This window comes from Corvus hawaiiensis, chromosome 6 (genome assembly GCF_020740725.1).
Source record: "Corvus hawaiiensis isolate bCorHaw1 chromosome 6, bCorHaw1.pri.cur, whole genome shotgun sequence".
Lineage (NCBI taxonomy): Eukaryota > Metazoa > Chordata > Aves > Passeriformes > Corvidae > Corvus > Corvus hawaiiensis.
The window spans coordinates 57,420,999-57,565,177 of record NC_063218.1 but is presented as its reverse complement, the minus strand read 5'-3'; the positions used below and the strand labels follow the sequence as shown (position 1 = coordinate 57,565,177).

At 39.8% G+C, this 144,179-nt stretch overlaps 1 protein-coding gene and 1 long non-coding RNA gene across 2 annotated transcripts; one reads left to right on the top strand and one right to left on the bottom strand.

Annotated features, from left to right (window-relative positions):
* The first annotated feature begins 42,132 nt into the window (after positions 1–42,132).
* Positions 42,133–53,169, top strand: RCN1 (reticulocalbin 1). Its single transcript, XM_048308207.1, has 6 exons — positions 42,133–42,362; positions 45,737–45,930; positions 47,491–47,669; positions 48,193–48,253; positions 50,840–51,039; positions 51,912–53,169. The coding sequence occupies exons 1-6, from the start codon at positions 42,148–42,150 to the stop codon at positions 52,017–52,019; spliced, it is 957 nt and encodes a 318-aa protein (XP_048164164.1). The 5' UTR covers positions 42,133–42,147; the 3' UTR covers positions 52,020–53,169.
* Positions 53,170–68,899: 15,730 nt separating this feature from the next.
* On the bottom strand, positions 68,900–113,680 carry LOC125327900. The gene is made up of 6 exons (XR_007204434.1): positions 113,597–113,680; positions 111,733–111,862; positions 109,654–109,763; positions 106,756–106,844; positions 72,379–72,423; positions 68,900–71,456 (listed from the first exon to the last, which is right to left on the bottom strand). It is a non-coding gene; the product is annotated as an uncharacterized LOC125327900 (long non-coding RNA).
* Between the last annotated feature and the right edge of the window lie 30,499 nt (positions 113,681–144,179).

The window sequence follows — 144,179 nt, the reverse complement described above, 5'->3', positions numbered from 1 at the left end:
CAGAATGTAACAAACTGCCTCAAGTACAAGCACATCTGATTAATCTACTGCTCTTTCTAAAAACAGCTGATAGCCTTCATCACAAAAAGTGACAAAGGGAACAAAACCAACTTGGGAAGTAAAAATCACCAAAGAAGAAGAAGAAGAAAAGGCTTTCAACTGCTTTGACAATGAGGTGACTCAAAGAACTGTGTTAGGTACAGCACTGTTTAATATGTTAGCAAACAGGAGAAGGGGCTTAAAAATTCAGTAACACTGGAATTTGATACAATTATTGAGACTTGTCCAATATTATGAGAATATTATGAACCACTTCAGAAGGGCCTAATAAACTAACTAAATAGGCAAGGAGATGGCAAATAAAGGTCACTAGGGAGAGAGACATGTGAATGCATATTAGGAAGAATTTCTCCCATGCATCTATGCTAAAAGGCCAGCACTGACACTGCCTTCGAGCACACACAAAACTGTGTTTGAGGGTAGTGCCACTGACAGTGCAGGAAGAGCTGTGGTAGGAAACAGAGCGCTTGTGTGGATCAGGACCTCCACTGAATTTGTGTCCGTGGTGGGGGGAGGTGGGAGGGAGTAAAACTGTGGGCAGCTGGCCGACAATCTGTCCATGTGCAAGAGCAGGCAAAGAAATAAAGCAAAACAAAACATGTTCCTTCTGCTTCACCATAAACAACTCGACCACAAAAAGAAAGACTAGGTACTGACCAAACTAGGAAATAGCGAGGCCATTACAATTTCATTTTGTAAAGGAGCGATTTGGCCTTTCTGCTCAGCATAGCCCAAGGAATTGCAGAAATGAAATGGGTCTCAGAAGAGGCCACAGAAATGATTAGCTCGCTGAGGAGAGAGCAGAGGGAGGCTCACCTCCAGTGACGCATCCGTCTGCTCCCTGCAGGAGCCGAGCTGGGATCAGGAGACCCTGGTAAGGAGCAGTAGCAAATCACCCTGGGGAATTACCCTGGGAACCAGGGGAGGGTCGGAGAAGGGACGTGCTGGAGTCACGTTTTTCTGCAGTGCTCCCAGCCCCTGTGGAGAGGGCTCGTCCCAGGGAGACTGCAAGCCCTCACTACCCCAGGACCCCACTGTGGGGTCTCCATCTCCTCACGTGAGAAAGACCTGCCAGCACAGGAGAGTTTGAAGCCTGTTTCGGGTAAGGGCCAAATGCCTTAAGCACTCCATTACTGTAGATGAACTCCAGGGATGCTGGAATAACATTGGCTTCATTTATGTGAAAACAGGGGCGTCGTGCAGGCTGACTACACAGCAAGTTCTAAGACTAAACAAAATGGTTCTATCTTCATAATGGAAAAAATAAAATTTTATCATAACTAAGTTTCTGAAAATGGTAGTGACAAACCACAAATTGTTCAGTATTTTCTGCTGTAACAAGCAGATACAGAACAGAATAAGAAAATCTCTGTGTTTCACATTATGGTTTTATGTATTGTGCATTGAGCTCGCCTAAGAGCTAAACAGCATTTGATTTGTTCCTAACAATAAATAGAAAAAGGATTGCCAATTAAGAATGTGGGGCAGCTATTTTTAACGAAATGTTTTTAAACTTTTGGCGAAGTACGAGAGAAAGGCAGTGCCATCTGTCGGGGAAACGCGGCCGGTTCAGGGACCGCGCGAGCTCGGCGCTGCTGCGCCTTGGGGAGAACAAAAGCCCGGCCGGGCTCAGGGACAAGCCTGGTTTGATGCGGGATAAACTTTTGCTGATGAACGGAAAGGAGAGGTGAAACAATCTAAGTGGATTCAACACCGGACTGTGTAAAGCAGCAGCCATGAGATGTATTTAACACCTTCCTGCTCCTTCTCAGCAGCACTTTCAGATGCGCGGGGACAGGACGTCGGGCACAGGGCGATGGAGCGAGCAGGGCGGGGGACGTCAGGCAGGGCAAATCCACGCCACCTTTGGCCACTGCAGCAGCCACAGAAATGTCCCTTCCTCGCCGTCCCATGAGTCAGCACTCCTGATGTCAAGACTTCGCACTCAAACTGAAACACGCGCCAGCCCTGCATGGCAGGAAGAGAATCTGAGCTCCACAAAGGGCTAAGATGGCAAGCTTAGGTGGTCTGTCAAGAATCCGGGCTGGGGTGGTTTTTACTCATCATTTCCATACTGCTTGTGATTTCACTTTAAATATGCAGCAGCCGAACGGTTGTAGCCAAACACAGGTTTCAATAGTTGCACTGAATTTGAAAGCCAATGTATTTAACATTTAAATACGCCGCACGCACCTTATGAATTATTTACTTACACCAGCCTTTCTGGAGATGCAGGGATATTCTCACACCCACACATGCATAGCAGCACTAACACATCTATGTGTATCAGATGAGTCTTCTAGCTAATGATGCTTTTCTGTAGCTATTTGGCATGTTGCTATTTTCATTTACAGGTCAGGGTGGGTAGTGGATATCAAATATGGACATTTTTGTGCCCAGTGAGGGACTGACACATCGGCTAAGATCACGTTGATGGTTATTCAACAGAACTGCAGTAGCCGCTATTTTTGCTCCATTCCCACAGCAGCAATAAAACAGTAGCACAAAACAGAAAGTGACACAACAGATACATTGAACAGCAGCTGCCCTTAAAATCCAAGCAGTCCCCATGGACTGATTTGCCATTTGCAAGCACTACCTTTTTTTTTCCCCTTCCTCTACTGAGGGGGTGTAATGAAAGAAGAGGGGAAAAAATGGGATCATAGCAGTAAGAGCAAAGAGTAAACAGTGAGACCAAAAATCCATGACCGTGCTGGGGGAGATGGGTGGAAGGGATGCATCAGTAAGGTGTTTCCTTAAAGAAAAAATTATCAGTAATAGCAGGTGGACAGTGTCCTGATGCAAAGACTGTGTCCAGTCTTTGTCTAATTAGTAAAAAAATTCCCTTTTTAGGCAATACCAAAGCAAATAGTTAGTGTACAAAAGCCAGGTAAGTAGTGGAAGTACACACTTGGGAAGTGCCCTTGGGCAGGATTAATGTATAGACAAGCTTTTGGAAAAGCATATTTTTCTATTTTAAACAGGTAAGTGTATTTTGAATGAAGGCAGGGAGACTTATTCTCATGGTGTTCCATGCTGCCCTAAGTACTGCATGTCATAAGACGTGGAATGAAAAAAGCATTTTTCTGGTGCCAAAGGGGAGAGGGACTTAAAGAACACAAAAGTACCATTTCACTTGTAAGAGGTGCACTCTGGTATTTTTTCCAGCTGAACTCTGTAAGTGTGCAAAGTCCAAGAAGCAGAATATTAATCTTTGATGAGCATACCTAGAATTGTATAGGCTGGGATTGCAACCATAATTATACTGTATTCAAATTCCAGGGCTCTTTTCTCAATAAATGCCCTTAAGGTATTCTGTAGAACAATATTCCATGGGGAGACTGAACTAATCTGCACTTTCAAACTCAAGATGATATAGAGGCCAACCAGAACCAGAACTGGAGCTAAAAATATTCAATGACCCAATCACTGCAAAGCTTGGGATAGTAGCCTTTTTTTCATAACATATGTTCACAGATATGTCATCATCATCTGTTGTCAGACTAGCAGCAAATAAAGACTTGCAAATTTTCCTACATTTTTCACATCTCTGCTTGTTACAGCAGTAACATTGCCTGCTTGCCTTTTATTCATCATGTCTGGCATGTTCTAGTAATTCTCTGTCATGCTAAGATCTTGTGCTCTCAATATTTGTTTGCCTGGCTTTTTAAAACAGATGTACAACAAGTTTTCTTCTTTTTTTCCCCTCTTATTATCTGCATTACACTTCTTCTGATTTAGGAAGGACAGGAATCCCTTTTCTGCACACACCCCCAACAGTTTAAGAATCTAGTCATCCTTTTATTTAATATCAACAAACAAACCAGCCAAATTTGATACTGGATGAAAATGTAGCTATCAGCATAGCAGAGCTCAGCTAAAAGGACTGTCCCCAGTACTTCCAGCCAGGGGACCTGGAAATACTTCCCAGCTTCTATGGCTGTTCTGCCTGTGTGTCAGGATGAGTCCCAAGTCTTAATCTCCTTTTATTCTTTGATACTTCCTGGGAGAAGGCCAAGGTGTGTACAGGTTAGGAACATGCCAGAGCATGCTGTCAAAGGTCTGGATGATCTGAATAATAAGGCACTGGAACTACAGGGTACAGGCATAGGGTGTGACATGGATTTTGCTATTCCCAGCACCGGAATGGGGCTTTTTTGCCCAAAATGTAGGAATTCACAATACAGAAAAATAATTTCAAAAGTGTGAGAGCTAGTGAGTATTAACTAGCATTAGTGACTTGAATTTTGTTGTCATAAGCAATAAGATTTTGAGTTTTGCTCAAAAATCTGTTATTCTATGTAGTCCTGGATCAGGAAGCAAGGTAAATAAATATGCGCAGAACTTCCCATCTCAGTGGAATGACTCAAGTGAGTAAGGACAGAACTGTATTAAGACATGTGTGCTGTCAAAGCTCACAACAGGTCAAACCCATCTACTAGGTAAATTTTTCATTTACCTTAGGGGATGATACACCAACCATGCAGATTTACAGGCTATGAGTTAAGTTTTCCTGATGCTGATGGGAATTTCAACCTCAGTCAAGGAAGTGTCTAGGCCTGAAGGAGCCTAAAGACACCAATAATCACTAGCAGGTGATGATTGTCTGTGTTGAATGATCCCATTTAAAATCCTGCCAGGCATCTATTTGCCTCCTCAGCTCCTTAGTTACTTTTGTGTATCTGGCCTTTGTTATTTGGAGAGTCTTTGGTTTATTCTTCTTTCTACAGTCTTTTGTCTTTGAAGGATTGATTTATTGCTATCTGATATGAGCTACATAATCCAACAAAAATGCCTTGTCTCAACAGTTTATAGTTCTGCTTAAGATTTATGTATCATCCATCCTTCCAAGGAAAGTACTTGCTTTTTCTCCTTTAGGATTTTAAATGTTCGCCTATTCAGAAATAAAATCCTCTCTTAGGAAAGGAAGTTAAGCTGAAGTCTGAATAATTTTAAACTCTGACAGGGCTCAATTTAGGATGTGCTCTTTGCAACATAAAAACACACACATTCCCTGCTACCCGTGTTCCCTAGTGCATTTTTCCTAATTCAGATTGTTCCTACCTCTCACTCCAGCTCTTCCTCAAAACTTTCTCATTTTTGCCCTGACTTCTCTTTTCTTTATTTAAAACACTGTGGCCAATACGATTTTCATGGGCTTAACCCTTTGACTCTCTCTTGAATCTCTATGATTCTTTCTCCCTCACCTTAGGATGAATATTCTACCTTCGGCTTGTGCCTAATTGTCTCCTTGGTTGTTTAATCTCTTACCTGACACCCTTCACTCGTCCTTGGTCACACACTGAAATCCCACAGTGCCTAAACTTACCCTGGTTTGGAGCCCTCAGTCTGCTGGAGAATTGTGACTTGCACCAAGAACAGAACATGGGTCTCTAGATCTGAATGTTCAGTGAACCAACGAGGCCTTGAGATGGGGAAAGGGGACATGACCTGGGCTTTTCTTCTGCAAAAGTTCTGGCCCCAGCTGTTGTGTATGGGAGCATTTTGCTCTGGAAGATGGTCACATTTTAAGAATCCAAAATAATTTTCAACATCTTCTGGTTCATGGGTACACTCACAAGTAAATACTGAAAGAAGGCCATGTATGCAGTATTCACACCCATAGAACTCACATTCAAAAGGCTGTGGAAATGAAAAGCTTCTGAAAAATCAGGTGACCTTTCTATGGACCCCTTGACTCACTTATTTAGCTACACTTCTCTTGCCTCAGCTACTTTTCCTCAAAGGCATCAGAAGTTCTTCAACCTCTACGTACCTCAGCAGAAGGCACGGATACTCGATGTCTTTTAATGATCAACCTATTAAGTTTGATACCATTGACCTCTGCAGCAGTGCTTACTAAGCACAAAATATGATAATATTAAACATTTTAAAGAGGTTTTTTTATGTTTCATTTCAAACCAAGTACTTCTGATTAAGGCAGTCAGTTCAATTCCTACCACAGTTTACATCTAAACCTTTTTGGGGTTTGTAATAATCTCCTACACCTAAAAAAAGATTGGTGACTAACATTAATTGTGCAAGCAAATATTTTTAACCCCAGAGCACAACCAAAGGAGGGCAGGTAGGCTTTGCTGTTCTCGACTAAGCTACATATGGGATTTGTGATGTGATCATTCACATTTACGATGAGTGTCAATCCAACATCTGCTCTTACCATATTGGACTGTGAATATTTCAGATCAACAACTGAAATCCAGATGTGTTTGTGTCACGAGCTCTATGCACTCTACTTGAAATGATTTGTCTTTAAAAACAGAATTATGGATGCACTCACGCTTGCAACAGTATCCTGAAACATTCCTCCTGCACAGCAGAGCTTTTGTGGGAGAATTCAGCCACCTGGGTCCAAAGTCCCTGACATTCCAGCAAGAAGCGTGTGCAGATGGGGACTCCCTTCCTTCTCAGTGCAACAGCTGGAAGTAGAAGACAAAACCATCATCACATTCTACACCATTGTTTTCCCCACTTCTAATTTGATTCTTGCACTAAACCCGCCCAAAAACTTTTACTATGCAGTCTCCCTTCTAAGGATAGCATAACACTTTATGTACAGTCACAAAATCCACAAAAGCCATACTTATTTTATCCCCATGTCTCTCTACACAGCTGAGTAATTTTAAAATGATTAGTACAAGCACTATGTGTGTGAGCTGCTACACTTTATCACTTACCCTGTCTTCTTTTTTTACTATTCAAGTTGAGACTTTCCATCCTGCCCCAAACACAGTGACTATCTCTGGTTATAACAGAGGAAAGTTGTTGTTAAGGTTTAACAGAATGTCTTAAGACCAATTATTAGCTTTTAATTTTGTTTTCTCCTTCCTCCAAGCCTGGGTTCTAGCTGGTGCTATAGATGGGGTGGACGTGCACATATGGAAGAGCCACACATCCAGATGTTCATCTGTATATGGAATCAAACATGGATGCCTGGACACTGGTCCTCAACTTTCAAGAAAAAAAATAGATATCAACAGATTTGACTAACGCCATTTGGAGCTCAATGTATTGCTGCTTTCAAAGGAATATGGAGGGAGCTCACTGCCCTGTGTGTGGTAAAACACACAGAATTGCTCTCTGTCTGCCATTAGCATGGTCCAGAATAGCTCTCAAACTCCCTGTGACATGATGGGGAAGCACAGGAGTGAGCACAGAAATGAGCACAGGAGTGAGCACAGCTACAGCATCTCCCCCAGCCACAGTCAGCTGTGCACAGCCCTGCCCAAGGCTGTGGATAAACCTGTGCCCAGAGGACACAGAGCTTAAAAACACTGCACTGAGGAGAGGAAAAAGACAGGAAAGAGCTACAGGGAAGTGCTCACCATAGTCAGGGGACTTACAGTTACCCATCTGGGTTACTAATGCAGTTTATTTTCCTAATTCTGCTCATAACACATTTATTGGAATACCTTGTTCAGATGTATGTAACTTCAGAAGCATGTCCCTTGTTTGTTAAAGGTAAATGGCACTTCCCATATTCTAAGGAGAATTTATGTTTTTAGACATGAGCCTAAGCAGAAGTGCTCTTAAGAAAACAACTATAATCAATCAGGAGTATTATGAAAAAGAAATCACTAGAAAATACTGATTCATGGAATCCTGCTCTCTTCTTTTTTTTTTTTTTTTTTTTTGGTAAGAAGAAGGTCAAAGAAATATTTTTCAGAACTCTAACTTTTTGTAAGAAAAAAGCTATAGAGAATAAAGACATTACTGTATTCACCTGAGACACAGGAGACCCAGATTCAGCTTGGAGCTTTACCTGATTTAATTTTGGCCTCAGCAAATCCCAGGTGAATGTCATGACCAACTGTATACATCTCAGCCTTTGGTATTGGCCCAGGGAATTCAGGGAGCCCAGGAATTAAAAATGTTCCTTGGAAGCTCATCAAGAAGTCAGGACAATGGCAGGAGTGGGACTCAAATCTGCACAAATAATGGGAAAGAAAAACAGGTGCAAAACGAAATTTGCGAAAATGAAATGAAAAAGATCTCATTTTACCACATGTCAGTCAGGAAATGCTCTAAAACAGTAAAAAGCTGAGTTCTGCTACTATAAAACCTGGTAAAACAGACTGTCTTCTATGAGGTCACTGCACTTACAGTGATAAATAAGCTTTAAACCATTCTCTTGAAAAAAAAAGTAAGGACCATTAAATTCTGATATCCTCAAGTCTGAGGAAAACTCTCAGTGACTTTACTGAGAATTTTGTCTTGATGAATAGAGATTTTGGAGTTCAGGAGGTGGCCCTGAAATTTTGGGGTCAGATCTCTTCAGTACTACAACTGAATACAAAACAACCAAGCTCAAAGGAATCACCCAGGACTCTGAAATTCTTCTCCTACCCCTAAGGCATCATGCAGCAATGTAAAAGTCACAAATACCGTGTGAGATTTGCCTTCTATTTGCCAGGCTCTGGGCTCCTGTTCTGCTCCAGAATATTGTGCTATCACACTGAATGCCACTGCAGGCTCAGTAAATGCCATAAGACGCCAAAGTCCGTGGTTTCTCAGACTCTGCATTTCCCACGCTGCTTAGATTTGCTTGTCACTATTTTCCTGCTTGATAACTGCAGGGATGAGAATATTAGGAGTGGCAGTCTAATCAGTGACCACTCTGGGCATTCAACCTGTCAGAGCTGAAAACTCATGAATGAGCTGCAGTGGGTCAATGAGAAGCTAACTCATCAACCAGAGCAGGAGGCTCCTCTGCAACAGGGCCCTTCCTCCTCACACACCCAAGACAGAAATGGGAGCCATACAATAAAACAAATTTTAAAAATCTCAAGCCAAAACCAAGCAAGGATCAAAACCCACACAACAAAGATCTACTTTCGGCATAGTGAAAATATGACAAAATATTTGCTAGCTCTTTAGACACAGTATCAGGCAGGTATTGCACTAAAGATTTTTTTTTTTGCAGAGTCTTAGCAAGGATTTGACCCTTCCTCACACAGTGAATCCAAATATCAGATGTGCACAAATCCTTATAAATCTCATCAATAACTATTTAAAAATCTATAATCTATCTATCTATCTATCTATCTATCTCAAACCCTGCAAGTACCAGTAAATGAATTCAAATGTTCTCATTGCTCAATTAAATCTCATCCAGAGATGGGTCTGGGCAGCCATGGCCCCAGTTCAACAAACCACTTAAGCATATGTTTAAAACAAGCTCTGGATCAATTCCCAGTGAGGATTAATGCATATTCGTAAATGCTTCACTCCTTTGGAGACCACAAATGAAATATTGCTGGAAAAGCCTTAAAAAGTAAAAGCACAATTTTAGTCACTTGTTTTCAAATTAGCTTAAGCCACACTGAATATTCTATACTCAGCAAACTCTCCACAGACAAATGTTTATTTTCATTCTATAGCACCTTGTGCAATGAAATTAAAATTTCAGAATGTAGCATGGGGCGGCCAGAGAGAGAGATGAGGACAGAAGGTGGAGGTTAATGCAGAAGGACTGTCTGAGGTTTCCAAGTATATTGTAACAGAAAGCACATAAATAGGATGGCCAAGCCAGTAAATAATGATAGATCAATCTACTGCTGTTTCTGTGGCTCTCCAAGATGTACATGTCCTGACACTCCTGTTTATGTATTAAATTGAGAATGTGAATTGATACAAAGTGAAATGCTTTCTTTCCCTCAAGCTTCTTTTGTGCCTAGATGGACGGATGTTCACACTCCACTTTTTTCCTTTGGTTAACCAGAGAAATAAATTCTTGATTAGACCCACATTATTCATGTTTTGCAGGGAATTTTTTACCTACACATACAAGTCCTGCTGGGGTAAGCCAGCAGAGACCTATTGACTTAGTGTCGTGGCAAATTACATGGCCCTATAGTCAGATGAAATATTAACTCAAGGGACTGATATTTTCACTGGATCAAAGACCCACTAATGAGAAACAGAACACTGGTTTTCAAAGAGGGTTTAAAAAGTTAGAACAAAACACAGATCATTTAATATACTGCAAAAGTTGCAGTAACTTCCTGACAGTTTGCTTGCCTACAAACCTCTTAGCCCTGATTTATTAGCATGAGCTGCTGTGCCAAGTTCGTGTCATAAAGGATAGATGCTGTGTGCCCACGCTCTGCTTGGAACTGCATAAACATGATCATCAACTGCATTTGACATCATAATCAAAACAATGAAAATAAGATAAAGGTGGCAGGCAATATCCGAGAAAATGTATTAAGAAGCTCCTTCTACATTAGGAAAAATAAAATTTGTCTCCACTGATAGAGGGGAGGACCTGCTTTTTAAAGGAATTCAGGTGCTTAAAGGAGCAGATGGGTGCACAGTGGGATTTTTAGAAGCTCTTTGATGGCAACTCCCACTGAAATCACTGTGTATTAGGCAGCTAGGTATTTCGGAAAATTCACATTACCTGCATCTTTAAGCACCTAAATACCTTTAAATATTTGGCCCAAAGACAGCTTACTGTAACGTCATCGGAAACAGAATAGTCCCTGCTCAAGGGAAAATAGTTTATTGTATGGTCAATTAATTTTCTAGCAAGAGAAATCCATATAAGCAATTTGTAAGAGAAATTAGGCCAGAACTCCTGAACTATGACTTCTAAATAGTATTTTGTAACTGAAATAAGAGATCTGGTACACCAAGAAACCTTGGACGTTTATTTTTGCAAGACCATAACAGCGATGATACCCATACAGATAAGGTGGTCACCTTAAACTGGAGCACATCCGGAATCCACGGGCCTCAATCCCACCAAAGAGGGAAAGATAAATGTGGTACCTTGGTGTTTGTGAAGGGAGTCAGGGGCTGGTAAGTGCAAGGGCTACAGGAGGGACACACTCCCTGCAGAGGAGGCAGGCGAATGGTCGGAGGTGTCATTTGTCTCTTTGGTCTGGGAGAAAGACATCAGCAGGTGCAGGTTTTGTCCCGAGGAAGCTCTGGAATTCCAAAGGTGAATGTGTAAGATTTTGCAGGACATTTATGTCCACCACTGTGAAGGGAAGGGGGCATTGCAGGTGTCACAGAGGTGAGACACTGCTTCTAAAGTGGCTCACTGCCACTTAGTTTTCTAATTCCATATGTCCAAGGACAAACTGGAGACCTAAGATAGCAAATGCCACACAAATCCTTGGAGTCCTAATTCAGGAGTAGGAGTCAGAATTAAAGAAGCCCATCTACAGCCTGGCTTGCATCCAGGTGTTGCCCTGTTAGCCTGAGGTCCAGAAAATCAAACAAGTTTCTTGGCTTACCTTTTACAGAAAGGGCAAATATCAGTTCTAGTGCCCGCACCATGCCACCTTTCAGTTGCAGTAGATGATTTCTCCTGCATCACCAATCTGTGTATCCCATCCAAGTCACTTCATTTAAAGTGGAAAAAAACAAGCAGTGACAGAACAGGGCCCTTAGAGTAAGGCTCCCAGCATAATGCAGCCACAAGAATTTAACAAGTGGGATTTACTTAACTGGTCACTAAGTGTTAGCATTGCTCTAAAGATATATGGCTGAAAGTGTTTCTCTGGCTATAAAGAAAGAGAACTGAGGGAGCAGAGAAAATTCCTGGCAAGCAAACTCTCTCCCTTTTGTTTAATAGCTCTCTTCAGACTTGTAAGCCCAGAAAAAGCTTCGTTAAAGTTAATGGACAAATCTTCCAGGAAAAAATTAAGCACTTAAATGTTACTAGTTTTGGTCTGAGCACGCAAAATTTCTCTTCCTTGCTGCGTTCACCCCAAGATAGCAATCTTCAGGCAGAATTACATAAATATTGTCAGCTCTCAGGCTGGCTTTGTGTCTCAGACCTGATGAGTGACTGGCAGAGTTCACGGGCCAGGTTCACCAGCCTTGTAATTGGGCACAGCTTCACTGAAGTCAGTGGGAGTCCTGAGCACATCACAGGAACCTTCCATAAATAGAACAGAGCTGTGTCCATTTGTACCAGAAATGACTGCAAATTGCTGCCAGCAACGTTGCAGAGAACATTTTTCACCCTGTAGACTTCAGGCAACCCATTCCTGAAGATACCATGCAAAAAATACTGCCCCCAAGTCACCCAAGGGGTGCCATTAGCTGCTGCCACGGCATCCCTTCCCTTAACATTTAAAATCCCTTTAACACTCCAGTGCCAACCAGCCTTGCTATGCCCCCAGAGTGCTGCTATGCTTACTTTTCAATAGGTGACTCAGGCACAGACTGTGACCTTCACCAGGTCCCAGTGAGTCGATGGGGAGACACAGCAAGGTGTAAATATCATCCCTTATATAATGTATTTAACTCCCAGTCTTTACCCACACCGGGCATTTTGCTGAAGAAATGCTTTAAATAACTTCTTTTTACATTAGCAGTAGAGACAGAAAACTTGAATTTTAAAAAGTTCAGTTAATACATGCTGCCATTTTAGATCAGATTTTAAATGGGTGGCCAGATAAAAAAACCAGCAGAGCTTCCACCCTAAGCCAGGCAAAACTGCAGCTGAGGATGGGACTCTGCACAAAGACAGCTGCACTCTAGTACCACACCTGAGGTGAGACATAGCAAACATAATCTGCAGCTCCCATTTGGGTGTTGCAAAGTGTAAAAACAGCATTTGAGATGTCCTGTTCTTGCCAGACATGAGAGATGCAATCAAAGATAAAGTGTCCTGCTGTGAAGTCTGAAGCTTATACAGGGAGCACAATGTAACCGAGACCACTTACACAACATGAGACTCCCGACTGCCCTTGGAACAAGGTTGGCAGAGACCCCTCTGGATGAACAAGGAGCAACAATTTCTCATTTTGTTTCTAAAATTTTACATATTCTCTTATTATTACTTACAATATCAGTATGAAACTGCTATCTGATGTTTGTTCAAACTAATACAGTTAAAAATAGAAGATTAGATGCATTTTGATCTATAAGTGACCTGTTTTGGCAATTTTCAACAGTACCTAAGAAAAGTGCATTGTGTCATGGCTTCTTTAAGCACTTTTTCCTCAAGTGCAATAGCAGAAAATTCAGTAAAATACTCCAAGAGATATTTCAAAAATCTGAGAGGATTTAAGGGGTCTATTGGTGGCACTGTCAGGCTGCTCAGCAAAACACATAATATTTTAATACTGACTGTCAACTCTCCAGCTTATAAGCAGAAACCAAAAAATATGAGTCTGAGGATCCTCCTGTGAGGAGGCAGAACAGAAGGCTGAGCACTTTTGTGGCCACAAGGAAAACTGACTCTCTTTGACAGAAGAAAAAATTAAAATTTGGGGGGTGGTTCAGCTCAACAAACCTCATGTTTTTCCCATCAAAATTAAGGGGAAGATATCCAATACTTCACTGTGCAAACTTAGCAGTTCAGGCTGACAGCACTGTGTGCACTACAGGACAGAATGCAGTACACAGGGACCTGATGTTTGTGGCTTTCCACTTTGATCCTCAGCATCTGTTGAAGTTTCTGCAAAGTTATTCTAATTTACTCCCCAAAACACACTGACCCAAACAGGCTGTAGGAAACAAGGCTCTGACTGCTCTGGAGACCTACAAGTTCATGTCCTGACCGACCTCCTGAAGAGAGTTGATTGAATACCTGCTTTTCAAAGTTGAGCTTCATGTTTTAGGAAGAATCTTGCCACAATGCATAATCTAGTTTATGTAGACTCTAAAGGTTTCACACTTTACATTCAAATTCCAACATTTGTTAATACTGACAGTAACAAAATGTCCATGGTGGTGACATTGCAATCCTGGAAATAAAATGCCATAAGGCTTCAGAGCTCCCAACAGCCTTCAAATATGGAAATGAGTATGTATGAGCCCATGACGCACAAGGAAAAGTTATTAGCTAATAACAGCTTTCATTCCCCATTCCAACCCAGGACTCTACTCCTTATGAACAGTTGTGGTCGCTGCAACTTTCATGTTAGATATTCCTGCACTTTGGGGCAGGGACAACAGGGACAGCTTTTTGTTCTGCTTGTACAGTGACTCCTACAAGGGCTTTCCTAATAGAAATAGTAAATGTTACCTCCATGTCATTAAAGAGAGTCACTGGCCAAAGGAGGGAATGAGTAAGTGCTAATACCCACCATGCTCTGTGCACTCTGCTTCTTCTTAACACCACAGTGAGCCAAAGGAATAATTAAAACTGATCGGTGTAATTGTTTCAACATTAGATGCAGAATTTCAGATCAGAAACTGAGCAGCTGCAGAGATCGCTGGAAAGTCAGTGTAAGTATCACCATCCCTGCCTGTAGGTAAAGTGCTGAGAGAGAAGATAATATTCTGATTTATGGCGTGTTAAAAGTACTCCAGCATTTTCCAGTAGGCTTCTCTGCAAAGCTACCACGTCTCAAGTGAACTTGAAAAGGTGTTCTTCAAGATCTCCATAGTAAAAGTGAAGGGGGTAGGATTTTACTGCTTTTTTCCAAAGCATGCTAGCACCACCTGACAGTTTTTTGTCATATGGATTCAAATTCACTTTTTCCCCTGAGAAGTACAAGAATTCATCAGCTTTTCCTATCTGATTTGTGCTGTCAAATGCATCAGGAAGTATGTACTTCTCCGTAATTCAAATGCTTTCCTGCCCACCTTAATTGTGTGTCTCTTTTCTGGATGTAACATAGGAAGAATGGGCTGTCTCGAAGGGAGACTTCCCCTGGATGTCCTTATAAGGCAGGTGTACATGATCACTGAAGGGTAAGTCCTACACATAATTCTTCTGTCATCAATTTACTTTACATCTCCATGCCTCATGACAGCCATTTTAAAGGCCTTGTCTACAGGGAATTTGCCATGAACTTCCTTAGACTCTGCAAGGAGTGACAGGAAATCTATACCTCCAAGCGTAAGTAATCCCAGCTGTTTCAGGAGAAAACAAAATGGTAAATTCATGCTCTTCAGAAGCAATAAAACAAATCCTGATTTAGCTAATTGTCTTAACATAGGAGTTGAGAACAACTGCACATTTCTGTGGAAGCCAGTTACAATCTCACATATTTCCATTTGCCTTTAACAACTTCCAGTGAGCTGATAAGAAGCTCTGTTGATAACAAGAAGCTGGTGTGACAGACAGTAATTGCTAGAAAAGAGTAGATGTTCATCTCCGTGCTTCAAGTTTCATAGAGCTCTAATAGACTGTAGACCCTGGAATCTGGATGTGCGTGGATATTTGGTTTTTCTGACTCTGTCCCTAGTGTTATGCAGAAAGCATTATTTGTGCTACATCTTCAGGGATTAGGACTCTGCAGCTCTGCATCCCTACCCTTTTAACTCCAAATGTCACACATTGCTAAAGAAAATCTTTAAAAATACCTAAAATTCAGTCTGCATCACTGGATTCCTTCTAGACAGCAGCTTTCTGAAATATCTTCACCCTGGTATGCTGTGTACCCACTGAAGATTGTAAACAGCAGTAGAGATAAGGACAAAAAAAATAAAAGAAGTGCCATAAAAATATTGAGCAAAAAAGAAAGGGAGAAGGATGTTAAGGGAAGTAAGACAAGCCAACTGTAATGAGGAAAGATGTTCTTACCCTGATATACTGGGGGCTTCTGATAAGAGTTCACAACTCAGTGGTGTGAAAATGTGTCAAGGTCATTGAACCCAAGGCATGCCTCTGCTAAATAACTGTTGCTTGCTTTGTTTGCCCAGCTTCCCCAGGACTGTGTAGAGTACAAAATGCATCCTGTGTGCTGGATGACCAGTGGGCCAAATTCCCATTGTTCACTGAGCAGCCAAAGAGCTGTCCCCTTGCTTTGCTCCCACATTTAAATCAAACCAACAGCCATCATGTCTAAACTTCATTATAAACATATGGGTGCCTCAGAATAAAGTTACGTACCGGTAGATGCACAAAGGAGGTGGTAAGCTTGTTTCTATCCATACAGGATAAACATGGCAGAGGGGAGGATGTGTGTGTGTGTGTGGTGGTGGGGAAACTACAAAGCTCGGCCATCAATTAAATTAAATGTCAATCCCATCAACAGAAAAAAAGGAAAGGAAAACGAAAAAGAAATAAGATGTTTTTCCATTCTTTTTCATATTCTCTCAGCATTCCAGAATTTCTTTAGTGGAGATTTACCCTCTCCTCTCTTAAAAGAAGAAACATCATAAGATATCGGATTCTATGAGAATTTTTCAGGCTTATAATTATTCAAGCAATTTCTCATTTAGTTAAACAACTGCATATTTTAGAAACCTGGCATTCAGTGCTGTACATTATTCCTTGATGCTCTCAGAATATAAAGTTATGACTGTATGGAAAAAACCCACCACCCCCCAAAAAAAATCCCTCTCAAAACCTGAAACAAAGTAACTGTGCTTGAGAGATGCTACTTTTGCCTTTCTTTTCCTTGCCCTCTTTAGACAAATTCAACCTTGATATAATCCTGCCACTGCTGGCTGAAGCCCCTTTTGCTAAAGTCAGAGAGAATCAGAACAAGGTTTGAAAAAACCTGGGAATAAAAATAAAACAATCACCCAGCAAACAGAGTAAAAAGGAATTGCAAGCAAGTATTTGTATCAGTAAACTTGAAAACCATCATCTGCTGTCTTCACTTAATGTCAATAGTTACTCATGTCCACTTTCATAAATATCATATTGTAACTGGCTTTTCATCCCTTTCCACACATGCCACCCCTCCCCCTCAACAAGCACTCAGTTGTAATATATGGGAAAATTGAGCTTGGTAAGTAAATTCCAGACTGTATTGGCCAATCTTAAGAGATTTCCACACAGTGTTAGCTAATTTTACCATTACAGAAGTTATTCTGGTCAATGAATTAGTTTGTTTACAAGTAAAAGGAAGTAGTAACTGTGAACTAAAGTGCTATTTGAATATTCCTTATTTACAAACTCTGGTTCAGCAAAGCTTACACTGGTTACATTTGATTTGAACGGATTCTGTGGCGCAACTTGAGTACAGGTTATTTGTGAGTATCTAATTAAAATAACACACCTTACTAATAAACTGTAACACTGTACTCTTCTTCTTTTCCCCAAAATCTTTGAGAAAAAATATAAAATCCATAAATATACATACATTGTTGATATGCCTGAAGGCCAAGTGAATACACTTAGTGCTACTTGAAATAAGATAGTTCAATGTTGCTGAAATCTTACTGAAGTAGCTAGCAAAAGGCCTGAGGAGCAGAACACAATAAGTGTTCAAAACCATCTCACAATGTAATAATCAATGTGTAATATGAGCTAGGGGTTAGTTAAATAAAATGTGAAAGCTGTATTAATGAACCCTTTCGCTGTCCAACACAGCATTTCATTTTCTTTCATAGGCTGCATAATGCAGGGCTTGGGAATAAATTATAGATGAAACCCCCATCATATGTTTATAAATACACTAACATTAGCATTTTACTTCCTCATAAATCTGCACCAAACATTCAGGCACAAGATAGAAAGCCCTGTAAAACAATGATATATTCTCTGCTTGCAAGACTTGCCTAGTGGCCCATTCATTTTTACCGCTGTTCTTCAAACATTACTTTCTTCGCTCATGCCCCCTCATTTAAAATCCATTTTAATTTAAAGATGTTCGATGCAGTCCTAGTGGTACATTTACTCATCCTGGTTATACATCATGGAGCAGGGAAAAGAAAATTGTTTAATCTAGAGATACGGTTCACTGTGGTCACCACTGAACAGTGGAGTAATTACCAGATCAGCTCCGCTAAAAATGCACTCAGGGTGTTCTGTGACCTATCATCTTCTAATCTGCATAGTGAAGTATAGCTTCATAACTATAAATTGCTGACTTAATTAAAACCAGGACCTTTCTGTCATTTAATTACAGGGAGAAAGGTTATTGCTTAAATGCAATTTTCCAAATGTGATTTCTTAACAGTTATTAACTGCTTCACCATCATTTATTGTTTCAGATTTTTCAATTTGAAAATAGTCCCTGTGACAGAAGTAATGACTTCATGAAAAACTCAATCTAGATGGAGCTGAGCAGACCCATTTGTTTCTTGTAAGTGGAGCAGACAGAAAACTTGAAAATGTCACAGGAGGATCCTGTGATTGCTCCACTTTACAGGAGTAATTAAAAACCAAGAGGTTGTATTAAAGGTGAGGAGAGGAGGTTTATGACAATTTCAAGGTTTTTCCCCTTACCAAAATATTGTCTGTGCCTTTTCAACTCTGTTAGGAAAGGTTTGGATTAATAATTAATAGTTTATCCCGATCCAATACACAATACTAGTACCAATGCACTAAGATAAGCCTGTTCGCTCTGCAGTTTTCTATTCATCTGCCAAGAGCCACCTTAATTTGAAGATAAACAAGTTACATATAATTTTCCTCTGCATATAAAGCTTTTCATTTCCAAGAACTGTTGTTTCCATGAAGTGTGTAAGTGCATTTTAACTAAAATTTGAGTAGCTGCTCATTGTTTAAGACAGGCCTTCTCATCCAAGAATGAAATTGATTCTGTGAGGCCACTTTTATACCAATCTGAGTCCCATGAGAAAAAAATCAGGATAAAAACCTCCCCTGCAGAGTGCTGCATGAAGTTCTACTTGAAGGACCAGCCTGACCATTACAACCCACAGGAACAGCTAAAGCCTGAAAGTCTTCTTGCAGGGTACTGCAAATACAAGGCAAGGTCCCTCTCCCAAAAAAAAGAAAAAAGGCAGAAAAAAGAGAGGGAAGAAAAAGAGGGAAAAAAAAAGAAAAAGGAAGAGAAAAAAAAGAGACCAAAAAAAAAAAAAAAAAAGAGAGAGAGAAAAAAGAGGGAAAAGCGAAAAACAAGAGGAAAAAAATTTAAAAAAAAGGGAGAAAAACAGAGATGCTTGTTGTTGCCAGGACAACAATTTCTTGCTACCAATAAGAACACATTTTTAATCTGAATTTTTCTTCCATCCCTTTTGTTTAATTAACAGTCCTTCCAAGATATATGTGAATTTTACATGAAAAAGGTTTTGCAGATCAAGGGAAGCTTATTGTTCAAGAATACCATAGGAAGATAAGCTTTCTACCAGGCAGTCACACATCACTGATGGGGGCTTTAAGGTATCAGAAGAGGTGGCAGTGGATATGACAGGCAGCACTACAGATCCATCAATTTTAAACATCTCTGTGACCCCACAAGCATATTATAGTCTTCAATTCATTAATCCTTCACCACCTGCATTAGTGAGGAGAGAGCTGCTACCCCAGGACACTGGAGCTGAGGGACAGAGACCACATCCCCGTGGTCCAGAGCCTTCAGCTCCAGACTAGGGCCAGGAGAACAGAGAACTTCTTTCCTGAACAAACAAGTCATAAGGATTCCTTCTCTGCCCAATTTTCCAAAGCATTCCTCTGCATATGAACTAACTGTGAGACTGAAACTGAGTGGGAGCTGTTATTTGGTAGGCAAATTCTGTGAAGGAGTTTGGTGCAGATATTCATGGTAGGCACAGGGCTGGCTGCATTGCATGAGCCATGTGGTGATGTTTGCTCTCCCTGCAGCAACACAGCTGAGTATTACCCATTCAGAATTTGCTCTGCTTTTACTATTAACACAACTACCAAAATATTTTCAAACCACATGTCACCTCTGTTCCAAATTGCATTACTAAGTGGAATACAAGCTTTTGACTCTTCCCCCCCCCGCTTTCTTTTATTGTGAGAACAAATCACGTTTTTTGGTTAGTCACCAAACATATGTGGTATTGGTTTTGTTCCCTCACTGGTAGACTTGCATAACTTAGCAATGGAATCAAAACCGTAAACAGACAACATATGTGCATGTACGATGTGCAGTTTGCTTTCAGCTAATGATCAAGCACTCTGGGTTACAGTTTGCCCTTGGCAAGCATCTGTACTAGCATAGCTTGAAGCCTTACATGTTTACACTCCACACTGGCAGGGGAGTGGCAGTGTGGCACAGGAAATAGCATGAGGGAACGCGAATTATCTATTTTTGGACTCTGGAGATGGCCTTCGCAAGAATAAAAACTACAGGGAGAGAAAATCAAAGAGAGAGAGAGAGAGAAAGAAATGGAAGATTTTAATAGAAAAGGAGGAAAAATAAAATACAGCCACCGTAGGAAGAGAACAGGAAAAGGGACAGTGGGATACAGCCACATTCCTTGGAACAAAAATGCAGCAGCTCTGAGCAGAAAGCACCAGGCACAGGCAGTCTTGACTAAGACTCAAAATCTGGACTTTCCTGCCAGGCCAAAACATCTTAGAGATACACACTGTGGCCCTGCCTGCTTGTTTAGAGAGCAGTGTTTTTGCCAGTTTCATGGAATTCTATGGTAGGGCTAATAAATTACATGATTTTGGTGACCTTTTCCTTATGTAGAGGAAAGTCTCCCTTCTTGCCAAGAGATCTGTCAGAGTGCAGGATTATGTCCTAAACAGAACAATACACCTTCCACCCCCACTTCAAATTAAGCTAGAAATTGTACTGCAAGGACACCAGTGCAATTAGGGGAGTTTAATAACAATTTTCCAGTCTCACTTCTACACTCAGAAAACTTCTGTGTCCTTCCCCAATGCCAACAGCTACTCTACAGGTGGAGGAAGGAAAGCCAGTGCCTGACACTGCAGATTTCCTGCTGAGTTGTGTCCTGTGCACGTTGCAGCAATCTCCTTACTATCACAACAATGCTGGGTGTGAGTTTTCAAAAAGCCCTTATATTTGCACTGAACTTCAAGGAAACTGACATTTTCTAAAAGGACCCAAAACATGCTTATAGAACATAATTATGGGTATCTTTTGTTTCCAACCCTTCTCAAATACTTTTTATCTCTGATGGCATTGTAGATGGGACTAATCTGAGAATCAGAGACCAAGCTCATAGTATCAGAGGACAAGTCCCCTCCAAAGGAGAGAGAATTTTCCAGGCTTTGATCCCTCCTACCCAAGTTTAATTCACATGCAAAAGGAAGCAAACCTAATAAATTCCATGTGGCATTTTTTATTTCCTCTTGCAGCTGCCGAGGTTCACAAGGCAACAGGACACACAGCACAGTTCAAAGGATTAGAAGAATGAGGAGAGGAGAAGACAATGACAGTTACTTTACAAATACTTTAGGACTCAATTCAAGTCACTAACAACCCACTAACATCAAACCTGTCTCTTCTTTAACACCCAAGAGATTCTCACAGGTTTCTGCAAAGTAGATACTCTTTTAGTGAACACCAAAATAGTAAGGGATGCCCATAGGTCATTTAAATTCATCATTTTACCTTGGATAAGCTGGGGGGCACCAGTGACCCTCTCTGAAGCAAACTCCTAATGATCACATATTCAGAAATATGCAGTCCTGTTTCACAGACAGAATTGGCTTGATCATGTGAAATAAGACTCCCTTTAGGTGGAGTCTGCCAAAGCATGTGCTTACAAAAATCATCACGCCATGCTGTCTTATGAGCCTTCCATGTTTTCCTAAGAATATATACTCTCAGAGAAGCAACACATGGATTTCAAACCACACCATTATAAACAGAACATAGTGGCCATGCAGGTTAATAGCCTGAAAATATAGAATGAGCCCTTTTTGTAATCTCCTACGGCTTGTTCTTTTGATTAATTGAGCCCATTCAATTTCCATTTAAGACTATTAAGAAGTCTGTAGCTTTAGCTATTTTTGTCTGCGAGACTCAGCCTGGAGATTTCAGAAGCTTAACATTCTAGCTGCATGTCACTGCAACCATTGTCTCTTGTCACAATTCTAATTCTATGTTCTGATAATAAAATTTCATTAGTGTCTGCACATCCTTTGCCTTACCTTTGAAGCACTGTCTTGTGCTGAAACGATTAGCAGTACTTTACGTCATATCACTTGACTGTTTGACAGCCATTGTGAGTGAGCTAAACAGGGAGAAATTAAAATTTCTGACAATTTCCATTACATCTAAATTGCTGAGAAATTAAGGGATATTTACTTTTACAAATATTAAAGGTTGTTTAAAATGTAAACTGACTTCATTTTATTAGTAGATTCCACAATGTGCTAATTCAAAATGACTACATGGCCTTATGTGAATAAATTACCAACTCATTTTCCAAAAGCAAAGGACATTTCCTCCAGGCTGCTTTTTGACTGTGTCAGTAGAAAAAGAAAACAAAAAAACTTATGAATATTTCAGAACAGAAGATATTCCTTGGTGCCTGTATTCCGTGCTTCATTTTAACAGAATGATGAGGTTATCCCTGTATGATATGATTTTTTAAACAACTTAACAAAAAACATGCCATGAAGCATTGAGTTTATCACATGACATTAATTTGTCTTGGGAGGGGCCCCTCCCTGATCAATGTCTTGAGCCCAGCTAATCCAGACCATCACAACCCACATGCCTGTCCATACAATGACTGAGCTTAATTTTGAAAGTAATTTAGATTTTTCTGTTCCTGAGGATTTACATATTTGGTGTCACAGTTTCTTCCATGATTTGGTGTTTCCTGAAACCTAAGTGGTCATTGTCCCTGCAGACTCCAAAGGGACACGAGCAAAAGAGATGGTGAGATGTTTAGCACACCTGCACAGGCTTGTGTGGTGTCACCAGTCAGAGTTCAGACACAAATACATTGCTGAAGTCTTTTATTCCTTTAACCACCCAGAGCTGCAGCTCAGTTGTGGTGATTTAAAAGCTGAGTTAGCACAGCTGCCTAGAGTTATTTAGGTTTCAGGTTGGGAATGAGCATGGTTAACAATGTCATGACTTTTTTTATCTCAGCTGAAGTATTATGGGGTGACCAGATGCTCCTGTACAGTTTGAATTGCAGCCAAGAAAATCTAGTCATGGTTCCTCTACTCTAAAACCTCTCCTTTGATTCCCTAGACCATCTTCCACACTACCATTCTTTCCAGACTGATGGACCTTCATTTCATCATTTATTAGGGTTTTTCACCTTGAATTATTTCCGAGACTCTTCTTGGTGTCTAATCACAGTTTTCTTCACAATTTTTTTAAAAGCTCTCTGCACAAGGTCCAAAGACAAACACTGCTCCTGAAAGTCCCAGTGCTTTGCCTTGTAGATACCTCTTTTATAGACTCCATTGTAGACAGCATTCACATGATCATTCTGGGATGAAACCCCGAATGGCTGTTCACAGTGTGCTGGCATGTTGAATACAGCTTATTCTACAAAGTCCAGCCCCCACAAAAGGGGCATAATACTTACCTACCACATAGGATGTGGTAAGGCTTAATTTATTAGTGCTGTAAAGCATTTTAGACCTTTAGAAGAAGGGTGTTACGAAAACATAAAGCACTATTGCCATAAAACATTTGTCTGGCTGAAAGCTCTCACTGGTCTGCTTGAAAAACAAAGAGGGTTGTGGGGAATAAGTGTCTTACCAGGCATTTTCCATTAAGAAAAAAAGTACTGCTTTCATTTATTTGGTGTCAGCATACATATTCTAAGACTCTTGGTGATGGAGAAGGAGGAAGAGCTGTAAGTCTATTGCATGAAGCATTACTATTTGATTAAAAGATTACTAGGACATGGAAAAGCACACAAGCTATTTCCCATCACCTAAGCACATTTACCAAGAGAAGCAGATCTGCAAATGCAGGAACTTTAAAAACTTTAAGTCCTTCTGATTAAAGCAATTCATTATGAATAATGCAAACTGTGTAAGAAATGCTGTGCAAGGATGTGAAAACGAAGAAAGATTACAATATTTTTGATGGCTTCATTGTTGGCAACTGTTTTCTTTGGTTAGGATTTTTGAGAAGCAAGAATCCCAGCAGTAAATGCAATCATGTTCACTGGCTGCCACCAAAGCTCACTGTGTCTGAAATTATTTCTTACATGCTTTGCTGAATCAGGACTCCAGTACATGAAATATACTTTGATCTTGACAGTGGTTCAAGTCTTTTCCTTAAAGTCAAAGCCTATTTTGGTTTTTTTGCTTTGATGCACCATCAAGCTCATGCACATTCTTTGTCAAAATATATCCATATAATAGGGTTATAATAAATAGTTCTTTTAACAGTTCATTTAGGATTCCAAAATGATGAGGTTTGCAAAATGCAAAGAAAAATCACACAGATTTTTTTAATGCAAACAAACTGTAACTACCCCCAAATTAATACTACAACTGGAAGAAAATTAAATCTGAGATAAGTTTACGTGACCAAAAGGCTTTGGGGCAGCACACTGCAATATGCTAAAGACAGACTCATAACTCCAAAGCTGCATTTGGGACTCAAATCACATATGAGTGGCACATTTCAAATGTTCTTCTTCTTAAAATAGATATGTACTTACCAGATGCTAACAAATGGCTACTCTGTAAATGGCTAAAGAAAGATTTCTCTTTGTTCATATTTCATTTTCTTTTTCATTCTATGTCATGTCCAGCTCCTGCTCATTTGCTACTGAGTCAAAAATAGAGTTATTCCATGAGAAATGTTGATATTTTTGATCTGCCCAGAAGACAACACAGCATGTGACAGCACATATTTCATACAAGATTTTCATTGAGGTCACTAGAAACCCCCATATAGGTGTTCATAATTTGGGCACTACATTTCAATTTCAAGAATCAGAGGTTGTAAGTCTCAAACAGACCTTTAAGACCCTGGGCTGCCCTCCAGCAAAAAACCCCCATCACAATATTCCTCCAGCAAACTGGAAAGATTGAGAGGAACATCTCAACTTTTGGGAATATACTTAGATCAAACTTCCAAACCTCTTCCAACAATATAAGAACAGAAGTAAAACTGGCAGGTGCATCTTTTGCTATGTCCTATAACATAAAAATCATGGGCCACTTAATTGAAGTGATTGGAAGTCAAGAAGATAATCTAAATATATATATACAGCCATTCTGTGAAGTCTGCTATTTGCAGCTGGATTTCCAAAAGTCTGCTAGGAAACTGGTAATAACATCTAAAACTAAAAAGCACAAAATGAGCTTTACTTTAAATTCTGATGACATTTAAGACCGGAATTGTATCCTAGAACACAGCTACAGGAACAAATTATTGCAATACTTAGGTGAACTCACTGTGCAAAGACCAGCTGCATAGCAACCTGTCTGTGCTCTGCTCCCCCTCACTGAAATTGTGCTGGTGCTGCTCTATAAATACACATAAATGTATAGATAAAGGTATACTAACTCCATACTTTTCCCTGCTGCACAGCAATGTGTAAGGGTGCCTGAAGAAGGGATTATCCTCATGATCACATCGACAGACATTGACCTCAGGGCACTTACACGGAGCTGCTCCTTGCCAGCAAAACCATGGCTTGCTCTAGGTTGAACATGGGATATTGCTACCAGGAAAATGGCAGCACTAAGCTCCCAGGGCAGCTGCAGAATTTGTGTCTGTGTGATACCGCTCAGCAAGTGTCTGCCTCAGTGATAGCAGATCTCTGACAAGTTTCTAAACCATGCAAGGGTGGGCAATTCTGCCCCCAGGGCACAGCCTTTCCCCTGAAAGTATTGTTTATATAAATAAATTTAGCCCCCCACTTGGCTGGAGTGCTGCCTGCCCCTTATCACCAGTCTTACAGTGTCATTTCTGTGTTTGTTTCACGTAGACTAACACATTTAAGAAACCTCCCCCTTTAATTGACTTTAGCCTTGAAAATTTCGATCTTAACAGAACATTTTCACTGATTGCATAGTGGCAAATGGGAGATTGTCACTTGTTTTTAAAGTGCTTGCTTTTTACAGTGAAGAGCATGAAGTGTACCAGCAATGTTAACCTTCTGGAAACACACAATATTTAAATTACACTGCTCAGAGCACAGTAATTGAGCCAAACAGACATAAGTTCACATCCACTGAGCTTTCAACACAGCAAATGCTGCCATCAATCCCTCTCAAGTGCCCAAAGGATGGTTCATATGCCCAGAATGCTGTGTATTTTTTTCCCAAATCTAGCTGTAGATTTAATAAACTAAAAACTTCCTGTTACAAATCTTACCTCAGCCATGTAATCTAGGGATAGTCAGATTATTGGCTAACTCAGACCTCTCTAACATGCCTAGCTAAAACCTTGGGTAAACAAGGTAAACTCAACACACTTTCTTTGCCACATTCTTGAGCGAGCAGACTGACAGGAGCCTGTGCATAGACATGATTGTACATTTGTTTAACTGCCATGTTTATAAAAAGTCTCCGACTTATTAACAAGCATTTGAAGAAGAGATTAATCAGTCACTTCAGAGTCCTCTATTTGGTTATGAGCTGTGCCTAGTAACAGAAACAAGACTTTCTACAAAGACTGTCATGATGCCTCATCCTTCAGAGGTCCAGATTCCTGCTTTTACTACGTTACTTGGAAACAGAAGTATAGTAAAGGATGACCCACTTGCCTACTGAATTCCTCACAAAAATATACTTTTTTCACCCCTTTTGCAATTTTCCAAACATCTGAATCTACTTTGCACTCACATAGGAATATTACAGACACCAAAACACTGAGTTGCCACACAGCTGCTGCTGCCGGATGTCTCAGCCTGGGTGCTGCTGGATTCTAAGATAAATTAATCTAAATATTCCTAGAAAGGGAAGGACTGTCCTGCCTGTAAGGTAAAGCCAGGGCACATTCTTACTTGTTACATACCATTGCAATGACTCTGGCATCAGAGGTACCTACTAAGATGCTTTATACTAAGGAAACGATTCCAATTCCAGCTATTTAGTACTAAGTGAAACATCATATATATCTATATGGGTCTATCATAGGTAATTTCTAATGTGTAGATATGACCTATGCTCATATTTCAAAAGACATCAAGAAAAGCAGCGGCTACATTGTTCCCTCTCCTCTTCATTTTGTACATCTTGCACTGAGTTTCTGGACTCACTGCACTTTGTGGCAGTTGTGACATTTTAAGTTCTTGTGGGGTAAAGTGTGACCTCTGTGGAGAACCTGCATATGGCACACGAACCACTACTGTGCCTCCCTCATCTTCAAAGCAAGGTACATTCACCCTGTCTGAGAATATCAAAAAGTGCTGTGCTCTCCCAGCTGGGTTACACAGGCACAAAGCAGATCAGGCAGAGACACAGGCAAAAACATTTACTCATCTAAGAAATCCAAACATCCTTTTAAAAATTAAGGTCTAAACTACCTTTTGAGAGGAAGCGTATTATATTAATGAATAAAATAAATACCTTTGCTATGTGTTCAGAACGCGTGGTTAAGCATTTTTTGGTTTAAAATATTTTAAAATCTTGCTTCACTGATGAATCCAACTCTCAATGTGCAGGAAATGAGCACATGCTCAACATTGTCTATTAACTGTCCTATCAGCCTATCAAAATGACATATGGAGGCTTAATAACAGATTTTTTATAAAAATTTTATAAGTCCAGGTGTAAAACAGATGCTATGTCACAAATACAAAGGGTTTCACAGTGTCAGCTGAAGCCTGCTTCACTGGCCTTTTGCAGAGCAGGTATCTTGGAGGAAGCTTCATCCATCTCAGACAATGCCTGAACTTTAATTCTACTTGCTTTGGAAACAAAGTATATCAACTATCCCCACACTCCCCCAAACTAAATAACAGCACCTTTTCACTCTACTTCTACCTGTGCATACCATATCCTACAAGAAGGCATAACAACACATACATGCATGCACTCTCAATTTCACATTTCTAATGCATGAATCTAAAAAATCCTCACAAACAAAGTGCTTGGAATCTCATTTCAGAGGCAAGTTTTGCTGTTTTGAGTCCCTCCCTACTCCCAAATGCAATGCAATATGTCACACTGTAGGCTAACAAACTCTTCTAAAATAAGATACTTGGGGAGGTAGCGATCATTGCAACTGTAGAGGAAGAAAAGTTGATGGTCTAGATCCTGATTCAGCAACATCCACATCAACTAAAACAAAACTGTTGTTGAAAACAGGCATGAGCTGAAGTATCTTGCAGAATTTGTCCTTAAATATGTATAAATTATATATATATAAAGAAAGCCTTTAGACATAAACTCTTTTTCTGCTCCAAAAGCACCCTCATCTCAAAGTAATTCTGTGGTGTAAATAAGCCTTACTCCTGATCACTCTGCTCATCTCAAACTCATAAAAGCAGCAGCATAATTTAAGGAAAAGTACCTTAATACATCGGTTATCACTCTGTCCTTTTTACAAGCATTGTCAATTAAAAAATCTCATTTATTTTCATTCGTATTCTGGGCAGACTTGTATGTACTGTTCTCATTTCTAATAAGAAAAAAACCTTCAAAATACGTAAAGTCACTCTCCTCAGTTTAGAATAAAACCGTCTCAGGAACCTTAGTTATACCTTTGCCTTTGTAACTTCTTCTTCACTGAGAGCTCTTGAAATCAAATGCTAGTAAAAGCAAAAGATTAGTGCTGTTATTATTATCAAGCACCTACAGGGTGTGCAAATTTACTTAGCGCTTTACAAGCAGAGATAAGATATCCTTAGAGTCAACATAAGAGATGACAAACACAAGGACCGCAAAGAAGTGAGCGTAAAAGGGAGCACGAGGTGCAAGAGGGCGGAGTGAGATGTGAAGCGGGTCCCGGTACGGCAGGGCCGGGGGGAGCCGCGTCCTGCCCGTCCGACAGCAGGTGGGGCTGCTGCAGTGCGGGCTCGGCGGGCTCCCAGGGAGGGAGGGAGGGAGGGAGGGAGGAGACGGAGGGAGGCTCTGGAACTCCGAACTCACCTGCGGGAACTGACGGCTCCAGCTCAGAACCGCAGGACAAACGGCCCGGCTTTCACATCACTTCTTTCATCGCTCCTGTTGGCCTCGGCAAGCTTTACCCAAATCCCGAGTGTTTTTCTGTGTGTGACTAAAACACTGACACAGAAAGATCCAGGCCAGACACCTGTCCCAAATCTGGATCACATCTCTTGTGGCAAAGCTCCACTGGCTAGTGACACACAGTCAGTCTACATCTATGGGGAGCACACTTGAAGGACTCCTGAAAAACTTCAGTGCAATCTCATTTAGAACACATTGTAGACCAAAGCAAACTATTTTTAATACGAGGGCCATCTCCATGTGCAGGTCATTCCCATTGCCCTATCAAATTTAGGAGCATGTAAAAATGATGCTCAAAGTAGAATGCCAGTAAAAGTCCTGAGGACAAATCTTATTAGCTGAAAGACTGAGATTATTTTCAAGTCTAAAGGTCCAGTTATGCTGGACTGAACAGGAAGCTGAGCTCTTTTTCAGGAATGAGAATGGGCACAGAAAGGTGGTGCCTGGTTTAGCACCCCAAACCCACCTGCAAGGATGACAGAACCAAGCTCTAGGCTTCAGGAGGCAGGCAGAGCTCAGTGAGAAGCCCTGGCTGGCAGTGCCGAGCCCAGGCGCTCCGTTCAGCTCTGCGGGCCCTCATTAGCCTGACAGCTTACATAAGCCATGCCACGGGGTGAGCCAGGAGAGCCCCAGGGATCGCTCTGTGGCAGGTAACAGCCGCACATCGTCAGGCGGGCTTTGAGGCCCACTTTTCATGCTCTATTTCTACCACTTCTGAGCCCGTGGCAGGTTGTTCTGCAGCATGACACAGCCTCTGCCAGCACTTTGTCTCTTCCACAGTCAGGCACCGTGGGATGGTTTCAACAGTTCTGGTCATCATTTTTCTGGCATCAGCTCATACTTCCAGCACTGGAGTGGAACCACTGCTTTGTCCCCAACCCTCCTCTGACATAAAGTTGCTTTAGATAGAGCCAGTCTTCTCTTTGTTTGCCTCATTTTCCATCTTTAGTCTCTTAGCATTGGTTCCATATGTGCTGAGGATGTGTCTGGATGAACATTCATATTGCTCATGCAAAACGCTATCCCTGTGTCCTGCTAGCTAAAACAAGTGCATCCCATCCACAGCAGCAGGGTACTCAGGACAAGCTGAAAAACCCACCCAAGGCACAGAATAAACCTGTGGCAATTCTTGAACTCAGTCATTGCTAAGTAACCATTCATGTGAAATTATTAACAGCTATCTCAGGGTATCTCTGCAAGCAGCAGTTGCAGTGTCAACATACTTTGAGATATACACACAAGGTCTCTGGAGACTTTATAACTTGGTTGCTGGCCAGTGCTGCTGCCTCCTCACTGCTGCTATTACCTCTGACGGTTAAATTAAGACAGGCCAACATGCTACAATCACACCTTCATTCTGTCGGGCAGACCTATGGAGATAAAGACAGACCCAAACAAAAAGAGTCCCTGATCACAGCGAGAGACAGATGCATAAAGACAGGCCAAACTGTAATTTTTCCAGAGAACCTAATAATTCCACTCTTTGAAGAGCAGCACACAGAATCAAAATATACAAGAGTGGGGCTGGCCATGTCTCAGACACCACTGAGGTAGTTACAGCTGCTTCTTAACAAGTGCACAGCACCTCATCAGACCCAGGGTCCCTGCCTGCCAGCCACAGGACAGCAAGGGGATGCAGGGAACAAGAACAGTAAGAGGGCATGATGCCAAGTTAGGAACTCCTTGACTTTTTTTCCTTTTCACTGGATGATGCCACCTTTCCTCACCTTTCTACCACCTGTGTGATGCCCCTGTGCAGGGCCATGCACAACTCCCTGATGACCACAGGGTCTGAACTTGGAGACACAGCATGGTTTTCCACTCACACAGGAAGAAATGGTCAGACAGAAGCATGAGGGACAGCCAAAAGAAGAAATAAACAGTCACTTTCAGAAGGAAATCAGACAGAAGAAAGCACTGCTCTTTACCCAGCAATTTTTGCACTCCCAGTAAAATGCCTGGCTTCAGCAGAGCACTCCTCTGGGAGAGGAGGAAGAAGTTGCTGTCTGGAGGATGGTAAGTGCTAGAGACAGAGCTTCAGATTTGCATACACCCTCCTTTGACCAGTCTCTGCCTCGCAGCCTTAGCAAATGTGCTCCCTCCAATACATGGCCTATTTTCTCACTGACTTGTGTTGCACTAGGACTGCAAGAAGCCTCTGAAACCAGGGGGCCTACTTCTCCTCCACAGCCATTTTTACACCAGGTTAGTTTCATTTTTCACAGCAGGCTTAGCCCCAGTTTGCACTTTGCTTGAGAGCAGCATCTTTCCAGATGCAGCAATGCTGAATCAGTGTCAACATTCTTTCCAGAAGCATCATTCCAAATAGACGCCTACCCCTCACAGCAGAAGGGCACACTCTTAAATGTGGTAATTAACAGGCAGCACTACAACAAATGCTGTAAACATTAATAACATGAAATCTTTAGTAGACTTCTTGCATCTGCTGGTAGAGGGTTTGTTTTTCATGGGAGACAAAGCAGTGACTGTGTGTAAATTATGCTCATGTCAAGTGTTAAAATGCAATAATGCACCACCCTAGAACACGCATAGAAATGACTGCTTTGCTAAGTATTTTGTACTAAAAGCAGTAACCTAATCATCAAAGTAAAGCTGAATGGGCTTTTACACACCCTCATCACAGGAGCTCTTACATGTTGTTATTTGGAATCAGCAATTCACATCTCCCACAGAAAGCCAAGACCAAAGGGCACAGAGAAATTTCCTCACTCACATCGGATGAATGCCTGCAATGAAGCCCAACTATACCACCTAGAATGAAGTCCATACTTAGTCCCTGCAGCAGTCAGGGCCACCAAACAACAGAAGTGGCTGTCCACTCTCAATCCAGCCTGGATATTGCTAGCTCTACCTGTGATGGACAAGGAGCCTCACCTGTGGACAAAATTCCTGTAGCATTACTGCCTCAGGACACTCCAAACTCCTTTGTGCACTACGTCAATACAGAAAGCTAAGATGAGGTCTTTGCAAACAGAATTTCTTCCTTCTCATCATTTGTGCTTTGAAGCAGTGAAGAAGAATGTCACAGTCTAAACCCAGTTTCTGGTGAAGAATCTGGTCTGGTGGAAGGTGTTCACACTAGGCTTTGGAGCTAGATGATCCCCTAGAGGTCCCTTTCAACTCAAACCATTCTATACTTCTATTGCTCCATGATTTGCCAATGCAACAGCTCTCTTCCTCCAGATGTTTTGTCCTATTTCTCTAACTCTGTCCTCTGGAGTTGCCAGCGCAGGGCAGAATTTCTGTCACTTACCTTCTGGGGAAACCCCTGCTGGGAAGGGTGAGGTATGGTTTGAAAACTGGCCCAGGCAGCATCTGACATTTCCTCACTGAGGTCACCCTCACAGGGGGAAGATGACTTTGGCTGGAGCACTGTGTGTTCTGGCTAACCCAACTGGCAGACAAATTCCCAGGGACTCCTGGCAGGGTGACCCAGAGCAGCCTGCGGCTGCACTCCCATATTCAGGAAAGTCTGGGGCAGAGACACTGAGTCCAGTGCAGAGCCCAGCCTTCAGTGCCCCCATAAAAGCCTGAGCCAGCTTACAGGGAGGTTGGTGCCAAGGCTCCTGTACGAAAAGGAATCCAGCTTGTTCAGAACAGCGTCTTCTGTGTCATTGCCAAACCCCACAGGATCTTGGGTCCAGTGTTAGTCATGCTGCTGGTAGTAGTACACATTTATGGGGCCTGTTGTCGAGGATCTGCCATTTACTGCTTTGTTCATTCAAGAAATTCAAGTTGGCTTAATCTTATCGTGTTAATAGATCTAAATATGGACATAAAGAACTTGAGCATACATAAGCACAATGAATATGAGTCTCTCATTCATTCCTACACAGTACACGGTAAATTGCCAGTGCACCCCTTTCAGCTTACTAACATCTTTAGACTTGGCCTCACAAAGATTACACTCCCCACTCAGCAATTCAACCTCCTTCTAACACTTTTAAAACAGAGGAAAGGCCAAGACCTCTAGAGAAGATGCCAAAGATTGAATGCTTGGCCCTGGAAGCAGACAAACTGCAACAGCCAGCAAAGCAAAGCAAAGAGGCCATGCCAACAGTGGTGCTCTCAAGGAAAGGAAGTACAGTTTCTGTTCTGGCATCCACAGCACCCAAACACTTACACACACAATGCAGGTCCCTGCAAGGCAACAGCGAGTATCTGCTTGGAAAGGGTCCTTGCTACTTGGAACTTTTTCAGGCTTTCTTTAAGCTGTGGCTTTTCTTAGGACTCCCTCACCCTTCTGGTCATTATGGAAAAAACAAAATCGCTGGAGCCCAGGCTCCTGCACTTACTGGGCCCCAGGAAGCTGAAACAGATAAGAGCTGGAATATACAGGGTGATACTTTGTTTTCTTTCTAACAAGAAAGAACTTTCACTCCCCTCCAAACCACAGTAAGCCCACATCAGGAAATGAGCATTTGCAAGGCTGAAATCTCAACATCGAGCATTATTTAAATTTGTAGGGCTATTTAATGTTCATCACACATTTGATCCTAACAGTGCAAGTGATTTTGTATCAGAACATTTTTTTTTTCCACTTCAACAAGGAAAACTGCCCCTCCAAATATAAGCACTGCTTGTTATTTTGAGGCAGTGAGGCAAAACATACAGCACATAGACCACATTTGGCTTGCTTAGCAGATGTCTACAGATCACTTGATGTTAATTTCAACATAAAAGCTATTATATTTCTGGCCATGCCCTATTAGTTGTTAAATAATTATTTATGCTTGGCAGATAAATTCTAGGAACCTTGAATAAAGCCCATCAACCCTACTAAACTAACCATATTTGACACAACAGTTTTCACTCACAGAAGACCCAAGATGTAATGTTTGTTGCCTGTATGATTCTGTTTCACAATCTAAAGGGTAATCCCATATTTACATTTAAATGTAGACTGCATATAGGATGTGTTCCAACACTACTTCACAGGCAAAGAATGAGCTTCTTTGGTTCACTAACATTTGCAACTATACTGTAGCCAGTTTCAGTTCATAACTCAGTTTATCTAAATCTCCACTTCACAATTCTGGCACTGGTTAATATGTTTTTCCATAGGTGTTTTGGCTTTGCCTATCTACTTTGCCTGTACCTGTCACTGGTTAAGCCCTGGTGTGCTGCAACCTTAATGGCTACAAAATGAAACAATAACTGGAAGTGTAGACTTTCCTTAATTAATAATTTTAAGCAGCTAACCCAACTTACAGGAGTGCTATTTAGACACATTCAAAACTGCAGTTGTTGTGTATCCTGCTTGAATGGTTTGTAAATTCCAAATAGCCAATCTACAACAAAACTTGGAAAAGATACTGAGTGCAAGGCCTTGTATGAAAGGCTTTCAACCAAGTCTTTGGACATTCATATGCTGTTGTCTGAAGAAATTTAGTTGATGTGTTGTCCTTTGAGAGCACATTTTAGTGTAATTGCAGTTTTTTTGTCCTTAACAGACAAGTTAGACTTATAAATTTGGAAAAAATAAGGAATTTGAACACTCCACTGAGGAGAACTCATTCAATATGTCTGTTTCTATTTCATCTGTCTGGTTAAAGGAGCACAGCTTCTCTGTTATCATAGTAATGTACATTATGCCTGCATTTAAGTTTATGTGCAGTTTATGATTTTGTGTGATAAATAAAAATTAGTGATGCAAAAAGGAGCAAAAGGAATTCACATTGCTTCCCATATACTGCACTTCCTGCCCTAAAAGCTGTGTGGCTTTGCTTTGCATCATTGACAAAATAGAGCTACTAAGATGCTTTCAGCTGATTTTGGTGGACATTGAACAGACCCCTTTTGCCCTAAGAAAGAGCTAGGAAAGAATTCCGAGTCCCTCCGTTCCCCTGGATACTGCCATTCCAGGCTGTGCTGCAGCTACAGCACTTTTGCATCTCTCAGCCCTGTGATGAGAAATCCTGCCTACACCCGACCTTTGCACCTGGAGATTTTAAGCCTGGGTTAAAAATGTCCAGCGAGAGCTGTGGGCTGCGTTTCACTGCTGCAGCCAGCAGGCAGAGGTCGTGACCAAAAGCAGGGTTTATTGTAGGGTTAGTTTTACAATTTTTATTAATGACAAGCCAATTTCTCTCCACTGATGTCTGTGATAATGCAATGTATCCTTGAACTTCATGTCATAAAGTAACAAAGGTGAGCAACTGGTGAGGCAGAAAAAGTGAGGAGAAAAGACTGTAAATAAAATCATGTATATCAAATAATACTTCACTGTTCAACAGTTGCCTTTTTGACATATGAATTTATGTTACTATTTCCTTTTCTTGTTGATAACACATACCTACTTGTTAAATAGAAACTGCCCAGCTGGCTAATACAGCAGGGCTTCACATGCTGGCAGGTTCCCTTAGTGTGGTTAGCTAGAAGCAAACCAAAAAATGTGGAGACTATGCAGCATGGAGGCAGGCAGCACCCTCACTAAAGCAGGGAACCAGAGTCACTAAATCCAACACTAGCCCTACATGTGGCATTAACCTAGACAGATCTTTTCTCAGGCACGATTTTTTCCCTGTGTTGGAATGGTATTGCAGCTCTGAGGGAAACTTTGCAATGTCAGCAGATTCTGGATGAACTTTTAAGATCTTCAATTGCTACAAGTTTCATTAACGGCTCACACCATTGCTCAGTCATTCCTAGGTTGCCTGCAGCCATTTCATTTTTAAATTTTAAACATTGTTAATCATACCTCACTCTGTGAATAATAGCAATAAATTAAAACAATAGAGAGATATACTTTCACAACCAAACCACCAGGAAACAAAAATTATGCTGGTGTTGATCCCCACTATCTCCTGGACTTACTTAGGAAGAGGTCAGTTCACTCCTGAAGAAGACATCCTAGCCATGGGAAGCAGAGCACTGGATAACTGCTGTCAGGTGTTTTCTCTGACTCTGGTACTGGTTAGTCAATGAAACTGGCCTATGAGCAGGGTTCCAGTAGGTCTAGCAGTGCAGCTATTACAAATTTTATTTTGAAGAAGCATGTATTTAACTTGCCAGGGCCTTAGTTATGCTATCCCTGTAATTCCAAGGCACCTATTGTTCTCTTTGATGTGATTTGGGTTTTAAGGAGAGGCCATTCTCAGACAATCACATGCTGAAAATAGAAATGACAAAGAAATATCCATTACATGCAAAGTAGGCAGACAGGCAAGACCTCCTGCAGATAATTAGGTTCAATAGTTTCTGTCAGATGATTAAAAAGCCTGACCTTATATAATTCTTTCTGGTACAGTTCGTTTTTCTTAGGCACCATAACAGGTGGTTTTCTCTGAAAGAAATACTCCAGTGTAAGTCAGGGGTGTCCATACTTCAAGTGCTGTTGCAAGGTTTAACAACAAACTGGATTACCTGGACATGGGAACCTTTCAAATTCCGCTGCCATCAACAGCTGTGCTTGAGAGGCTGGCAAAGCTGAACAGTGCTGTTAGTGTTACCACCAGGCAAAGTACTGAATTGTTAATTCACTGGGAAATTAGAGGGGAAAAAATTAAACTTTACACTCTGGGATTTGCAGGCAGACCTGTAAGAGTGGCAAACCCTCCTGTACAGGTATCAAGGGGTACAGAGTAGGAGAATTTTAATCTCCAGTTAATTAATACTCTCTATGTCTACCACCTCTAGTACAAATAAAACTTCTCAGTGACTTTAATAATTTTGTTTGCACTCCCCATCATGGTTCTGTTCGAGACAGACCATGTTTTTATGATGAAGACTATTCAGTGCTGGCCCATTGAAGAGCACAACCTGCTTTGGGGTCATGTACCTTACAAACTGGGATCTAGCTGTGCCTGTGGCTGCCTGCACCAGCCTTTCTGTAACTCTCAACAAATCTCCACTCCCTTTTATCAGGGTATTTCCTCATTTAAAGGCTGGGGCAGTGCAGCTTTCAGTAATCAGCAACTTCAGCACCGATTGCAGCACTAAAACCGCATTCTTGCTATTTAACTCCAAAGCAAAATGAATTCAGCAACAATTTCATTCTTCACCAAAAAAAAGCAAAACTTTATTTAACCAATTTCCTTGCGTGCTTGTTTTATATCTTTAACAAAAGACTCTAGTTACAGGTTAGAGGCGTATACCTTATTTTCATACCTCCAGGGCTCTAAGGTTACACAAGAACTAGCATATATGCAGATCGGCTCTCCTACAGATTTTTTTTTTTGTTGCTCTTGCTTATGACCAAACAAGGGATAACTGTTACCAGCTCCTTCTCTGCTATTTCCTCATTTCAGTAACAATGCATGGGCCCTGATAAGTATTCAGCTACAGCAGTGTCTGCTTTGAGCAACAAAGCTGCTCTCCCGTATCTTCCATAACTGATTTGAGGATGTTTACACCTCAGCCCAAACGTCTGCGGCTACAATTCCACCCCCACATGCTCCTACTCCATGTTTGCAAATGCAACAACTTGGGTTTAAGCACAACACGGCCCAGCAGTGTATCCAAGTCTCTAGACTTTTATGCCCTACATACACTGTGGAATTTCCACTGTGCATACAAAATTATTTATGACAGAAACACCGAAGGACCATCCTCCCCCTCCCTCTGTGAATACCAATGAGAAACATAGCAAGAGGTTTTCTTTTGCTTCCCAATCATAGTGAGGAAAGGAAATTTTAAACCAACATGTTTTGGGGGAGGGAAAGGGAAAGTCACTGCAAAATATTGAAGACCAGGGGTGCAAGTACATACTTGTATTAACATCTCCCATCCCTGGAGCTGCAGTAATTTGCATGACATTATCTACCTGGGATGTTGCTATGGTTATCACCATACATAAGTAATTACCAGGGCAAATTGCACATACAGCGCACAGATTCACTTTGCTGTCAGAAGCAAAGGATCTTTTTATACACTTGAAAGTGTACATGTTCAAAAAACCACTGATCACAAAGATTCCTGATAAGAGAAAAACTTCAGGAGTGCTCCAAAACTGTTCTTAACTACACTTATTGACCCCTTAAGGACCAACTCAGACCATGTCCAAGTGAAGAAAGACACTGCACAGGCTCAGTAGAAAACCAGCAGAAACAGTCACCAGTAGTAGTAAGCAGAAACTAATCAGTAGGAATAGTAGAAACCCCCGCCAAAGAGTTTACAGGATAAGCAGATGAGAAAGGCAAAGAGAGGGAGAAGTGGTGTATCATACAAAGGAAACGAGATTGTCAGCCTCATAGATAGCACAGGCCACGTTTATTTTGGGTTGATTATGTCGTGAAGCTTTCTTCTGGCAACTAGGCACAAAAAGATGAATAGAAGAGAAGGAGGAGGGAGTGATGTAGACTGCACCCATGCTAGGAAAAAGACAATGCTATATGGTGCTGTGATGAAGCAGCTAGTCAGGACAAGCCAAAACCAAGTCTAATCAAAGTGGTTCTCTGAAAGTTCCCCTATTTCCTCTCCTACAAAGTTTCTGCTGCTATTTGCAGGCTGGGATCTGACTGTGCTCTGAGCTCTTTCCCACAGGAGCTGAGACAAAAGTTACAGTCCATCCACACTTGTATACCCAAGCTGAAGGGAGCAATTAACACCCAGCAGAATTTGGATGAAAGTACAAACACAGGGTATCTAACGCTAGGTCATACAAAGTAAATTAGACGTTAAAAGCTCATTTTGAAATACTGATACTGTTACATTTTCAATAAAATACAGCTGCACTGTAAACAAACAGCTTGAGCTGCAATCTATTGGTGTCAATGAAAACTTTCCAACAATTTTGAAGAAGGCGCTCTGTGTCCTCAGGAAAAGACAAAGCTCTAAAAAATAGTGCTGATACTGTGACCTGAGTAAACCACATTAGGCTAACTGGAACATAAAATATAATTCTGGAAAGCACAAAATACGTTTCTATAATTTAATTTGAGGTGGCACACACAAGTCTCATGTCCATTCAGACCAACTATATTTTCTGTGTACAGAGAAATATTGCAACCAGTCCTGATTTAACAAGGTGTAGTAGAACTGAGGAGAAAAAAATGTTATATTTTCCATTTGTAGCTTCTCCTAAAAACAAGCTCTTCTGTTCACTGAGAAATCATCTGCTTCTCTCAGACATGTATTTTTACTTCCTAGTAGTACCAGGATACTATAATGCCATCAAGTATTTTGACTATTTTAGCAGATACAACTAGAAAAACATACTGATAGAGGTATGCTCTGAGATGAGCTTTGCTACTGACAGCGTGACAAGAGCAGATATTAGCCAGCAGGCAGTCAGAAAGCACAGCAGCCCTTAGGGATCATTCACAAGGCCTCAGGGAAGTCACAATTAATGATGTCCAGAAATACTGGCTAAAGATGCAAGACATGCGTACCCTCATTAGGCTGAAGATAGACTGAAGACAAAGACAGATGTGAAATAAGTCATCTCAGGCTTTCTGCCGGTGACTGGACACCCACGGTGACAGGAGTATTGTAACTTTGAGTATACTTCATACAAAATATGCATGTTGGCTTTAAATACATCAGTGAAAGGGAAAGTAAATATGAGAAGAGCAAAATGCAAGATGGAAAAAGTGAGATAAATATTGTTAGATTCAGAGGAAAAATGCTATAAACAGTAAGCAAAGCTCTTTGATTTGCACTGTTTTCTAGCCCATAAAACCCTAATATCTGCCAGCATTTCATTAAAAGCTTATAAAATACCCAGCATGCCTGCTCCTGCATAAATGTATTGTTGATGTTGCAGACCTGGTATTTTGCAATGTTTCAAAGAAACCTTATGTGTATAAAACTCAGATGCATTATTGAAAGAAGCATGGATGGTGAAAATAGCACTACAAACTCTAAAACTAATTAATCATTCAAGAGCAGTAAGTTTCTCTCAGACATGTTCAAAATAATATCTCTAAACCAGAAAATACAAATATTTTAAGAAACAGGAATCGTGGATAAAGGACTGAAGAGAAAACTACCATTTTGTGAATTGAGTAAAAGGAGTCAAAGGCATGTCTTCACAGAGGATGGAGAGTTCAAGGTCACGACAACCCAACAGCAAAATCTGTAAATGTTAATCTGAATGATACAAAGATCTGGCAATGCTAAGACTGACCAGATCAACAACTGTTTTGACTGAATGTGCAGCCTATTCCCAGCATTACAATCTAGGACTTTGGCCCTCTAAGGATAAGGAATGGTAGTATCATTCCTTTTCCACAAAAAGTCATATTGGATCAATCAAATCTTTATTGTTATTACCAGTGGTCCCAAACCAAGTCTGGAGGGATCAGAACATTCATGATTTCCCATCTTTCATAAGACCACTGCATTTCAGGGCTCGTTCTCACTGGAACCCAAACATAAAATGTTCCGATGGGCAGAACCCATAACCCTGAGGCAAACCCTCCCAGCGTCTGGAGGCTTTCCAGCGAACGACCATGTATGCACTTAGCCCATTCTGCATTGCTCTTACTGTAGCTTTCCTCACAGAAGTGCCTCCAAATTGTTCTGACAACAAAACATACAGATTCATTTCCCACATCCCTCAAATAACTTCATATCCCTCTGCAACTAAGATCAAGCATCAAGCTGATGTTTCATTACAACAATGATGGGGTGAATGGGCAGTAAAGCCTACCTGTTACCCATGCAAATAACTCATCTCTTAACTAGCAGCACACTCCAGCACTTGTGGATATGCAAGCTAAAAATTCAGCACCTCAGCACAAACCCACTTCTGGGATAATGTTAAAAACAATATTATAGATGTCGGGATCAGAGACAGGAATATTAGAAGACTGAGACACAAAAAAGAGCCATATCTGAATTGTTGCACAAATATGAGATTCCTGAATATGTTAATGAAAACTTTGTTTTGAAGGTATACACTTAATAACAAACAAACAAACAAACCCAAACACTGTAGAAGGATTACATTTCACTAGCTTTGGAAACTCAAACACAGCTGGTCTGATCAGCTGAGCCATTTTCAAGCTGCCACATGCATATCACAGCTCTCACCAAACAGCACTGAAGCAGTTGCTCAGCTGTGGATGCACAAACACCCCCAGAGGACAGACTGTCCAGGCCTACAGGGCAGCTCGTGTGACTGAGCTCAAGGGGGTGCATTAGTGTTCCTCTCTGTTGAATTAAGTAAGAAACCAGCATATTGGACTGTTTAAATGTTTGAAATGTGCTGTTGTTGCCAATGGTTCTGAGGCAAACCAGCACTAGCCCTGCATGGCTCTCATTTACTCTTTGCATGAGTCACAAAAGGCAGAAAACAGCACATGTGGAAATCTCCAACACCACATTTCTGCAGTCATTACAACCAAATCCTCTACGAGGCACAGCTCAGCTACACGAGGTTTAGGTCAAAAGTTCCGCCAGTGTAACAACAGCACAAGGGGAAGCTGTGGTCTGGTGCACCTCCGTGTTAGTGGTACACCCCAAGGCCGCATCAGACATGTGGTTTATATACCCTGTGGGCTGGGCTGACAAACCAGTTGCTGCAATCTGGAGCTAGTAACACCCTCAGGTCCAAACTAACAATGGACAGACCAGCCTTGGTGGTGGAGCACAGTTCACCACAGGACCCTTTAGCAACAGGGTCATGATACTGCCATGTACTGCACACAGTGACAATCCTCTCTGTAAGCTCTTTCTCGAGTTGTAAATGATGTGTATAACATAGGAAAAGGAATCACACTGGGGGCAAATTTCAATTACCTCTGCCTAGAGACTTTCACAACTGTGAACAAAATAAATTGCCATTTAAACAAAACAAACCAAAACCTTTTTCTTTGCTGTATGGCTTGGGATTCCCCTCTCCTACATTTTCAGGATCCCAAGTTCGATTCCCCTCACAGTGACGGTGACAGTGACCCCATCATGATAAATATCCTTTGTGAGAGTGCTGGCAGCCTTTTCTCCCCACATTTTTGGGTTATCAACACTCAAGACAGCATGGAGGGTTTGTTGTTGTTTGTGGGTTTTTTTATAGCCGTATTGTTACTTGGCACGAAAAGGAAAAAATTAGACTTTTGTCCTTTCCCGACCGATTTAGGATGACAGCACAAATCATCATCAACCCGGTGCACTGGATGAATGAACAGCAGCGACGGGACAGCCCCTAGCCGCTGTTTCGAGCTGCCCTGGTGTTGATGAGGCCGAGCTCGGGGCGCTCCGGCGATGCCGAGCGGACCGGCCCGTGCGCTGCCGCGGCGCCCCGCGCCGGCTCTGCCCGCGGCCCCGGCCCCGCCGCCTGGGCCCCTGTGCGGACGTGGCGCGGCCGGGCCGGGCGCGCTGCCAATGGCCGGCCCGGGGGCGGAGCGGCCCCGGGGCGGGGCGGTGCCGGGCCGGGCGGGCAGCGAAGCGGAGCGGGGCTGCGAGAGCCGGGCCGGCGGGGCATGGCGGGCGGCGGGGCGGTCTGGGTGCTGCCCGCGCTGCTGCTGGCGGCGGGCGCGCTGGGCAAGCCTACGGTGCGGCAGGAGCGGGCCCGGCCCGGAGCCGCGCAGCACGAGGACCGGCCCGGCTTCCAGTACGACCACGAGGCCTTCCTGGGCAAGGAGGAGGCGCGGAGCTTCGACCAGCTCAGCCCGGAGGAGAGCCGCGAGCGCCTGGGGTGAGCGCCCGGCCCGGGCGGGAGACGTGGCAGGGGGTGGGCCCGGGACGGAGGAGGCGGCCTGGGGCTGCCTCAGTGTCCGGGGGCTGCGGAACCCTTCCCAGCCGGAGGGGCTCGTGCAGCGGGACCCTGTACCCCAGCGTGGCCTGCGGGTCGAACCTCTGCGTTTCGACTTCTCTCACACCCCGCTGCTTTTGCAGAGGAGCAGCCAACAATTCATGGCTTTGGTGTTTTTCTCTCCTGCTTTTTCTGGCCCCACAGGAATAAGCCTCGCGGAGGGAGCTGCTGTACGTGGTGCTGTGCCCCGGTGTTGGACCTGCTGCAGCTCCGTGCCTCTGGAGCACTTGCCCACACCGTATCAGTGTTAATCGAGTTTAAACCATTCCTCCTTTACAGCTACGTTTAAAAGTCCACTTCAAGGATCTTCCCACAGCTTTTCCACTTGTGACTTCTTTGCTCAGTGTTTCAGTTGTTCTTACTTCCATGCTGCTCTTTATGCCAAGAACAGAGACCATGCCTTACTTTACTGCTTCTCCCTCCTTTACACCAACAGGAAGTCAGATCACTGAGAAGAACTAAATTTAATAGAAGTTAAAGAAAGATCCTTGGATGTAGTTACCACAAGGAAGATTAAAATATCTGCACGTTCTCACTAAGATTCCCCTTGCCTTCCCTTCCATAGGGAGTGGCACTTGCTAATTTTCTCTCTAGTCCCATCATAAGCAGTAGCACTGTAATCTCACCAAGTAACCTCTTTATCCTTCTGAAAGCTGTCACTACTGTTTGTGTCTCAGCAAGTAAACAGATAAAGTGGTTACCAGAAGTGACCAACTTCATCCTCACTGTTTCAAGGAGGAGCAAAAGAAACCATGTTCTCAGCATTCATGATCTATTCTCAAGTTGTATCACCAAAATGGACATGCCCTCTTAATATTGCTCCGAACTTACTAGTACTGATAATGCAGTCAGGGTTATGATTTAACAATAGAGCTGGTTTTAAACAGTTTTTACAAATGTTAATTCAGCAAGGGAAGAAGTTTAACTTCCAGTGATCTCACTGATTGCCCTTTGGAGAGGTGACACAGGCACGTTCAAGTACAGCCACAGTCAATAACCTTTTAAATGGAGGTGACTGAGATATGGCCCCTGAGGACACACTGTGGGATGAGCACTGTGCATCAGAACATCAGGGATGTTCCTGGGGGGCCTTTGGGAAAGTTTCATAACTTTCAGCATTTCCCAAGCTTGTAATTTTGGATAGCATACTGGGAGGTAAGGAGAGGATTTAAAAAACATTTTGTGGCTTGATAATCAGATATACTGAACCACTTCCACCACAGTTTTGTTATGGGCAACTTCTGTAGTGGGTTACAAATAGAGTCACTTCTCAGCAAGTGATTTGCTTTTAGGAAGAAGGCAGATTTAATTAAAAGTTACTTCAAAATTATTTCTGGGAGAAAACAGAAACATGCAGTCTGCTGCTCTAACCAGTGCATGCTGCCATATTTATAAGCCATTTTACTTTGCTTAGGAAGTGTGGCAGCACATTGGTCATCCCAATAGTAACAACAGTAAAAAGAGAGGTCCACAGTCCATACAACAGCTTTTTACCTGTGCCTTTGGGAGCCTGTTGGCAAGACTGTTTCATTGACCCCATCTTCAGCTGAGAAGTGGGGTGGAATAGTGCACATGGATGTAATGGACCTATAAAAACAGGTGAAAAGGAGGAGGCATGAAACATTTTCTGGTACACAGTCTGGCTTCTTTCATGTTATACATTGCCAAGAGCTACTAGCATAATCATTTAATACATTTAACAGTAGAAAGAAATACCAGATAAACAAATGAAATTAAATTCATTGTGGGGAAAATCTGGTGACAAATAAAAGGGACAATTGGCAACCAATTGATACAAAAGAGAAAAGGGTTTCTAGTCAGTTAATTCATACTTTACTAATTCAGAAAGGAAATTCAGCAGTCCCTTTTTTGCCCCGTAGCTCAGAAACAGCGTGTTTATGAATTCAGTCTGATGCTATCGGACTCACACAAGATTGCTGGAAGTTCAGCAGAAGCTGCTGCTGTTATTTCAGCAACCAGTTCTATAGCAAAGGCTTGGGAAGAGACATAGCTTTACTACTTGAGCAGTCCAGTTGGCCAGGTGTGGTTTCTTTGTGGAGAACCAAGATGTGGAATTGAAAAGAATGTTTAAAAGTGCAGATCTTTTCCCTGTGTCCTCTGGTTGCCTGGAGGAGCTCACCTATTGAATGTCAAGTCAGGATTTAGACAAGTCAGCTCCTGCTCTTACCCCATCATTCCAATGGCCCGTCAGTATTCCATAGGCATGGCGTGAGCCGGCCACCAGATGAGGCGCAGGCCACCTGCAGACAGGCTGCCCCTGCACCTCATGAGCTGGGTGAAGGGTGCTGATGTCCCCAAAGCCAATCTGGATGTGCCAGAGAACCAAGGTGCCCCAATTCCAAGAGCAGGGACAGAAGCCAGTTTTAAAAGCTCAGCCCCAAAATGGTGGAGTTTATCTATTGCAGAGTGATTAATTGCAGAGAACATAAATGGTAGAGAGAGCATTGTCCTTTTTTTAAACTGCAGCTGTGTGCAGAATGTTTCAAAGATGGAGGTTCCCCTGGGAATACACCAGGACCTGTTATTCCTGCTGATTCCAACAGGGCTTAAGGCTGGCAGCTTTACACTGGACAGAGGTTTATAGCCCAGCTGCCAGCGATGGCTGGAGACCTGCTGCAGACTTGGTATTGCTTAAGTGAGTAACAGGCATTCCTGGCAACACCAGCAATACTGCTTTCCATTGGGAATGAAAGAAAAGAAACAAGGCATGGAAGGGGAGACTGTACCTGGTGTACATCCCCAGCATTACACAGTCATATAGCTCACTTCACCCTGGGGTCAGTCTGCTGGAAAGCCAAAGGAGAAACTGCGGGTGTCCACCAAGTCCTGGATTTTTGCCCTGTTTGCCTCCAGGAAGTTTGAGTACAGGGCTTGTCCTGAAGTGAAATTGGTGTCTCCTGCTCTGAGCCAGCATGGCCACGCCCTATAGGCAGTGAAGAACAGGTCCCCCTAAGATAGCAGACACAACCTAAGAAAGCCAGGTGTTCTCTGTTCACTAATTTTGGTTGTGCAAGTTCCCTCTGAATTATTTGTAGCAATGTTGAAAAACGAATAGAGACATATTCCTTAAGATGATGTGTAAAATGCAAGAAAGCCTTAACCAGTAGGACAGCTTTATGAGTTTGGGACAGTCCGTCTTTGTGGAAAATCAGGGCCAGATAAAGATTACTAAAATTGGCCTGACATGCAGTTGGGTTTTCTGCCAGCTCTTAAAGATTCTCTTCCTCTTTTTACAGGAAGATTGTGGATAGAATAGATGACAACAAAGATGGCTATATCACAACAGAGGAATTAAAAACCTGGATTAAACGAGTACAGAAACGCTACATCTATGAAAACGTGGCTAAAGTTTGGAAAGACTATGATCTAAACAAGGATGATAAAATTGCCTGGGAAGAATACAAACAAGCCACATATGGTTATTATCTAGGTAAGAGAACATCTTCACATTGTATGAGCAAGGATTTTTGAGATTATAAAATATGATTTCTTGCCTTACAGTCAACAGGAGTTTGGTGTCACATTTAGGGCTCTTGAAGCTCACATTAAATTTTATAGATGCTCAGAGGTCAAAAGCACTTTTTAGTTATTTATTGCAGCCCTTTGCACATGGGTCATCAGCACACAGAAGGTTTTGTAGAGGTATCATTAAATATACTGACACAGCTGAATTAAAGTCTCCTCCAGTTAGATATGTATTATTTTTAACATTAATAAGGGTACTTTAATTAAAAAATAATACATTGTCTAATTAACTGTATTTGTGAATTTAGTCTCTAAAAATCTTATGTCTAGATGTTAAAAATTTAGTCTATGTCTAAACTATAGCAAAGTTATTGATTAAAATCATTCTTGCAGAATAACATGCTTCAGACTGATCAACTGCAAATGAAAATCCTTAACAAATCAGGCAAAAGAAACATTTATTTTAAAATATACCTGAATTCCCCCCACCCCCCTCCATGTTCCCGTTGCTTTTATAAGTTAATGTAGGAAGAGGAGGAGAAGAGATCACTTAAGCTAAAGGGCAATACTGACAGAGCAACAAATCAGTATTAATTGACCATTTATACTTACCGGAAATGAGAAGACAATATTTACCTGCCACAGAGGCAGTTTCTAGAGCAAACTTCCTGTAGCAGTAATAATTCCAAAGTCTACCTTAGAGTAAAATGGAGCTTTTTGCATTTGTGGAAAGAAATATTTGACACACAGTCCCTGCAGCATTATCCCTGGAACCCTTCTCAGACCTTTGTCTTTGCTCTCTCTAAGCCCCAAGATTTGGAGAGCAGCATTGTGGGCTAGTGTTAATGAATACTTAAAATTCCCATCTCTAATTCCTGGCATAGTCTTTTTCACCTGTGTTTGTCTCTCAACATATGAATTGTGAAATTGTTAGAAGTATTTTTCATTTTAAAAGTCAGTTTAATGATCCTATTTTAAAAATTATATCAAATACCATTCCTTTTATGCCACTGAACACCCTGAAAAAATGTCATTGTTTTAAACTGCAAATAATTGTTAGGTTCCATGTAGCAGAGGCGTAGCACTGAGATAATTTCAGTCAGTCTGCCACCTTCTGAAACCACGTTTCCTTGGTTTGCTCTTCTTGAAACTGAAAAGTTGTATGGATTGTACTGATTCCTAAAGAAGAAGAAAACTTCTGTGAATGAAGTCTACCCCGACTACTGCCTAAGTGGTGCTTGTAAAGGCAGATAAAAAAAATCTGTGAGGGATAATAATACTGCAAAATCCATTAATCTGGATTGCAACAGAAGGCTTGCTCAGAAATTTACCTCTACTACTGTCGCCTTTAAAAATCAAACCAAGTACTTGACCCCTGAATTTAAAACTTCACAGGGAAGAGAAGTTCCATTTAGAACAACAGCTATTCTGGCAATAAACCCTTCTATTTGTAGACTCAAACAGCTTTGTTTCACAGTATGTTTTAAAGGAAAACACTTCTGAGATCATCTTGATTTATTTGCAGAAAATCCAGAGGAATTCCAAGATGCAACTGATCAGCACAGTTTTAAGAAAATGCTGCCCAGAGATGAAAGACGATTCAAAACTGCAGATCTGGATGGAGACTTGGCTGCCACTCGTGAAGAATTCACTGCTTTCCTTCACCCAGAGGAGTTTGAGCACATGAAAAACATCGTTGTCTTAGTAAGCAAAGCAAAATCAATGCCATTGTTTCTACTTTTATGGATGAACTTTGAAGTCTTCTCTAACCTTTCCAGGCAGGGTTTAGAAAGAGACACACACGTAATAGCTAAATGGGGAACAGAAAGGGATGCCTTTCATGATACTGACTTGATTTAGAACTCTCAATATAAGAAAGACTTGTTAAGTGCACTTAGACAGCTCCTGAATTGAATCAAGAAACAATCTTGGGGCACAGACTTAAACCAAAATAAAAGGAGGGTGTGCTGACATGCAGCAGCTGAGTATTCCATGCAAGCTTGTATCTGCCCCTAACTTAAGCAGTTCATTCATACATGGAATTCTTTCAATGTGAAAGGATATTTGTATATTCATTGTATAAACAACAGTCACCCTGGACTTAAGTGAGACTGCATTCAGTTGTGTACAGGGGCAGGTCAAGGCCTCAGAATATTAAATGATCAAAAGTAGACAGTCAGAACTGTCAGTTTTTTCTTGATCAGTTTAATGCAAAATTGTTTTCTAGGAAACCTTAGAAGACATAGACAAAAATGAGGATGGTTTTGTGGATCAAGATGAATACATTGGTAAGTGCTGTTACTTGTTTCTTATATAACCTCCAGTCCATTTTTCCATCTTCTCTCAAATTTGCAGCAACATTAACAACTCAGAGATGAACAGTTCTGTGTTCCAGTTCAAGTATTTTACACCAGCCATCCAACCCAGAACGTTTAATTTCATTTTAGGTAGATAGCAACATGACCAGGAAAAGTTCCTCACACTTCACAGCACCAAATTCTCCTCTTGCTCTCATTTAACTCAGCTAAGAGTTAATATGAGAACAAAATAAGAGAACTTGGAATAATATTTTTCATGGCAGGGATATTCTCTGTATATTACACTATGTTAACTGCTGTGTGAAGGCTTTGTTTAGAAATGCAGGAGGATCAGAAAATGAATTCGTCTTTTGCCAAGGTTGGATGGTTCTCAAATATCCAAAACATCTGGGAAGCAAACATTGCAAAAAGAGAAAATTCACCTTGTTCCCACTAGTTTTTTCCTAGTTTAATTAGTAAGTAAAACTCCTACTTCTGTAGTGATGATGCCATTACATTTTGATGAATTTTAAATCCAGAAAGTAGCACTAAGAAGGCATTAGTGCAAAGTTGGATGAATCTTTCTGTTTCTGGTGGTGCTATAAAGATCACTTCACATAGAATCAGGAACAATATACACACACTAATTAATGGCAGGGGGGTTCTGTTCCTTGTAAATTATATTTAGCCCAGAAAGTGAATGCTATTCATCTATGACTGAAATAACAGAGCAGCATAATTTCCACAGTAATTTCAGTTCATTCAGTGACATTACCTACATATAATTATAAGGTAATTGTCAACATTTGTTACCATGTGAATGCTGGTTTTTCTTGTCTTCTATAGATAGGAACATAGAATGTTCTAGTCACGATCACCCCACATTGGCAAGGATGATAAAAATCAAATTGACAGGACATGTCAGTTGCTTCAAATAAACAATATAATTTGCACTTTAAAAAATGAAAAAAGAAAGTGAATGTGTTGTCTGAAGTTTTCTTCATGAGTTGAGAAAACTATGCTTAAAATATTCCTACTTTCCTTTTTCAGATGTAATTTTTTAAAATTTTGATGAAGTTGGGATTAAGAAACCAACAGAAAACTTAAATCTCTTCTTTGCTAGCTTATAAGGAACAACAAAAAGACATCCAAAAATTTCGGTCTCTAGATCTAGATTATCTGTTGGGGAGATTTCATGAAGGTTATGGTATGATTCCACCCTCTTTTTCCTTCTTTCCTCCCATTTTGTCTTTTACAAAATTTGGTTTAGATTTACACAAGCAGCAGAGCAAAATACCTATAAAAATGTTGAGCAGAGAGAACTAAATTCTCACTGTGCATGGGCAGGAGACAGAGTATTTCAGGGACACTGTGACAAAGGAGAACCTCAGCCCAGTGTACACACTCACCCTGCAGGGTCGGGGGTTATTTCTGGCTTTGAATTCAGCATTTGTCTCCCATAGATACCAGCCAGCCTCTGGCCCTCAGACCATCCGTGTGGGTACACTTCTTAGCACATCCTTGAAAACCAAACCCAAAAGGCACTGGAGAGGAGAGGAATAGTATCACAAAGCAGCTTTAATTCTAAGTAGAAAAGTGGAAGGCTTGAGGAATAAGCAGTCCTGATGAGCAGGAAAGGATTGGCCACAGTGACCAGAAGAATGACATGGACACACCACTCATCATTTGGAAAGTCCTGTGATGTAAAGAACAGTTACAAGTCACTTGGTTTTAATAGTCACTGCCACTCCCCTGTGTTCATGCAGAAAGCAGCTGCCACTGTGGTGTGGTCCTACCAATGCTTCCAAAATGCAGCACAGGACTGATGTACAGAGCATCTCATGTGTGTAATCTCTGTCCTGTGTCACAAGTGGTGCTCCCTCCCCAGGTACCAATCTGTGACAAGTGCACTGTGCCTGTGGTTTCTCACAGAATGCACCATGATCCGTGCCTTTGTGGAAGAGTGTCTTCTACTGCATGTGCTACAGAACTGCTTGGTTAAAAGAGAACTGATCTAGTAAGCTGAATGTCTCTTACACAGACTTCTCTAAGAGCAGTACAAAAGCATGCAAGTTCCACTTAGCAATTTTTGTTTGCCTAAATTCCCCCTGCACCTTTTTTCCTTTAATCACTCTCTGCTGGCTGGAGTCTGATCATTTGCTGGCAGGGACAAGATAAAATGGCTGAGTTCCTTTCTCCCCATGTGACTGAGCCTAGCACTAAAGCTTATGACTGCTATTTAACCAAAGATCGTTAGAGGATTTTGTTCATTCTGAAATTCAGCAGATGATGGCCTTTGAACACGTTCACCTCTCCTGTTAGCCTCACCAGCAGCACACAGGTATGATACAGGGTAATGTGAGAATGGGCAGAATCACCAGCACTGAAGAAATAGGCCTGAGAGAAGGTACACACAGCTACTCTATTTACACCCCACATTTCTTTTTCTGTACAGAGACACTGTGCATAGAATGAAAAGTTTGGTCTTTCTCTGAGGAGCACTGTGCAAATATCTTTAGTTTGTGCATAATTTGCAAAGTAAATATGACTCAAGTAAGACCCTTATTTCCTCTCCAGCTGATATGTTTGCAAATGAAGAGGGTGGACCGGAGCCTGACTGGGTGATTACAGAGCGTGAGCAGTTTTCAGATTTTCGTGATCTCAACAAGGATGGAAAGATGGACAAAGATGAGATCCAGCACTGGATCCTCCCCCAAGACTATGATCATGCACTAGCTGAAGCCAGGCACTTAGTCTACGAATCTGATGTAGACAAGGTATGTAGTGTTCCAGTATAGTTTTTAAAAAAGTTATATGAGGTGGTGTGGGTTTTTTTAAATATCAGCTTGCAAGAATTTATTCCTAATATCTTTTCCTCAGAGGCTAGAATTGCTAGTAGATTAGTGTTTCCATGCCAGTTTCAGTTGGTAGTGTTAAAGTCACAAAGTAAAAGTAGTAAAATACCGTTTACCAGCTCTCGAAGTTCCCCTGGCTTTCATTAGGTGAGATAAGAAACTGGATGTTTAACACAGCAAAAATACTCTTTTTCCTTTAAGAGTGGTCTTGACTTTTGTATGTTAATATAAACTACAAGAGGAAAATAAAGCTACAATTAGATGGGGGGTAGCAAAACCACTTTCAGTTCTATAATCAAGCATGTTTCTTTCACTTAAACACCATTTCTGATGTGTGACAGTAGATTCCAGATGGCGATCTTCAGAAGTGTAATGCAAGGAAAGTTGGAACCTGAAAGCCAAAACACTCAACACAGAAAGTGTAAATTGCTAACATGAGCAACCGTCTTCCACAAAGCATACCAGAGGATTTTCATTTTTACTGTCAGGAAGATGAACCAAACCACAGGGCAAAACTGTGTACCAGATAATCCACTGTTAACCTACTGCTTGGCAGTGAGTTCATTACAAAGAACTTTCAATTAGCAGTTTGACCCAAGTGAAGTGTGTGGGACTTCTATCTTCCATTGAGGTCCAAATTTCACTCGCTGTGACAGTTACAAATGATTGCTGAACCTGCAGTCCGCTGCTGTGAAGAACTGTCTGCTTCCCAGGGCTCTTGCAAGTCTGTGCTGGTGTGTCTTTGACTTAGCTTTGAAAATATTCTTACAGAGGTTTTGTTTTCCTCCTACCAGGATCAAAAACTAACAAAAGAGGAGGTTCTGGACAACTGGAATATGTTCGTTGGAAGTCAAGCTACTAATTATGGGGAGGACCTCACAAGAAACCATGATGAACTATGATACACTGTACCAACCAGCATGCCACATGTCTTTTCTCCACTTTACTGAAATCAGTGTCCATCCCCTCTTAGAGGACGATGGGCAAGGGACACTCACAACTGAATGACCTGCGTTAATATTATTTTTAACATGCCAGGTTATTACCTCAGAAACTGCATAGAAATAGCTTTTTTACTCTTTTCACGTGGTTAAATACAGTATATAATTACTACAGTTTTGTTTTTGAAAAAGTAAGAAGGTAACTTTTCTGTATAGGTTAGAGCCTGACACAGAAAAGGCACTTCTGAAAACATAATTGCAAAAATATTTAATAGCCAAGTATTTTCTTCAAATACCCAGTTTTACCATGGTGAAATGCACCTAGGATTAGAAACCTAATGTTTAAACAGACTTAAGTTATTTAGTTGTCTTTTCTAATAGCATGTAACAGTTTAGAGTTAACCCTTTGAGCCTCCTATCCAGAGAAGAGTTCAATACCAGCTTTGTCTCCACACAATTTCTGTGTCCCAGTTTGGGTCAGTGGTGCTGCAGGAGTGTCCAGCAGCCCCCTGGCTCCTGCTTTCCAAGTGCAAGGTGGTCCTTGTCCCTGGCCCCATGACAGTGCAGAGATAGCACTGGAGCCCAGCTCCAGCCTTGCCAGCCAGGGATGCAGAGTCCAGCGTGGCAGCTGCTCCTTCTGACAACAGGGTAAGGTCCAACTCTTTGTGGGCCCTCAGGTTTGCTGTTTCCTGGGAGGAGTTGTGCCACATGGAGCATAATTTATCTCCCGCTTTTCACACTTTACCCGAGCCATGCTCTTGTTCACACAGTGTGAATGGCAGCAGTTCTGTGATGGAGAAAGAATGAGACATATCACCCCTCTGGGCCTTCTGTCTCCTCTGCCACATAAGAGGACAGATTTTTGTGGCTGAAGTTCTGGGTTTGTGTGTATATATGTTTTAAGTACATGTTACTGATGCAACTCTAAAGACAGCTCTCCTTCTAAAAAAGGGGGGGGAAGCTTTCCACACAGGTGCTTTCTTTTTTACTGTATAATGTGAGTTGTTACATGTATATTTTTATATACCCAACTTATCTAAGTTTGGTTGTTTGTAAATGTACTGGTTTTAAAATAAGCACAATAAAACCAATACCTTTTTGATACTGTGAAGGTGCAATAATGCTAACACAGATTAGCAGAGAGAGATGATGTGAAAGCACAAACCAAGCCTCTAAAGCCAGTAGTTCCCAAGGCATTGGGTGGTCATTTCCAAAAGCATCTGGCCATACAGCACCAACTGTTCTTCCTCACCTTATTAAAAAAAAGCAAAGCCAAAAAGGAGTGCAGTATACATCGTTGCTCTGGACACTAATACTGGGTGCTCAGGGCTCCACAGCAGCGTTCTCTGGGAGGTTCCTGGAAGGTTTGGTGTACCAGCCTCACACACTGGTCCCATAACCATCCAGAGGGGAGCTTTGAGCCTCCCACGGTGTGAGACACTTCAGCAGTTCAACACATTTGTGAAAATCAGCAGGAGACAATGCAGAACTGTGACCTCCATAAACAGTGTCATTTTTATAAGGTCATAGAAGAACTGTGGTGTAATATTTTACATCTTGCAGTGGAAGATAATTAAATCTAGATTGCTGAGTCTGACAGAGATTATATGTGCTTGCTGGCACCACTACTAAGCTTTTGGGGTGCACTTATGACATTGCCAGCAATGTCTCTGAAAAATCCCTACCTCTTCCACTAACATACAGTAGGGCAAATGTCATAAAAGTGAACTGGTTCTGCTTTTACAGTACCCTCAAGTAAAATAAAAGCCTAAATGCAGTGTTATCTGAGAAGCAATAAAATTGTATCCTGGCACATGTAAATCATTATATATTTTGTTTATGGCTTGGATTTGGAAAGGTTTATTGTACTCAATAATCCTGACAATCTTTATCAAACTAACATATTTTCCTAACAGATTTTCAGTACTCTCTATGTACTCAGATTATCTTCTGTTTCAGGAAACAGTACCTTAAAAGACCTCAAAAAACCGCTTGTTTCCTGCAAGTGAAACTGCAGCTCAGACTGGATACTAAGCCAAGGATTTTCACTGGAGCCCAGGGGAAGGTTGTTTGCTCACTCTTGTTGAAATTCAGTGGGAGTTGGGTGCTGAGACACTAAGCATTGTTGCCCTCAGCTAAACATGACACTTCCAAATGCACTGTGCACTGTCCCAACAAAAAAACACATCTGTGCTTTGACAAGCAATCACATTTTCTTCCACATTACTAAATGAATTTGGAACAGAATTAGCAGCACATAAGAGAAAAATCGTGTTCTCATATTTGTTCTTGATTCCTGTTACTGCTTGGAACACATTGATATTTTCCAGGATAAAACTATACTTAACGTGAGTAAGAATGCTGAAATCAGATGAGTTGTTCATGGAAACAGTAAGGGAAAATTTAGATCCATAAAAAGCTTTTCTTTTTTTCCCAAAAGAATAGTATTCGGGTAGCATATATCCAGCTAGGAAAAAGGCAAACATGCCAATTAGAATGAAGTTTAAAATAATGAAATTATTTATCAATAATGGGTAATGGGGTCATATTAAAAATTAGGACCTTTTTTAATAAAGCAGAATGTAGAAACACTTTTTTAGAGAACATAAGTATCCCTGATGTGATTTCATTTTAAAGGCTCTGCTGTTTCTGCAGTTCTTCATGGTGTTTCTCTTACCAACATTCAGTAATGGCACAGTACATTCTATGCACTAAATTTCCCTTTCAAGCTCAATGCACTATGGAAGAGTAACTCCAAAAGAGACTAGAGCTTCTGGGTTTAAATTTAACACTATTTAAAGAAAGCAAACCTTTGCTAGGGGATATAACTGTTAACATTGTGATTTTTCAAGCCTAAGGTTTCTAATGGGGTTTGACTGTTCCAGAGATAAATTTTTTTTCCTAGGTAACATATTTCAACTCATATTATGAGCAAACGTTACAAAATTTTAGTGTAATGTGAAATACTGTAATGTCAGATAGCATTATTTATCTGCTTAATATGACAAAAACCATTAATTGCTGGGAGCCATACTTCATCCCAGCAACATGAAAATCCATTTTGTGCCTATCTTGTCAGTTATTGCCGATTTTCTTAAACAGTTGTGACACAGTGAAATTCTGTTGGGAAGTGTGTTTATATATTTCCAAGTGCAGGTTCTTTATGGTAACTCTTATTACACAGATCCTCCATTAACTCAGAGTTTTCACTATGCCTGTGCCACAGTACATCAAAGGTGCATTTTTCTTACTTAGATATCTGGAAAAGCCATTATTATTGCCCGTGCAGTTTTAATTATTGGAATTTATGAAATGATCTAAGTGGCTAATGTTCATTATCTTATAATTCCATTTAACGATTCAGTCAGGTTGAATCTGTCTCCTATTCCAATAAAAAGTGCTGTGCATAACTCCCTGAGGAAAGGAGATCACAGCCCATCCTGATCTTGTTACACTTACATAGGTACCTTACAATAGTTGCATAATGCTTTACTATTTGCAGTGCAGAAGCTGATCTGGATCCAGTGAAGTTAACATGAACTCCTAGATCCTAAGGAGTCTAAGAACTAGTCTAAGTCCTAGTCTAAGGGCCTTGGCCACCCAAAGGCAAGCAGAACAATGGGGTGGTGGGACTGGAGGTCAGAAATAACCTTACAACCATCAAATCCTGATCTCCTTACTACTACTGAGCACTAACATTTAGGAACTTAGACATTCATACTCCTGTGAGATAGTTAGGGTGTGAGTCTAGTTCATGGAAGACAGTGTGCAAAGTCTTAGTGGTCTGTTCAAGGAGCCTGAGGCATTTTATTGAGTCATAGTGGCATCACTCCTAGCAAATGAAGTGAGTTTTACAGTGACAGAAGGACCTACAAAAAAGATTTCATAGCTAAAAATTTTGCAAAACCTGGCTTGGCCTATAGTCAAGCATTTGGAAGCATCCACCACTTCTCTTTGCATCGCTCCAGTTTAGTGTGTACTGTATTCCATTCAATATGTCCAGCAAGGAGCATTATTAACCATATTCACTAATTACAAAGGGAGAATTTAGGATTATTTTCCACTGAAGTTTCAGGCGCCATTAAGGCCGATGTCCCTGACACTCAAGTGCTGTATAGATTATCCCAGTCGTGATAAATTTCAAAGCAACCTCAGAAGAACAAGTTACCAGCTTTCCCCTAGTGTGAAGCTGTTATCAAGGGGCACGTGTGTATGTGACACAACAGGCAATTTCACACCTGCATTCTGCCTCTCCACAGGATAAAGGAAAATATCTCCAACAGATGGGAGCGTTTCTTCACTATGGCAGTGACAAGAATACAATTATCCTGTGTATGCATTACTATTCCTAAGTGAGGGATATCCATCCTCAGCACAAGTGTTGGCTCTGAGGGCAACACAGACAACAGAGCTCCGTTTCATATACTGCATATTAGTTATTTTCCCTGTGGAAGAATTTATTTCATAATCACAAATGGTCCAAATATGGTCTGTTTGGCTAGATTTTGAAGTTTTTTGTATTTTTTAGTGTTTCTTAGTTGACCTCGTTTGTAAAGTTGGCCACATTTGTGGTCTGAAACTACCACACACCTGAAATTCCAGAACAGCTGTACAGAACAAGTCATGACATGATCCTGAATGAGTACTAATTAAGGGTGACACATGCATTAGAAATGACAATGTTTCATCATATCAACAAGAATTTAGATATGCATCGAGACGCTTAGGAAATATTTTCTTTATATGGGAATAGCCTGACAGCCTTTAAAAAGGACCAGTGGGTGTACTAAAAATGAAAAATTAGTATACCTTTTGAAGACCTACTTTGAAGTAATTACTGTACTTACTGAACTCCCAAAAGCATGATGTTCTCAGGACTTCTCAGGACATGCCTTCTGTTTGGATAAAAGCCAGTGAATTTAATGTTTCAGGAAGAAAATAAAAGTGGGGATGGGCTTTTATCATTAGATCAACTGTAAGATAACACAGACATACAAAACATAGTATTGACGAGATGGACAGGTTAGAGACATCCCCCCAAATTACTCCCAATGCCCCCCTCCATCTTTAAATTCAGCTGAAGTTCTGCTGACATGGCTTTCACTGCATCACACAGGGCCTTGGTTGCTGGGACACAAAAGGAGGGAATGCTAGTTGAGAACCCATCAAATGACAAGAATTCAGATGGCTAAAACTTCCTGGAATCTTTACATGGTAACATGTAGGTGAGACATTTTAAAATCATACGGAGCATCTTTTTTAAAGGGTGAATTCACAAGGAACTTCCATGGGCAGCAGGAATGAAGCAAAAAGAGTGGCTGGAGAGGTATCCTAGAATATAACAAAACCAAAACCTTTCTCCATTCCTGCTTTTAGTTTAGAAGAATTTGCATGGATTCCTTTGCCTGTCTTTTTTATTTGTCCTTAAGTTTTAAATTCAGTTAACAGTACAGATGTAACATTTCTGGGGACCCCCAAACCTCCCCATATTGCTTTGAAATGTTTTATGCCAAAGAAACGAGGTTTTAACAGCTATTACATCTGCTCCAAACTGGATACAGCAAAGTATAGTTAAACAATCAAAAAAAACCCACAAATGCAAGAGACTAAAGAAAGTATTATTCCATTATTCCCATATATACTTATAAATTTATCTAACCTGAAACAGACATATTTAGGATTATACTAAGTTGAAATATTTAGTTTCCTGCAAAATAATTTAGAAGTTAGCTCTATACCAGAAAAGTGTTTGTATACTTGTAGGCTACAGAGTACTGTTTTCATGGAGAAAATAAATGCAGTAATTTACACTTGAGTTCAGTCAAACTAGCAAATGTTTCCTGCATGGGTCTTTCTGTAGGGTAGCTGCATGACCTATTCTTGAGCTAACAGTCAAACCCCATGGCTTTGTGCCAAGGCTGCCTACTCAGCTTCTTAATAAAATTGTCTATGTTAGATCAGCTCCACACATGCTGCGTGTTCTGGGTGCAGACTTTGGAAACTTTCAATTGTCACAAAACCATTATGAAATTATTTCAGTATAAAAAGGACCTTTCTAAAGCCTTGTTATCCACTTGCAGTAGGTTTACAGAACAATTCTGTAGACATCTGAATGGATGCAATAATTTATTTTTCCTCTTTTTGCAAGGAAATCCATTTTCTGCACTTGTTACCCCAAAGCTTGTGAAAAGTCAGCTTGCATACGAGATGTTAAAATAGGTCCTCTGGGATAAGGAACTTGGGGATAAGGTAGCTTTTTCCCTGAATCAGACTGTGTTCATGGTCCTGCTTTGCTATACTTTCAGAGAATTTTCTAGGCATGTAACTGTGATGTAAATGAACATAAGTTTAATAGTGGGAACCTGTGTCCAAGATGCAGTCAACAGAGAGAAGTAGGGCCCTTCAACTGTGGCTTCAGAAGGTATAATTAAGGGTGCATAAAGCAGACAGTGCAGACATCCTTTCTTTATATTCCTGCATCCCTTCATAACATACACAAACACAGCTGAAATGAAACAGAAGAGATGAAGAGCGATGAGAAACGACATGAAATACTGGCTTTAAAATCTACTTTATTCAACTGGAAACAAAACATTTTAAAAGGTGATAATGCTCTAAAAGCTATTTAACTCACCAGCCAAATCAAACTGACCAAAATCTAATTTATTCCTTGTCTTGTTTAGCAGATGCTTAAAAGATCAATATAGTTGTCTCTGTAGATCGACATGAAATATTAAGCAGCCTGAGTGTTCTGAAGCTTTTTACAACATATTCAGCCTCATTAAACATTAAGAAGCCTTGAAATATAAATATAAAATAACTATCAGCTTCCTATCATTCAGACACAGAACAAAGGTAACTCAAATGTGGGAAGCACGAGGAAAATATATTAAATGAACTGGGAATTCACAGAGAAGTTAACTTAGGAAAGCTGTCAGTATAAATTGGCTCAATCAGATACACTTTACCATAAGGAAAGAAAATATTGCAGTATCAGAAGAATATCTGCTATGGAACAGAACAGTAGTGTGGCATATATATAATGACAAATTAATAGAAATAAACCTCTGACCACAACTATACTAATCTGAGGTCCAGTCATCGTTTATACTCCAGTTCCTTTCACCCCTCATATTTGCTGTAAGACCTCCTCCCCAGGTTCAGTGAGAACAGAGCCCTCTTTTCTCTGCTTTTTGTTACTGCCTGGTATGTTAAAAATATCTGGGCAATACAGCAGAAAGGAGTTTCAGGTTCACTAAAGGGAAATGTCAGCTTTGCAAATCACTGAAAGTAACCGGACATAAACTGTCAAAATAAGTCAGCGAGACAGCGTGGTTATCGTCAGCGCGTAACTCAAGCCTGCAATCCGAGCTGTGGCTAAAGGTTAGAGACAATATAGCAAGACAGTCCTTCTAGGATGTACAGATCAACTAATTTAGCTTAAAATGCTGTTTAATTTTAATATAGGCAGTATGCTTAATACCTTTTTCTGCCACTTAGCTGCTTGCTTTACTATTACTGCACACTGATAGTGAAGAATAAAATCCAACCTCTCTCAGTATCACCCTTACCACTGCTGAGCCTGCCAGGGTTTACAGAGAAGCTTTTCATGTTGCTTTCTTACTGCTACTTCTTGGCCAGTATTGGTGTCAGAGCAGACGTACCAGTGATAAAATTCATTGCAGCAACCTTCTCTCAATTTGGCAAAAAGTGAAATTGTGTGGGATTCATTCCACTGCAGAGAGACAAGATTTTGTAAACAGTATATGGAGTTATTAAGTTCTAATTCTCTTCTACAACATAAAGTTAGGAATGCCATGAATTAGTCAATGCAAAAACCATAAGGAGTTGAGAATGAAACCAAGAAACTAATTTGGTACACCTAGAGGCAAAAAACCAGTAAAATTTAATGTAGATATTTTTGAATTTTTGCAGCATAAGCAAGATAGCAGTGGGCTCACATAAAGAGTAAGTGTATCAGACACATTAAGAAGTGATATTCAAATAGCATTTGACATTGGGCTATTTTTGCTGCATTCTCAGAATACAACTGGAAAGATACTTTTTCATTCCACTGCATTACACCATATTTTTATACTTTCTCTACCTGTATGCCACACTGTTAACAAGCATTGATTTGAACAGCATCAAATCAAATGTTTTACACTCACCTGCATGCTGAAATTTCAGATGTGCTTTGTAGACAGGGTTACACTATTTCCAAATATGTATTTTAAAATTAAATTTAAAATTATGTGTAATGAGAAAAGATTACACACATTGTGAGCAAATTGTTAAGTCAAAGGGTCAAATCATAGCCAGCTGTGACAGGCTTGTGGAGGGCAAGCAAAGCCTCAGATTTCCTGTACCCTCTTCAGTTCTGCACCATCCCTCCCTGCTTCAGCAAAACTCAGAACAATCCCAGATACAAGCCAGCCCTGCACCACCAGAACCATGCTCATCCCTTCTCTATGTTATGGCGCTTTTTTTTTGCTGCCTGGAGATTCTAGGAGCTGAGCTGCCTCCTCAGTTCCTCAGTTCCACTCAGCAGTGACACAAGGAGTCGCTCACATTTCTTACAGCCACGAAGGAGCACAGTGAAGCTGTAACAAGGCACAGGAATGAGGCTGCATGGTGCAGGCAGGAATGCACAAAAGTCTCACAGCAACTTAAGGAGCAGTGTGGTGCCTTGCTTGCTTCTTTAATCTGAGTCTTTGCCTAAATTGCAGGTACTGCAGGTTGCTTGGAAAGAAGGGTAATTTGACAGTTATGTCAAGCATTTCTTTGATACCGTGGTACAACACTGAGGCATCGAACAAGGAGGTTTTCTTGCTGAGATTGTCACAGCTCTTTTATCCAAAAATCCTCTTTTCTCAAGGGTGTGCTCATTCATGTGTCATCCTTGTATCTCACTGAGCTGCTGGCGTGTAGGAAACAAGCCAAAGACCACAGTTAGAAGGTCACCTAAGTGTTATGAAATTGGCATTGAAGCTTAGGGTAGAATAAGCAGGCACAAAGATAGGGATAGGTAGACAACAATAGTCTTGTGAAAGGAGAAGAATTTTCCCTGTCCAGCTGCTCTCCAATCAAATCTGGAAATCAAGCCTCTGCACAGATGAAATCTGCTTTACTTTTGTGCTTTGCTCCCCTTGAAAATCTGAGCAACATTAAAACCAAAATGAATGCCAAGTTTACTGTAAATACTTGCTCAGACAAGGTATAACTGCTTGCTTTGATCGAGTTGCACTTGCACTTCTCTTAAACATCCATCCAAACCCAGTTTCTGGAATGCAATCTTTGAAGTCTTGCAGGTTCTTTTCATACAAGACCTCTCCTGTCCATGCACACAGCTAAGCCTTTTAGCCAGGCAGTCCCTCATTACTCATAACTTTATTAGTATAGTGGTTTTTTCCTGAATGCACAGCTCCAAGAAACACTGCAAAGCAGAGCAAATACTTCACTCCCTCCAGTTCATCCAACTCCATGGGACTCATCTTCACCTTCAAAACTCCTCACAGTCCCCCATATTGCTGATCTCTCAGCCACTGCTGAAAGTTTTATTTCTATTGTTCACCTACCTATTGTTCACCGTTATTTTTTTAAAGACCAAAGAGAAGCCAAAAAAAATGTGTGTATGGTCCCATGCTGCTCCTCATATTTCAGAGGGTTTTCTGAAGTTGTAGTTAGCTCCAAATGCTCTCATCAGTCACATCTTCTAAGAATATAACTGCCAACCAGCACATTATTATGCCTCCTCTATCAGCAAGACAAAACAGAGAGGAAGAAAGGAAGATCTAATAGAGCAATTGACATTTCAGAGAGTGGGGAGGAAGAAACTTCCTACGACTCCCACCAGTCCCATCCAGGGTGTTGAACTCAGGCTGTACATTCTTTCTTTTGCCTCCACCCCCATGCTTTCCTTTTCCTTGTGTTGTAATTTCTTCAGCAATCTCTTTTGCTTCAGCACTGCTGCAGTGGTTAGGACAGTGAAATTATGCCTCATGACTTGGATTCCTAAGAATTACAGTAATACAAGTAATAAAACAACCACAGTTTTATCTTTATTTGACTAAAATTCATACCTCAAGAGCACCAAACCATGAAGAAACAGCATACAAGGGAGAGAGAAAATAATCACTGGGATCAGAATGGCACACCACAAATGCATCAACCCTCAGCTTGTATTAATTGTATGGTCCTAAAAATGATATTTTATCTCTCTTTCAATGTTCCTATTTAATGTGCTCATTTACATCCACAGGCACTGTTTAAAATAAATTCAAAATAAGTTTGTCTGTAAACAATCCTCCTAGAAAAAAACGAACACTGAATGAAACATCTCTGCACATGTTTTTTTGCTGTTGTAGAGGATATGTAATGGATGTATGTGCAGCAGCACATGAAAGACAGATGAGAAAGCAAATTATTCAGCTGCTTGGTTTAAAACAGAACAAAAATGTTAACATATATGCAAATTTCTTTCACTGAAAATTATAAAGCTATCTTGGTACAGCTCTGGCTTTCCATTATCTCTAGAAAAAATGAAAACCTGTTTTAAGATTAAGACAAACACAGGCACACACATATCTCTGGGCAGTTAGAAAGCCATCAAAACATGCCAGTAGGAATGTGTGCTGGTTTTGACTGGGCTAGACTGATTTTTTTCTATAATAGCTGGTATAGGGCTGTGCTTTGGATTTGTGCTGGAAATAGTGTTGGTAAGTCAGGGATGTTTTCAGTATTGCTGAGCAGAGATTACACAGGCCCAAGGCCTTTTCTGCCTCTCACCCCACCCCACTAGAGAGGGACCAGGGGTGCACAAGGAGCTGGGAGAAGACACAGCTGGGACAGCTGACCCCAGCCAACCCAAGGGGTATTCCAGACCATATGTCCTCATGCTCAGTATATAGAGCTGGGGGAAAAAGGAGGAAGAGGGGGATGTTTGGAGTGGGGGAGTTTGTCTCCCCAAGTCACTGTTATGTGTGATGGAGCCCTGCTTCCCTGGGATGACTGGGCACCTTCCTGCCCATGGGAATAAATTTCTTGCTTTGCTTTGCTTATGTGGATTGCTTTGGCTTTCCCTATTGAACTGTCTTTATCTCAGTCCATGATTTTTCTCACTTTTCCTCTTCCAGCTCTCTACCCCACCCCAATGTGGTGGGGGTGAGTGGCTTTTTGGGCTCAACTGCCGACAGAACATGTGAGCTCTTTTAGAACACCCTAATAGAAATCTATGACTTACTCATAAGCCTTTGAAACTCTACTTTCTATAGGTCACTGAAAAAATGAATTTCTGCAGCAGACCTTTAAATAGAATTAAATTTTTCCCTTAGGAGTTAAATGACTATAAGACATAGATATAATTGGGTACAAGTACACACTTGCACCCAATTATAGATGAACTACCAGCAGCAAAGTCACTTGATCACTTATTTTTTTAAAATGTCTGATATTCTTCCGTAAGTTTGTTTTCAGAAGATATTGTGCTAGATTTGCAAACAGGCTGGAAAAAAAACTAATTAGAACTAACTATTGTTGGGAAATGTTAATGTGGAATGGAAGGCATTTAAAGAACAGTAACAGAGTTTAAAATATAAGTTCATTCCAGTAAATCAGTGTCAAAATGACAAGAGAAGCCAACATAGCTCAAGACAGATATATGGAACAATATGTAAGACAAACAAAAATGCTTTTGAACCCATCCATAGAATATCGGAAGTGAAAGATTTGATCAAGTATTAAAAGAAAAAGGCTAAACCAAATGAAATAAAAACAAAAGTGAATCAGACAGTCAAAATCTCTCAGTATGAGGTTTTTTCCCTCACTTGTGTTTTTTAATATTTCTTTTTTTTTTAAATTGCATCAAACCCAAAGATTTAAGAATTCACTTTCCAGAATGAGAGTGAAAAGCATCAAAGTAAAATGCAATGACTACTTGGAATATTTAAAGAATTAATTTACAACTGTTCCAAGATATAACTGCATCTGATGCCTCCTACCTGAGTACTCCTATAAGCAGCTTTTAAAGCTGTTTCCAACCTTTACTACTTTCTTGTATCAATGCAAGTTATGCACTGACAGCCCTCACCAAGCAGGTAGTTTGGCTCACGTTCAGGCAAACTGAATAAGCAGCCCAGGTTATCACTGCCAGTGCATTAGCAACCTCAGCTCTTCAGCAGCAGCACTTGAGAGGCAATTTCTTCCCTTGGTTTCTGCAGGAAGTGCACCACATCTTCATTCAGTGTGAGTGAAGGGAATGGCCCTTCTTCTCCCTGGCTGTTGGTATCGGTGCTGGGAGCAGTGTGTGCTCCCTGGTTAAGGACCTTCAGAAGCTTTGGTGGAACATGGGGCTGTCACTCCTTGTACACACTGTCCTTGCCCAGCTCAGCCCCAGAGTGCCCCCAGCACATCACCTCTGGTTGACATGAGGCAGATGGCACAGACTGTGCCTGCCCTTCATGATGGTACTTTGCAGCAGGGTACTGGGGCAAAGTGGCTTTCTCAGTCCTGTCTGGCTCCTTATCCTGTCATAATGATCAAAACTGGAAAGGTGAAGTGTTTCATGGTAGCTGATCTTAGGTAAAAAGCTTATGATAGCATTGGGGTTTGCTTGCTTTTTCTAAATCAAAATAAACTGCTAAGAGAAACAATTTAAAATTACCATCATACTGGGTGTTGTATAGATCTTCCTTAATCTTTCCTACAAGGCTTCTCAGATGTTTGACTTTACATGTAAACCAGAGCTATACCTGAAAGCTTCACTGGTACTTTAGTCTGAGTTTTCTAACTTTGATTAGACAGCTAAGGATGCAAGTACCATATGGGCATATCCTGATATAAACAGTGAAAAGAACTCACAGCTTAATCCACTGCTATGGCACCAATGCCGACCTTTTCCTGGTACAACATAACTTCCCCATCGGTTCAGTGGCAGCCCATGCAAGGGAGCAAGGTAGTGACTTACACCCCTTTCTTCACTCGCAAAGGGATGCACAGCTACTCTCAACTGAGCCTGAAGGAAGCCCACAGACTAGACACCAGATATCCAAGAGAAATAAAACTGGGAACAGAAACTGAGAGAAGTCTTCACTGACACTTTACAAGTTCATGTAGTTCAAGAGAGATCCCTGAAGACAGGAGACCATCATAATGCCATTAGTTAAGGGAAATGCTAGGGAAACTGAAAACGTATGTAGGGAAAGCTTAAAAATCATTTTAGAAAGCCAAGCGAGGGAAACACTTTAAACAAGCACACAAGTGGTTCAATTAAGGGTTTCAGAGATGCCTGTAGGAGAAAATCTCAGAGGATATTACTGCTAGGATAGACAAAGGGACGCAATGGGAACCTGATGTGGAGATGTTCAGAACCATTTCCCCAAGTTTCATATTGGAAGCTAAATGCATTAAAAAATTTAGAACAGCAAATGTATTCCAGAAATGTGGACAAAGTGCATTCAATAAGCTATTCAATCATATATCAGCACAAACAGAGGGGCTGAAGCTATAATTTTACAAACAGAAACAGCATTGAAAAGCAAAGCAACGGAAGCGTTGATTAATAAGGTAGGCAGATATGAGAACAGATAATTTACTTCTCAATAAATAATTTGGACATTTGTTAAAGAAAAGATGCAAGTCCTCTTAGGAAGAACTCTGCTGGGATCTATCAAAGAATCCAAACTGAAGACAAAAAGGCAGAGAAAAAAGTCATAATGAAATCTGTTTTAAATTATTAATGAAGAATGACCAAGTACTTTCCAAAACAAAGAATACAACTCAGTGTAAATAATATAATGCAATTAGTATATTTTTACATAACAATAATTTCTTTTAAAAACAATGGCAAGGTTGTTTTCTTTTCTGGGAGCTGGGGGTTGGATGCGTGCTGGTGGTGAAGGTGGTGTTGGAATTTAACACTAAATCAGGGTACAGAATTAAAAAGATGAGCAAACTTTATCATTTATCCCTTTCTTTTCCAAAACAAGGTTACATTTCCCCTAGAAGCACAAACTGTACACAGGTATTTTCCATCCACTGATTAGTGTGCATTTTACAGCCCCAGTGTGAGCCCTACACTTAAGTGCCGACTTATTCAGCAGAGAAATGTAAGAGCTTTCTTCTCCTGCTCCACATACTCCCACATCCATTCTCCATGGTCACAGCTGCGTGGCCTTCATTTAAAAGTAGGTCTGCATTTGCTGTTGCCTTGTTCACAGGGAATGGGAGGTTTTCACTGGAACTACAAGCCTTTAGCTCTAGCCACAGCTTCATGCTTTTAGCTTGGAGGAATCCAGTTAGATTTCCCATGTGTTGAACAAATATCAGAGGTCACACAAAGAGAGAATATGTGACCCTATAAGAGCATAAAGACTGGGGAGGAGGGAAGAAGAATCAACAACAGATACTACCTACCACCATAAACAGTAAATCAAAACAACTTATTTAATGGGATTTAAAAATACTGATGCAAAATCTAACTTTACCCTGTGTCAAGCAAGCTGAAATACTTAAAGGTGTAGGGCTCAGTTTTCTCAAAACAGTAAATATATAACAGACTTTTCCCAAAGATTGGCTTCTAAATAATTTGAGATCAGCATAGTTTGACTGATTTGCAACTGTAGCAGAACAATGTAGCACAAAACAATCCCCACACCTTTTCTCCTCTGCCTCTTTATTTTGGAGTCACATTCCTAAATGGAGCCCATCAGCTTGCCTCGTGTTGGCAGAGGTAGGAAGCATGAGGAACAGCAGAGGATGGTGCTCTGCATATTCCCCTGGCTGGGATGGTTATCCAGCACTCTCCTTGGTCCTTGGCAGTGACTGCAGCCTGCAAAATAATGGCCTCAACAGCTTCGTAGGCCACTTGCTGTTATAATCTGTATAATAAGTATTAGTTTAGCTTTTCATATGGAAAGTTAATCCCCTAATAACATTTCAAATTACTGAAGAGTGTTTGGAAAAAATCATACCTACTATTCAGAAACCTGTGCTGCAATCAGCTACACGAGATGGACAGCATTCTGTAATTAGTGCACACCTTTCAGACTTGGCTAATTACTTCTTATGAATTAAAAATGTTCACCCCCTCCCCCACCACTATACTTGAAAGGAAAAAAAAAAGTAAGAAAAGATAAGCTCTATACTTCTAAGTTAGCTGAAAATTCAGTAAGATAATGTCACTGATGTGGTTATTACCAGGTGAACATCAGGTTATTCAACCTAGGTGAATTTAATGACTCTGGACAGGTCGTGCAATGAATTTTCCTATAAATCACTTATAATTGCAAACATAAAAATTAAAAACCAGTCTGAAGAGAGAGATAACACAGTATAAATGATGGAAAGCAGTAATCTACAGATAGTGGTGCTGCTGTTTTAATTGAGGCCATTCTGATGTGAAGCTTCAGAACCTCACAGGGACAGCACTAGGATGAGGAGCCCAGGCTCTCTAACTTGCAAGAGCTTTTAAATGACTACACATATTAACAAACATGTTTTTAATATACTGACATAAAAACTTCAGAGTTTCTCCTCTCTAATACAATGTTCTTCTACATGTTTTAGAAAGACCAAGCTCAACTTGGCTGTCCACACTTTCTCCCCAGTATCCATTATCAGCTGGCTATTACTGCTGTGCTGAGCCATGCATTAGGATTAGGTTTGCTTGTGCTAGATTCCCAAATCAGTATTTTGAATGACGCAGAGCATTTCAGGTTCCAAATTCCCTGGGTAGAGTCCACCTCTTTTTACCTCTCTCAGTGCTGGTCAGACCAACAACACTGTGCCCTAATCATAAACAACCTGGATCAGTGGGAGACTTGTTCCCCAGCTTGACAGCAGCGCCGAAGTCTCCAGTTCAGTGATGGAGAGAGGGAGCCCACCACCTCTGCCTGCCCTTGCCATGCTTTGGAGCACAAAGGCCTATTTCATTTATAGGTGTTAAAACAAAAGAGCTGGCACAACACCTCCAGCCCTGCCCTGCAGCTCCACAGTGCTCCTGGAAGCCATCACTGCACAACCCACACAGGGCCAGGATGACAGACAGCAAAAGGACAAGGGGCTCCAGACCAGTCACAAGGGCACTGTTACTATTGAGAATAGCAACTGGAAAATACAACTGTTCTCTTCTCACTGGAAATGGGAGCGTGATGGGGTCTCCTCCCCTTACCTGCCAAGGGCCTGAAGCAAAGGGCTGAACTTGCAGCAAGAAGGGTCCACAAGTCCTCTGACCTGGTGTAAATATGTTTCGTCACCTTCTAGCAGGGAACCCAGTCTTATTCATGGATGTCGTCTAATGAAGCAATCATGCCCTTTTAAAAATAAGTCTGCTTTAATTTATCACCTCTTTGCAGTTTTGAAAGGTTTTGATCCCTTTTATTTTAGACCAAAGCCTTTAGGAATGTTAGCTGCATCAAAAAGGAAACATTGAAAACCACATTTCAGATTTTCAGAATTAGAGATGACTTGAATTTCATCTAGGAGCCAAACTCATCTGCTTTGTCTTGTATAAAGTTTGGTGCCAAGATTAAACCCAGGCTTTTTCTGGCCATAATTTAGATAAGACTGAACATTTCAAACAATATCCATTTTTATCAGATTTTGGCTCCAGATGAAAGAAACCTTGCAGGTACAATCATACAGCCAAATGACTAACTGCCACCCTTTGTGCCTGTTAATTATTTCTGGCCACAGTATTCTGTGCATAATGGAGCATGGACACAATATGATGGCTTTTCTTTTTCCTTTTTTTTCCCCTCCCCCATATATATATATATATATATATATATATATATATTTTTTTTTTTTTTTTTTTTTTTTTTTTTAAATTTGGCTTCTAAATCAACATTTTGAGAAGTCAACACTTGCTTTGTTGAAAGTAAAGGAATAATCAGCCTGGAACATCCTGGGTTGTTTTGTATAGGTATCCAGTATTTGCTGCTCCCAATGACTTCTAGTTAGAAATGGGAGAACAACCATAATTATGAAATCAAGCCCAAAGTGCTTCAAAATTAATCACTTCAAAAATCCAGAAACCATTAAACAAATATAGACATGATGTTGGGGATGGGGAGGGTGAGGGAAGGAGTTTCATCCCTGGGAAAAAAACTCCTTGTCCCAAGCCATTATATTTTATTTTATTTTTAACTTCTTCCTACTTGCCATGGGACAGAGGTATTGAAATCTTTCTATGGTATCACATTAATATAAAATAATTCTGCTTTTTTTCTCATGTGATAGTGAAGTGTAGTCACGTTAGCACATTTCATTGTAAGTTAGTAAAAACGAACGTTAATATGACCTGATACTAATCCACCATGACAGAAAATTCCTAATACGATAAAACTTTCATATCATATTAGTAGAAAAAAGTCAGTTCCTGCCTGTTCCAGGTCACTTTCAATGTTGCCTTTGAGCACAAAGTAATGACAAGCATTTGTCTATCTACAAAAAAGGTCCCTAACACTGTTCAATGGCAAAATAAAATTATATTCAAATGTCCCTTCTTTTTTGCTCCGTGTGATTTAGTCCATTGCAGGAGAGCCCTCAAACACATCCTCTGAATTTGCCTTCATTTCTAGGCTTTAATTTTGAGATGTTCAGAGTGCTTCTCGTATTGAAGAACAATCTCTCTCTGAATGGTTGTTTCTGTATATTGAAATTATACCAGCTGCAAAGATAAACTGTCAGTCCAGCTTGGCTCCTCTATGCATTTTCGTGACCAGTCTTTGGCAGGAAACAGTCACCCATGGGCAGCGTGGTCAGTGAGTCCCTCAAAGCCAGGTAGATAAATACATTTTTTTTCCTGCAAGAACTCAGTAGAGGTCTGGATGAAGCAGAGACAAGCCACAGCTGGCTCCAGAGCAGCTCTCCATGGGGCAGCTCCTGGAGGCTTTGTAGGCTAACCACCATACCAGTTAAACCAGCTGGTTTGAAAGCTGCCATCAGTTCTTCAACGCGCCTGTAGTTTGTAGTTAGAAAAATTTAAACTCTGTTCCCACATGCTTGTCATCTCTGGGATACCTTTGCTTGTTTGGACCAGGATTTAATTGTTGCGGTGGCAAAATCCACTTTACACCCCCCATGTTGCTTTGTAAGCGGTCTCTCCCTAAACCACTGTGCTAGAAAGTTCTCCCTTTACCGAGATTCCCCGGGTCACTGTCTCTCTCCCCCCTCCCATCCCTTCTCCCATTGGCTCCTGTTGTGTCACTCGCCCTTGCCTCTGCCCCCTAGCCCTCAGACCATTGGCTTCTGATGCTCTGCCCGCCTCTGGGACCCTTCAGATTAAAACCACACGCGCTTTTTTGGGGGGGTTCTTTGTCCTTGCTTCCTTGCAGTGTGTTGGTTTCATTAAACACCTTGGAGCTGCACACAGAAGCCCCTCTCGCCCCTCTGTCTCCGGTTCGTGCACAGACTGTGCGTGTGAGCGGCTGTTCACAACCACCTGCGAAGGTGAGACTGTGTGCACGCGTGGGTGCTGGCAGAGCGCTGCCTGAGTGTGCCCACCAGGGACCCTGTGCAATAAACATCGATCCACCGAAGCCCTCTCTTCATATTTAATGAACAGTCATCCCTTCTGTAATACCAAAGTTGTAAATCTAATCTAAAATGTCTAAATAAGATGATAGGTACCACCTTAATAAGATACCACACGCAAGTAAGAAAGTGCTTCCCAGGCCTTGGGCATTTTCCAGAACCTGATACAAGACTTGGAAGAAACACCACCAACTTACTACAAAACTTTGCAAAATCTCTGTTGAGCTGAGTCCATCATTAAATCCATTGCCTTTGTCCCTGGTGACTCAAGTGAGTAGCACTTGGGTCATTCTGTCACGTGATGTAAATTCAGGAGGAGCTCAATTTAAATCCAGATCTCTATGGCAATTTCCAGCAAACTAAGGTCTGGTTTTCTTGCTGTAGTCATTTTTCCATTGCACTCTCATTGCCCTGGACTGTAAGAATTACTGTATGACCAGGTAATCCCAAGAGCTGCAAATACTGAGCTTCCTTGCATAGGTTTCACAATTCACAAGTTAATGTTACAGAGAATTAAATTTTTCAACACAAAGGTTTAATTTTATCAACTGAAATACATCCAAGCAACAAGAGCAAAACAATCTACTCATTTTACTTTTCCTCCAGAAAACGAGAGGAACAGAGTTCAATTATGCTGCAGTGGAACTGGACTGAAGACAGATCACACAGTGGATCAGCTTAGCCTGCAGAACATCTCCCAAGTCAAACAGTGTAATACGTACTTCAATTTGTTCTTCAGCTCTGTTCTTCAATTCTGTGTTGAAGATGCAAAAAAAGCCCCAAAACTTTTGAGTAACTTCACTGCTCAACCTTAGAAAGAAAAAGAGAAGAAAGCTCTGGTTCTGGTGGGGAACGGCCAGGTTACTATAAGCAAAAAAAAAGAGTAATTTTCAGTTATATTCTTGCCTGTGAAACATTACAAGTGCAAAATGTAATTACCTTAATGCTATTTTTGATATCATAACAGCAAATTACACTGAGTCCCTACTGTGACACTTACATCAGGGTAAGAATTATCCTGTTGTGAGTGTCGATCCCAGGGGAAAATGAGGCAGCACAAATGGCTGTGATTCTTGAGCAATTAGCTGCTTCAAGGCTGCAGATACTCTTATTTAAAAGATACTCATGGAATGTTTAACCTGTAAACATCTTGAACATTTACCTCCTATTTGTTTTTTCAGTAATTAAGCCTCCAGGGGATCACCCTATGGAACAAGCATTTCTTCCTTATTTTGCCACCCATTTTTCTTTTTAATCATGAGAAAATCCCTTTCTGCTATTAAGATACACACCGTGAAATTTGGAATTGTTTGTAATAAGTATGTCTTTCCATTAGTACTAATACCCTAATGCCACGGGAGAACCATGTAATGTGCTGAAGGATTATATAACTTCACGTTGAGCAAAACAGAATTACAAGTTTCAATCACCTTTGGGAGTCAGTTTTTCAGTTTTCAAAGTTCTTTAAGATTTATTGAAGGAATTGATCATTGCAACTAATTTCAGATCTTAAGCCTTTACTCTGGAGCCAGAGGCACTGGCCTGAAAGAGCCAAAGTACAGAGCACTGCCTTAGGCAAAGGCTACCTTAATACATTCTGCAGTGGGCATCGAAAGTACACACAGCTCTTCAGGGAAACTTGTATACACAGCAAGGGGAAAGGGATATAAACTTATGAATGGTACCATTTCAGTATCAAACTATACAATAATCTCTATATCCTTACTTCAAATTTTGAAGTTTAGAAATTTACATTCTGCAATAAAAATTCTGGATGAATGTGTACCTTGAAGTGTTCTGGTTAATCAGCACAGGCAAAAGCCAGCCAGCCCTTTAACAGAAAGTAAAAACATATGAAAATACACTTCATAATCAAAACCATTTTCACTTCTAAGCACAAAAGGAAAAATGAACATTCACAAAAGAATCCAAAAATCTCTCTTTAAGGCATAGGCAATAACTTTTTGTAACATTAATTTATAGACAAAACACAACTTCATAGAAACATCAACTTATAATTAGGTGCTTTTAAAAAAGTAAGTCTTTCTCCTTGTAAAAAAAAAAAGTCTGGTTCATGACTTAAAAAACACCAGTTCAACATCTCCAAACTTCTGATTTAGGATAATTCTGCTAACAGCCATCCTTTTAAATTAAAAAAAAAATCACAACTGCTATGACACTTTTGTTATTTTAATGTACCACTGAAGCAAGCTGAAAGCATGTGCTTTAGGAAATGTGGAAATGATTGACTTGTTAAATGCTTTACATGCCACATGCAAGACTCACAATATCACCCATGTACATGCCAGCTTATTCTACCATCTTTTACCATGATTTCCTTCCTTCACTTACAGTTGCCACACTACTAGACTTTTTTCCTGTTTAGTAACTACTGATTTTTTCTTATATAATTAACTCCTTAGCCAATGCTATGCTCTGTTTGAAAATATCAACAAAAGGATTTTCTTTACAGTAGCTAGAGCCTTGAAATACATTGGCAAATGCAATATGATCTGCTCCACCTGTTGGGAATTTTAAATCCAGGCTTTGGGCTGTTGTTTATAACTACTTTTGTGTCACTGCAGCTGCCACAGAGCTCCATGCTGCTTGTGTAAAGCATGCCATGGAAGGACAAGGCTGCCTTGTAACATATAGGTGAATTTTGTACATACACATGAAACCCATTTGTTTTTTTCTCTTGGCAGGACAAAGGTGTTGTTAAATGAAAAATATTTTAAAACAGCAGAAATACAAAACAATGCACAATTCTGACATCTGTTGAAACATTTCTGCGTTCATTCCTGCACTTGCTAATGGCATCAAACTCTCATGGGTCCTGTATAATACAATAAGGAGGTATGAAGCAGAAAAGATTTTTCTCAATACCAAGACCACCATGTAAACAGGAAGTTTTCACTGCACTTTATTTTTCCACTCAGTATATTAAAGACTTCATATTATTTCTTTCATATTAATTCTGACATCACTGGCAATAAAAATACAGCTTCAAATTCACATTTGGTGATTGGTAGAGTTAACTTAGCCTACACTGGCAGAGGAAAAAGGACGATTAAGTGAAAACTTCCTCATTATAACGCAATCCTTTGAAACAGTGCATACCTGCAAATATCAATAATACTGCCAATTACATTTAATGTACCAAGATTTGTGCAAGGCCATGTTTAATATGCACTTGAGGAGAAAAGGTAATAACAAATGCTTGAGAATTATCCAAACATTAACAGTATAATAAAAAACATGGAAAGCTATGACAAATAGGCATGAGATATGTAGATCTTGCAGTTTAAATTGCCTGAAAACATCTGCAGTGATGACACGTGTTAACTTCCTTAAATTAGAAAGAAAACAGATCCATCACACGTGCATTTTCTGTATTACCCGGATTGCCAATGCCTCTTTCCTTGTGTGGAACAAGGAGCAGTCAAGTGAGCCTGTTTTGGTCACTAAGGCAATGTTCCTCACATTTAATCTGTGTTAATGAAATTTGTGACAGGGAGATTCACAATTCTGAAAATAAATTCACCAAAACCCCATTAATTTAAAATTCCATTATTCCGGAAACCTATAAAGCAGAAAGGATTAGGATGCGGTAACAAACAGCTGGATTTTAACTGTCAAGATTTTAGAGGGCAATGTCTTCATTTCCTCCATATTAGTGCTAAGTGCTACATGGATTTTTTTCTGGTCTTTCTCTTGCTGCTTGGTATTTCCTTTCTACATATCATCTCATTGTCTTCTATTACACTCTTCCGATATAGAATGTCTATTTTTAGATGAGACCAAAATTAAAATGGGAGAGTGCATTTCGTGTGAATCATCAGTCTAACAATCACCAATGTAAATGTAACAAAGCAGTAGAAGGAAACAATGCCCACATCAGAACTGGTCTCATCATTAATATTTGCTGTGAAAGAGGATATAGTTTAAAAAGTAAGGAGATACAGGAGACCCACACACATCCTTCTGCAACTCAGCTCTCATGCTGATTTTCTTATCCCTAAAAATGACGAAGACATTACTATTTACAAGAAGTATTTTGGTGCAATGACTCCCCCAGATCAGCCAAACTTTCTCTTTGAAGAAAACACTGATAGAGCTTTTTTTTCCTTTTGGGAACTACATCATAAATCCAAGTGTAACCACAGTAATTAGTGGTAATGAACCTTGTGTGCTAGGGAAACATTCAAATAAAAATGGGAAAAATCCTGTAAGAAACAGACTTTTGAATATCTCATTATACCCCTTTTTATGATACAGTCTACTTGAAAACAAGATTAGTAATTAATGCTTAAGTAAAACAAGATCAGTAAGTAATGAAAGTATCATTATAATTTCATCACTAAGATATAGATAAAAGAATACAAAATGCTTTGCAGCAGTCTGCAGTAGGTCTAAAGTAAAACTGAAAATTACCCTGGGTAAATAATGCTTCCTTTGTCCATAGCACATATTCCTAACAAACATAGAGAAGAAAAAACTTTCATGCAAAATACTGAGATGACCTTAAAAACAGCTTTATAATAGATAAAAAGAGAAAAAAGTCATATAAAGCAGTTGCAGTTGAGGGTAATTTAGAAAAGAGGAATATATTTCTATACAAAGCTGAGTATAAATATTTATCAGATGCATAGATGGTCTAAAGATATTAAGAAAAATAATGAAAAATTACTATTTCATTGTCATATACTTCTTGCAAATACATGCTGGGATAATGCTTCAACTATAATAAAACTGCTCATTATCTGGAGATGCAGTAACAGGAGAACAAACATCATTTATACCACTGAGAACAATTCTGTGGAGGCAGTGAAAGACTACAGGAACAGAGATTCCTTTTTGATATTTGTTGTTTATGTAGGTTAATTGAATTGGAATGATTAAAATCATTTAATTACAAACTGTACAAGGAAGTTTTTTGCAAAAGAATAATGTATATATTTGTTCAAATTCACCATACCCAGGCTGGTAGTGGTACAAAATCATTTTGAGGGCAGAGGGAAAGGAAATCAGCAGAGGATAGTTGTGCTGCTCTGCAGCTGACCACAAGATATTTGATTTAGTGTTTGTCACATGAGCAGAATATTGGATGTACTGCTGAGGATGCACTGGATGCACTGCTCTCCAGTTCTCACTGGAAATCCTAAAGGGATTCCTCTATTTTCACTACTCCATAGGTACCCAGTGTGTGCAGTAGAGCCCACCTCTTAAGTCACACTCCAGGTTGTTAATGGCAGTCTAATGCTAAAACAATACCAGTCTAATTCCTCCAGAAGACAATGAGCATCATTTCTTAAGTAATGTGGATTTTTTTCCCCTGAAAATAAGACTTAAAACCAAGATGTCCATGATAGTAAAAAACCTACTTAGTAACAGTTTCTTCCCTTTAAAGACTAATAGAGGTTCTCTCTTATCCATAGTCATCTTACACAAGCATGGGAAAGTATTATTTTCTCTAAGTAATGAGGATAAGAGAAGCAATGTGAAGCAATTCACTTGAGGAGGGCTGGTAGCCAGTCTGAACCAAAAGCTCAGGCATTCCTGGATGCCATTACTGCACTTCTCTCCATAATCTGGTGCTGCCTTTGCTGTAATAATTTCACAGCAGCATTTGTATTAATCATTTGGAAGCTGTAGGATCCAAAGAGCCCGCCAGGCCTGCTACAGCAGTTAATGTACATACACAGTATCAACGTCAAGAATATCTTACACAACAAAATAGCTTGTTTTTAATTTAAAAAACAACAAAGGGAGAGAAAATAATCCAAAGTGCAAAATGAACAGTGACAAGGCTGACTGAATGTTACTTCCATTCTGTGATAAAATACACAGCACAAAAAATGCTGGGTTTACTACACTAATATAAATTTACTTTAGGAAACTTTGCTAATTTAAAGTTCTTCCCTTTCTCTTTTTTTTTTTTTTCTGCAATACAAAGTAATTTTAACTTTATTCTATACAAAACTATAGGATTAAAAACAGTTGCATATTCTGTTTTGTATCAAATAGTGTTTTTCTTGTTTTGTATCCAATAGAATTTTTCTTGTTGCCTGGCAGTGCCATTCTGTTTGCTTTGTTTTCAGGAGATTTCAGTAGAACTTAACTTTTATAATATATTTATATATATATATCTATAATAATTTGTAAGGTTAGTGTTCATATTCTTTGCAGTTTTTTCAGATACATCAGCATTATTTTCAGTCAGGACCATCACAACGTTTTGCTTTTGGACTCCCACAGGTTCACAATGAAAATTAAAGATAGACTGACACTATGTAAGACGGGTTATACTGGTTTTGGTTGGGGTAGGGTTACTTTTCTTCATAGTAACTGGTGTGAGCTACATTTTGGATTTGTGCTCAAAACAGGGATGTTTCCAGTGCTGCTGAGCTGTGCTTACACACAGAGTCAAGGCTTTTTCTGTCTTCACCCCACCATTGAGGAGGCTGGGGGTACACAACGACTTGAGAGGGGACAGAGCCAGGACAGCTGACCCCAACTGGCCCAAGGGATATCCCAGACCATCTGGTGTCATGCTGAGCATATAAAGCTGGGGGAAGGAAAAACTGGGATGTTTGGAGTGATGGACTCTTCCCAAGTAACATTACGCATGACGGAGCCCTGCTTTCCTGGGGAGGGCAGAGCACCTGCCTGCAATGGAGAGTGAGAAATTAATTCCTTGTCCCACTTTGTTTTGCTTATTAAATGGGCTTTATCACAATCACTGCGTGTTCTCACTGTAGCTCTTCTGATTTTGTCCCCCGTCTTACCTTGAGGGAACAAGTGAGTGGCTGGCCTGGGGCTTGGTTGCTGGCTGGACTTCACATATAAACATTTTTTATACTTGTATATATAAATATATTTTTAGATAATATACAAAAATACGAATATATACAAGCTATATATAATTTTTTATATATAACATAGTAACATTATCTACTGTCAGCAGAACTACAGGTAGCATCTGTGAGCATTCCACAAGAGGAGAATGAAAAAGTGTGAAGGTCCTCCATGACAGCATTGTACAAAGGGAAAACTGCTAACTGTTCTTGTTCACTGAACCCAAAATTAGGCATGGAAGGCTAACAGGAGCATAGCAAACAACAGGTTAATTTTTAAGATTCTAATATTTTTCTGGCAGACAAAAAAAAACCCCAAAAACCAAAACATTCCTACCTGGAAAAATCCCTTACTTCTGCATCAATGACTATGGGGATCCGCCCAAAAATAAAGTCTGGGATTTTGGGGCATTGTAGATTTTCATATGCAACACACCAAGCTTGTGAGTGAGAAGAAAAATGCTTCATCTAGGAGGTCTTGCTGTCGTTATTTGCACGGACCTGAAAGAATTCGCATATAATACTAAGGCCACAGCCAGATCCAAGCATTCAAATCTAATCCAAGACTCAGCTCCTGGTTTCTCAGTACCACACACCTTGCTTGGCCAGAACTGGGGGAGGGAAGTGGCCCACAAAAAGCTCCAAGTCTGCCTCTGACACACACTCAGAACCAACTTACTCAGCCATGTAGCTCAGCCCAGAACTGGCAGATATTCTGACCTAAGCTGAGCAGAGTTCACTGAACACGGTTCTGCCTGGCACTGTCCGTTGTCAGGCTTCATTCTGCTTTCACCCCTTTCTGGGACATTTAAGAGTTGCAGGGAATTCCCCTCGGCAACAGCTGGGGAGAAGCTCTTCCTCCCAACACCCTGAGGAACAAGGGCCAAATTGGCTACGTTTCACAGCTGAAAAAAGAAACAGCCCTTGGAGCAGATGGCAGGCAGCAAAGAGTGGTGTTGGAAACAATCTTTCAAGGCAATTTAATCCAAAAATCACAATTCCACACAGCTTTCAAGTGAGACCCCAGCTACCTGAAAAACCCTTAATGTCCTAGCAAAAATTTTTCTGACCCTTAAATAAAATAGTGATAAATAAATATATAACGTCTAGAATTATTAAAAGCAAAGGTATATCAATACAGATTACTGCCTGCATGCCATCAGCAAAGACACAACAGAAAGAGACAACCCCACACCACCAGTGCATTTTTTCTCTCTATATGGGTATCAAAGGCAGCACCAGGCTGATCTTCAGCAGCAGTATAAAACTTGCAGCAAATAAACTGTTCATTGAGATCACTCTGAGAGAACACATTTTGCTGTAGGACTGGAAGTATCACATCCTCCTTGATGACCAGACTACAATATTGTGTCAAAGAGTATATATAGTAATATAACTATAAAAATAGGTACTAAACTGATTTGTTTTGCACCATGATAAATTGGTTTATTCTGAAATTAAAATTCAAGAGGAGAATGGTATTCAAAGACTTTATTGCCCAGTTTTACTCAGCATAGCTCAGACAGCTCATGCTGCTATCTGTTAGATATCATCATCATCAGGGTGCCCCCTTGCCCATTCCGCCAATTAAAATCAACCGAAAAGTACAACATCAAAAAGATTATGTTTTCTTTAAGCTGACCTTTAAAACTGAAGTTTACAATGCCCTGGTAAGAACTTAACATCTTAATTTACATAATTTTCTTCTAAATTACAAGTCATGTTTTATCAGGACAGAGTAAGCCAGAGGACATGAGCATGCTATGACCCAGCAGCAAAACATTCAAAGCCCAGTGGGCCTAAAAGTTCTCACAGACAGGTTATACAATACAGGAAAACACAAAAAAACAAAACCTCATCTGCTATTGAATTACACATGCCCTCTTACCCTCGGGGGTTGGCAATCATCTTCTATTCTTTCTCAACACTTTAAACGATTACCCAAATAAGATGGAAAATAAAAGTTAACAAGTGTTGAATTGCTAGGATTGTTCAAAACCATCTGGAATGATATGGCAGAACAACTTCTTGAATTAAGAAAGGTTGTTTCCTTCACTTGCTGCATGGAAGAACATATGAACTGAAAGTTGTTGAGTCCACTTCTAGCCCCAGCAGCATCACAGAAAATTAACATCAATCCAGAAGGAACAGAATGATGACAACTGGATTCAAAGTGCTCTGGCTGGAGGAAAGTTTCCCTCAGCATGTGTTAACACCCAGCATCCATCAAATATATTATTGTTCCTTGACAAATGTGTGAAAATACAGAGTGGGGCCCCAGAATAGTCCAAATCTGGAAAGTACCTCATACATTAAAACAAGTTTGTAGACCAGGTTGTAATGGTGGTAGTCAAAGACCTGTATGCAAACATTAGGACATATTTTCAAGGCCAGGTGATAGACTTCAGTAACTTAAAATTATACCTCTGAGGGAAAGCCCTTTTAAAATTCTTAGGCAGAAAATACATGGCTAGTGTCATATCCTCTGTGGGGCTGATTAGTCTCATTTAGAACACCTTTGCACGAAAACAAAATAGAAATGAGAACATGCTTGGCAGCCCTCCCAAAACACATTACACGTTGTGCTAAGAAACATTTTTTCTCCATATGAACCAGCCGATGATGAAAAAAATACACACAGCTATTACAATTTTTACATGTTTGATTCCTGAAGCAGACAAGGTCCTGCTATCATATCATGCATGCTTGGGAAACGTATATTCATCTGTCTTCTTAGCAGAGAAAGAGGTAGGTTTGCTGAGCAAATCCAAGTCAGCTGCTCTAGAGCAAGCTCTGCAAATCAGATTTCTACATTATGCCTTAATTAAATCTGCATGCGATACTCCAGCCCTTTGTTGGACAGCCCTTTATCAACTTAGACACAAAAACTCAAAGAAGGAGATTAAAAAAGATAAAATGTTTAAACTTAATCCTCTCTTTCCTTTTAAACACTATGATTCATTGAAAGAATTTAATATTAAAAAAAAACCACAACAAACTTTTTTACTATTCCCACAGGCTAGAGTTCTCACCAGGATATTATTAAATCATTTCTCTGAAACCACCTAACCCCTGTTAAGTGTTAGGCTCTCACACCTTGACTAACTGCATGCATGAAGCAGCAGGTGACACCTCATGTCCATGCTGAGGCTTGTTGGCTTCTGTCAGCCAAAAGCACCAGAGCAGCCACAGATATCCCTGCAAGAACTGTCCTTCAGCATGGGAAAACCAGCAAAGGCACAGTTCTGCACCCAGTGAGCCTTCCAAGGATTATTTAGGTGGCATCTTCAAAATCCTCAAGCTCTTCTGGCAAATGGCTATCACTGGCAACCAAACTCATTTACATTACAAAGCTGCTCTCAAGGGATTACTGAAATCCCCCTGATTTCACTTATTTAATTTGGTAAGCAGATTGTGTTGTTGCAAAGTAGATTTGCAGATCTCTGGATGAACTGTCACTGTGTGCGAAACATGATACTGAATATAGGCTCACAGAACAAGTGAGTTTTTGTAGCTGGGCTGGTGCTGTCAAAGAGATGCACAAAGGAAAAAAATGCTGCAAAATTCTGACCTCATGGTTTGGTTATGGTGGGTAGAGCTGCAGAGCACCAAATCCTTGAGCACATAAGTAAAGCATCTGTGTACTTCATCTGTGCCAGTGCTATAGTACTGATTTCAAGAGGCACTAGAGTAAGGGGAAAAAAGAAAATCACATTGTATATTAATATTTACACCTACTTTTTAGGTACTTGCATCATGTGCACAGCTACCCTGTTGGATAAAATCCCCACTGCAGATACAATCATATCTGAAGATATTGAAGAAATATAAACACTTAGCTGGTCCACGGCATTAGATCTTTCCTGCAGTCAGTCTAACCTCATCCAGAATTTTAAAGCACGTTTATCAGCCCTCTGAGTGCTCCTGTGAAAGCTTTCCATGTAAAAATGTCATTTACCTTTTGTGGTGGTAGCTATAAATGTGAGCTATGAGTCTGAACAGGAAGTAGCATTTGATAGCACGACCAGACCTCTTCCTCTCTTGTCACCAGCCAGCACAAATGTGAGCTGCATTACTGGAGAGGACTGCTCTGCAAAAGGGTTCAGAAGGCAAGAAGTCATCTCTCAGCTTTCACCACAGAGGATGCAATTGCAGTAGCCCAGCCTCTGACTTATCTGCCCAGCAGTAGATCCAACAGACCTAGCTGGCACAGATGGGGAAACGTGAAATACATTTAAAAAACACTAGGAAACAGTTTACTGCAGAAAGGTAGAAATATGCCGCAACAGAGACAGTACTTTTCAGCCATGGCCTCGCAAAGGCAGGCTTTGACATTCTCTCAAATACTGTGCTCCTCCACAGCTCTGCACAGATGAGAACATTGAGGAGATCACCTATTTAACCTGTAGCTCAGACAGGAGTAACCCACTCTGCTCATCTTATGAAATCCAAGATGAGAAAATTTCACTCACATACACCAAGGTGCGCAGAAGGTACAATATCAACTCTCTTTTGGAAAGGTAAACAGAAGAACATGATAAATTAATAATGAATTACTACAAAGGCATGTGATGGGATTTCACACCCTTTTTAACATTTGTAAAATAAGATATACTTATGGGTTCTTATTATACAGCCAAGATGAATTTTGAAAGCAAGCATTATACTTGACCAATACAAGTAACAGGGCTCAAGGACAGTCTACTTATTTTATAATATTATTTTATTTAGTCTGATACATCTTTGAGCCTCTTTCCATCACTCCTCTTCCCTCATAGAGCATTCCTGGTTTTGGAAGAGTGCAGAAACATTTCCTAGGTGCGGAAGGCCAGTACGAAAACAATAATTTTTGTCCTTTATGCTTGCAATGGGCATCTGACTGTGGTAATGTTGACCAGCCTCCCTGTAATAGTAACAGGGCAACATGTCGTTCTCTGTTGTTTAAACACAATGTGCAAGCAGTTAAACCAGGCATGGAGAAGGTTTTCAGCCTTTTTACACACTATAAAAAATGAGATCCCATCAGTGGCAAACTCAGCAGGAAGGGCTGAGTGGCCTCACCTCACCTGTCTGTGCCACACAGGAGTGGGGTCACTCGGCTATCCTCTGGCCAACTTGCCACACCTGTAGCCCACTGACAAGGATGTCAGGAGCTTCACCCACCACTGGCACAGCCACATTAAACCTTCCCACATTGCAACACCTTCTTTCTTCTGCATAGATTATTCCTGTAAAGTACACTACAAAAGCTTTACTTTTTCCAAGAATGTGAAGCACCTGCAATCATGAGTTACAATCTGTGCTGGCCGTGCCAGGATGCCACGTAGCCCTCACTTTCAAGGGTGAAGTAAACAGCTTGAGGAAGAAGAAAGAGCTTTGAGGATTGTGTCATACAAGCATTAATATAATGCTCACATCAGCAGCACTGTGGCTTTTTAATTTAAAGCATGTATTCCTTTGAGAATTACCATTATCTCATTTTTTTGCACTCTACCTATTATACAATTCTTTTCGGAGATCTTAACGTGACTGTCATGGCTTCTGAAAAGCAGCAATCGCAACCCCCAGCCACCACCAGCCCTTTAAAAGGGCCCAGAGGGGAAAGCCAGCACATCAATTGTTACAGCTTTCAACGCGTCTTTTTTTAAAAAGGAAGAGTTAAGTGTTATTTTATATATTTTTTCATGCATAATTTAGTTATTTCTCAGTAAACATATATCCCTGGGCTCTAGCATTTCATCGCAGAAGTTTAATTGAAAAGGGAGTGGGGGGGAGAGGTTGGCAAGGGGCGGGGAGGGCAGTGCGGGAAGGTGGGAAGGGCGTGGGGAGGTGGGGAAGGCTGGGAAGGTGGGAGAGGCGTGGGAGGCTGGGAAGGTGGGAGAGGCGTGGGGAGGCGGGGAAGGCTGGGAAGGTGGGAAGGGCGTGGGGAGGTGGGGAAGGCTGGGAAGGTGGGAAGGGCGTGGGGAGGTGGGGAAGGCTGGGAAGGTGGGAGAGGCGTGGGAGGCTGGGAAGGTGGGAGAGGCGTAGGGAGGTGGGGAAGGCTGGGAAGGTGGGAGAGGCGTGGGAGGCTGGGAAGGTGGGAAGGGCGTGGGGAGGTGGGGAAGGCTGGGAAGGTGGGAGAGGCGTGGGAGGCTGGGAAGGTGGGAAGGGCGTGGGGAGGTGGGGAAGGCTGGGAAGGTGGGAAAGGAGTGGGAATTGGGGAGTCTCGTTGACCGCCCCCCGCCGCTGCCTCAGGGCCGCGCCGAGCGCAGCGCCACGGCGCCCCCTGGCGGCGCCCTGGGCGCGCCGTGCGCGGGGCGCGGAGCGGGCGCGGAGGAGGCTCCGGCAAGGAGGGACCGGCGAGGGGGGGAAGCGCCGTCCTCGCTTGATGACTACACAATGAGTAGTGATATATTTTAATTTAAACACCATAAACCTATTGAGTGCTTAATTAACTTTAACCGTCTTCAGTGGAATGAAGCCAATTTGAGGGGGTCAAAAGGAGTTGTTTCAATATCAAACAGTTTTACATAGTCAATCCATTCATTCGGCCTACAGCTACTGATTAACACACAAAATTAACATGTTAGTAAAAATTCATATTCAGGTCTCTGGGGAAATTAAGATGCACATGCACAGAGCATGATTAGCACAACTATTGTTTTCCCCCAACAATATAATTTAATGGGTTTTCAGAATTACAGAAAGAGAGACTGGGTGCTGGTTTGAATTGATTATTTACCACAAAGCTTTGAAATATAGAGAAGACGGAAAACATCCTGAGCCAAGAGGGCAGCGACAGAGGAAAACTGGAGCAGAGCAAGACCCCGCTGCAGAAGGGTATGGCTGGAGCAAGGATGCAGGCGGGCATCAGGCCCTCCCACGTCCCACAGAACCCAATCAGCCTCCCCAAGGACACTTCCCTCTGCCCTTGCCTACTGACGCCTTCCTCTCCTCCTCCCCTCCTTCCCTTTCATGTCCCGATGTTATTTTTCCATTGTGTCATTTGTTTTAGTAAGAGAACAAACAGCTCAAAGCTTCTTCCTATGCAGCAAAATATTGTACTTGCCAATTACTTTTCAGAAATAAGAGGATTAGGAAGGGTGCCAAACAGGCAAAGGAAAGATGAATAAAAGAAATTATGTTTTAAAAATTTACCACTGACAAGCCAAACAAAAGTGACTGCCTGGAGAACCTGGCTGAAGTAGTAACGAAAGAAAATGAGAAACCCTCAATGACTTCAGTAGTTTTTGGATCAGGCCCTCATACGTGGCTGTTCCCCCCTACATGGTGTCCCACACATCCTACAGGGCAAATCATCATTTCCAGTACAGAGAGGCACCAGGAGAGTTACCTGTCACATGGGTACACACAGAGGTGCATCACAGGAAGCCTGAAAGCCAACAGCAAAGGAGGAAGGAAGAGAGAAGCAAATGTCTTCTTTCTTGCATCAAAAACTATCCACAGGCCTCTTGTGTTCACCAGGTTTAAAAAACTCCATGTAACAACTTATAGGGTTCAGATCAACCATTTAGTGTAAAAACAGACCCCTTCTACCTCTTACCTGAATAGTGTGACCAAGGTCTACACAAAGATAGATTAACTGTCAAATTACAAAGGTTTTGTGAGTGGCAAATGATCTCATGGCTTCCTAGGTTTAATGTATTAATTGTTTTATGAAGTCAAGACAGAGAGACAGGGAATTCTCTTATCATACATGCAGGTGGCCATACCTGCAGCTGGTTAGAGATCTCACTACTGCACTTCATCTACTGTGTTTGAGCTACCACACCTCAGCTCCCACAGCAGAGTCTGTGCAGTCTGTGGTGCAAGAGAAGCTACCTGAGGGTACCACTAACACCCACAGTCATGGGAAGAGACTGGAGCTGGAATCAGTGAACTTTCATGAGATAACCTGCACAGAACAGGTGCCCAAAAAGACTGTGCAATCTCCATACACGTAAATTTTTCTCAAAACTCAACTGCACAGAGTCGGGTGGTGATGCAACTTTTATGTTAGTTGAGCCTTCAGCAAGAGATTGGTTTAGGTGACTTCCAGAGATCCCTTCCCACCTGCAGTATTGTATTTCGTACATCAAGCATTCCAGTAGAGTGGTTCCTGATGTGCAGAAGTCAGTAGCCATAGCTCACACTGCACCAGGACATTGTGGAACAATGGCATCTAAACATGGTACAGCCAGCAGCACTTCATTGCCAGCTTGTGGAGCTCGGAGTTCAGGAAAAGCCAAGAGCACTGTTGAATACAACCTGGGAACATGCCCCTAAACTCAACATAATAAAATGCTGTCCACTGCCACAGTCCACAAAAATGACAAATTCAGGACTATGATGAACCAGGAATCACTGAATCCTTTTGCAAAGTCTGTTAGAATTAGAATCCTAAATGCCAGAGCAAGAACACAGATATCTGCTTACCTGGTGTTGCAGATGTGTTTGGCAGAGGTAAAACGAAGCCTAATACAAATAAGCATTGAATTACTTGGGTCAGAATTTTCAGCTTAACCTTAAGAAGACTTACAGCTCTTCTGCCATTTTGGCATCTGGGCACACAATCCTGTGTGCCTCGGTGTCTTTGTACAGGTCAGATTTAAACACTTGGCAGAATCAAATTATTAGGATCACTAACAATGGGTTTGAATCTGTATTTAGGTGATCACTTTTGGAACAAGGACTAATGAGAACAATGACATACCCCATTCATTCTTGCATATGATTTCTATTCTGCATCTGATATTAGAGTAGTTGTATCTGTAGAAAATTTTAGGGACCAAAGGGTTTTATAGGCATCTGGAGTCTGTAGATCAGAAAACAGCATTAAAGCAAACTACTGGGGGTAGTGGAGCAGGAGAAAATGGGGAGAATTGACTGAATGTCTCATGACAGCATAGGTTAGGAAACTAATATTTAGTTCATCACCAGCTGATTTTTGCAAGAACTACGGTGAAGCACCTAAAAGTTGAAAGCTGAGAGTGATCTTGGACTCAGCCCTTAATCAAACACTAGAAGGACTGCAAGAGAATAAGCACAGTTCAGCAGTGATCATAGTTAAGGTTCACCTCCCTTCAGAATGTGATATGTAGTAGTAATCCACATAATGTTTTAAGGAAGGGAAATTAATCATTTATTGCAAAGATGGAAGTCAGAAACAGCTCATAATAGGAAACTCCAAAGAAATAAAAGTGTATTTAAAGTGGTGGTAGTAAAAAATAATGGGAAAGCAAGACATAAATTTAGGATTGTGATATTACAGAAAAAATAAGAGGAACCTGCAGGACAGCCAAAGCTAGAGAAGCAGGGAGGATAACTAAATTTCAGAAGACTTCTCACTATTTAGTCTGTTTAACCACCAATACACAACTAGAAAAGGAGAATCAAGAGACTACAGAGACAGAAAAATATTTCTCCTAAGCGGCATTAGCACAATAAGAGTCTTATTTCACAGATACTGGGGGAATGGTCTGCCCAAAGACCTATTCACATACAGTAAAATACTCCAAACCCAGAGACATCTAAGAAAATAATTGATTGTTTTTAGTGAATTTTCATTAAAAATTAGGATCAGACGAGGCTGACAAAGATTTCCAAGAGAAACAGACAATGTAGTTATTAAAGGAAATTTTGTTTGAATATCCATATACTTTTAAAAGGAATGGGAAAGGCCAAAGGATGATCATACTTAAAACCAGTTTAACAGACAGGTGTTATGGATTGGCCTGGAAATTGTGCATCACAGTCCATTTCACTGGATCTGTCTGAGTCAACAAGACAGACATCTAGATGTGTTCTGTTGATTGAGCAGGGCAAAGCAGCAGAGAGAAGGAGCTGAAAGTCTGACTCTGGCTGAGTCTTCTTTACATCACTATGAAGCCAAATAGTTAGAAACACATCAGCTGTTCTCCCAATGCAGCGTGAAGCTAAACAAGTACAGCATCTGGGAAGAGGAGTGAAAGGCTCCTGTCCTACTCACAGGAATTGTCAAAATTGCCAAACTAAGCACACATGGTTATTACTTAGGCAGTATTGAAGTCTTTTGATCAAAGTGCCGTCTAAGGATCTGCTAATGAAATAATCTAAATTGACTCGAAACACATCAGGATGGGTGTTGAGAGCAGGGAGTACTAAGTTACTGTCAAAACTAAAGTGCTTTTCAGGCCACACCTGGAACTCTGTTGAGTTTTGGTCCCCACTGTATAAAAGAGTTGTGGATGGCTTGGAAAAGGCCATAAAGACAGGGAAGCCTGACATACGAAAAAAGGCTGAGGGAACTGTGTTCAGCCTTGAAAGAAGAAGGCTTAGAGGAGACCTTACCACGATATTCTGGTATTTAAAAGGTGTCTATACTAAGAAGGTGGAGACTCCCTTTCTACAAAGAGCTGAGGGGTACTTGGTGCAAGTGATCCTGGGGAGATTCCAGTTAGACACAAGAGGAAAGTTTTTCACAATGAGAACGTTCAGCCACTGTAATTATGTCCTCAGGGAAGTGGTAGTTTCCCCAACTTTGGGCACTTTTAAGGTTCCACTGAACAGGCTGCTGTGCCATCTTGTCTAGACTTTTGCCAAGAAAGGTTCAACTAGGTGATCCTCAAGGTCACCTTCCAACCTGAAGTCCTGAGTAAGGCTCAGTAAACTGTCCAGTAAAAGCTGTCCCATGGGAAGAAGCAAAGTACTTGCTCCAAACCAATTTTGCAATTATTTTTGAATAGTTGGGAAAAAAGTGGGCACATAATGTTGTCTAGATGATAGAGGTCTGTACGTTCAAAAGGGTATAACTTTGGAAAACCTCAGAGTTCCTCTGTGTATCTTTGCAAAGGGCAGTTTAGAAACACAAGGGCATTCAAATTTCGGGGAAAATAGGGCCAGAGCATCCAGTAAATAAACTGCTTACCATTTTAACACTAGATACTAAAAAGTATGAAAATTAATTTCTATGGCTCATGTTCAGGGAATCTAAATGTGTGGACAACATCTTCCCACTGTAGAAGCACTGTTAATAAAAAGCAACCATATGACCAAGAGGAATACCAGTACACCTGGCCTTCAGGAAAGCAAGAAATAAAACCACTGCTATTACATCAATTACCTTTTTTCTCTAGCTTTGGCTGCTGCGAATCAAAGGATCCCACAAAATTTTATGGATAGAGATACTTTTCTCATGGAAAGAAATTAGGAAAAACAGGATGATTATCAGCAAAATTCTATAAATTACAGGAGATACCACACATGCAGCAAGAGAATTTTCCACTGGCCTTTCTCATAGTCAGTGAGACAGAAGTCCCAAGGAGAAATCAGAGTGTAACAGCAAAACACACTAGAGTCTAACACACAAGACGTAACAGAACCTCTTGTACAGAAATCAAAAATTTACATTAAAAAAATGAAAAAACTATTCAAAAATATGCCTAGAAAACATTAACACTTAGACAATCAAAAGATACTTTTATCACATCCATAGAAGCAAAAAATAAAATTTCAATCATGATAGAGCAACAGACCCATTCTGAGAAGCATCTCTCATAAAGAAATTCAGAAAAAAAAATGTATTTACTTCATTTATGTAAGACTAGTTCCTATCAAAAAGTAAATGATAAATAATGCTGAAGTAGCCTCAGCAGATATTTAGTTAAACCACATAATTATATTTCATCCTTATAATTTGGTTTTTTCACAACAGAATAAACCATAAGTAGGCGATTCACAGATCAATTCCATGCAAAGGCCAAAATGTATGGTTCCCATCTAAGAATATATGAGAAGATATGCTTTCAGTAACATAAATTATTTAGTCTAGCACAGACTGAGCAACACAAAGTTTGTAAACTCTGTGTGTAGATCCTCAAGCTCATACAATACTGTTAACTGGATATTCACCAATACATAAAATATATATGAGTTTAGGTAATATAACCCTCCACAAGTATGCAAAAAGTTCTGAAGCGTTTTTCACTAACTGGCATAAAATATGTTATTAAACCCCCACTGAATTTATTTCAGATCTTATTCTGTCTGGCAGTTGCTTTACTTTAAATAAATAAATGGTGAGGGAAAGAAAAACCCAAACAACCCTGGAGAAACCAAGTACATTAACAACTTGCATCAGTAATTCATCTTGAAGTGCACGAACTCACTTGACATCTACAACTGCAGTGTGTGTTTTCCACCAAAACCACACAGGCACTGACCAGTGGCCTATGACAAGACATAAGGACACACACATTTTACAGAAGTTTACCACAATATCTTCTAGAAGGCTACATGGCAATCCTTTATTTTATGTATGTGGTGAAAATAGCACTTGATGCACCTGACATTTTTCCATGAATTTTTTCTATTGCACAAGTCATGGTCTCCATTTAAAAGTAGAAGAGCAAAATCATTTCCTATTATGATCTTTTCAAGCAGAATAAGTGAAGAGTTATGGCAAGTTCATACCACTTCTAAGATGTTTAACACAAGTATCATAATTGTCACTTAATAGGTCAGGAAACAAAGACAGACTTGTCTCAGAGGTGTTGTCTCTTCTCTATAGATCACACTTATTTTCTTTTCATATTTAGGAAATGTAATTACATCTAATTCAAATTACAAGAGACAATAATTACACAAAGCCATTTTTTCTTTATAGTTAATGCTCTGAATATTTTATTTGCCAAGGCATACAATTTTCCAAAAAGAAAACATTAACTTATGTGGCCCGCATGGAATTTATTTAATTATATGATAATCCAATATGGTTCCCTGCAATTTATTATGTTAATTAGTTAGATTATGTGTGAAACATTTTGTAATGAGCCCATTCCTTTTCTTTATATGACTTTTTTAAAAAAAAAAAATCTTTCTAATGAACCATTTTTCTGCATTTATAAAAGGTATCTGGGCTTTGTAATTTAAATGATATGTTACAATCTATATCAGTGTAGACTTACTAAAGATTTTGAGAACCATAAACTGTATTTTGTGAGACTGCAATATTCTTACTATAACCAAACACAATAATTGGAGAATATTGTGTATTTGATATTATAACTGAATCCTGTACTACTTTGGCAGTAGGTGCAATATTACTGATTGCAAATGGAGGAGGGAAAAGAAACAAGAAAAAAAGGGAAAGACCTCCAGTAATTCTTCAACCAGGAGGGCAGAAGAGGATTAAAGAAAGCCTTTAATAGTCAGCATGTGCAAATCTCTTTTGGAAATGAGCCAACAACCTAGATCAACATGGATTTTTGCAAGAAAGCAAGTTACTGTTTGTTTCATACAAGTTAACTACAAGTTACTACTACTGTGTGAGCAGAGAAACAGATCATTAAATACAAAAAATCTTCCATGACATCTTCTTAAAAATATGTTTTCTAACAGTCCTGAGATACTGTCTCTCTTGAAATTTCATTTTATATGTGCAATTTCCCTTTGCTTTCTAAAATGAGGAATGCACTCCACTTCCTTGCCTGAGTTTTCAATAGCAAAGGGTGAGCACCTTTAGGTTTGTGCCAGCACAGCCTTGTGTCAAGGCTGGAAGCGTTTCCAGAACCATGCTAGAACTCATACATTCTTCATTTAGCTGGGAATTTGTGTCTGATTCTTTACTTCCCAAATACACCCTACAGGAAGTGTACCTGATAGAGTACTGTGTGATAAAGTCCTGAAGGGAAGAGGGGCCCTAGAAAGCTGGTTGATCTTCAAGGATCATCTCCTCCAAGCTCAGGAGTCGTGCGTCCCAACACAGTGGAAGTCAGGCAAAAAGGACAAGAGGCCTGTATGGATGAACAAGGAGCTCCTGAGCAAACTCAAACACGAAAAGGAAGCCTAAAGATGGTGGAAGCAAGGACAGGTAACATGTGAAGAATAAACAGTGATTGTCTGAGCAGCCAGATCAAGTGAGAAAAGCCAAAGCCGTGACAGGATTAAATCTGGACAGGAACATCAGGGCAACAAGAAAAGTTTCTGTAGTAAGTTGGTGATAAAAGGAAGACTAGAAGAAATGTGGAGCCTCTCCAGAAGGAAATGAGAGAGCCGATTACATGGGACAGGGAGAAGGTTGAGGTTCTCAACAGCTCTTTTGCCTTGGTCTTCACTGGCAAGTGCTCCAAGCCACAATGCCAAGTTGCAGAAGGCAAAGCGGGGACTGGGAGAATGAAGGACCCACCACTGTAGGAGTCAGTCAGGTTTGAGACCATTTGAGGAACCCAAAAGTGCACAAGTCCATGGGCCCTGATGGGCATTCCTCAGGGATCCACATTGGGATCAGCACAGGTAACGTCTTTGTCAGTGACCTGGACAGTGGGATAGAGTGCAACCTCAGCAGGCTTGCTGACAACACCAAGCTGTGTGTGCAGTTGCTGGAGGGAAGGGATGTCATCCAGAGGGGCTCTGACAGGCTGGAGAGGCTCATAAGAACCTCATGAACAGGGCCAAGTGTGAGGTCCTGCACCTGGGTCAGGGCAAACCCAAACACAGGCTGGGTCTTGGACGTATTTCTTTACTGAAGGAAAAACCAGACCTAGAGGCCATGATAGGATTCATCTTTTACAAATTGTACAGATGTCATTAGTCTATAGGTGGTAGCAGGCAGAAATAAAGTTTAAAAAGCCTGCTGCTCAATGGTGACGCTCAACACAGAAAAATCCACAGAGAAATTCAAGTTGAATTAGCCTCTCTCCTTAGATCCTTAATGGTTTTTCCTATGTGCCATCTGAATATATTAATGCTGCAGAATCCTGATGCTGGCCCAAATGTCACCTTTAAGTCAGTTTCCAATTACTATCTTACCATTTATATTCATTTTCCCTAAATGGAGCACTGGTATAGCCCGATAAATAATTCTGCTGTGGTCACATATATTTCAAAAACTTGACAGGCCAGACAGCTGCAGAAGCCCTGTATGTATTTCAGATGACCTAAATTTTTTGGATCAACATATACTGATGTAATAATAATCAGTGGAGACAGAGGAGAAGGCTGTATTCCAAGCAAACTATGCTTGTGTAGATTTCCTCCAATTGTTATTTCAATTCACATTTGCTTCCATGTATCCATATTCCTAAAATGCCTTTATACTTTGTGTGACATCTGTTGACTGTTGCTAACAAACTGAAAAGTATTGTTTATCCCTGTAAGAACAGTGGAAATATGCTGTATGTCAAAGTAAACGTTGTGCAACTAGTAACAGACCTTGCACCTCATGCAAATGCCATGAATTTTGGCTGCACTCGATACTTTGCTGACACTAATCACCAAACCTAACAGTAAATCATTAAAAAATACCAATAGAACCCTCAAACCAAAAAAATCCATGAGAAATTTGAGTTGTATTTCATAATATATAAGCAAAATCCAACATAATTTCTCTCCAAGCTTGCAAGCAACTGATTCCTTAATACTGAATTTTGTGTGTCTCCATACTAAGACAGTACAAACCCAGAAAAATCTTTCCAAGGCTGGTTATTTAGATATCTTCCTCAGTTAAGAAATATTGGAAACATAAAAAAATAAAATAACCAACACAGATGATTTTAAATGTTTACAATCTTTCACCTCAAAATTACTCACCTGCTGGCTTCTGAAAGACTGCACAGTGGAGGAACTCTCCACTGTATGTTCCTTTAGCAGATATCCTTGAAGAAAAATGTCACCATAAATTTGCTAGACTGAAAAGGTATGTAGTAGTCCAACCATGGTTTTGTTGTTGTTTTTTTTTTTTTTTTTCAAACAGCAATTTTACAGAATAAACATCCTAAATGTTCCTGTATAGCAAGCAGACTGTATTTCATTATCCCTTGGATATAACTGGGGCACTAGCCAGTAAGAGGAGGGAGGAGTGTCTAAATCACCACCATCACTTTCTCAGAGGTCTCCCACAAGGATGCTCCCTAGCAAGTCACAGCTGAGAGCACACCATGGACTAAGAGTTTAGTTCTCAGTACACATTCTTAGAATAGCATTAAAGGCTCTCTGACAGAGAGCCTTTAAAGCCCCTTATCTTGCTTTAATGCTCATTAGAGAAGAATTAAGTAGGACTAATACACTCACAATGAAGTTTACATGAATGGTTCAAGAATGCCTGTGTTAAACTCCAGGTTTTTTTTCAGAGAGGAAAGTAGTGACCAAATATAGATCATATAAAACATATTCAGTTCCCACCACTAAATACCACAACTTGTACCTCACAACTTCCCTCAACACTTTCTCGTGACCTAACAATCAGCAGCTTCTCTGTGGCCTGTACTTTATTTGCTATTTCCCCATCAACACAGTGTGCACCATCAGAGCAGGGAATTAATCTGTGTCACGCTATGACTGGCAGGAGTTGAAACACTCCAGATCAGTTCTGTATAATCCTTGACAAGTCTTTCATGAAAAAAAACCCAAAAAACTCTGTGCACCAAGTCATGAGGTTCCTCAATTCTTAGCTCCAAGCCTTTCAATACTGCAATAGTTTTAATTTAAATGATTGGGGATGAACAGATATTCTTTCCACATGTATTGTACACTTCAACACACGACTGACAGTTTTAAAAACTCATGCATTAAAAAAATTCTCTAGCTATGTATTTAAACAATTAAGTCATTATTAATTCAGTAAATGCCATAATAGGCTTTTAGAAATTACAAAAGAATCCTTTCCCATGACATACATCGATATGATATTTGTCTAACTAGGTGATCTGCTTATTATTCACCAATTTAATTCTTTCTTGAATTATGTAGCAACAAAATGCACAAAGGAACAAAGTTACCCTCTGTAATTATCTCACAGGATAAGTTTCAAAATCCTGATGTGCCAAACTAACTAAAAACACCTTAGTGACACCACAGGACCTCCCAACTCTCTTGGCACCACAGGGTTAATCTCACACATTTAATATCCTACCTCAAACAAGAATAATTGTAGCAAGAACCAAGGTCTTATGGAAGCTTTAGTATGATCGTGCTACTTCTTCAGAACACAACAGTAAAAAAGCCATGCAAATGGAGATGAATGGAGCACAAGCCACTGAGGTAATTAAAAATGTATTTTCCATCTTCTAGTAATTGAATTGTGTACAAGCTGCAAGTTAATGAGGTCATCTACCCTCAAGCACTGACAGGAAAGCAGGAATAATTATCTTTCAATTTTTTCTTATGTAGCAATTAATTTTAACCATTCGCCTCCACCCCACTCCCACTTCCCTCATTCCAGTCAGTCAAAGTCACGGCTAAGCCGAATTGACAAGCAATTGATATGGTGGCGGCACGGAGCCGCCGAGGCGGGCAAGGTAATCAAGGGGCTGCAGCTGTTGAGGGCTAAGCGCTTCCAGGTGAATGTCACCTGAGATTTTGCATTCTGCCACTTGGAGGACTTGGGACACACAGTAATGCCTGACAGCACATCTGGTGCCAGGTGGGCAGGGAGGGGACATCGCTGACTCGGAAGGGAACAGAAGGATGGACAAGGATTGATGAATGGACAAGACTAGAAACAAAAATGTCTCTTTTGTTGTTGTTTTTCTTTCTGGGTTGGGTTTTCGGGTTGTTTTTTTTTTTTTTTTTGGGCTCATCTGCTGTCATTGAGTATTGCAAACTACAGCTGTATTTAAAAACAAAGTGTAATGCCTTGGCTTGTAACTCAAAATGCAAACACCAATTAGACTCCAACCCTTATAATGCCTCCTGTAACTATCTGACATGGACTTTCAGCAACTCTACACTTAAAAGGAACAAAACGTGCCAAATCAAATCTGTGAGAGCAGGACATGAAGAGAAGTTTGGCACTTTGACCTGTGGACCAAGGCCTCTCAAGCTCTGTGCAGATGTCCACATTTATAATTGAGCTGGCAATCTCTGTCCTCCCTTTGGCCTGCACTATCTTTCAACAGCTAAAATGAGCAGTTCTGTTCACAAAAAAGCAGGCAACACCACTAATGGAACAAATGGACTTAACCATTTCACTAAAAGGATCAAGATCAAAGGAAAGAGGCTTAAGCATTTGGTTATTAACACAACTCCTACCTTTCCTCCCTCAGTGAAGACTATTTATGTTGTTAGCACATGCTAAATGCCATGCACACGATGGCCATCTGAGCCCATACCAAAATGACAACATATCCCCATATGTCAGTGCACATCAACTTGTTCCAGCTGCACTCAAGTTAAACTTCTTCTGCAATTACTAATTTTTGGCTCACAGTTTTAGAAAGAAACCCTTTCCCAACAGCAAAAATTCTAACTCAAATATCTTAAATTGTGGATTATGACAACAATCAGGTCTTACTCACCTGCCTGAGCAGAGCAGCAAACCTGCCTGCCAAGGAAAAGTTTTTCACACTTGCAAGGTGTATTAAAATGTCTTTCCTACATGCACTACTACAACTGGAGAGAAACCCCATAAAAACAGTAGAAATTATTCTGTGTCAGCAGTGGTGTAAAGAGAGAAGAAATCTTTGACTTTTGCCGTGGACTCCAAGTCCACAATCCATCTGCCTCCTCCTAATACACTTACAAGCCAATTCAAGGGGTTGTTCTGAAGTTGATTCTACTCATTTCAGAAGTTTCCAAAAAATGTGTTTCCTTTTAGATGAGCATAATTATCAAAGCAAAGCTCAGTAGAGAAGGTGCCAGAGGTTAGTCCCTGGTGCTTACCTCATTAGAAATGCAAACAATGGTTACTGTGTGAGTGAAACTAGAAAACACCTGGAAAAGTGGTACACATAAAGGTCACCTCAGCTTCAGTATAAAATTAGCATCAGGAATGAAATCAAAGGCAAGCAAATGCCAACATGTACACACTGGAGGGAAAAGGAGTCGTCGCTTTCTTTTGAGCAGATGAAGAATATAACAACATATGACAGTGCAGTAATAGCAGTAATTTCTATATATTTATTTTATCACCTAACTTTTGCAAGAGAGTCTTCTATTCTTCTTCCTATTGATGCTGCTTTTCACAATCTAAAAGCTGTCGAGGCAAATATAAATAGACCAGTAAGTGGAAAATAAGTTTGTTTCTCCTGAAATGAAGATCAATTTTTGCTTTGAGCAGGAGACTTCATGATCTCAATTTCTCATGTCATAGGAAGATGTTTGATGCAACTCTATAGCATATGTATAGAGCAACTGCTTCACAAATATCAGCAAAAGGAGTTCTTCCCAGAAAAATTGATGCCTTTTGCATTTTTCTTCAATGCTGAGAAGCACCCAAGAGACTAGAAATTAAATGGGTATCTACTCTGAGAAATCACAAATGAAAACAAGAGCACTGACTCACATTTAATCAACCAGAAATGAATATTCTTGGATAATCACAAAACAAAACCCAAAACGTTTGCTCAAAATTTAAACAACAAATTAAACAAACAAACAAGGCCAAAATCAGGACAAAACAAAAATTCAACTTTCCCTCCGAAGTCCCCCTAGTTTAACTAAGAGAAGGTAAGTGCAAACCTGGGACAGTTGTGAATGCTGGTGACAAGTTCAGATGAACAGCAACCGGTTACAGTATTACAGAGGAAAGCACACCCACAAAGCTACTGTTCATCACTCATAATTAAACTCATTTGAAAACACTACACACACGGACATGATGGAAAGACATGAGTTGTACTACAAAGACAAAATCATTCTTAGTGGTTAGTTAAGTGTTGTCAGTCAATCCTAACCATTTCACAGTCAGCTCCCTCTCTCTGTAATGGCAGATTAAACTTGGCAGACTTGATGGGGCGTAATAAACTTCATGTAGCTACCATTGCTCCTCTTTTTGCAAACCTAGGGCATGTTCATCCCTTTAGGTTTACTCCAAAAAGCCCAGATTAAACAAGAAGATCAGTTTCCATGTCCTCTGGAGGTTCTGCATTAGAAGGGAAAGTTCAAATACATGTGCACAAAGTGAGGAACTTGCTTGATCCTCTCTCCTGCCTCTGAGGTGCAGAAGGCCAGGGGAGCGAAGCACTGACTCAAACAGTGCCAGGGAGCAAAGAGCAAAGACAAGGCTTCAATAGAAGGTCAGCATTACGTGGCTTCTTTTCTGAACACAGACAAGGTTTCTGGGCCAGATAAATGGTCCCTCCTGGGAAGCATCCTGTCTCACACAGGAAATAGGAGATGCTCCCTCATAAGAGAAGGTAACCTTGAGCATTTTCTGTGGTTTGTTTTCCTTGCATCTCCCAGCATCCAAAAGTGTTGTCTCAGCATATTTCTAAGGCACAATCCTACTTAATCCTCTCAGTATCTGTTTACAAACCTGTTGCCCATCAATTTGACTACTCCCTCTTTGAACCTGCAGATACTGTGCCTCTGCAACTTTCTGTGGCACTTGATTTTAGAGTTTTGCTACCCACTGTGTTAATACTTTCTCTGCATGCTTGTCTTCTGATTTGTTTAAAATTCTCATATTATGCCAACAAAGAGTCTCTTTCCCTGATCTTCTGTCATGAACAGAGTAGAAACAAGAGGCAGCTACTCCTGAAGCTCAGTATAAATCACAGAAGGATTTCAAAAGGAGAGAGAGAAGAAAGAAAAAAAAAGAATAATTCTTGCCCTCAGAAGCAAACATCTTGTCCTAATAGTCAAAGCATTTTAGCTGAAATCCAAGATGATACAATTTCCTTACATTCAGGGATTTTAAATATCCCATATTTACCACAGACTTATTTAGCACTCATGATAAAGTAACTTGAGTTATATGACATGAAAATGACATGACATTAAAAAAAAAAAAGGAGAAAAAAAAACATTTAGAGTAGATTCTAATGAATAGAAGCTAAATTGTAATGATGCAAAAATGGACAGTTTTTTTTATTTTTTTAATACTTAGTATTGTCAAATTTTCTTTTACATATTAATATCAAATCTATTATTTTTATCCTATATATGTATGTTATATCTCCATATTAAATTGCTTTGGGGATGTTTCTCTTTTTTGTTACAACTACTTTTCTGTGATACACTTCTATATGAATTTTATATGTCCAATTTCTGTAAATACAAGTCTTCAGATTTGGATTAATCCCCTTTTCTACCACTTTGCAATGTAGATCTGGTGGAGATGAACATATGAATTGTCACCCTTTAGCTCCAAAATAAAAAGCCTTTCTTGAATCAAACCAGGGTTAGCTGCTACTTGGGTTAACCTTTTTAAAAGGGAAGCATCCCTACCTTAACATACATCAGAGTGCATAACAGTGTTACCTGGTTGCCAAAAACCTCTATGATCAGGAGAATTCATGCAGCAAATGCAACTCAAAAAAGCAGGTTAAACAATTTCTCTTTAAAAATTAGAAGCCTAAAATTTACATGCCATTCTGAAATAAACTACAGCCAGAATACAAAGCAAGAAACATTAAGTGCTTTAGTCTAGAAAAGCACTCAGAGTAATGTGATTGGTTTCCTCACAATCAAAAGCTTGTAGCACGTGAATTGAAATCACTGCTTGGATGCTGAAGTATAAAGGAATTCATGTTCCCACCACCTTGCAGCAAGACACATTGCCTCAGACACACTGGAATAACTACACCTCGATACAATTTTGTTTAAATACAACCTGTTCTTTTCAATAATGATCTGCACAGGAAAGCTGATATGATTTAATCCTATAGAAAAGGCATCAACACAAGCTGTCCTAAACACTGACATAAGACAAGTACGAAGTTCAATTTTGCTTAAATTTGATAACCAAAGTGCCACTATGAAAGGTAGAACTTCTCATACACCCATCCCAGGCTCTTTTTAAGTGCAACTAAATTTGATATAGCATGTTTTACACCGTGAACTGAGAAAATTGCTCACCATCCCTATTTGTCTGTACCACATTCCTTACAAGATATTCTTCCTATTATTTTGAGAACACTAAAAGAAGTAACCTGACAGAACCTATTCAGTTCATTACCTTCTCTTAGGGGAATATCTAAGAGCCCCAGACTTGCTTACAAATGTGCATCCCTAAACTGCCAGACTGTAAAAGAATATGGTCCCAATCCAGAGGCATGTCCAACCTAAGCTTTAAAATTCAACTTGGAGTTTCCATTTACAGTATTTAATTTCTGATAATTATGGGTAACAACTTTTGACTTGAGACAGGTCAAATCACAGAATTGTCAGGGTTGGAAGGGACCTCTGGAGATCATCCAGTCCAACTCACCTGCTAAGGCAAGGCCACCTCAAGTGGGTTACTCAGGTGGATTCTGAATGTCTCCAGACAGGGAAACTCCATGACCTCCCTGCACCACCTGTTCCAGTGCTCTGCCACCCTCCATGTGAAGAAGTTCTTCCTTATGTTGAGGTGGAACTTCTTGTGTTTTAGTTTATGGCCATTGCTCCTCATCCTGTCACTGGGCACCACCAGCAAGAGTCTGGCACCATCCTCTTTTCGCCTGGCTTTGAGATGTTTACATGCATTGATGACATGCACTCTCAGTCTTCTCCAGACTAAGCTGGCCTAGCTCCTGCAGTCTCTCCCCTTAAGAGAGATGCTCCAGACCCCTCACCATCTTTGTAGCCGGATGGATGGACCCACTGGACCCTCTCCAGCAGCTCCCTGTCTTCCTTGAACTGGGGAGACCAGAATTGAACACAACACTCCAGATGTGGCCTCACTAGGGCTCAGTAGAGGGGGGTGGATCACCTCCCTCGACCTGCTGGACACACTCTTCCCAATGCACCCCAGGATAACATTGGCCCTCCTGACTGCAAGGATGCACTGCTAGCTCGTGGTCAACCTGTCATCCACCAAAACTCACCTTCTCAGCAGAGCTGCTCTCCAGCAGGTCAGCCCCCAACCTGTCCTGGTGCTTGGATTAATTCCTCCCCAGGTGCAGGACCCTACACTTGTCCTTGCTGAAACAGACGTATCAACACAGTTGAAAGGTTAATGCATCTCCTATAAGTGCTTACAGAACATAACTTTTTTTTAATGCTAAAATAGATGATTACAAACTTATGCACTCATGAAAGATTTTAGGCTGCACCATTAAATACTTCTGTTTTTCTAAATATCCCATCTACCCAACTGTTGCTTATCAGTCATCCATTTAATTATTGTACTCTCTTGCTTGATCTGCCTTTGCCACCCTGTGATAAGTTGTGCTCAGGTGTACTGCACACCCTGTTCCAGGCACTATTTTCCCTGCCCTCTCCAACAGTCACATAGGGCATCCACATGAAATATACCTTTACAAGAAATTTCGCACAAATAGGGAAATAATTGATTGTTTCTTTGGAAGAAAAAAAAAAAAAAAAAGGCTGAGATCTGAAAAGAACTCTGACCCTATCCAGTAAACAGGATATCAATTTACCACACAAACTCACGCATATCGAGGGTCCGTGGCAGCCCAGACAGGGACTGGGGGAGATCCGGGCATGAAGAAAACTACATGAGGTATAAATCATAGCATTAAGGCTGCCTCCAGGGCAGGAGATCCACTTCAACGATCACAGTGACATTTACTGAAGGTCCTTGGCCGTCCTGGGGGTTCTCTGCAGCTGTTTAACTATGAAATCAAGGTTATTCCATAGGATCTTCCTAAGCCTCACAGAACAGGTTGCTGACTGTGCTGGTCCATAATAATATCTTTTTAAGAAAACCCCAATTCATATTCTTTGTTGACAGTAGTATTTCATTTCAAAAGCACCTTCATTTCAAGGCATTTCCATTCACCAGCTGGTTCAATATTAATTTCTCATCCCCTCCTTCTAATCACACATGAAAATTATGAAAATTAGAGGATAGGCAGAAGAGAATAAAGCAAAAATGGAAGATTTCAATGGGTGTTCAGAGAGTAATCTATGAAAACAGCATGAATTTCTTCTCAAAGCAATGGGGAAATTCTGCTACCTCCACACACCATGAATAAAACACTGCATATTAGTTCCAGCTAAGTCAATTCTCTTAAATTGAAAACTCCAATGCAACTAAGTTTCATTAATTTTTTTTCATTTTTGTGAAGTTACATTGTTCCTACCTATCCAGAGATTTGATTAGAAGTCACATATGGTCAGTTACAGCCGGCTTAATATTCCATCAATGATTCTACACACGTCAAGTTACTTTCTCTTGGCAACAATACTGATTTACTTGGATATTTTTTATTTTACTCTTTTCATTGAAAATGTTCTTCCTTCATTCCCACCTCAGAAGTGAAATACTTTATTCCTTAGGTATTGCCTGAGAGGAGAAAAGTGATTTTAATTTCTAATGTATAGGTGCAGATTATTTACTGAGTTAAAAAAACAGAACTTGTATCAGCGGTTGAGATATATGGCTCATCACAAATTATACTTTGCAATTCTGATCAGCAGAAATTATATATTTCATACTTCATTCTGTTCACATTCAAGTAAGGCATTTAACAATCCAGTATTTAATTGAATAAAAGAAAAAAAGGGTTCTAGAATTTTGAAGAAACATTTTCTGTGATATTTAGAGTATTCAGATGGTTTGCTCCCTTTCCAAAGCATGATTCTGTTGTATGACTGTTAAAAAGTAAACCTTGAATTAGTGTTTACCATTATCTTCAAAAGAGAAGATAAAAACTCAAGGAAATGCTACTGGGCCAGCCCTGCCTCATAGCACATGTTACACTATTGACTGATGGCCTAAGACTAAGAGAAGAAAACAGAATTTAAAATTATCATCTTCCTTATTGAAAATCATATTTTTGATTATAGATGTTTTATGACAAATAACTTAAAGCGCTACTCAGAAAAAATGCATGATGCTTTCAATGCCCAGTCTGCATTTGTGCTGGACTGAACTTCAGCAAAATAGTGCTGCCCTGCAGCACAGCATAGAATGAGTCCAATAAAGACAGACTGCAAGAAGATCAAAGTAGCAAGACATCCTTGCTTTTCTTCTGTTTCCTAGGATGCTTCTCTAGACGTGTGCTTCTTTCATGTCCATGTTTTACAACAGTCATAACAGTCATTTGGCATTTACACCTGGATTAATTAAGCTATAAATACTGCACACACACCCCCCCCCCCCCCCCTTTAATATATCCAGCTAGTTTTGGGATGTTAGCAACTCACAGTATCTATTTCACTAAGAACATTAGGCTATTAAGTGATAAATTATTAATTATCCTTTCAAGTAGAGTTTCTGAAGAGTAATAATGAAAATAAACAAATCCAGATTAAGCAGGTCTCTGCAGATTCTCTGTCCTTTCAAAACTGTTGTCTGTCCTTCTACAGTAGCACCCCTTGGTTCTTCAAAATGGTTACTCAGTAAACAGCTCTGAAATGCTGACTGAGAAGGTCAAGTATCAGAAACAAGTAGCTGATTTGCTTTCTCTCTGCACCTTTTAATCTCTCTAAGGGAATTTCCACGGTAAGTGACAATCACAACTCATCACAGTAGTGGCTTTTCTGACAGAAACACACACCCACAATGAGCTGGTCAATGACCCACTGGATCTGCCAGGACACTTCAACACCAGTTAAAACAGAATACTTTTTCAGTTCTAGACTAAGTAAAAATTAAACATGAAGCTTTTTCAACTTACTCCTAACAGCTGACCTCAAGGCAGTGAAGCAACTCTTCAAGTTCAAGATCAGCTAAACCCTCACCTTCCTCCAATAGTGATGGCTGCACGTGATTGCAAATGTATCTAGAAAAGAATGACCCTGTGACAAATTTGCTAGCTGAGGTGTTGGAGCAGTCTACCTGCATTCCTACACCTCTCCTCCTGCGCTCTGTAACAACAAAATTCACTATGTGCTAACAAAAATCCCAATCACCTCCATAAATCTTGATCTCCCCTACACTATGCCTTCTCTGACAGGCAACTTTACACCTTTTTCACCTAGAAGGCTTGCACTGTGAATTAAAATGTGACTTCCTTCCTTCCAGTAAAATAGAAAAGGAAATCAAAACTAATCTTCTCCTAGGTCCCTCCCTTCTCCCCCAGTTTATGTGGCACAGACCAGCCTGCAATAATCAAACCAGAGCCATTTAGTGTATAGTCTAGTCTTGCTGTGACTAATAGGATGATTGGTTGTATAGCTTCTTTATGGTTGTTCATTATATCACCCTTACATAAAGTAATTTAATTTCAGTGGGATAATTAGGGTATTTCTAATCTAACTGATAGTCTGAATGAAATGAGATTCTCAGAGGGAGATTTGTGTACCAGGAGATTGGTGACCTCCGGCCCCAATTTTCACACAATGTATTAAGCTGACAGCCTTACTTCCAAGCCCTGCTGCACTGGCACCTCACCACTTGTGCAGATGTATGTGCTACAGACAGCAGCTCTGAATGAGGCTCTTCCACCCAAAATCCCATTATTAAGGGAAACGGTAATTTTTTATTTGGATTACAGAAAGATGATCCAGGCCATCATTCACTAGTTGAAAATACAGCCCTGTTATTTATCTGCCATGCAAAGCATGCATCTAAATTCTTGATTTTAGACTGTGCCTTACAGGGCAGAATTGAAGATATCCTACATTCACTTGATCAACACCTACACTTTTGTAAGTATTAAAAAGAAAATTTTCCTCTTTGTGTTTTCCAGAAACATATGCAAAAGTTGAAGAAAGCAGCTTCCAACAAATCGAATCAATGCCATATTTTATTTATGAACCAAAACCCTAAGTTTCTCTACATTTTGCTGTAACCTGTAGCTGTCAAGCAGACCAGACAACCTGGCTGCTTAACAGACAAGATGCTCCACTTCTTCACTGGCACTTTTGTACCAGCTCATTTCTTTCCATGTCTCTGTTCTCTGAAAACTGACATATTCCTTTCCCACAGTACCATCCTGGCTCAGACCAGTCCAATTCTCTGCAAGCAGCAAAAGCCCTTTTCCTTCAGCTAAGTGTGGACTGAATCCCACTACTGTAACCAAACCCTCCTCATCATACCTGCAGCTTTGTCTCTGTGGTTGCACATTCCTCTGCTGATCCTTGGCTTTACAAAGGACGATACCCTTAAACACCAGAAGCCTTCACCCACAGACCTTTGAAATTATTTCCCTGTGATTAGTAAACCTTTTCAACCTCAACAGCTTAGCCTTTAATCCTAAGAGCTAATAGAAGTAGAAAAGGCCTTACAAACTGAGGAAAACACTTTGCTCTGTCACATAATTTGGTTTTAGTGTTCCAATATTTGATTTAAAGACAGCAAATAAGTTATATGGGCTTTCAGGCTTCTTTGTCCCTGGCTAACATAAACAGCTCAAGCAAGAGACTGAAGACATCACTGAAAGTCTCTTTCCCAGACACAATAACATCCTGTATACAGAGAAGTCAGGGTTCACACTAACTTCAAAAGCATCACAATTTCACCTAAAGCTCTAGTTACACACAAATAATCAACACACACTATCAAATATATATACTGTGTATCTATCAAATATGTAATTTCTGTATCTATGTACACCCATTTAGTATGTGTGTGTATATATGCACAGAAATAAATTAATATTTTTTTCTATTTCAGCATAATAAAGCATAATTTAATGAAAACAAAACCTCAACATTTATGCTTGAGCACAGATGAAAATATATGATCTATAGCATTTATACCTCTACACTTAAATCAATAGAGTTCATACAGGAGTAATTATTTTCAAGGAATTTTTCTGCAATTAGCACCTTTTAAAGTGACCTATGTAATTTTAAAATATCAAAACCCAATGAACTGCTACATATTATAGCTACCTCTGCGTACATCCATATTTTAAACTCCTTGGTGGTGGGTATAAATCCAGCATAAGAGCCCACACCAAGCTTTATTTCACTCAATCTCTCACATTATCATTTTTCAGTAATGTTAATTTGTATTCTGTATTTTTCACCAAGCCTTGCACTTGTAGCTATGTTGGGAATTTGTGGTTGGAAAGTCACCAACCTGAAATACGGTAGTGGCTGTTTTACAGAAGTCATGGTCTTGTCAGGGCCTGTTTAGAGGACTCCTGAGTTCATGGTTCCTTGACCTTACAAAACAAAGAAGCTATTATAGTTTAATGGGCCAATATAGAGGTTTATACAAGAAGAAAAGAGTTACATACTAGAGATGACAAAGGGCTGTTTTCTACTTTTTGCAGATACCAACCTAATTTTAAATATATTTTCAAGAAAAGATAGTGTCAGTCAAAAGTAGCTTTAAAATAATATAATATTTTATAGCCTCTTCCTCAGATGGCTGCCTTAAAATTTCCCAAATTATTATTCCTGGTCAAAAGAAATGAAAACAAATTAACTCCTTACAACATTTGCAAATAATCTTACATCAAGTGATTGCCCAAAATAAAGAATACTTTCTAAGGTAAATCAATTTTACATTAAATCATAAAAGCTTGGAAGGGAAAAGTGAAAGCAAACACATTATTATTATTATACTGGTGTATTTAAGTTAGTACCAGATTCTGCTCCATTTCTGCATCTGCCATCAAGTCAGTACAACTCAGTATTCATCTGCACTTTGGATGAGTCTTCAGAGATAGAGTATCACTGACTCTCCTTTACAATGTACTCTGACATCTCAGATGAAGAGTTACAGACACATTTCTACTTTAGGGATTTGATTTTCAAAAACTTCAAGTGTTAAGGAGTATATTTAATTTGAGCACTGAATGCTAATTTACACAACATGAAAACTGTGTTTATGGTCAGCTGTGAACCTATTCATTTGCACGGGCTCATCGTTCTACACAAACAGAAACAACTGCTCTGAAGTTCTAGCAAAAATTTCCTCTCCTCCAGCCAATCCTTTCAACAAAACTCTCTTGCCTCAGTTTGCTTCTGTTCTGAACCCTTTCAACCCTGTCAGAACTTAATTTCTTGTGCTTTTAAGAGAAATCAACACTGAGCAACTCTGTGCTAACCTGAAGATCAGTTATTTCTGTAGAAAGATAAGAGATAAGTAAGAGAGCACCAAGCTACAGTTCATTTCTATTCAATTAGCCTTCTGCTGGACTGACCTGTTTTATGTACAAGTCAAGGTAGGCCTACAAGGATAATCTGAGTTGGAAGAAGGAAAACACAGTTAAATCAATAGCAGAAAATTATCTTTTTTGTGTGTGACTACTCAGTTGTGCCCTGATATCAAACTGAGAAAAAGCACACAAAAACTATCTCCCCTTCAGAAAAAACAGTAATAACATTACAACCCCCTTTATTCTTAGAACAGTTACTAGAGCAACAGATTGCTATGGTATAGCATAGAAAGAGTCAAGGAAAGAGAAGACACCTATAGGACACCTTTCACATATTTCAGCAATATTCAAACCATGCCAGCATTAACAAAGATACCCTTCAATCACAAGAAGCCTTACTAAAGTCCATTTTCAAAAGCTACAACTGCTATGAAGACGTTATTAGAAAATAGCTTTATTTCTTACCCATTATATTACTGCTACCTAATAAAATACTTCAGCTAAAAAATCCAGACTGTTTCAGGAAAAGTCTTGAAGAAGCATCACTGTCAGCACTGTTCAGAGGTGGGAGACAAACAGAAGGGAAGGGGGAAAAAAAACCAACAAAATTTTAGGTAAAAATCACTCTTACTCAAGTGTTATTAATCAAGTAATCTACTGATTTTTTAATTTAGCATTCTACCCCTTTTCCCCCTTGAATTTTTTTTAGGTGCAGGATTTGGATCTTGGCTTTAAGCACTACACAATATTAAAATACTCTGTAAAATTACTTCAGCATTGTTATGAATGAAGTCTCCCAAGAGAACTGCAAATCATACAATTCTTAGTGCAATTTGTTCAGTGCTTAAAACACTCAAGATTCTCCAGGAAGAGGTTATCTATATTGATGTGTTATATAAAACTCATTAATTACCATAACAAACTTTGCCACCACATTTCAGCACAACCCATGTAACTAAATTAAGGGTAATTCTTTAACATTGCAATGAAAGTAAAAGTTTTAAAAAGACAAATATGCAGTCCACTAGAAAAATCATACATCGATCATACTTTGTGCTTTATCATGGTCTTGCTATTTTTTCCTGGGAACAGTGATTGCTTAGCTTGTTTCCTCCATTGTCTCCAGTGATTACTGGAATCACATTTCTAGGGTAAACAAGGTGAAAAAACCCCTCTTTCCCATTGTCCCATTTTCTGTCAGAAAGGTTTGAAGCAAAGTAGGCCTCCCAATAAGTTTTCTAATCCAGATAAGCAGGGCTAAGATATCTGACAGCTGTTTCACGCTCTTCATCATCATCTGAAACAATCAGTACGCATTAGAGAGTACTTTTCCCTTTACAAAGGTGATAATTAGATAACAAGCTGAGATTAAAGTAATTACAGTTAGACAGCTGGCAAGGCAGCACAGTCATGTTGAAATATTGTTGATACTTCAGCATCTGGTTCTAATAACAGCACAGGCTAAAAGATTTTACATTAATTACAGAACATAATTTAATATAAACATATTTAATTACAATTGATGAGCGATAAACTGTTCAAGAATGACTTAACCCCTTACACATGTCAAAATGATTGGAACTTCATATATATCTTTCTACTTCCAGAGCAAGCTACAGTCAGTATGAAAGGTTAGGGATCTCCAATTTTAAGAAAGCTCTGTAACTGGAAAGGTGAATTGTTGATACATTTAAAAAATCTAATTTAAAAACAATTTAAACTGCCAGCATACTACAGAATTCAAGACTGGCTCCGTTTAGGCAGAATTGCAGCTAAGCCCAAAATTGCTATCTCAAAAATTCCATAGCAATTGCCACCCAAGCCTGAGGCATCTCCAGCTCCCTGGTGCCTGTATAGTTTTCCCAAGGATGCTCTCAATTCCTCTGATCTTATCAATGCTAGGCAACACAGAGCCTTTGCTCCTTCCTAAACCACTTTGGATCCAGCTGCAAGGACCTGCTCCAAGAGTGCAAGGGATGCAAGGGCCCTCCTGTGTATTTGAAAAATTCATTGCATGAGACACCAAACTGTTCTAGTAGTGCTGACCCTGGAAGGTAGTGACCGTAATCATTAACTTTCTCCATCACTCTTGCTCTTGTACTCCTCTCTGGTCTGGTCAGCATTGCAGTTTCCTGTATGTACCTAGGCAAAACTATGTGGGGTTGGGAAGGGCCAAACAAGATCACTACAGCTTGAAAAATGACATTGGTGGCAAAGAAGGGTAGAAATGAGACAAGCTAATTCCTCTGACTAATAGGAAGAAAATGAAGATGGTTGCTTAAGCTATTAGAGAACATCGAAGGAGGCCATAAGGATAGTGAAAGACCTTGAGGGGACAACACTTTGTTCAGCCTGGAGGAGAGTGAGGCAAGACCTCATTGCAGTTACAACTTCCTCATGAGGGGAAGAGGAGGGGCAGGTACTGATCTCTTACTGCTCCTCACTCTCATGACCTGTGACAGGACTTGAGCAAATGGCATGAAGCTGAGTTGGGAGGTTTAGGTTCTTCACCCAGAGAGTGGTTGGGCACTGGAACAGTGAACTGGTCACAGCACCAAGCCTGTCAGAGTTCAAGAAGTGTTTGGACAACACTCTCAGGCACATGGTGAGATTCTTGGGGTGTCCTGTGCAGGGCCAGGAGTTGGACTCAATGATTTTCATGGGTCCTTCCAACTCAGCATATTCTATGGTCATGGTCTGGCCATGCAGGTGTATAAAGAAACTGTTGCCTTTGGTCTCCTGCCTGACAGTCCCCTGAGTCAGAGAACTCTTTGTGTCTTATGTCTCTCTTTGCAGGAATATTTTCATGTTTGCATCCAAAAAAGCCAAAGATTGCATCTGATCAACACCAACCTATTCAAAAATAAAAATCTTCTGATATCTGGGAGTTCTTCATTTGAAAGGATCAAAAATAACCCCCCACAGACAAGAGAGGCTGGGTATGCTGTGATCCTGAAGATGCTATGCAATATGAGCAAGAAAAATTGATAAATGTGCGCTAAGCATGTTGCAGAACCCATTAAAGTACATATAAGGCCAAACATGTATTAACTTTGGCTTTCATTAGGCCAAACATGTATTAACTTTGGCTTTCATAAAGAAATAAAGTCAGAAAGGTGAAATTAAAATAATATCAAAAGACAGCATATGTTTTCTAATATAATTTGGCCCTTTTTTTATGAAAATGTAACCTTTTTCCCTCCATCTTCAAACAGGCAAGAAAGAAATCAGCCTGCTGCTTTAGGAAAGAAATAGAAAAAGTAGACCTCAAGCAAAACTACAAACACACATAATTCTCTTTCCCAGGCCAACCATCATTACAGTTATTCACACAACACAGGATGTTTTTGTAGCACACCTTACCTAGTACTGGCCCTGGACGTGCGCAGTGCACAGCCTACGCGGTGTTGAGACAGTTCTAGTTAGCATGGATCTTGCAGTATGTTCAGCCAGCTGTGATATTTCTGTTGAGACTGTAAAATCATCTTTTTATGAACCTAGTTCTCCAGTTCTCTCTCAAAATAGAACGGGCATCTAGTATATCACATAAGTATATACAGGGCTATTGAAAAACAAACAAGCAAAGAAATGTAGCAGAGGTCCTATGAGGTGGTCTATTACAAAAAAAAACCCCAAAACCCAAAAAAGCACATTGAAATATTAAACTTTAGAGAATGCCAGGGAGGATGCTCAGGGGTTTTAGTCCCTTGATTAAAAGAATTGTATGTCTCTTGTGGCTACTAGATCAGAAAAGGTAATTAACATCTTTTGGAAATTGATGAGCAATTTCAATTTTTATTTAAAAGCTTCTATACAAATCTAGCCCTTTATTTCAACTAGCCTCAGATAATGATAACAGATTTCTTCAAAATAATCCCTGTTGATCGCTTTGCTCCAAACTTCTTTAGCAACATATATTACACTTCCCTGGGTAAAGATATATAGAAAAACTCTATCATTTATCTGTGCTGTAAATCAAACAGCTACCTTTGAAGAGATGCTCAAAATAACAAGCCCTTTGGAAAAGTTAGTCTAGGAACTCAGTATGCTTCAATAGAATTAATTAAAGAGAAATCATGAAGAGCTTAATTTCCCCCTCACCTTTTCCCTTACTTTCTAATCACTCTTTTTACAGTTGTGGACAAATGAGTCATCCCACAGATATGGCTAAATGATGGATAGTGAGCGCTACCTACTTGAACAGACTTTTCCTATCACAAGCACTGTTTTTCTGTGTTTCTTTTCTTCCAAAAAAAAAACCCCTTCATTTTTGTCCTTGTCTGGGATTCCGCAGCATCAGTGATGTCAACAGAACTGTGACAGTAACTTGTTATCCCATCAACACAGTGCATTAAATAATTTTCTTTGCAAGGCCTCCTTTCTGCCCTACAAAAATAAGTTTTGAAAAAATTTTAAACAATTGAAGCTTTCATGAGGTAAAATTAATCCCAGGTAAACTAGAGTTGCACTTCCACTGGTGGAAAGCAACTTAGTGGAGGACAAATATTAAGTGATTATTTTATTATCTCTTCAAAGTTTCAATTTTTAGAACTTTAAACTGAGCAATAACAGAAAACCCAACATGTGTCAAAAGTGATTTCTAGATAACACTTCTACAGAAAGATTAAATATGTGGTCTGAACAAACTGACAACTTCAATGGATGAGTTTTCGGGAACTGCTTTTAGTTACCTTCAGATTCTTGTCATTATGTGAATTTTGATGTTTTTTTTAAATCTGGAAGGTCAAAACCCAATTATGCTGTTGGAGTTACAGCTTCTCTAAGTGTCTACTTACTCTTGTGAACTACCAAAATCAAATTCTACTTTATACACAGAGGAAACAGAATATATGTTGCTGGTACGTAGCAAGGACTTGATCTCATTACCCTGTGCAAGTGCACCAGCCGTTCCCCGACAAGTGATAATTTGTTCCTAGCACAGTTAGCTTCTGTCAGCAAAAACACAAAAGGAAAGGGTAGATCTTTAGCCTAAAGTGACTGATGCAGAATATACAATAACTTCCTTCAGGTTTTCTGATCAATTTTCACTTAGAAGATTATGTAATCTCACGCTTCATCTTGATCCTACAGCAAGTGGAAACTCTGTGCTCGAAAAGAGAAAGGTTATCAGGACTGATGCATTATTCCATTTCAGCATTGCCTCTCATCAGTTAGAACCACTGTGGCCTTGCCCCTAACCTCAGGACAGACAAAGCAAAGGGGCTGAAATACAGAGAGAAGTTACAGTCATCTTCAGCTTGTGAAGGGAAACAGACATTAACTGGGGCAGGAGGAGGAAGAGGAGGTGGTGGGGAGAGAAGGGAAAAAGACAGCCACAGGTAACCTTTTTAGAAGAAGTTCTGGTTAAGGACTTAACATTCATTAACAAAAAGAGAAAAAAATAGAAGCAAAAAACTCAATTTACAAGCCAAGATCACTCACCTTAGCTCATCCAAGACCCTGGTCTTCCCAGTAGTTTCAGGGCAGAGAGGCATCTGAGGATGAAAAATCTGCATTGTGCTATTAATTGTGTTGTGCAGAATCACTGAGGTTCTTCAGCAGGCTTGGCTTTCTAAACACAAATATATAAAAAGAAATTGGGTGTGCAGTGGTATTTCATGGTAGGTGATCACATTTTGATAAAGGATGGTGCATGAAAAAAGAATTTGTCATACTATCTAGGTTTTACTTCCTACAAAATTTAATTGTCGTATAATAAAACAGAGGCAATGTTAATCAAGACAAGTTGGCTCAAACAGGCTATGTTTTTCTTTATGTCACCTCCTGGCAGTTAAAAGATGTTGAGAAATCCTCTTGTGGGGTAGGAAAAGGATAAGATAGGAAATCCTCTGTTTTTTAATGTGGGTCTTTGTAGCACATGAGACATAAGTTAATGCTAAGTATGGAAACCAGAACTGCTCCATGACCAAAGTCACTCATCTCAACCTTCATTCCTAAATCTTGTACAAACACGGGCAGGTCTGTCTGCATGGAGTGCCATATGCCCCAGACATCCTTTTAACAATCCATAAACTACCCTGAGTGTTTCTGTAAGAGCTGGATGAAGTTCCACACATAGGATACGATAATTCAAGTGCTTGTGGCCATATCTCAGGAAGATCTATCACATGAAACAATACAACATATTCAAAAGATTTTGCCTTTTTGGGTTGCTTTTAAACCAAGTAAACTAATTGAACCTCCTTAAACAGTGTACACAGACATCTGAGATTTAGCAACAGATTTATGTAACATCTAAGAAAGTAACACCACCATCTTCTCACACTTCAAGCTATACTGATGTCAGAACAACCTGAAAAGAAGAACGTTCACCATCAGATGGTTTTAGGTTCTTGCCTCTGACACACCTACTGGCTCACATGCAAAATATTTTTCACCCCTCTCTTCTCACTCCTCCACATGCTTATTGACTTTATTCTGGCACTGTTCACTCCTGCTCTCATTCTGGCTCAGGAGGGACAATATTTGTTTTGCCATCCATTAGTTCTCATATCTCATGTGTCTAACTCTTGTATATAAAACCCAAAACACAACTATATACACAGAAAAAAGGCAGCCAAAGATCAAAGATTTGACCCTATATTTTGTCTTTTGGCTTTTTTGTTTATTAATGCATTTGTGTCTTCTGGTCATTAATATTTTACTTTGTATTCTTCACATACTGCTGTCTCCCATACAACCTCTGCTTCCAGAGAATTTAAGCATATAGTGAAAGCCAGTGTCTCAACTTCCTTCTCCTCCTCTTCTATTAAAAACAGAAAGCCTCATCCAAACAAACACAAACAAACAAAAAAGAAACCTGAGAACCACATCTGCTCCACGAAGCACTCCAGATGCAATGCCTATTGGCCATGCTGCAATTGTTCTGTGCCACTGCTCATGCCTCTGTAGAGGCTGACGTGCTTCAGGGCAGAAATTTCTTTGTCTGGCACATCTACCTTTTGTGAATCGCAGTGTACCCTTGCAGGTGCACACAGGGCACTTTGATGCAGGTAAAAAACCAACTAAACAAACAAACACAGACAAAAGCCACGCAAACAAAAACCCCCCAACTCATACAAACCAGGTCATCAGTATAGATGTAAATAAAAGCCTGGGCTCTGGCAAATAAAATTGAAAGCTTCCCCTACACTGGAGAAATTTCAGATAGGCAAAGGCTATTATATTCACTAAATCCAACAAAATTGAGGGATAAGAGGCAATTTACAAGATTTGAGGAGAGAAGAGATTGAGTTTAGATCCAAATGTCCCCAAATTTTGAAGGAGTTCAACTCTAGATCAGTACCTTGCATTCCATGGTAACTCCAGTGCATGTAGTTTCCTCATTGGTTTTTTTCCTGTACAGAATGCACAAGTAATCAGGTCAATCTGCAAGAGAGAACTTTCATTTAATTCTTTAGCTTTTAAAACAGATTAGGACTCCAGGTGGGATTTTAAAAGAGGCAATAGTTAAAAATTAGCATATTTACCATAATAATTTTAAAGCAATTTACATCCATCTTACAGGTTACATACACACTAATGTCCATCCATGTGGACACATCACTGCACTAAAGAAAGAAAAACTGCATGTGTCTGAAGAGTAGTAGGCAGCTTTGATAGACAAGTGCTGCAAGGGCAGTGGGGCTACTTAATAAAAAGTAGCTAAAAAGACAAGCTGGTAGAAGCAGTTGGACTGTAGCACTGCGTGCTAGCACAGTTTGATCTTTTTCATTCTATTAGAGGTAAAAACCACAGCCCTCAATAACCTAGAAATAGAGGCTGGAAAACAAATCCATGGCTTTGCTTTTTGCCTTCTTGAGAGAACTATGTTCTACTTTTACAAACAGAAATCCAGCAAGAAAAAGGAAGCTGAAAACATGTATTTGTTTTGATAAATTTATTCATAAGCTGAAATAGTACGTTTAAAAAATGTTTTATTTAATTTAATGAAAAAGTATTCATCTTTTTCATAGGTGATAATTAATCATTATTCTGTCATAAACAGAAAAGAAAGATGCACTTATGTAGATTTAACTGAACATTGTGTTAATCACACTGCAGTGACTCAAAACACAAAACCAAAGCAGAGAAGTTTCTTATACTAAGTATTCCTTTTGCCTTAATACAGGAAAATACAGCCTTAATAAGAAAATACAGCCTTAACATTCCTGAAAGCCAACTCACAATCATATAAATAAACCTTCAATTCAGTTTTACCCAATCCATTTTGACTGAGTTTCACAGCCAGACAGAAGCTGATCAACTGTCATGATGACAGATTTAAATAATTTACACTTATGTTGAATACTAAGGCTTAAAAACTTCTCTGCATGTACAATTTCAGGAACTTGGGAGCAATCGTCCAAGTATCCCAGGCTTTAAGTTAGATAAAACTGTCTGTTGTTAAGTATATATCTTAGCAACAGATAAGGCACAGACCTTGAGCTCTACTCAGGCAAAACATCAGAATTGAAGTGGTGAGAAACAGCAGAGAAGGAGGGACACTGCCAGGGTGGGGAGTAGCTAACACATCTGTACATTTGCCCTCTCAGTAGGAAAAACATGCAGTTTACATTTTCAAAAGAGCAGTAACCACACGTTTACCACCGTATACATTGCTTTCTTCAAAGTGGCAGCCAAGACTTCCCACGAAGCAGCTAAATCCAAGGCTAAGGATTACCAATCAAGTAAAACCTTCTACATATAACATTTCTACTTAAACATAGTTAACACAGAAAATGTATGGGCTCAGATATACTACTGTAGGCAGTGTGAAGAAAAATAAAGTTTAGTCATAAAGATATTCCAGGTCCTCATACGCAAAGCTTAATTTTTTTTTTTTTATAAGATGTATTTTCCCACTTTTCTTCAATTACATGAATAGGAATTCTACATACCTTTCATAATGGAAAAGAGGCTGTGAAGGGCTTAAATACTGTACTTAAATGCCTTTGAGTGGGTACACTAGCATGGCTGATCCTATAGAAATCTATAAATTAATTTACAGGCCTTCAAGAGCCCAATAATGGCTCCAATTCAGCAGTCATATGATTAATATCACCAATCCACTCCTAGATTTTATTTCCATCCTATTTAGGGAAAATATACAAGCCAATCTGACCCAGTTCATTCTTGCTTGAAGCCTCCAGAGAATTATGCACAGATCTATGACATGAAAAAAACTAATTTAAAAAGAGATTAACATGCAAATCTGGTTTGAATTATTCACTTTATAGCATTTATATTTTTCAAAAAAAGTTGGGCAACACATAGGCTGTGTTTAGAAAAGGGCCTGTATGTCTGCCTTCGTGCATCTCAGAAACAACTACTGCAACATTTCCCATTTTCTTAAACTGAATGATGTATGAAAATCATACAAAAATTGTGGCAGATGGATTTTTCCCCAAAGGTAATGCCTCATTAAATAAAGGAAACAAGTGAAAACAGAATTTGGGCTGAAGATCTCATTCTAGAAGTAGAATGGTGGTAGTTTGGCCTGGACACAACCCTAATGACTTCAGCAACTTCACCGTGTCCACTGCAGCCCAGTCACTTAAAGACAGTGGAAGAGACCGGCACTGGGTAGGAAGTATTCATTCAGTCAACATGTGCAATAAAAATGAGCACAAGGCCACAAAAAGAAAGTGGGAAAAGTGATTTTAAAAGAGTCCAAAATCATGGTCTCTATCAGCCTAAGTAAGTCTTGGTCTTTCTAAGATAGTCTACTTAGTCTGTATGAGACACTGAATGAATTGTAGTAAAATTAAGGTGCTTGGGGATAAAATATTACAGAATGGATAAAACTATTATCAACTACAGCTGTGTGACTATTCTTTCAAAATTCTTATCCCTTCCCCAATATCTAACAGCAAAATGTCTAATTGAAATAAATAAATAAATAAATACATACATACATACATACATTTGCTGGGGAACTGTTCTTCACCAATCTGTTGGTTGCCATCACTCTTTCTACATCTTCAGTCCTAAAGATGGTTTTGGACACCAAGACACCCAAATCCGATGTCTACTCCCACCCAAATCAGATAGAAAATCAAGTCTGTGTGTGTGTACGTATATATATATATATTTATACCCACACCCCCACGTACCCCCAACGTATATATGTGTGTATATGCATATGTGCATATGCACATACATATGTGGCATATGTGTACATGTCTGTATATGTATACACACAGAAAATTTGCATGAGAGTATAGAGCAAGTAGAATTACCTGACAGGCTGAGGATGACAGTGCTGGATGATATTCTAGACACTGGATATATAAATTAAAATACTAGAAATCAAAAAGGAGCTCACTGATATTGTGTCCGCTATTTCACCACCATTGACACAAATGTAGGAGAGAGCAGTCTCAGCCAACATCAGGCACAGTCCTGTTCTTGTTTTTTCGAGTTCTTTGCTCTCTGGACACTCAAGAGAGTAGCAACTTAACAGTGACTGCCTGGAACAGAACCAGGCAGTGAGAACCAGACTTTTGCTGAGATGGCCTTAACAATTTGAGCAAATGCTGTGTGAGTGTTGGTTGTGGTCTTCTCACTCTATACCTGAAAATCAGCAGCCTATGCGTATTACACCCTGAGAGCACAATACATTTGATTACTGAAACTGCAGAGCCTGACAAGATCCCAGAGCTGAGAATGGTGAATCTGACATAAGGATCACAAAATTGATGCCTGTCCCAAACCAGAATGTTTTTCAGAAAAAGTCACCTCCTTTGCTTCCTCAAGGACACAATTAAATCACCCTTCATTATCTGAAACCTAACCAAGTACTGCTCCCCCAAGCTGTGAAAATATAACAGAAGAGATGTTCTCATTGAAACTTAAAACCTAGGCTTAATGGGATAAAGAACCAGGAAAATAAAGATGGCACATAGCCCTAAACAGGCTTTGCCAGATAGAAAGCCACTACTAGCACATATTAGAGCTTGCATGAGTAGCTCAGATCAGGTGAAACTGAACCAAGGCAAGGCTAAGGAAAACATGCTGAGCAGTTCAGATCTACTTTGCTCAAGTGGTCTTGACCAAAGGTGCATCCACAGAGTTGGTTAAACTGGTTAACGACTGAGCTATGCAGTACTACTTTTGACTCAGGATGCCCACACAGTCTTAAGATGTCATTGTCCATAGATGCCACTGCCATTTCCAGTTGGCTAGAGGATCATAAACTAACAATCAGGCATCATGAGTAATTAGGATTGTGTTTGCATTGTACAGGAGCCAAGCTTAGCACACCCAGTACAACCAGTGAAAGGCTTCTCTAGAGCTGATCTGACTGCTCACAGAATATAAGGTAGCTACACAAAACTGGATCAAACCCCATTATTCATCTTCTTTCCAAGCTGTGCATCATACCAAAAGACTGAAGACTAAGTGGCATTTTCTGGAAACAGTCAAACTTCAGATAGTCAAATTTCAAAATCTTTGTATTTTATTTTCTCTGTTAACTTCTAAATATAAGTATCAACATCAATTCAGTAAGACTTGCTGAAGTGAAAGAGAGTAAAGGTTTATTTTAAATCTATTTTGTGGCAGAGGTAAAGTGGTAAATTTAGGATGGAATGTTTTCATAGAGACATTGGACTAGTGGAAAGGCAAGGGAGCACTGGGAGTGACCTTATCCTTGAAGCTGTGCTTTGGGAGCCTTGGAGCTGCAGAGCACAGCCTGGCAGTCCACAGAGGACCTGAGGAGGGCTGCATAGCAAGCTGCCAGGAAAAACAGGGAACTCCATGCCTGCCTCAGAGCACAAAGGGACTCCCTACATAGCTGTGAGCAATCCCTAAGGTATTAAATGTCTAGCTGTGAGCAATTCCCCAGGTGTTAAATCCTTGTATTGGGCAACCTCGCATGTTTCTGACAGACCAAAGTGGCCTGAAAACAAAACTGAGACTCCAAGAATGAACAGTGCCACACACACAAAAAAAGTGTAGAGTTCTGATAAATGCCACTGCAGGCATGCAAATCCAAATAGATATTAATTACTCATTTTGTTAAGTTTAAGTGTATCTAGTGGAGACACAGCATTGTGAAATTAGGAATGATTAAGAATATAGGTTATTTCCAAAGATATGTCTGCCAATGGCCCACATGTTTTTCCTAAGTGTTTGTGTATATATATTAGCTGCATACATTTCCAAAATGATAATACCTACATTAAAATATTAATCACCTGAATAGACTTAAGCCACATACTCAGTAATTTATCTGCTAGAACAATTATACATCTAATACCTTTATTAGTGTGGTGAAAGGGGTTCCAAGTTAAAGGCTGAAACTCTATCTTTTCTGAAATATACAAAGCCAAAATGGAATGGCCTATTAATATTAAACGACAGCTACTAGTAAAAGTCAGATAGTTCAAAGTTAAGTAGAATGATCTGTTGTCCCTAAGCACTGATACACATATTCCCAGTAACATCTAAGAACCTATCTGTTCTAACCTCCACTGAGCAGTATTGTTGCTAATTGAACATGGAGAGTGGGTTTGTTCCATCAGATGTGTTCATTTCTTCTAAGAACACCCTATGGAATATCAAATGTACTAAATATAGCTGTCAACATTAAAAGCCTGCAACTGGAAAGTGCTATTAAGAAGCTAAGTGTACTTCACTTGGCATTATAAAGCCAAAGCCCTCTTTAAAGATACATCATGTTATTAGAGACTATTCACGTTAATGCAAAAATCATCATTCTTAATATATTTTACAAGACATGTCTAGGGTACTTCCAGGCTCAAGAGTTCCTCAATTTCTCCCATTTACTGGTAATTATATAAATGAATCAATAGTGTTTCAAGGAGGACAAAGAGAGAACTGTAGCAAATCCATACACTCACTTTCCGCTGCACACCGGCTGTTTCCAGGTAAAGCTTCAAAAGCAGAAATGATACAACATCTGTAAATATCTGCCAACTTCTTTCACTATTGTATTTACCATTGCAGTGTCTAGGTAAATAAATTTTCAAAGTATTACAGGTTTTTTAAGAAACACTGAGAGATTCCTGGGAAAGCCTCTGCTCAGTAACTAGTAGAGGGTATTTGCCTTCCTCAATGCAAATACACAGGATTGATGGTGGGAAGGAAATAATGCAGAAATGGAAGCACAAGAGAATCTAGAAATAGCTAAGCCTGAGGAAAAGGCTAAAATCACAAGCATCGTCCCTATGGTATAAGCAAAAGTCTTGATTACTTTCAGAGGGTTCTTTGCTTCTACCTCTACAACTCCATCCAAATTAAAGCACTCCAGTGATACTGGTTGAGAGCAAAATTAAACATGTAGCTGGTACTTTGGTCTGTGTCAGAGAAGACTCACAAACATGGTGGAGGCTTTATTCATTTAAGAATACTGTAGTTAAGCACCCCTAGTAAATGTAATAACGTAGAATACTTCAGGCAAATTATATTCATTTACCACAACTCCTACTACATACCCCTCTGTTGGTCCTAAAACATGCAAGATTCTTTTCAAAGACATATGATTTCTAGCAACATGTTGTTAAGCACAGCAAACATTTTGTGCATCTCCCTTAACTGACCCTTCCCTTTCGGTTTGTGGAAATTCGTATAATTTCAACCATTTTATTTCTACCCTACATAATGCAATGAGATCACTAGCTTATTCTAAAAGTAACTCCAATTAAACACAAAATGTGCTTCCAGAAAATCCACCCCCTTCAACAACTCTTTAATGAACAACAGGCCATCTTATCTTAGGTAACAGGATAGCTACTCAAATTAGAGAGTAAAATTAGCCCAGGTATAAAACAACATATAGATTGTGGTCAACAGTCTAAATTCAAGTACAGTCTGCACAAACCTGAGAAATCTCAATTCTAACAAGCCAGATAGATAAATAAGTTACTAGATCACCTATTACAAATCAGTAACAAGAGCCTCTCAGAAAATAATATTTTCCACTCTATTTAAATTGGGTCAGTTTAAAATACCATGAGCACCAGAGAACACTAATGTCTTTTCTAGAGTTCAGAATACTGTTTGGCAGAGCACTGATAAAAAATTAACTAATTCTGGCCTTTACCATAGTAACAGAAACTTTCATGTTAATAATGTTAGGGTGGTCTAAAAGTGAAAACATACCCATAGCAAAACACAGTAAACTGACTGAAGGAAAACTAATTTGTTTCTCTAGATAAAGCCTGTGTAATATTCATGTCTGAAGTTAAACACCAATATTGTTCTTCTAACCAAGACTGATCCAAGAAAATCAAAATCATCATAATAAAGAATCAATGTGAAGGAAAGAACGAGCACTACAAAAGCATAAACTACCATCCAGAGAAGATTTCTCCGTTGTTTACTCTGCAAAGCGCACATTATGAGAGCCAAATCCCACAGGCCTTGTTTTTGTCAAAGTTCCTACCAAGTTCAGAAGCCATTTTGCCTACTTTTTGCTCATCCAGGAACAATAAATGCGATCTTTTTGTGACACACAGCAGAACCCTCTTATGTAGCTCATAGTCTCTTCATTATTGCTAGCTGTCAGAGAGCAGTGACTTTTGTATGGCCGTGATTTTCCCATTGCAAGCACTCGCTGAGGAATAGTCAAACTCTGATTAGATATTACAAAACCTTCTCAGAAGGCTTTCTGAACCACAGCCAGTGGGATTCCCTGCAGCATTAAGGCCAGTCTTGCTCTCACTACGGTCTGTGGGACTTTTGCCAAGGATGTAAGTGGCATTATAACTGGTCTCCAACAGCAGATATTACCCATCACTCTCAAGACTTGATTAAAGACCTACCCACCTGCAAATATATAATAAATAAAGAGCTAATTGCATAATTAATTACAAAGGCTTTTAATCCACAATAGACAACACCATAGGTTTTAGGTAGCCCACATAAAGCAAACTATTCATTAGATCAGTATTTGCTTGATATCAGTTAACAGGGAGATTGCAGAGGGATTCATTCGAAAGACACATATTTTCAAGAACCAGAGAACACAACAGGAAGAAATAAAATAAAGTGAAATCAAAAGAATACCACCACAGCCTAGACCTACAGGCAGAAATAATTTCATACTGTGTACACAGCCTTCCAGCCAAGGTTTTTTTAACCATATATGCCTGATGGGCAGTGATTTTGAATAGTAAGTGCAGTGCTGCTACTAGACTTTTCTTTTTCCAAGGCACCAGGCGGAGATGTAGCAGTGTACACAAGTGGGGTGTAAAGTCAATGGGATAACATTTTCCTAATTATTTTCTGCTTGAGGTTTACATCACATACACAAAATGAGATCAGCCGGGACTTGCCTCTCTAACAAATCACTCAGACTTAAACATTGCTCAGATAAACAAAAGGGGGGGGTAAGGCTGAGAAAAGGCAGAGAAGTGCTTCTTCAGTCACAGTTGCAAGGAACAAAAACCTGGAGGGGGAAAAAAGCTGTTGGACCGCCACCAAATCTCCCCCCACTAGAGACAAGAGCCCATCTGCTGAGCTCTGCAACTTAGCTTTAACTACCATTCAGCTCGCGTCTCTGCAGAGATCAATCTACAGAGCTGGCAGATGGACCCCTGCTTCCCTGAGTCGCTGTGTTATTTGTTTAATAAATTTAATTAATATCCATACTGCACTGGATTGCTCCCAGAAAGGGGGCTGCCGCTCTCTCTTTCCCCGATAGCAACATGATGAGTGATTTCCCAGAAAAGACCAGATAACAGTACCCCCAGGCCATTGAAAAATTAAAAGTGCCATGTGCTTACATTACTTCGCATGTATTAATTTTTGCACTGCACTAATTTGTTCTTGAAGCCTATTTTAACTTTATAAAAGTATGGGATTTTGAGAAAGTCATAATTCATTTTGGTTTATATCAGTTACAAAATTAATTGGAAAGGAAAAAAGCATCAAATCTAATTGGATTTCCAAAAATTTTATCTATTTGCAAGAAAGAAACAAATTGTTAATGAGAGAGTCTCCTCAGGCAATATATATTGTCACAGTTTCTGCCAACAAGTTATAGGCATTCAGGGTCATGTTGGACATGCTTTCCTTTAATGCTTAGGAGCACACTTATTTTAACCAATAAAGACATATTCAGCCCACATAAAATAATTATTAAAAGTATGAAGGATGAAAGAAAATAAAACTACTAACAAATTTTTACAGCAAAAAGCACAACAAAACACATGCTATGATATTCCAGCAGCAAGAGGAAGCATAAAATATGCACAAGTGTTGGGAACAAAAATGGTGTCTTCAATATGAATATTATGAAGACAACAAAAATGTTGTCTTCAATATTAGCGTTTTATATTTCCTGCATTTAAAGTTTTTAGTTTTTCATCCTAAAAAATGAAACTGAGTCTTAATCAAGAAAATTATTTCAGTCAAGCCTATTTAACTCCTAAAGTTGTGTTAAATTGATACCTTCTCCTTGGACCCATTTCCTTATTAACTCACCTTATGGCTGGAATATTTCACCCTGGTGCTGATGAGCTCAGCTCCAACAGCAGGTGTCCTAGTGGACAGTCCAGGCTTGCCAATGTTATCTTCAGCATCTAACCTTTCCTAACACCTTTTTCCAGAAGTAGCTGTGGCAGGAAAGGTTAAGCACACCTAAACACTTGTCTCCACCTCTGGGGAGGGGAGGGTGAGAGGTACCCATCCCTCAGGTCAGCCAGCACACCTGCTCCTGGGACCAACTCTCTGGTCCATTCCATTTGAAGCCAGCCTTATTTATTCAAATAATGAGTTTCAGTATGAGGTCTTTGCTAGTTTAGGTGATTATGAGTGAAGCAGGTTAAGCAACAATAAGACACAATTCTGCACACAAATCAAGAGAGGCATTTAACAGCTTTAGTTAACCACCGCTCTCTCCCCGGTCTCTTTCTGGTAGGCTATCCCCACACATTAACCTTCTCCACCACTGCTGCCGTTTCTATAGTGAATGTCTGACTTTACCTTCAGAAAGCAACACAGCCAGAACAGTAGTGACCATGGGTGTTCTGTCACCATCAAAAACAGCAGTGAGAAAAGTCAGGAAATAAGGGCTGGTACACTTCAGTGGTGATCAAAAAGCAATTGCCTTCTATCTCCAGGGTGACATTCACTTGTTGAGAGAGGATCCAGGAAGGCAGCCCGGCATGGAAGGGGGAACAAGTGAAAATACCCACTAAACCCAGCTGAAGACCCTCTATGAACTCGGGCAATGCATTTGCAGCTCCTAGAGAAGTGGAGGCAGGGCCAGCCTCGGGACACAGAGCTAGGCAGTGTCCCCATCCACAACAAAAAAAGAGATGTTAGAGAATTAGAGCTGCTCCAAGGGTAAGTTTGGGGAGTTCTTTTCCTTACAGACCTCACTGAGAGTTTCAAAGAGGTGTTTAATACAAAAATAACTTGTACAGCGCAAAAAAGGTTGGCACTAGTATTGATACGGGGTTTTTTTGCAGCGCTGGGCCATCTGACTGAGTTCTGAAAGAAATTAAGTTTCCTCTTGAGTATAACATCTAACCAATCTTTTCTCTCATATCTCTAACTTTGTAAAAAAATTACAAAGTCAAATGACAAGCAAATGACTGGCTACCAAATATTTACACAGCAGCTTTTATTCATTAACGATCCTGTAGTTTTTATAGAACTATTATTTATCAATCCTGTCCTGCAAGCAGGGAAGCTGAGATAGCAACTTGCCACAGTCACCCCCCTCCTCAAGGTCAGTGGTACAGCCAAGAGCCGAGCCCTCATTCACTCACTCATGCCCTGCAAAAGATCATAGTAAGTAGTTGGAGTCGTGAATATAGTGAAAATCAAAAATAAGGGAGGCTTTTTAATCAGAATCTACATTTCAGATTTCATTTCAGAGATGGAAAGCAGGAAGTACTGCAGAGCAAGACATCAATATGGTCTATTCTAGTAATTTCATGAACTTGAAAAACAGGTACTTTGTGTACACAGCATTGCATCGCCCAGAGTAACTGCCACTCTTATACAGGGGCAGGTTTAATACCCCAAGGATTGGAAACCCTCCCTACAGCCACAAAGCGGTCATTGCACACTGTTAGTCAAAATTTCATGCACCACAGCCATGACTAGTGAAAGCCTGTGGAGTGAGGGCACAGTCTGTCCTTTGTACAGAAGACACCAGTGGCTTCTTTGCCAGGAAATGCTGGGAGGCTGCAGCCCCTGTCTATTAAGAGAGACATGCAATGGACTCCCCATTTCCCATAGGCTGTGAATGCCTCACCACTTGTGACTTGACTTCGAAGAGAAGTTTCCAGCTCTGTTTTTCACTGCCTTGGCAACCTCATTTCCTTACTATGATTCAGTTTTGTTTGCCAAAGGGAGGCTGGTCATTTGTTCTCTCATCATACTGAGCTGCCTTGATATGATTAACTTCTTTTTTTTAAGCCTCATTTCTCCTTCCATAACATTTTCTGTAAATTGTTATTTATCATCCTCTGATGAAAGCTGAAATGAAAAATGTACTGAATGATTTTAAATATTTTATTTCCCAAAATAAAATTAGAATAAGTTTTTAAACACTGCAAGGAAAAGGGGAAGAAGAAAACTTTGTATTTGATGGAAAATTCCGATTGTGACCACATGACTGTTCTTTTGGGAGGGGTAGGATCCTTATGGAGAGGGATTTACATTTTTTTGATTTTGTCAATGTGTCCCCGAAAACTATCAACAAATCAGCATTAAGGGTTTACTTGTAAAAAAAAAAAAAATCAGAAGTTTCAGATGTCAGACCTTTCAGATGTCTGAAAAGGAAATTCATTTTAACGCAATATAAAGATCAATATTCTTTAAATGAGAATCATGCAGCTAGATCCAGGACAGATTTCTTGATCCAAATTTTGCCTACATTCGTAGCAGTACTAATTTTCACAACCTACCACATACTCATAATGGTATATGAGTTAATCAGACTACATCTGCCTAAATTTATTTTCAGGTTCTCAATGATATGTTATTAATTGAAAGACTAATTCATCTGACAGCCATTAAAGACACACAATAACATTATTCATATTCCCCTGTGAAGTTATGTGCATATAAAATATTGAAGTAAACACAGAAAAGCAGTCGCCTGTGTAACAGATATACTCTAAAACCCACATGAGCTGCTTATAAGACATTAAGACATAAATCTCTTTAACAGATTTATATGTGACCTTAGGTTTTTTCCCCCCAACAAAAATTCAATGTGCTATTACATTCAGGAGTGCATAGTCCTTTCCAAGTTGTTTTCCTTTGCGAATCTCAAAACACTAAAATGACAAGAAAAGTAGGGTTACTATTAAAAAGGTGGAGCAAATGCTGAAAAGTTAAAGTGTAGCTAATGTGACTCTTCTATATAAAGCAAGCATGCAAGCCTGAAGCCTACCAGAAAACTTACATCAATATGCACTGCATTTTTCCTGTGAAAATTTGCCTTACATGAGCAAATGTAAGGCAAATTTGCCTTACATGAGCTATACAGACTAACAGGGAGGTATTATCCTCTTGGATTGTAATACACAAGCAAAAAGTTATTTGTAAAAGTAAATGGATAACACTCCTAACCTCCCCTCTCTCTTTTTCCAAATCAAACGCGAATTGAATTGATAATGCAGCTTCTAGAACAATGAGAAAAGTACTTTTCTTTCAGTACACCCATGATGTTATGGTTTTTATGTTTTGTTGCTTAGTGGGCTTTATGTGTGTTTGTTGGCTTTTCAAGTATTTTTCTTTATTTTTACAATTTCCAAGTCAACAGAGGATTTCAAGTTAACTGTAATGTCATTCATCTGTTACTAAAACCTTATCTAAGTTTAATGATAAATTTCAGTCAAGTGAAGAAATGCTATCACTGCTTATCAGTTTACTGTATTAATGTATGTATTAAAAAACCCACTGCATGTCTGATTCCTGGGCAAAGTCAAGAAGATCATAAGAGGAGCTACTGCAAAGGCTCCAGGTCACAATGCACTTTAATAAAGAGAGGCAGAAATTGTGGGTCAGATTAGGGAGAAAACATGCAGCACTTCAGAACACAATCCAGCAGCCCTTTCCTTTGATCTCATTTTGAGCAGATCACCTGGAAGGTGTGTAAGAGCTGCCTCTCCTCAATCACCTGATGCTACCAGCTGCTAGAGGAAGAGGGGCTCCCATCATTACCATCTCTGAGTACATCTTTTATTTAGTTACTATTTTGGACAGCACTGCTAAACCAAGGAATATTTTCCAAAGGCTCACATAACACTTCCAATCTAAGGTCAATCGCCAATTCGAACAAAATAGCTAGTGGAAGGTCTTGCCAAGAAAAGGAAGCTCTGTCTATCCTCAGGGCAGGGAGGTATCACCAACATGAAAGGTTAGCAAAACATGAGTTTGAGACGGCAACTGAAGCTTCAAGCTGATCTCTCATCACACTATCAAAGATAGAGAATTAACTTCTTTACCTAAAAAAGAAAAATAAAGGAGAACTTCTAATACCCAGACACTGCAATTACAATATGATAACTGACAAACACAATGGGTATGCTTTGACAAGATGACAAATATATATTGATTGTTGTTTAAAATATCAGCTAGAAATTCTTTAGGTGTATCTTCCAGTGACAAATGGACTTTTAGAGATCAGAAATCATGGCAAAATTGATGAAATTGCTTTGTGTGGAGTCCAGCTGCTTAATTCTACCAAAATCAAAGGAAAACTAGCTAAAATTAAAAGCCTTAAAAGGCTGAAGAGGGTCCTTTGAGGTCATGCTCAAGCAACAAGGCATCTAAGGCTGACTTGGAATTCTGTTGCTTGGAGAGCTGCTAAGTGGGCACTTAATTACATGTTCAGAAGGGAACATATTACCTTAACTGCCTCAGTCACATAACAGGGGTGAGGAAACAAGCCAGTAAGAGCAATATTACTTTTCCTAGATGTTGTTGACCCCAGTTCTTTTTAAACTCGGATTCACTCCAAGTTAGACTCACCAATAAAGGGAGGAAAGAAGAGATGAGAAAGAGAAGAAAAATCAATCCCATGTTCCAAAAGCTCCACACAGAGGCTGTAACTAGAAGTGAATAACCTGGAGCTTCTGAAATAGTCATTGACAGTTAATTTCTAGCACAGATATCAAGGAAAACTTTTGCTGAGGTCCAGTGAGTGGGCATTATACCACCTGGGAGACGAATCATCGTTTGTAGAACTCAAGTGCACTTAATAAGGATGAGCTCATTCTAATAATGCAATCTGACAGGCTGACATTCCCTATTACTGACTTTTGAGGTCACTCAGTGAATTTCTACATAACTGGGTTTTCTCTTCCATGGTCTACTAATATACTGAACCACAAACTGAATTCTACTACTGAATTACACCAATGGTGCTAAGCGATCAAAAACTGTAGAAGAAGCTTCAGAAAGCACATGTTCCAAGACACAATTCTGTGGGAAAGCATCCTAATTCACAACTTTTATGAAGACAAGGGAGCATCAAAGTGCCCAAACAGAATACAAGATTCCCAAATTCTTTTCTGCCACAACGAGAAAAAGAACCCATGCAGCATTGTTGGTAGGCAAATATGATTCTGTGATATTATTTTGATTCATCCTCCTATCTGCAGATTATTCAAGCAGTTATGCTTCCAGAAGGCCTTCAATTAAACCTATATAACTATGCAAAACTTGTCATCATGATGCCAAGAAAATAATGCCCCACATTTTGGGCCTGAACATGACATCTGAATCTAACTCCAACAGTAGAGCAGCTCAGACATTTGGAAATCCAACTGCATTTCAGCTAAGCCTAAACTTTACTGAAGTATCTAAAAGAAGTTTAAAAATGCTGAGGTGTAACTATAGCTAATTGTTGCATGCCACTGTTGCTGAAAGAAAGAAGTAACGCCTATACTTCAGTGAGTCAATCATGCAATGGAAGGAGAAAATATTCTTTGTGTGTGTAGGGGATGTATATTTTACATGCAGGAGAGAATGTAAACAGAAAGTCTAAAGGCCACCAGAGCTTTTTTTGCAGTTCTGTTGAGCAACTTACCCCACCATGTTTGGTGTGAATTAACACTATTCAAAAAATTTGAATCTAGTGCAAAAGACTTTCAGTCTGGGGTATTTCAGATTGCACAATTTTTGAAGTCAGTGACAAGTCATAATATTCCACATACACTTAAGAGCTCAAAGAGCACCATCACAACCCACTGTGTTAACTACAAAAAAATTGGTAATTTTATGTAAAGAAACTGATGCTTACAGTGGGTTTATTACAAACATTTTTTTATAAGTCAAGGTTTCTTTGTTCACAGTTCATGCTTGCAAGGACTCCTTCATCAGTTATTTAAGACTACAGCTCAAACAGAAGAAATACTGCAGAAGTAGCAGAACTGCCAATGAATTTCTACGTTGCCAACCAGGTAGTTATTACAGACTGCAAATCAACATGCCTCAACTTACCCTCTGCTGTAGTAAGATGTGTTCAACTGTACATTCAGCCATGCTCCATTCTCCCTATTTATTTCTTTTTAAGAGGGAAACCTTGGTTTTTCTCCATCAGGTCCAGACTGAGTGAATAGTGGCTGTTCTTATGATTCAGAAACATCTATCTGCTCAGAAGTAATTGAGACAGCTATGGTATTTTGTGTAAACCTTTGAAATACCAACATGTGATAGTCTTCAGTCATACAAAGAACTAAAATGAATATTTTCTAGAGGAGGAAGACCCACCACCAACCTCTTCAGCAAATTCCCTGCCTTTCTGCTCTGAGTTTCCTTTCTTTTGGACAATGATATTGTGAAGACTGGAGGCTTGAAGGACTCCACAGCTTTCCCATGGGATATCTGGCCAAACAGTAACCTGAAGCTCAATATGACAACATGAATACTGTTGGTTTAAAAACATAATAATAGAAAGGGGCAGCTAAAACCGTAAGAAAACAGAATAAACCTTTTTGCAACAAAGCAGATATCATCACTCTTTTATTATTTGTAAGTGATACAGCATCAGGTAAACTGTTTCACACTGCCCAAAATTAATTTCACACTGAATAACCTGACTAAATGTTTCCTGTCAAAAACTAATTTTTGCAAAAGGCACTATGTGATCTACACCATTTTACTCAGACTTACAATAAAACAATATTATCATTCCTCAAAATGTAAGTTTTCCCATTTGAAATATTTACAGGTCATTACTGGGTGACCATTAAATACTTTATTTGGCAAGAACAAAGTAGTTGGATATCTTCTAAATGTTGGATGAAAACTAAACAATGGATTCCACTAATCTGAACAGTGACTGGGACAGAGGAGCAAAGTTAGCTTCAAAAAAAAAATCACTCCAAAGTCTCCAGTATTGTTGTTTGGCACTCACATCACCATCACCCATATACCATCCATCATCCCATCTCCAGCTCAAAACACTTCCATTCTAGAGAAAAAAACTGTAGTTTTATGCAACAAAGCTATACAAATCTTGTGTGTATTTGATAATATACTGCTATTATCGGGCAATAATTCCCTAAACTTGGACTACAACAAACAGACCAGGAAAAGTAGCACTAACCTTCATAAATTCAGCCTAGTTTTGTACAATCTGATGTTTTCTGAGCACTAAGCTTTTCTATTTGTGGAAGTGCCACAAATAATGAAGTGCATTTACTATTTACTCCAAGTTTCTATTTTCCCTTTAAACCAGAACACTTTCCTGATTTTAGTTGGTGGATATATCCACTTTCATTCAACTGCTGATTCCTTCCTCGAGGTCCCATCTTCCTGACCACACTAGGACCCTGAATATAATTGTATAGGACCTGCTGTGCTCTGTAAGATGAACCAAAAAAAAAAATCCCAATGTACATCCCCAACAGGCAAAAAGCAGTCAAAGAAATCCTGAGGTACCTGAAAAAAACGTGTAGGGATAGGCTGATATTTTCCCGTCACAGACATGGCCATTCTTGACACTGTATCTCTTTTAATGCATTTGCAATGTTTTTCTCTCTGGAACCATTCCTCTCTTAGATTTAGGATAGCAGAATTTAGAAGTAACTTGAAAGAATCCTAATAATTTAATAATCAAAGTTCACTTAAAGGTCAAGAAGCCTTCACTTTATTCTTAGGCCCTTATAATATACAAAAAAGTTCCTATGCTTTCTTCAGCTTCCTCAGAAAACAGTATTTCTAAACCAAAGCTTTTCTAGCAGTCTCACATAACTTTGGTTCCAAGCACAGCATAAGATTTTCACTTTTAAAAGAAATGGGTTACAGGCTGACTCCTGCTTTAACAAGAACTTTCAACATTATAAACCCTGTGAGTGTGTGACAAATGTTCTAGAATGTGCATGAGTCACTTACTGGGAGAATTTAATATATTAATTATAAATATCTATTAACTTAATTGAAGGAAAGCCTTTTCTCCTCTTTGACTACCACTTCTACACTTGGTGGAGTGCATTTAAGAGACTCATCGTTAAGAACTGGAGATCCCAAATATGCCTAGGACTCTGGTAATTTCAGACTAAGAGGATATGAAAGTTGTAAGTAGAAACCCTTTAAAGTCACCCAGTTTGATAGGTTTCGAGTACAATTTGAGACCCAATCATCTTCTGCAGATTGACTGCTGATAAATTACCACCTCTCTGAATAGCAAAGACTGCTGGCTTGTGAAGTTTATTTTTAACTGATAGTTAACTTTAACTTGCAGTTATATTTTAATTTATAGTTATTTAAAATTTAATTACCATCATGTCACTCAAAGCTTTGTACAGGTTTTCTTTTTTAAATGGTAGACATAAATCACTAAAATAAATTAAATGCCACTGACTGCTACATAGTTATACAGCAAATTAATGAAATTACTCAGGAGTACACAGGTAATATGGGCATAAATAATAGTGAATCCAACAAGTGGGGCAAATGTGCTATCAAACCTGTCATGCAGCCATGAGACCAGCTAGGTGGTACACCATGAAAGACAGCTATCTATCTCCTTATTTTAAGTAGCAGCTTGTACACCAACCTCAGTTATTAATCCACATCTTAGCAACTCTGCTGCACTTGCTGTGGCTCTTTTCTCCTAGTTTGTCAAGCAGGTCTTTTGATAGCCTGCCAGGCTTGTTCTATGTTATCTCTCTTTATGGCCTATTCCAATAAATTAAAAATCACCTTTGTACCTCCTGGACAGACACAGCTCTTCTGCAGCCATGGAGGTTACCATACTTCAAGGCTGAGTTTTGGAAAGCACACATTACTCTCTGAGGACTTCTTGAGGACTTTTCCTGGAGCTTACTCCCCTTTCTGGCTGCCATTCCCAGCCCAAGCCTGTGTGAAACAACCTTTCTTTACAGGCATTCACCCAACTCCACAATGCCACTATTTACATGCCAAACTAGCAGCTGTATCCTGAGAACTCTCAGAGTAACCCCAAAAGCCACAGTACACCGAGACTGTGATCCTGTAAAGCAAAATCCTTTCCTCCAAGTCTCTGCTGATCCAATTCACAAGCTATGTGAAAACATACTGAATTCCAAGAGTAATAAATTCCCAGAGGTGCTGGTTTCTGAATAAAATGTAATGCAGCCATTCTGTCCTCTTCTTGTGACCAAGGGTCTCTCTTTTGAAGCCCAGGGATATGAACTCTGATATCCTAACGCAGTCCTGAAATGGATATTGCAGCTAATTTCTGACTATGTAAATAGCCTGTACATTTTCAGGCTGATGGGATTTTTTTTTCCCCTACTAAAATTGTTATGTAGTCCTACTGCTCACTGTTAAACAGCTTCTGAGTTTCACTACTGAGGTGCTACATGTCAGGGGTGGATGAAGTGATCCTTTTATATCAATTAGCAATTACTGTAAAGTGCTTTGGGGTGAAATGCCACAAAGGATTAGAACTTCGAGGGAAGAATAAGCAGCAGGAGCACATGAACTCATAAATGGCATAGATCCTATTTTATGTAAATTGCCCTAGTAATAAAGAATGAGCAAAAGGTCAGATAAATACAGAAAATGACATATAAGCAGAGTAGTCTCTAAATAGAATATTTTTCCAAGCTTTCTCAAGTACCAGTGCGTCTCTAGGCCAATAGCTCCCTCATCTGAGCATCTGTAATATTCAGTAATACAATATTCTCCAGTTTTACCACCCTGTGAGTTAATTTCATTCCAGACCAACATAGTGTGAGCTCATAAAATCCATCAGAGGAGAATGAAAATCCCTCTCATGTTTCGTAACTAAACAAAGCCAAAACTGAATAAACCTCTCTTCTCTTCCCAAGACGTGCACTAGGACTCCCTACACACATCTAATCCCAGGAAGATCACTATTCAAGGAACAATTTTACATATGAGTAATGAATCTAGACAGAATAAAGACAAAATCTAAACTACATATGAGGGCTGGAACGCATCAATAAAGTAACATCATAATTCATAATACATATTTGAGCAGCCTTCAATTCAAGATATTAAAGAAAACTCATATCCTATTTCTGCATTTTCATATCCTAACAAACAACCTTGCATTAGCTTTAAGAGACAAATTACAGTACTTTGTCCAAATCATATAAAAGGAAAATAAGAAAATTGATCATTGATAAAAATAATTAATTTGTTCCGCCACCAATACATCAGATCTACAGTTCATTAAATAGCAGCAAAAAGCTGAAGGGAAAAAACTTTTACTGTTCATACCTGGAATTTAAAAGCCATGGAAATCAAGAATCATCTGACTAAAACTTGACCAAGGAAAGCAGGAAAAAAAAATATACCTAACAAGGACACAGCAAGTCACATTCTTATCTTAGTAATGCATTCCATATTCTAAATAAAAATAATGTATCATATACAATTAGCAATATGACTTTTACAGCAGCAACAGTTCATGTAATAGCTCTTCTAGTTTGTGTTTATCCTAGTAAAACTTCTCACTTAACATCAAAAAATGACATATGAAGAACAAATTATACATAGTCCTTAGTGGAATATTTTAAAGTAGTCCTCAAGCATGCAACAAAAAACTTCATTAGTAGCATGCAAAAGACTTTTATTTTATTTAATTATTTACTAATGCTTTCTGAGATGCAATCACTACAGTTAACAAAATACCTACAAAATACCTCAAAATCTGGAAAATAAACTAATTTTCTCTCCATTTCTATGCAAAAAGGGACCCAATGCCATTTAGCCTGATTTTCAGGCAGTGCATATATACAATTTCTACATCATTAACTCGAAGTCCTATGTATCCAAATGTCTTGCAGTTGTGCTGGGTAAGCATTAGTTCATTCATGGTGTTAAAAATGCTACCTTTTATACATCAGATATTTTACTTGTTCAGTTATTAAATGCACAGATACTGCAGCTAAAAGAAAAAAGATAACCAGCATACAAAAAAGATCTTAAAACTCTTACTCCCGGGGATTCAAATTTACTCTTTCAAAATGTGTAGGTTCAAATTGATACCTAAAAATGCAATTATCTACTCGTGTTTATATTTATATTTTATAAATATTTATATTTAAATGTAATTTATAGATATACTTTTTATATATTACATTTTTATATTTTTAAATATATTGTATATTTATATATGATTTATGTAATATATATATATATATATTACATATATATATATATATGATTTATATATTTAATTCAACCTAACTATGAAATTGCAACACAGTCCTGCAATGTCCTGTATGGACGTGAAACAGGTATGAAAGCAAAGGCAGAAAGGGAAGAAAAAATCATAAATGAGAAAGAGCAATCTCTTGCTAAAGCAGAAAACTGTGAGTCAACAGATAAAAATTTCCCAGTTCTTTCAGAGACTGACTATATTAGCACAAATTAGAAACTAGTCCTCCTATGAATTTTCTTAACTCTAAATCAATTGGTACTTCTCCCTGACCTCAGACATGCTTCATTTGTTAATATTTATAGGCATTCCTGTCTGGATATACCTGTGTAGATGGGGCAGCCACCGGATCTGGTGATAATGAAGCACTGAAGAAGCTTTCTACAGGCAATATTTCTCATTTTAAAACAAAAATCTGGAGCAGAAATCTCAAACACAGACCAATTTTTTTTTCCTAAGTGGTTAACACTGGCTAGACCTGAAACTTGTTGAATGCCAAAGCAATGTTACCGAAGCATTACTACTCCATGGGATATTGGAAAGCATCTGTGCTAAACTGGAAGTTAGGTGTGACACACCATTCCCTGTCACCAGCATTGCTGCCCTGCTCTGTCCTCTACACCATCACCCAGCTTTTGTCTCCTGCAAATCTACTCAAAGCAGCAGGCAATGTGTTTTCCTGGGACAGAAGCCCAAGGAAGCCCTTCTGACAGATGGCCTGCGCAAAGGTTCTGTGTCCTCTTTCTCCATTGATTCTTAAAGTTTGAAATGTTCACACATTTTATGCAATCTCCAACAAAATGAGCATGCCAAATCTCAATGAGTCATTGCTTAAGAAGCAAGGTGCACCAATTGAAAGCAAATTGCATTTTAAAAATATTCATAATGCCTCCAGACTGCATTCTCTGCCCAGGTACAACTGAATAAAAAAAAAAAAAAAAAAGATATTTTTCAACACAAAGCTCACAAAGAAGAGTATAAATAGCTCATCAGCATCACGTAATTCCTCCCTCAACTTCCTCTATGGATCTATGTTAATTATTATAAGTATTTAAATGTCTTAATCTTAGTTTGTATGCCAACCAGTAATTTATATTATTAAGTTATGAAGCCTTCAAATACACTTTTGAGTTTGCAAAAGCTTATTTTGATGAAATTGCTTTTGCTTACTTCCTAAAGTTCTGCTTTTGATAAAAAGTTAAACTGCTGTAAGAAAAGAAAGGAAATGCAGTCCAAAATATGACAGCGTTTTATGAAAAAAATGCTGATTTATGATGTGGATTCTGTTAATTTCTGCAATTCTTAATAACCAATCCCACCTTTGAGTTACATATTTTCCATTAAATCTGTGGGAGCTCCTTAGCTGCAGCTGATATCAACAGAACACCAGTAAAAATCCCGGATTCTGACTCCTTTCCTAACTGGCTGATTAAGGATAATACAAATGGTAAAACAAGCAAAGAGTTATACATGGAACAAACTAGGAAATTAAAGTCTGTACCACTGTTCAGGAAAACAATATAAAAACAAGGCAGTAATTTTATTTACAGGAATGTTGCTCCATTATCTGAAGAGCAAAGAGACTCTTAAGTTTTCACATCACAGTTATATAATCAACCTTCAGAATACCAAAAATCTGCACCACATACCACGTAGTTGCTATGGCAATTCTTCTTTTACAAGGAAAAAAATAAGTGAACAACCAACACAGCCTCTGTGGTAATCAAACAGCACACCTGTAGGCTTGGTAATTGGGGCTAGCATAACACATCAGGCCACCAAAACCAGAGCTTGGCATTCCTCAAGTCTTCAGATACAGGTGCTCTTACCTCTGCTCCCGGACTCTGTTTAAGCCTTGTAAATCATTCCTAATAACCTATTCCAGGTGTGATCCCACCACATGCAGCATTTTGCAGAATTAACCCAAGCAACGCCCTGAGATTTGTCTTTCCAGATTAAAACCTTGTCCTTCTGTTATGTCACTGCACCCCACCTTCTGCTCTATCAAAGGCAGGCTAAAGCCTATCTCCTGATATTGCCAGCTTGCCTTTGTTACTGTTGGTACCCCCTGCCCTAAAGCCTTGCCATGCTGAAGCACAGTGCCCAGCTTCTGCCTTTATACCAAACAGCAGCGCACTGCATTGCAACTCCTTAGAAAGATCCTCATTCATGGGCAGGGACACCAATTTCTTGACATTTCTTAGAGTATTATGGCTGGGTGTAGATTTTTGAGGTAGCAACTGTAGGCAACAGAGTCTTGGCACAGCAGTTTCACACCAAGTGCAGGCAACAGCTGCACCAGCACTCCCGTTATGTCATCTGACCAAGAACTGCAGCAGCACTGACAAGGCACAAGTACAGCCAAAGTGCAACACCCCAACTATTTACTATTTCCCACCAACAAAGAAGTTGGAATAGTTGGAATTGCAAAAAAAAAAAAAAAAAAAAAAAAAAAAGGGATGGAGATGGGGAAAGGTCTAAGACTGGGAAAAGCAGTAGAATAAGTCATGGAGCAGAGGCAAAGACAGAGCAACATCTTCATTTTCAGACACTCAGGGTGTTGTGGTGGTTTTACTTCAAACAACCAAACCTCAGAGAGTCACTTGCTCACTCCCCCCCTTAGTGTGATGGGGAGAGAATTAAAAGAGTAAATGAGAAAACTGTTGAGATAAAGACAGTTTTATAGGTAAAGCAGAAGCCACACACACAAAAGCACAGTTAAACAAAGAACTCATTCGCCATTTCCCAGGGGCAGGCAGGTGTTCAACCATTCCCAGAAAACCAGGGCTCCATCACACATAAGGGTGACTTGGGAAGACAAATCCCATCACTCTGAATTTCTCCACACACACATTTCCTTCTTCTTTCTCTCACTTCATATACTGAGCATGAGGCCATAAGGTCTGGAATATCCCTGGGTTGGTTGGAGTCAGCTGTCCCAGCCGTGCCCCCTCCTAATTCCTTGTGCTCCCCCATCTCCTCGCTGGTGCGGGGAGTAAGAGGCAGAAAAGGCCTTGACTGTGTGTAAACTCTGCTCAGCAATACGAAAAATCTCCAGTATTATCAAAATTACTTCCAACACCAATCCAAAGTACAGCCCCAAACCAGCCACTATGAAGAAAATTAACTCTATTCCAGCCAAGACCAGCACAGGTGTATAGATCATCAAGACTCATCTTTGAATCAGACACACAACAAAAGCCTACACAACAGGAAAAGTTAAATCCAAAATAGAAAAATGTGGTGATATTTTTATATTTTCAGATGAGTCTAATGATTTTGTTTAAAAACCCAAAACTGAGAGTTTTCAAATATTCAAGACTGGCAGTACTGCCCCACTCACACATAGAACTGCTTCCTCATGATTGCCCAAGTGATACGTATCTCAGCAGAAAGACCAGATCCCAAACATCAGACTGAGCACCTTGCATGGGGCACTCACCTTTGAACCCATACACATCTTCATAAAGCAGTCCTAGGAAGCAGGATGGATCTTCTGCTGCAACTTGGCTCCAGCTTCAGCTTTACTTCTGTCACAGGCTACTTGTACAACCACCTCAAAGTATCCACTGCACTTCTTCCTGCATCATCTCTTCAGCTATTACAACCCCAATTTGGTTAATGATAGCACTGGCACTAAATTCAACATGGGCACAAAAGCCCGCATGAAGTAAGGATGCACATCTCATCTAGTGAGTTCTTTCTGCCAAGATCCCAGTGCTACATATCACACCCCGTGGAATCTAGATGCTCTTGGAATAGCTGTTCTGGCATTAGTTTCTGAAGCTATTGTGCATACACACCAATAATGAAGAGGCAAAGTCCACAGTAATGCTGCCTGAAACTCTTTCAGGGCTCAAATTTGGAGCCAGGGGAATCAGCAGGAGGTAGTAGATCCCCAGCCACCTTCACTGAGAGACTGCTCACAGTGTACTAAGTAGATACTCGAAACAATATGTGTGTGGTTACTTCTCTGATCATGGCTTCGTGTCTGCGGATCACACAGGTCCCTAGACTTTGCTAGAACTCTGTTTTTCATCTGTCCTGACTGGAAAATTGAGCTGGATTACGCCTTAGGGCATCACAGAAAGTGAAACTCCAGAACATGGGGATTCTACTCTGCTTTCGTAAGTTCAATAGCAGCATGAAAAACAGCACAGCGAAGAAGAAACATCCCTTTGCCAGCACCACCTTCTTCAATTATTCTCAGTTCACAGGTCAGCAACTGAAGAGGATTTCAAAAGTTATTGGGAAACTAGTTGGTATGATACATTGATTGATAGTCGACTTTTGCCCCTTGAACAGGACTCAATACCTGAAATTATTTCTAAAATATTAGAAATTTCAGGCAAACCAATCCCTATTTATGCAGTCAGCAAAACTGCCTGTTCTTCAGCCACATTAACAATGCCTGGGGAAGAATCACACTTGGGTATCTTCAAAGCAGTTCAGAAGCATGAGGAGAGCAGAGAAAGATTAGAAAAGTGTTTCTATCTCCCACAGATCACCCTAGCAATGGCTTTTAATTCCAACATTTATAAAATATTTATCTGTATCTTGAACTACATGCTTACATATAGAAATACATAACAGCACATAAATGTACACATGATGGTCCTGTAGATGTATATTTTATAAACAGAAGTTTGGCCTCAAAAGCTATTTATTCCTCTCAATATTCTCCCTCGGGATCCCTTTTGTCAGCTATTCCACTTACACTTTTTTTTCTTTTCCTGCATTCTGGACTGGTAAAGCTGGAAGGCAGCATAACAGGAAAAACATTAAAAATTCATTAGGAACATTCTAAGCATTTTAAAAATCCATCCCTTTTTTTAGGGAAAAAAAAAAAAAAAACAAAAAAAACCAGAAAAAAGCACCCCAGTCTAGTTGATGCAGGGGAAAAGGGAGTGCAGGAGTTTAGTGTGCTTTGCGCTGCGGGCACCCGGAGGCACGGGAAGGTCCAGGCAGCGCCGTGGTGCCCAGCAGGGCTCATCAGCACGGCGAGCCCGGCGTACGAACGCGGCTGCTCCGCCCGAGGGTCGGAACGGATTTCTTTCAGAGACAGTCAAGCTGCATCTGTGTGGCACCGAGCACAGCCCCAGCCAAGATGACCTGGTTTCCTTTTCGGTTTGCTCGATCACTGGGTGACATTCAGACAATGGCTGTCAGGCATCCAGGCTCTCTCTCAACCTGCCAAGACATTTTCCTATCCACTCAGAATTTGGGGGAGGTCCGCTACCTGCTGCAGAGATTTCTCGTGTTTGCAGCTGATGTTTCTATCTCACAATTGAAAGTTATGATTTTAAAGCAGCGATTAAATTTTTTTGATAATTATTTTCCCTCCTTCCTAATATATTACTTCAGATTTTAAAGCCAAGAGTATTTGGAAACAGTAATTCTTAATTTTTAAAGATTAGGACAAGAACAACCCAAACTTGTATATTTCTGTTTGGTTTTTTGGTTTGGTTGGGGTTTTTTGGTGGGGGTGCTTTTTTGGGGGGATGGTTTTGCTTGCTTGTTTAGGTTTTTATTTTAATTCTTGGATATATATACACATTTTTACCACCTTAGAGACGAACAGGGCTAAGGAAAACAAACAAAGAGAATATCTAGTCAGATTTATAACTGTAAATTATACAGAGCATTAAATTTTCCTTTGTCCTTTTGCTGGTATTCACAGTGAAAAAAGTAATCTTTTTAATTTATACTGAAAATATCAAAAATCATCCAAAACACTATCTGAGAAAAATAATACTAAATTCAGAGAAGACAAGGTAACAACTCAGAAGTCTGGGGAATGAGAGACTAGACTGAATCAGTAACACAAGGAGTGGAAGAATCTCTTGGAAAATGGGAAAAATTGATGGGAAGCCTGGGGTGGAAAGATGCAAGCAGTAAAATTCTCTCCAAATTATCTGTAATATACAGGAGGGGGAGCTGAAATCTTTCACAGCAATTCTCATGTAGGTTGCAAAAACATGTGGAGGACCTTGTTCATGACCTGCCTTGAGTGTTGAAATGTTGCTACATTTTATGCAGATATATTTTGATGATGGGTAAAGCAATGCTATCACCTACTGCATATTAACTGCTCCCAGGAGATATCCCTCTCCTCATTTATAAACGAAATTACCCATTCTTCCTCAGTGCTATCAAAATGGTACTTGTTCCAAAATCTTCCACTTAACAAATCAATCACCCCAAAAACAGAGGCCATCAAGTTAGCGGCCATGTGTCTGTTATCACAATTCACAGTTAAAAGTTTTCTTTACAGAATCACAGAATAATTTAGGCTGAAAGGGGTCTCAAAAAGATACTTAGTCCAGTCCTCTGGCTTGTGCAGTCTAGTTTGGAGTCCTTCTTGGCACAGAAATCTTACATATTGTCCCTCCCTACATTCTAGTGAAAAGTCTTCTATTTTTTCAGGCATTTTATTCTGAGAAAGTGTTTCCTAAAATTCTTTAGGATCCTTCAGAATTTAATAAACTCCTATATGGTAAGAATAAAAGGTAATTTTACACTGTTTCACTAGTTTAACTAAAAATGTAGGAGTTTCTTAAAAATATATATATATATATGTATATGTATACCTATACATATTTAGAGAGGGGAAACATCAACTTGTGAATAGAATATACATATCAGTACCTATTAGAGCTATCATGCCGCCCTGTTTTCAAATTATTAAAACTAATGATATTAAATGATGTCTCAAGTAGCATAATGATACCTTGTAAAAAACATCATTGTTTGATGCAAGATTCAAGTGAAAGGGAACAATAAACACCTAAAATTTACTCTTCACTTCATTTTCTCAAATTTATTTTGTTTCATTACAGTGGAGAAGTTATTAAGTCTGAATCACAAATATTTACAATTTTATATATTAAAAATTCAATCATAAAGCTCCACCAAGTGGAAATCCTTAAAACTACACTAAGCAAATTCATGAACAAAAATTCATGTTCTAATTACAACCAATGCTCACAAATCCAATTATATTCAATAAAAAACAAATAGGCTAGCCATACCTATAGCTCATCATTTTTACCAGTGTACACTAGTCACATTATTGACTGGGGTTGGAGGGAATAACAACATCATCAAGATGTTTAGTTTTCCCTCTGGTTAGATCTGCTGCTTTGAAAACATTCATTTTGCTGTGTCCAGTGCAGACTGAAGTGATCTCTTAACACTGATTTGGTTTTCCAAAAAAGTCACCTTTCTGACTTGCTGAAGTTGCTTTGGGAAACCTTAATTTCCCCTTCTTAATAAGCAGTTTTGTTTATTTACACAAATTAACAGGCATTGCCATTTTAGGTAGCATAAGATTCTCGAACCAATGTAGTTTGTTAAATGGTTTGCTCTTTCTCACTATTGAAATATTCATCATCTGTGTAATTTTAACAACCTGATAAAAACTGTTAAAAGCATAGTTGTGCTGCCCAGCAGGTAGTGCCATTTTTAATGAAACCATAACTGCCATAAATAAATAATCAGCTCATAAAGTATTCAAGATGTACCTCAACTTCCATAAGAAAATTTGTTTTGGTATGGGATTGAAAAACATGCCACGACTATTCTCATCCAGTAAAAGAAATAAGAGAGAGATATTTCAAGCTAAAGTTCATTCTCAGAACATTTGAACTTGACTGTAAATCACAGAATAAGTGATTTTTTTACATACAGAATTCAGAGGGATCCAAACCCACTTGGTGTATTTGGTAACACAATGCCTCTCACACAGAAGAGCAGAAATGTGAACTGGTACCTTCCTTTTGAAGCAACTCCCTTCTGAATGCACCATGCCAGTATATCCGTGAGGACATTTAATACATGCCAGGAGACTGTTCTCCCAAGGCAATGTGGGTCACTGCCTGCATTCAGAGACCACTGCACAAAGATATCAGCATGGTAACTCAGCCATATTTTATACAGCAGAGAATCCAAAACCCACAGCCAGTTTGTGAAGGCCAAACACCATCATCCTGGAGTGTGTCTGTATTAACATTTAGTTCTGATCACATGAGGCCTTTGGAAGGGAACTGCAGCCACCCCATTTACTAATAAAGATATAGCTCTGGTTGTCTCAGTCCTTCAGCTCTGGTTTGGTTTTGTATTTCCTTGTTCTTAGTTCGTTTTCCAGCCCTTAGGTTCCCACAATCATAGATGTAGTGGAAAGAAATTAAATACTACTCCCTGACCATGAAAGGGAAATGCTTTCTACACTACCACTCACAAAGCAACATGTGAACCTTAAAATGGTGAGTAGTAGATGCTCCAATTAACTACAGGATAGACAGATAAACATCAGTGCAAAGCTAAATCATGACAAGATAGTCTGTGCACAGAGGACTAAAAAAGATAGCAGGGTAATTAACAATAACCAACACAGTTATGGGGAAAGTAGAGCTTGACAAACTTTTTAAAATACATGCTACAAACACAATTGATAAGGTAACAGGGCTGACACCAGCCATGGTCTGTAACAAATGGGACTGCACATTTTCTTTAAAGCATGGCATTTCTATAGTGACATTTGTCACTCTACAAAAATTAATGAGGTTCACCACAAAGGCTGAAAACCAGTGAAGAGAGATCACAAAAAAATATGTTAATGTGGAATTATTTATGAGGGATATTTTCAGTAGTCTCAGAGACTTTGGGCCAGTGCTGCTATTTTTATCAATGACTGGAAAGAAAATAGATAGATATAATATCACTGGTAGCAAACTCTCTGTAACAGAAGTCATTGACTTGGGCCATATCAGTTACACAAGCCAGCTAATCCCCTTGAATGCTAATATTATCAAATACAAATTAATGCCTAAGAACAAAAGATGCAGATCTCTTTCAAGACGGCAACCTCACCCACAGCCTAAAAAACACACAAATAATTACATTATTTGAACGTAATGATTAGTAAAAACAAGAAAATAAATTCCTAGAGCAAAACTTGTTTTATACAAACATCAAAAATCCTGAGGAGATACAGTGATGAGAGTGAATCAATGCAAAACACTGAAATTACACCTTGTACAATGCAGCTTTAACAGATATTTAGCTAATAAAAACCCAGAAGAAGCTCCCAACAAGTTACCCACTGTGGGAAAGATGACTTCTGCCCATAAGCCTGGAAAGGCTCTAATCATTGTGCTGTTTCAGCTGGCAGTGAGGAAGAGAATTCATCAGAGATCAGCAGATAGCTGCACAACGAAAAAGCTTCTAGTAAGCTGTAGACCCTTAATCCAAAACCAAAAGACCTAATCAGTATGCAATCTCCAAGAGACAAAGCTAGGAAAACTCTGACTAAAAGAGAAAAAAGATAGCAGCAGTGATTAATTATTAGCACCATATACTCAAGGTTCTTCTGCACCAGAAATATTTCTTTCAGAAACCAACTTTTTTTCTAAATAGAGCTGCTATAGCTCAAGCAGGAATTACAAGTTCCATAATGATTTATTAATCAAAAATGCCTGTTCCAAGTAACACAGGTCAAGCCACTTGAACAGAAGGGTCCCACTGGTGTTTAAAAATCCAAACATCTATGACAGCACCCTGTTCAAGAACTGAATTTCTCACTCTTTAAACACACCTTTGTGCTATAAGCATTAGCAATACAGCAGCACCTTTGATGTGTTTTTCTAGGCTGATAATTGAAATTTCAGTTAAAATATGGTTTATTTATGCTCATTGATGCACTCAAAATAATTTTCAAAGAGCAAATGCATCAGGCTGAGTGAACAGAATAATGGCTCTGCATCCATAGTGGTTTTGTACAGGTTCCTGTTATTCTTTTCACTCATTTGAATCAATCTGAGTCATTTCTGCTTACCTGAAAGGAATATTTTTTCCAAGCATTATACCCTGTTCTGTGGGAACATCTTCTCTTTATTTTGTTTCATGGGAATAGAGTGTTATGATCACAAATTAGCACTACGATCAAACAATAGCCTTCAAAGAAGCTGCAGTTGTTACATTCAAAACAAGAATTCTTTGTGGAGTGCAAGGTTTTAAAGCAAGTCTTTGTGACTGCCTTGGCCTTTTTTTTCAGCCTAATAAAATTTCTGACCATTAACAGTTCATGCAGTTGACGTGTATGCCAGTGGATGAAAAGATATCTTCTTACAGAGAGACTTACTAGTCAGGCACATGTCACCAGTGCTCCTCAAAACACTTTCAGCTTTGCCCAAGTGAAAGATTCGTGAAGGCCAAGCTGTTTGGAAGGCAGCATCACTTCTGTGGAATTCCTGAACTGCATTAATGTACAGAAGCC

Bases quoted from the DNA above. Each gene is read 5' to 3' on its own strand.
- RCN1 (XM_048308207.1), top strand. From the start codon at position 42,148: ATGGCGGGCGGCGGGGCGGTCTGGGTGCTGCCCGCGCTGCTGCTGGCG. The intron at 48,254-50,839 runs GTAAGTGCTGTT...TTTCCTCTCCAG, and splicing joins GGATCAAGATGAATACATTG to CTGATATGTTTGCAAATGAA. The intron at 51,040-51,911 runs GTATGTAGTGTT...TCCTCCTACCAG, and splicing joins ACGAATCTGATGTAGACAAG to GATCAAAAACTAACAAAAGA.